This window comes from Pelophylax lessonae, assembly GCF_965119305.1.
Source record: "Pelophylax lessonae genome assembly, chromosome: 12".
Lineage (NCBI taxonomy): Eukaryota > Metazoa > Chordata > Amphibia > Anura > Ranidae > Pelophylax > Pelophylax lessonae.
Window position 1 is genome coordinate 153,903,847 of NC_138779.1, and position 144,179 is coordinate 154,048,025.

The 144,179-nt window shown below is 45.0% G+C and overlaps 1 protein-coding gene across 1 annotated transcript; it reads left to right on the forward strand.

Annotated features, from left to right (window-relative positions):
* Positions 1 to 24,806: 24,806 nt before the first annotated feature.
* Positions 24,807 to 105,718, forward strand: LOC309567799 (uroplakin-2-like; the record flags this gene model as incomplete). Its single annotated transcript, XM_082273249.1, has 5 exons — positions 24,807 to 24,891; positions 29,831 to 29,989; positions 59,529 to 59,694; positions 70,305 to 70,378; positions 105,579 to 105,718. 5 exons carry the CDS (start codon positions 24,807 to 24,809, stop codon positions 105,716 to 105,718), a joined length of 624 nt encoding a protein of 207 aa, XP_082129375.1.
* Positions 105,719 to 144,179: the final 38,461 nt, after the last annotated feature.

Sequence of the window (144,179 nt, forward strand, 5' to 3'; positions counted from 1 at the left end):
CCGCTTTCCGCCCTGAGCTCACGGACACCCGCAAGCTCAGGGCAATATCCCGGCTCTGTGTGTGAGTCACAGTGAGTCAGATCATGATGATGACTCATCAATGCAGACAGAGTGTGTCAGCTGTCAGCAGGCCTGTACAGAGAAATGCCAGAGCCGCTGTAGGTCCAGCTCACAGGCGCAGTGATATGATCACTTGCACTCCGCCTGTGGGAGGAGCGGCAGAGAGGAAGCAGCGGCTTTGCTCTCTACTACAGCCGCATCTTCAACTCCAGGAGGCATTTTGGCACGCGCGGGACCAATCACCAACTCTGTGACAGACAGTGAACTAACCTGAGAGCAGCACCAGAGAGCCAGCACCTGTGACCAGTACCAGCAAGTGACCAGCACCTGTGACCAGTACCAGCAAGTGACAAGCACCTGTGACCAGTACCAGCAAGTGACAAGCACCTGTGACCAGTACCAGCAAGTGACCAGCACCAGTGACCAGTACCAGCAAGTGACCAGCACCAGTGACCAGTACCAGCAAGTGACCAGCACCTGTGACCAGTACCAGCAAGTGACCAGAACCTGTGACTAGTACCAGCAAGTGACCAGCACCTGTGACCAGTACAAGCAAGTGACCAGCACCTGTGACCAGTACCAGCAAGTGACCAGCACCTGTGACCAGTACCAGCAAGTGACCAGCACCTGTGACCAGTACCAGCAAGTGACCAGCACCAGTGACCAGTACCAGCAAGTGACCAGCACCTGTGACCAGTACCAGCAAGTGACCAGCACCTGTGACCAGTACCAGCAAGTGACCAGCACCTGTTACCAGTACCTGCAAGTGACCAGTGACCAGGCCAGTACCAGCACCAGTGACCAGTACCAGCACCGGTGACCAAGCCAGCACCAGTGACCAGGTATACTAATTACATTTTATTTCATTATTCTCTTGTTGTGTTAAATTGGGAAGGGGGGGGGGGGGTGGCACGGTGGTGGCGTGCGTGGGGGGGGGGGGCGCGGCGTGCGTGGGTGGGGCACCTCCCTGAAATTAGTTTTTGCAGGTTGGAATGTCTGCGGTCGGCTCTTTGGAGATGGCTTTCAGAAGGAGGAAAACGTACCCCATCTTCAGCCAGGAGTTCGTCATCCACAACCATGCGTACATCGGCACCTCCTCCCCAGCCTGCACTCCTCCTCCGGGGGGGGGGGTTTGTTCCTGCACAGGACGTCCCCCTCCTGCACAATGCGGCGTGTATGTAGATTGCTGATGTGTCCATCCCGCTCCCCTCTGTATTCCAGGCTCCACAGCGCCCCCTGCTGGAGGGGGCAGCACTGGCTTGGCTGAAGTGTCAGCTCTTCTGCCTCTGATCACACTGCTGACCTGGCACCTCTGATCCTCAATTCTTTATGATATGATCGCATCTCCCTGTTCATCACCCCTGGGCTCTTCTATCAGAAACTCCTATTGCCCCCCCCCCCTATATAATTATATATATATCTTACTATATAAAGTACAAGTGTCTCTGCGTCCAGTCCCTGTGTCCATGGGATAGCGCTACTGCGCATGTGCCCCACAGACAGCCGTTGGGACTTGGAGCGCAGAGACTTCAGGCAGCAAGGCAAAACTCTTGAAGCGGCGGGTGCGCGCGGGCACGCGGCGGGTGCGCGCTCGCACTCTAGAGCCACTCGGTCAGCTCTGCGCGTGTCCCCGATGTTGCTAGGGCTACAGGGATGCTATGCGCAGAGCTGGCTATGTCATGCGGCTATCGCTTTGTTAGAAAAAATGTTTGACCACATATGTTCTAGTGCGCGTTAATTTAACGGGCTTAATGTCTAGTATTATATAATGTTCCACAACTGACCAATGAATACTGTGACTGATATCTGTAATGATCTATAATCAAACAGGTCTGTGAATATTATAGAATGTTCCACAACTGAACAATTAATACTGTGACTGAACTTCCGGTTCCGGCGCCGCATGGAGTAGGTGAGCGCTCTCCAGCTCCCGCGGCGTGTCCCCCGAAACCAGCTTAAAAAACCTGCCCACAGCCCAGGATCAGCTCCTACCCCCCCACCGGAGGTCCATCGATACCCAGGGACCCGGCGGTAGTGCCTCAAATCCGGCCAGATGGAGCGGTTCCTCGAGAAGGCCGCGTCCCGACCTCCGCCGGCCACTCCACAAATCGAGGCCCCGGTCTCGGCCTGCTCCGGCGCGGCCGCGGAGCTCACAGCCATGGACACTTCTCAGCAACAGCCGGGCACAACATAGCAGCCCCCTACACTGGCTCTCTCCCCTGCATTGCAAGGTACCTCCACCGAGCAAATCGCTCAAGCTGTTGCGGCTCTGCTAAACCCCACCATTTCGGCCTCAGTGGAGAAAGCGGTGGCTGCTGGAATGGCCAGCATAAAGAAGGAGCTGGAGTCACACTCTAAGAGGCTCAATGAGGCTGAATCCCGCCTATCTAATGTCGAGGATGAGCTATATCAGATGCAGGGATCTGAACAGACCCAGGACAAGCTTAATCGCATCATAATGGATAAGCTGGAGGATCTGGAAAACAGATCGCGTCGGAGTAATCTGCGATTTATTGGGATTCCAGAGAACGTTGCCCCCTCTGCTATACCTGAACTTTGCGCAAAAAAAATCCCCGCTGCTTTGGGGCTACATGGCACATGTGTGGTCGAACGGGCCCACAGGATGGGGCTGTATTCCGAAGATCGTAAAACCCCACGCCCGATAATCGCAAAATATTTGAATTATGCGGACAAGTCTGCTATCTTACAAAAGTTTCGGCAAACTTCCAATTTCCAAATTGAGGGCATGAAAATTCTGATATTTGCGGACTACTCTGTTGATGTCGCAAAAAGACGCAAAGCCTTTCAGACCGTATGTTCGAAACTGCATCAGGAACACCTGAAATTCACCTTGGCCTATCCGGCGACTTTGCGCCTTCGTGCACCTAACGGCGACCAAATGGCGTTTCAGGATCCAGAGGAAGCAGAAGCTTTTGTTCGCTCACTCCGCCTGCGGGATCAGGGCCCATCTTCATCCTCATCTGCTAAAGCCCTTCCCTTTTCCAGACCGTTAGATCAAAGGAGCCCCAGAAAGGAATCTCCCAAACGGCAAAGATATGCCGACGTGGTCAGCTCTGGTCGCCCGAATGTCCCTCGCTGACTTGACCCCTCACAGCTGTCTGTGATTTGCACTACTAGGTCAACGCCTGGGACTGTTCCCATTAGGCTGTGGGCCTAGAGGACTCGGGGCACCCCCGCCATTCTCTCAGGTTTGCTCTTTATGCTGTTTTGTTTTCATTGGCATATCACTTTTGTTTGTACCATTGCCTAGGTATATAGTTCACTGCACCATTTATTTTATCACTATGTGCTCACGCTCTATTTCTGCTCTGTACACCTCGGCTGCCCAGTATGCCAAGATTGGCTGGGAACCCGGGCTATAGTGACCGCTCGGGCGTCAGTGGGTCTCAACACCCTTGCTCGACTCAGGGGGCACGCTTGGTGGGCTGGGCTCCGTGTTGTACACATGCGGAAAAAAGAGAGGTTACTGTTTGTACTGTTGATCTGCTGTATTACATTGTGTGTTTATCCACGGTTCCATCCCATCTTCCCACCCATCCTGTCCTCACCCCCTTCCCCTATGAAGGTGTGCTTTTATCCTCAGTCTGCGAGCTCACGGTTACGAGAGCTTGCACAGGTCAGCCATATCATCCTGGTCTTCCCCACTACGCTGCCCCAGGGTAGGGCTAGGCCAAATTTGAATGCTTCCAGTATAAATCCCCTTTTTCCCGTCCCATGCCTATAGTGACTTGGAATGTTAAGGGCCTTCGATCCCCGGTTAAGTGGATGAAAGTCATGCGCCACCTCAAACGGCTTAGGGCAGACATCGCTCTTATCCAGGAATCGCATCTGCCTGAGGAAGATATGAAGCGCATGGGTGGGCAAGGTCGTAGGGTCTCCCTCCTCCGGCCGCAAATCCGGAGTGCTGATATTGTTCCACAAACGCCTCCCGGTTGAAATCCTTTCCACGGAAGCGGATAGCGAGGGGCGATATGTATCCGCACATATACGGCTTTTTAACTCTGAGCTAGTCATTTCCAACATATACGCCCAAAATGTCCTGGACCGCTCCTTCCACGCCGCAATTGCGGCTCGGCTTCTCTCCCTTCCCGATGTCCCCCGTATTGTGGGCGGTGACTTTAACGCGGCAATGGACCCTGTTCTGGACAAATCCTCACCCCGGCAGGGACCGCACGACACCCTGCGTGCTGACCCCACTCCACTGGCGTCTGTAATAGAGTCACTCTCCCTGACTGATGTTTGGCGTCACTCGCACCCCATCGATCGGGAATACTCCTTCTACTCCCACCCCCATAAACTATTTACTAGAATTGATTAACTGTTTTGTACTGACTCCCTCCTCCCCCTCCTGCGCAACGCCACCATACATGACATAGCGATCTCAGATCACTCCCCAGTTTCAGTATCCCTAACACTAGCGGAATCCCCCCCAACCCCTCTAATCTGGAGATTCCCTTCCTACCTTAAAAATAACTTGGATTTTACCTCATACCTACATCGCGAGTGGGAAGGATATTCGGCGACGAATATGCAACACAGCAGCTCCCCTCTCCTCTTTTGGGAGGCGGGGAAGGCCTTTCTGAGAGGCCGTATCATTTCTTATGCGGCGGCTTTTAAGCGGCACACGAATAGCGGATACAAAACGGCCAGTGAAAGGTTGACGACTGCTCAGCGGGCATTGATACAGGCTGATACCCCCACGGCGCGCACTGCATGGCTTGAGGCTAAGCAGGACTTTGACACTTGGGCTGACAGGGTAGAATCGATCCACAAAGCGCACCTCGTGGCGAAATTGCACCGCTTCGGTAACAAGGCCGGGAAACTGCTAGCCAGGTTGTGCAAGGGCCCGATGTCCACCACACACATTGGCTCGTTACGGAACAAATCGGGAGCGGTGGACTCTACCCCACAAGGGGTGCAGGGGATCATGCGTGATTTTTACACCTCGATATACGCCCCCGAGGACATGGACAGCTCCATGGCTGACTTTTTCCTATCTGGGACTGAAATCCCCAAAATATCCAAAGACCATTTAGACTCACTGAATGCTCCGATCCCGGCGGACGAGATTGCGTCGACGATAAAACATCTTGCAGCCAATAAGTCACCGGGCCCCGGTGGTCTTTCCGGGGAATTCTATAAGACAGCCTCTCCCAGTGTGGTTTCGACTCTAGTGGATGTATACTCTTCTATTTGGAACGGCGGACACTATCTTCAGACGGGTAACCACAAGAGGTGGTTTCTGCGGGTAGTATGGTGACTTTCAAAAGACTCTTAGACTTACATCTCAAGGATCAGGAGATTGAGGGCTATGTTAGATGATTACAGTCACACACACCTACACAGGTTGAACTGGATGGACTATTGTCTTTATTCAACCTCACCTACTATGTAACTATGTAACTATGTAACCAAGCCATCATCAAGCTTCTCTCAAAGAAAGGGAAAGATCCACTGGAGCCGGGATCATACCGGCCCATATCTCTGTTAAACCTTGATGTCAAGATCCTATCGAAAATTGTTGCCTCCCGTCTAGCCAACATTATGCCCCATCTGATACATCCTGTGCAATCAGGGTTCACCAAGGGTCGCTCGGCTACGGTTAACATAAGGAAGGTCCTGGTTGCTCTAGACCAAGCTCGGGTACATCCGGACCGAGACATGGCTATTGTAACTCTTGACTCCGAAAAGGCATTTGACAACGTCAACTTCCAGTGGCTGAGTCGTGTCTTGAACAGCATGGGCTTTAGTGAACCCTTCGTCAATCTTATTACCTCGATGTATCTCACACCCTCAGCCAGATTGTGTGTAGGGGGGGCCCTCACGGACGATTTTAGATTATACAAAGGCACCAGACAAGGCTGCCCCCTATCGCCGCTGTTGTTCAATCTCGCTCTCGAACCCCTCTCCCGTTATCTATTGACTAAAGCCTCTCTTCATGGCATACGAATAGGCTCCCAGGAGCTGCGCCTTTCCCTTTTCGCGGACGATGTTTTACTATTTACCTCAAACCCCTCGGCCGATGTCCCCGTGATAGTCTCCGCATTCGACAGATTTAAACAGTGCTCGGGTCTCAAGATCAATTATTCTAAAAGCGAAATACTCCCATTGGGAACAGGTCCCCCCCGTCCATGGGAAAGGGAATCCCCATTTATGATTGCATCCAAACACATTACCTATCTAGGTATTAAGATAGGGCGCACCCCGGCATCAATTTACACACTGAACTACCCCCCCCTATTCTCCAAAATAATGAAGGAACTGGACAATTGGATGGAACTGCCGCTGTCGCTTTTGGGGAGATGCCACCTCATAAAGATGGTTAGCTTTGCCCGCCTCCTCTATCTCCTACAAACTCTTCCCCTATTAATCAGACATAAAGATGCGCAAACCCTGCAGAAAGCCTTCTCCCGATTTTTGTGGCGGGGAAAGAGACCAAGAATTTCGTATAAAAAATTGCAACTCTCCAGAAGCGACGCGGGTATCAACCTGCCTAACCTGAGAATGTATAACCTGTCTTGTTTGCTCAGGGCGGCTTTGGACTGGGTATCTCAGACCTCACACTATTCTAACTATGAGCTTGAGTCTCAGATGGCCAGTCCACTCTCCCTAACTGCCCTCTTGCATGCTAAATGGGCGACACTTTGCCCGGAACTACGTCAAAACCTGCTCCTGAGGGACACTGCTATAGCATGGAGGGAGGTACGCAAACTCTTGAAACTGCCAATACACTTTTCTAAATTCCTTCCGATACGGGGTAATCCTACCTTCACTCCAGGCTTGACCCAATCCGTGTTTCACCAATGGGAGGAGAAGGGTTTGTTGACCTTTGGACAACTATGCGACACCAGCTCGGGTACTCCCCTTCCCTTTCGTATCATTAAGGACAAATTCGGTGTCCAGGACAAGGACATTTTCTACTGGACGCAATGTATCCACTATCTCTCTTCAACAACTGGGAAACCAGAGACCCGCTTTAAAATGTCCTTAATTGACTCTCTGCTGGATGATGACACCTTTACTATTTCCTCGATCTACAAGCCCCTCTTGAAACACTGCCCGCCGGCATTGTCCACCTCCACTGCCTCCAACTGGCTTAAGGACTTCCCAGGCGATGACACACTGCCCAATATGATCAAAGGCCTCAAAACTACCCTTGCTCTAACTCCTAACTCAATATGGAAAGAGACCCAACTAAAGATCTTCCATCGGGCGCATATTCCTTTTTTATCGGACAAAACTATTCCGGATGCTCACAAGTGCCCTCTATGTGCGGCAGAAAGGCCCTCACTACACCACAAGTTTTGGTCCTTTCATTCATAAAGGACGTGACCAAGATCAGCTTACCCAAGGACCCTATGTTACTTTGTTCGGCTATTGGGACAAACGCCTCCAAAAATGGTCTAGCACACCTACGAAGCCACCCCGAACGTGGATCCTTTCTTGTCTACTAATCGCCAGGAGGACTATCCTAAGCAACTGGATTTCCACATCTCCCTCATCTCTCACTCGGGTTAGATCAGAGCTCTCCACACTTCTCACCATAGACAACACCAATACAGACTTTTCAGCCCCCTCTTCAAGAGAATCGTTCTCCGAGAAATGGGACAGCTATATCACCTATACTTTCCCCCAGACTGACCCCACTATGGCTCATTACAGGTTCAACTTTGGAGTCTCGCCCAAGTCACCACCCCCGATCTCATGTTCACCTTCCAGCCTCGGGAACCACTGAGGCATGTCCCCCCCCCTTTCCCTCTACCCACCCCCCACCCTCCACCCTCCTCGCCAGCAGCAGCCATTATATGCAGACGATACCATTTGGCTTAGAGTATAAGTATATTTTTGTTACAAATGTTGTTATACTTCGTGTATTGTATGGAAAAAGTTTAAATAAAAAAAATAAAAAAACTACTGTGACTGATATCTGAAGTGATCTATAATCAAATAGGTCTGTGAATATTATAGAATGTTTCACAACTGAACAATTAATAATGTGACTGATATTTGAAGTGATCTATAATCAAATAGGTCTGTGAATATTATAGAATGTTCCACAACTGACCAATGAATAACGTGACTGATATCTGAAGTGATCTATAATCAAAATAGGTCTGTGAATATTATAGAATGTTCCACAACTGAAAAATTAATACTTTGACTGTTATCTGAAGTGATCTATATTCAAATAGGTCTGTGAATAATATAGAATGTTCCACAACTGACCAATGAATACTGTGACTGATATCTGAAGTGATCTATAATCAAATAGGTCTATGATTATTATAGAATGTCCCAGAAACTGACCGATGAAAAATACTCTGACTGGTATCCGATGTAAAGAAAGAAATCTCTCCCTACCTCACACAGGAACCTGGCCCTCCCTACACTGCTTGCAATGTCTCTGCACTGTCTGATATGATGTAAAGAAATAAATCTCTCCCTACCTCACACAGGAACCTAGCCCTCCCTACACTGCTAGCAATGTCTCTGCACTGTCTTAGTCCCGGTTCACATTTGTGCGATGCGGGAACGCTGTGAATATGCAGCGTGATCTCCCCCATCGCATACGCACCCCTGGAAGTTTACACTGCCATATGCAATACGCAGGGGGTGTCAATTAAAAGTTAACAACACCCCCAGTTGTGATCGCATATTGCAGTGCGATCTGCAAGTTCACACAGAATCGGATCGCACTAGTGTGAACCACTATGCGATTCAATTCTGCTGCAGATAAAAAAAAGGGTCATGTGTGTGTTTAGTGCGGATGCGGTGCGAATACAGTTTGTATGGCTGAAATTTGCACCGCACATGAGATTGCATGTAATTTAGGAGCACTGCGCTCCAAATTACATGCAATCTCTGCGATCGCACAAATGTGAACCAGGACTTACAAACGATCAAACGAGCGATGTTTGATACAAACTTACTTTTGACTCGAACTCGAAGCTCACCCCTATCCACTGGGTTACTGGGTCATGAGGATGGACCACTGGCCAGAATTTGCTCAATATGCAATGGAGCTAATGGCCTGTCCTGCTTCCAGTCTGCTTTCCGAATGGACGTTCAGTGCTGCTGGAGGTTTTGTGATGGACAAAAGAGTGCGTCCGTCCACAGATTCTGTTGACCAGCTGATTTTTATCAAAATGAACCAGTCCTGGATCAACAAGAGCTATCAAGCCCCTGATGCTGAGGTAACTGATTGAATTTGCTAGGGGTCTGCCATTCCTTGAAGACTGTATATGCTGCCTATCCTATTCCTCTACCTTGATTCTGCTAGCTTCCAACAATGTTTTTGATTTAGGTCACCACCAACCCCCAAGGCCTAATTTTTCAGCACTTGTATGACAGGTGCATACAATTTAAATGTCATATGTAGTTTTTAACAGCAGGCCCTGTCCCTGTGCCCTGCGCCCAGCAAGAGTAACTGTGAGGGGTTATGGTGTTAAGGCACCACCAGAATGAAAGGCCCAATTTTTGGCACCTGTATAGTATATGCAATTTCAAATTTGCATGTAATTCTTACAAGCAGGTCCCATTCCTGTGCCCAGCAAGAGTAACTGCGAGGGGTTGGTTATGGTGTTCAGGCACCACCAACACCAAAGGCCCAATTTTTGGCACCTGTACGACAAGTACATTCAATTTCAAATTTGTATGGAATTCTTACCAGCAGGAACGGTTCCTGCGCCCAGCAAGAGTAACTGTGAGGGGGTACGGTGTTCAGGCACCACCAACAGCAAAGACACAATTTTTGGCACCTGTATAGTGCACGCGATTTCAAATTTGTATGGTATTCTTACCAGCAGGTCCCATTTCTGCGCCCAGCAAGAGTAACTGAGGGGTTGCGGTGTTCAGGAACCACCAACAACCAAGGCCCAATTTTTCTGCATCTGTATAACAAGTACATGCGATTTCAAATTCGTATAGAATTCTTACCAGCATGGCCTGTTCCTGTGCCCACCAAGAGTAACTGTGAGCGGTTACGGTGTTTAGGCACCACTAAAAACTAAGGCCCAATTTTTCTGCACCTGTATGACAAGTACATGCGATTTCAAATTCGTATGGAATTTTTACCAGCAGGTCCCGTTCCTGAGCCCAGTAAGAGTAACTGCGAGGGGTAGTGGTGTTCAGGCACCACCAACAACCAAGGCCCAATTTTTCTGCCCCTGTTTCACAAGTATATGCAATTTCAAATTTGTATGGAATTCTTACCAGCAGGTCCCATTCCTGCACCCAGTAAGAGTAACTGCAAGGGGTTGTGGTGTTCAGGCACCACCAACAACCAAGGCCCAATTTTCCTGCACCTGTATGACAAGTGCATGCAATTTCAAATTCGTGTGGAATTTTTACCAGCATGGCCCGTTCCTGCGCCCAGCAAGAGTAACTGCGAGGGGTTGCGGTGTTCAGGCACCACCAACAACCAAGGCCCAATTTTTCTGCATCTGTATGACAAGCACATGCGATTTCAAATTCGTATGGAATTTTTACCAGCATGGCCTGTTCCTGTGCCCACCAAGAATAACTGCAAGGGGTTACGGTGTTTAGGTACCTGTATGACAAGTTCATGCGATTTAAATTTTGTATCGAATTTCTAACGGCAGGGCCTGTCCCTGTGCCCAGCAAGAGTAACTGTGAGGGGTTGTGGTGTTCAGGCACCACCAACACCAAAGGCGCAATTTCAGTTTCAGTTCCTGCCGATACTAACCTTCCAGGTCCCCATCACTCCAGCAGGTTTGCATAGCTGCCACCCAACCTTGGCCAGATCAGATGACAGCACAGCGCCCCCACTAGATCACTGATAAGGACAGATAATACACTTGATCTTTGGCAATTTCAAATTTGTATGGAACTTTTACCAGCAGGGCTCGTTCCCATGCCCAGCAAGAGTAACTGCGAAGGGTTGCAGTGTTCAGGCACCACAAACAACCAAGGGCCAATTTTTCTGCACCCATATGATAAGTACATGCGATTTGAAATTTGTATATGACATTTATTTCTTTAGAAATGTCAGTATTGCTGCAGCAGGCTACATTGTACAGATGTGCTACTTTACAGGCACATTAAGGGGACCCCCCAGGCACGATATTTGAAGGAATTTTTCATTTTTTTACTTTCACTTTAAGCATCATTAAAATCAGTTAATCACTGCTACTTTAAAAATGATTGTTTTAAAAAAAAATTTTTTTTGCATTGCTAAATAGTTACATAGTTAGTGAGTTTAAAAAAAGACATCAGTCCATCCAGTTCAACCTATGATGTGTGTGTGTGTTTGTGTTAACCGTACATTGTATACCCCTGTATGTTGTGGTCTTTAAGGTGCCCATCTAATAGTTTTTTGAAACTATCAATGCTCCCTGCTGATACGACTGTTTGCGGAAGGGAATTCCACATCCTTACTGCTCTTACAGTGAAGAACCCCCTGCGTATTTTAAGGTTAAACCGCCTTTCCTCTAGTTTTAGTGAGTGGCCACGTGTCTTATTGTATTCCCTTTCTCTGAATAGATTTTTCCACATGCTAGGGTTGCCAGTACAGTATTTGTACATTGATATCATATCCCCCCTCAATCGTCTCTTCTCCAGAGAGAATAGGTTCAGTGCTTGTAGTCTTTCCTCATAGCTGATGTCCTCCATTCCCCTAATTATTTTTGTTGCCCTTCTCTGGACTTTCTCCAGTTCCAGCACATCCTTCCTGAGTCCGGTGCCCAGAACTGGACAACATACTCCAGATGTGGCTGAACCAGAGTATTGTAGAGTGGGAGAATAATCTCTTTATTTCTGGAGTGAATCCCCTTTTTTATACATCCCAGTATTCTGTTGGCTTTGCTTGCAGCGGCTTGGTATTGCATGCCACTGCCAAGCCTGTTGTCTACCAGTACCCCCAGGTCCTTTTCCATCCTAGACTCACCCAGAGGTTCTCCCCCTAATGAGTAACTTGCTTTCTGGTTTCTGGCACCCAAGTGCATTACTTTACATTTTTCAACATTAAACCTCATCTGCCATGTAGTTGCCCACCCCATTATTTTGTTCAGGTCCACTTGTAAGGTTTCCACACCCTGCCCAGAAGATATTGGCATGCTTAGTTTAGTATCATCCGCAAATACTGAGATTTTACTCGATATTCCCTCCTCTAGATCATTTATGAATAAATTAAACAGGATTGGCCCCAGGACAGAACCCTGGGGGACCCCGATTTCCACACCCGCCCAATCTGAGTACTCCCCATTAATCATCACCCTTTGCAACCTCCCCTGGAGCCAGTTCTCTATCCAGGTACTCACCTTATGGTCCATACCTACCTTCCTTAGTTTGTACAGTAAGCGTTCGTGGGGAACGGTGTCAAAGGCCTTTGCAAAGTCCAGGTACACCACATCCACAGGCTTACCTTTATCTAGGTGGCAGCTCAATTCATCAGGTTAATAGCTACATGTTCCCCAGGTAGGTCAGTACTCGGACCCCCGTACACTTTAGTTGGGCAATAACTTGCATTTAAGCCTTTAAAAGGAGGACTTTTAATTTTTGACATTCAAGTTACATAGACTTCAATGGAGTTTTTTTGTTGGAACAAACTTTTCCCCTTTTCGCAGTGTTCTGGTGCGAACCGGACTGGGGGTTGTTCGGCTCATCACTATTTTGGAAACGCAGAACACAACTGCTGATAAGATCAGTTGACGCATTTCAGCCTATAAGGCCTTAGTCATAACTACATTTAGACACAAAATTTTGAAATATATAGTGACTGTACATATCACAGGCTCCACCCATTCATTGTCACAATTATTTGCAGACAATTAGCAAAAATTAGAGTCAGTTGTAGTATATACTAAGGAAACTCATGTATGTGCCACTTAATATCCACAAACTACACAATGATAGTATACATAGATAAAAATGAAAAAAAAAATGAAAATAATTAAGAAAAGTTATAAAGAGACCAAGAGGGAAGAGAGACACTGGAGAGAGACAGTTTAATGTAAGTGCAGATCTAGATCTCATTTTAGGATTAACCCCCAAGGTGATCTGGAATTAAGCCTAAAAAATCCAACATGCCTCTCTTCCTAGTAAGGATATGAGAGTCTTATCTTCTAAAACTGCTGGATACCTCTTTGTGAATAATCCTGTGGTGCTGATCTTCCATCATCTCCCCAAGATTCACACAGTAGGGTTCCCTTTGCAGGGACGACACATTGTGGCTGGAATTGGCTCCTTATCAGAACGCTTGGGAGAATGAGTAGAGTGGCACCTCCAGCCTTTGGCCCAAAGACTGCAGGTTACATTAGGGACACCAGTACAGTTATATCTCATATTACATCAGTCAAATAGTTGTCTACCTACGCATGGGCCACTTTGGATGTTAGGGCACTTTATTCTTCGATTCCCCACAGCGCTGGATTACAGGCTATTCGGTATCATCTGTGGCATTACAGCTCTTATTCTTTAGAGTTACAGGAGTTTATTTTATTGAGTGTTGAGTTTTTATTAACCCATAACTATTTTTTGTTTGATGGTGCATACTATGTTCAGCGTTGTGGGGCACCGATGGGCACAAGATTTTCACCATCAATGGCAAATCTTTATATGGGCTTGTGGGAGGAATGTTTTTTGTTCTTCTCCAGCAATTGCTTTTCCAGACAGATTGTTTGGTATGGTTGCTATATCAATGACCTCCTGATGGTGTGGGATGGCGACCCTGTAGAATTGCATGATTTATGTGAGTATTTTAATGAAAATCAGTTAAATCTATATTTTTCAATTGAATACAACATCTCTAGTATAAACTTTCTTGACATTACACTGCAGGGTGATTCCACTACAGGCAGTGTATCTACATGTACTTATAGAAAGTCATGTTCCGGCAATACTACTCTGTTTGCAGGTAGTTGTCATCCATCCCACATCATTAATGCAATCCCTTTAGGAGGAGTCTATCCGAGCTAGACGCAATTGCTCAACATATTCAGCCTTTGAACAGGAGTGTAGGGTCATTCATCTTTGCCTATTGGAGAGAGGGTATAGTGTTCCCAACATACATCAGGGATTAGAAAGATCTCTAATGAAGAATAGGAAGGAATTGCCAGCAGACATGCCCAGGAATAGAAAAGACAAAAGAAGTAAACCTTATACTTTCAGAAACAATGCAACAGGTCAACTACATTTTCTCAAGAATATCATCAAATAACCAAAATAATAAAAAGGAATTTGCCTATATTGTATACAGAAAAAGGTTTAAACGTAGTTTTAAAAGCAGGCTGTCTTTTTTCCAGTCAGGGAGCACCTACATTAGGAAATGCTTTATCACCCAGAATTTTTTCCTCTATGCAATGCTAACCCACCTGGCTGGCATATCCTGGGAACTATCCTTGTAACAATAAGACTTGTAGGTTCTGTCATTTGAGTGTTCCGGGCAAAACTTTTGTTACCACAACCATGGGTGAGGAGCTTACCATACAACAATATGTAACTGTAGCACAAATTTTGTAGTCTATCTGATTATTTGTACACTATGCAACCTACAATATGTAGGCTGCACCACACGTCCCTTGAGAACCAGAGTAGGGGAACACTATTGTGACACAAATAATTTAAATGTTAGAAATATTTCCAATGCAAACCATCACTTTAGGGAATGCCATCAGGGTGATCTTTCCTAATTTCGTTTTAGAGGAATAGAACAGCTGTCTCATTCACCTAGAGGAGGCAATAGGTAGAGAAGGTTACTAGGAAGAGAGGCATGGTGTATTTTTAGGCTTAATTCCAGATCATCTCGGGGGTTAAACCTAAGATGGGATCTAGATCTACACATAAATTAAACTGTCTCTCTCCATTGTCTCTCTTTCCTTTATTTTTCATTTTTATCTATGTATACTATTTTTGTGTAGTTTGTAGATATTAAGTGGCACATATATGGATTTCCTTAGTATATACTACAACTGATTCTAATTTTTGCTAATTGTCTGCAATTAATTGGTTCAATGAATGGGTTGATCCTGTGATATGTAGAGTCACTATATATTTCAAAGTTTTGTGTCTAAATGTAGTTATGACTAAGGCCTTATAGGCTGAAACGCGTCAACTGATCTTATCAGCAGTTGTGTTCTGTGGTTCCTGAATAAAGATGAAGATTTTTTAAGAGCAACTACCAGTGTGTGGATCATCTTTCTACATATCTACTGTACAGATTAAACGGCTGTGGATCGGGCACCCGGGAGCTCGTTTATTGGTGAGCTTTATGGGTAGTAGCACTTCTCCTTCTGTCTGCATAATACAAAAGATACACTGCCCGGCCAAAAAAAAAGTCTCCACCAAAACACCAAAAAAAAAAAAAACGCACACACTAATATTTTGTAGGCTTTGATTATGGCATGCATTCGCTGTGGCATGGTTTCGATAAGCTTCTGCAATGTCACAAGATTTATTTCAATACAGTCTTGCATTCATTTTTCACCAAGATCTTGTATTGATGATGGGAGATTCGAACCACTGTGCAAAGCCTTCTCGAGCACATCCCAAAGATTCTCAATTTGGTTAAGTTCTGGACTCTGTGGTGGCCAATTCATGCGTGAAAATTATGTCTCATGCTCCCTGAACCACTCTTTCACAATTTGAGCCCGATGAATCCTAGCATTGTCATCTTGGAATATGCCCGTGCCATCAGGGAACAAAAAATCCATTGATAGAATAACCTGGTCATTCAGTATATTCAGCTGACCTCATTCTTTGGACACATGCAGTAACTATCAAATAGGATAACAAAAAAATGCAGTGGTTTTTTTACGGTTTTTAAGGTGCTATCACAAAACATTATTTGCAAACAGTTTTAAAAAATTCTAAAAGTTTTTATTAATTTATTTTTATTATTCATCATATTAAAATTCATCATAAAATTATTCTTATGCATACGTCAATAAACCAAACTTTCGCAACATGTTTCGCTAGGAAGTCATAGCTTCTTCAGGAGTTTTGTCTGGATATTATCCGCATAAAATCTGTTGGATTTACCCACAGAGCACTGCATTCCACTCAGTCGACTGCACTTTCAGATTTGCAGGAAAAGCTCCCCTGAAGACCACAAAGACCAAAGAGAAGGACGACTAGGATTTTGAACCCATTAGATGCCTATTTACATGGATATTAGTGTACCATAAGAAGCACTGGGAGTCAGATTTTGAGCACCTTAAATTGCTACTGCCCACTCAAAAGGATTGAACAAACATCTCCCTGGGCCGCCTTAGAGCAACAGCAAAAACACCTGCTGACTTCTAATTATTAGAGAGGTATCTTTCCTTTTCTATATGGCAGAGCCAAAAGCCCTTCCAAGCACCTAGATTGTCCTTTCCTTTAACACAAGGAGTTCCCCAGATGGTTTCAGCGCACAGTTGACTGAGTGGAATGCAGTGTTCTGTGGGTAAATCCAACAGATCTTATGTGGATAATATCCAGACAAAATCTCCTGAAGAAGCTATGACTTCCTAGCGAAACATGTTGAGAGAAATTTGGTTTATTGACGTATGTATAAGAATTATTTTATAATGAATTTTAATATGATTATTAATAAAACATTTTTAATTTTTTAAAATTGTTTGCAAATAATTTTTTGTGATAGCACCTTAAAAACCCAAAAAAAAACAAACTTCATTTTTTGTTATCCAAAACTCAGGGTGTGGGGCCTGTATTTAAATGGGCCATTCAATAATTTACCATTACTTTATAATAATAGGATAGTTACTGGATGCTTAGTTTAGTTAGTTGCTTAGTTCATTCCAGGTGGCAACTTTTGTTTTTAGCCAGGAAGTGTATGAAATCAATCATTTGGAATGATGGGAGTATTGAGTATCTTCATGAACGCCTAGCAAGGCGAATTCTGGGGAAAAAGGTAAGGGTAACTGTAACCTGAGAATAATCTCTGAAAATACATTAGACCAATAAGATTATGGGGCAATCCCAGAACATATGAAAATATGTTCCCAGGTGCAACTGACACCTAGGGCAGCTAGGATCCCTATTGGGGTAGTTACAATGGAATCTCAGGGGAGTATAATAAATCCTATGCAAGATTTTAATTTGAATTAACTTATCCCTGGAGGAGATAACTCTTTTAGGACCTTGTTCTAGACAGTCCTCCCAGTCTTCCCTATCCAGGGATGGAATGTCTGTTTGCCATAATTCCCATAATCAATCCGCCTTTCAGGAGTTAGTCCCCAGTAGCGCCCCATATAAGGTTGAAAGAGGCTTTTCTAGATCTCCCAGGGACTAAAGTTCCTCAATGGGATCAACCTGGAGGAGAAGCTGTGACAGGAGTCACTTTGGGCATGTGGGTTGTGGACCCCAAATTCCTTTAAAGAGGTTGGGAGGCACTATGTCCAGCCTTGTAACACCCCACTTCAATATGTGGTATTGGTGGGCCATTGGTCTATCACACCAGTTCCAAAAATTGGCCAGCGAGTTTGGCACTGTGTGTACCAGACTAAACTCAGCAAAAGAGGCAATATTGTTGCAGGACACAAATATACTTGTAAAAGTTTACTCAGATAACACCCCACTTTAATATGTGGTATTGGGGGGCCACGGGTTTATTACGACAGTTCTACAAATATTTAGCCAGTAACTGTTGTCACTGTGTGTAGCACAGTTTACACAGAAAGAAGCCACATTTTTGCAGGACTAAAATACACTCTTAGAAAATTATACTGTTATATAACACCCCACTTAAATATGTGGTATTGGGGGGCCACTGGTCTATCACAGCAGTTCAAAAAAATTGTCCAGTGAGTTTGGCACTGTGTGTATCAGACTTAACTCAGCAAAAGAGGCAATATTGTTGCAGGACACAAATAAACATGTAAAAGAATACTCAGATAACACCCCACTTCAATATGTGGTATTGGGGGGCCATTGGTCTATCACACCAGTTATAATACATTATAAGTGCTTTTGTCACTGTGTGTAGTATTGCTGCAGCAACGCTCAGTCACCACACCTGTCACAATTCTGCACAGTGCACAATAATACTGCACAGTCCACTATAATATGCTTTCTACAAAGTATATTATACTGTGGATTAACCCCCCCCCCCCCTTTTAGTGCACTGCACAGCAATACCAAAAAATTTGCAGCCCTTTAAATGACTTTTGTGGACATTAACAGAGCGATTTGTGTCACTGCAGATGCCGATCTCTAACTGCCCCTGAAGCACAGACTGGATACCTGACCCTATACTGAAGAGACTGTAATAGACCTATATCGACATTGAAGCCCTTTAAATGACTTTTGTGGACATTAACAGAGCGATTTGTGTCACTGCAGATGCCGATTTCTAACTGCCCCTAAAGCACAGACTGGATACCTGTCCCTATACTGAAAAGAGACTTGACCTATACCGAAATACCAGCCCTGAAAAGGACTTTTGTGGACATTAACCACTTAAGCCCCGGACGATTTTACCCCCTTCCTGACCAGGCCCTATTTTGCGATTCGGCACTGCTTGAATATAACGGACAATTGCCTCGGTCGTGCAACACTGTACCCAAATGAAATTTATGTCCTTTTTTCCCCACAAACAGAGCTTTCTTTTGGTGGTATTTGATCACCTGTGCGATTTTTACTTTTTGCGCTATAAACAAAAAAAGAGCGACAATTTTGAAAAAATAACAATATTTTTCACATTTTTTTTATATGAAATTCCCCAAAAAAATGTAAAAATCAAAATGTTTTAACATTTTAGGCCAATTTGTTTTCTGCTACCTATGTTTGGTAAAAAAAAATCGCAATAAGCGTATTTTGATTGGTTTGCGCAAATGTTATTGCGTTTACTAACTAAGGGAAAGATTTCTGCCATTTTTGATGTTTTTTTTTTTTTAACGAGTAATGGCGGCGATCTGCAATTTTTGTGCGGGACTGCGACATTGCGGCGGACAGATCGGACCCTTGACTGACATTTTTGACACTTTTGGGGGTACCAGTGACATTACTACAGTAATCAGTGCTATACTTATGCACTGTTACTGTAAAAATGACACTGGCAGGGAAGGGGTTAACTTTATTGGTGATGCAGGGGTTAAGTGTGTCCCTAGGGGCGTGCTTCTTACTGTAAAGGGGTGTGGCTAGTGATGTAACCACAGAGACATACGATCCTACATAGCAGGATCGTATGATCTCTGCAGTTAGATCAGGGAGAATGACAGGCGGCTTTGTTTAAATCAGCCGCCTGCCTTTCTCCCTCTCCACAGGGAGATTGCGAGTGATCGGCGGACATTGGGTCACCCGGTCACAAGCGCGGACTTGTTAGGGAATGAGCGGGGGCAGGAGCGCGCACGCTCGCCCCCTAGAGGCTCTCAGGCTAGAGACGTAGTACTTTGCCTGTACAGGGCCGACCGCCACAGTAAATAGTCGTGCGGCGGTCGGCAAGTGGTTAACAGAGCGATTTGTGTGTGACTGCTGCCGATCTCTAACTGCCCCTAAGGCTACGTTTCCACTATTGCGGCTACAAAGTCGCTCTACTTCTAGCGCGACTTTGTAGTGTGACTTGTTTGCGGCTACTTCTGGGGACTTCAGTGTGACCTTCCTTCTATGAGGGACAAGTCGCACTGAAGTCGGCCCAAAAGTAGTGCAAAAACTATTTTTCAAGTCGCTGCGACTCAAGTCGCAGCAGTTAGAACGGGCCAAATTGAAATTAATGGCTTTTGACTTGCAATAGTGGAAACGGAGCCTAAGCACCGACTGGATACCTTCCCCTAACCTGAGAAGATACTAGTAGACCATACCGAAATACCAGCCCTGAAAAGGACTTTTGTGGATCTTCACAGAGCTATTTGTGTCTGGTAATCTCTCCCTCATGAGCACAGCAGACCTCTCCCTACACTGGCAAAAAGCGGAATGTGAAATGGCCGACAGCTCAGGTCTATTTATAGGGTAGGGGCATGTCCATGTGCTGAAATGTTTTAATTGGCTGTCCCGTTCCACCTGACAGCTGTGTCATGGGTCAAAGTTCTCCCCAATGTAAACTAATATGGCCGCCGCAAACAACACCATGTGTTCTCAAAGTTGGCGGGCAGGTAGCGAACAAGCAAAATTCGCCTTGAACCTCCCACCGGGCGAACTGCAAGGCCATCTCTAATGCCCTTGGCCCCCTGTAAACAAAGTTAAGCAAATCAGCCAAAGACCCCAGGAAGGCTGCTTCCAGACATGTGGTCGCATTAGGTCTGGATCCTACAAACCACCAATAAACCGATACTAGCATCACTGCCCAAAAGTATACTTGGAAATTGGGAAGGGCCAATCCCCCCAGATTAGCAAGAAGCTATGAAATGAAATGAATCAAATGAATGATCCTACACACTTATCTATGTCAGGAAAAAATTAGTTCAGGACCCAGGTTGGGCATGTCATGAATCTGCAGTAATGTTTCATGCCCTGACTGTCTGCTTACCTCTCTGGTCTGTATATCAGCTTTAGGGACCATGCTCTCACACCTGTGTGTTTAAGTAATCTTTTCTCAGCATGGCTCTACCCCAGCCTCTAGCAGGAAACTATCTTCCTCGGCGGGGAAGATGCAGCTGAGGCGGGAGGGAGACACACGGGTCCCCACGCTCTCTGGCCCGTGCAGTGTTGGGAGATGGGAGACGTGATGACGCAGCCTGGGGGCGGGACTACACACTTGGAGATCTCTCCTCAGAGGTCCCGCTAGACAAGCCACAGTATACCATAAGAGGCAAAGAGCCAAAGAGCCGCATTCAGTTCGGCCGGGAGCCGCATGCGGCTCGAGAGCCACGTGTTCGCCACCCCTGCACTATATTAACCCGCACACTGCAAGCCATCTTTGTCCAAGCAACAATTGTGTGAAGGCTTCCCTGTGTGTTTCTTGCCGTGTGCTCTACTTCTGATCTCTGTGTACCGACTTTGGCTTGTTCATCTGGCCATCCCTGTCAGCTTGTTGCCCTGACCTTCAGCTTGTCCTTCTGACTATCCCTGTCCGCTTGTTGCCCTGACTATTGGCTTGTTCTCTTGACTATCCCTTGTGAACCTGTACTGCTGCTTCCTCTCCATCCACCAGAGTCAACCGTGGAGACAGCTGCAGCCAAGTTTATCCTCACCATCAGAGGCTCTGTTGAAAACCTGCTGGCTCTTTGACTCTGCGCCCTGGGGAATCATATGCTCTAGCTCCCTGTCCAGGGCCATGGCTGCGACCCTGTGTAACTGCTTCTCTGAACCATCGACATTCAGCAGTCAGCCATTGGATTTACAACCTCTGTGGTGTGCTCTCCGTCACTTGCTCCCGCAGGTGACGCTGACAGGGCAGTTTCAGAAAAATATAATTAAATTTGGGTAAAATTATCAGTTTATTGAGATTATTTTTGTCCCAAGAGATCCAGAGGAAGTCTGGCCCAGGAGTAGCACTGCGCCTTCAGAACGGAGAGCAAGGGAAGAAGATTTATGTCAAAATATTTGGACAACTGTTTAGTCACCTGAACCCCTAGGTACCTGAACTGGTCCACCCAGTGCTGAGGAGAAAGACATGCCGACCTAACCACACCCTCATCAATAGGGAAAATAAGTGACTTGGACTAGTTTATCTTAATTACTGAAAAGGCACCAAAGGTGTCCAAAATCTGCAGGGCAGACACGAGCGATGGGCTAGCAACACTAGGATACAACAAGGCATCACCTGCATATAGGGACAACTTCTCCTCTAAATTCCCCACCTGCAGGCCCTTGACCTCTGGAGATTTCCTGATTAGAAAAGCCAGGGGTTCCAAAGCCAGGGCAAACAGACTGGGGATAATGGGCAACCCTGTCGCGTCCCCCTGATTTAGGAGAAAAGAGTCAGAGCCAGTTATTGGTGCAGACCCATGCTATAGGGACCCTGTAGAGCAATTGGAGCCCAAGAAGGAACTTGGGACCAAACCCAAACTGATGGAGGACCTCCCAGAGATACAGCCACTCAACTGAGTCAAACGCCTTTTTAGCGTCAAGCGAGGCAATAACTCTGGTACCTGAATTATAATGGGGGATGGAGAGATTCAAAAGAGGCGTCTTATGTTGATGTCAGTTCCCTTGCCTAGCATGAACCCAGTCTGATCAACATCTATGAGGACCTCAATTACTTTAGAAAGGTGACCAGCCAACACTTTAGCAAAAAATTTTGCATCCAATTTCAACAAGGATATGGGCCGAAAGGAAGCACAGTCCTGAGGATCCAGTATAGGAACAAGCACAACCGGGGCAATGAAATTGTAACACCCACAGTAAAATACAGGCACCCAATCCAGTCACCACTCCACACCAGTGAATACAATAAGGCGGGGGGTGGTAATCCCGGTCATAGCAGCATCTAGGAAAACAACTGTAAAACATTACACATCATCCATGTTCAGCAAAGTCGTGGCAACGCTTTAAGCAAGGTAGACGACTCGTCGGGGGAGGTAAAGAGCCGGACCTTTACCCTGTCTTGATCCCGCAGGCAGGCCAGGAAACAGAACACTGTAGCAAATGCTGCGGGTCCGCAGAGCCGATTTAACTTGGTCAAAAGACTTCCTAAGCTTTTGCGTCGGGGAAGATGAGCAACTTGTTGTTTAAATGAGTGAGGTCACCTTGCACCCTGGCAGCCCGGAGAACTTCATCTCTGTCCCTGAAATTCAGAAAAAACAGTACGAAAATGAAAGGTAGTTCACCCAGGGGTCCAGGCTTGGCGGTATGCAATGAGCTCTCTCCACAGTGTAGTAGGTAGAGAACTATGCTAAAGTGAGCAAAAAGAAAGGACCTGGCAATGACAGTCACAGCCGGCGATGACAGTCAGAACCAGAAAGTAGGAAAGCCTATCTATACACACTGCCACTCACTGTATAAACTGCTTCTCTGCTCTCCTCCTCTCCTTGCACACATTACCCCCCCCCCCCCCCCACTCCCCTAATCTGCTGCATACACATTTTTTTTATAAAATATTTTGTTCACATTTTGCTGTCAGCAAGAATCCCTACTGACAGCAGAGATGAGTCACTGGTTGTTAGGACCCAGTCCCTAACAGCCAATGCAAAAATAGATTCATAGATCATTTGTCCATTTACATCCATTTGGGTCTGCTTCCGTTTTTTAATTCAAATAGTTTTTTTTAAGATTTTAACAAGGTTATAACAAAGATTGCGGACGCAGCCGCTGGCAATCGCATGAAGGAGAAAGTAGAAACATATGCAACACATTAATGAGTATGAATTAAACACATGGAAATTGTACAAGAGCATGGAAATGCAAAGACATCAACAGAAATAAACCACCAATAAACCAACTCCACGCCAAAATATAAAAAAAAAAAAGGCATGTGGTCCCCCCCCTAAATCCATACCAGACCCTTATCCGAGCATGCAGACTGGCAGGCTAGGATGGGGGGGGGGGACAAGCGAGCGCCCCCCTCCTGAACCATACCAGGCTGCTTGCCCTCAACATGGGAAGGGTGCTCTGGGGTTCCCCTCCAAAACACCTTTTTGACAAGTCCTTTATTAAAAAGAAAAAAAAAGTGTTCCTCAAACATCATCATGTGACGTCAGAAGGCCCCGCCCCTTGCCTATAAAAGAGCTTGTCAAAGCTGAAGAGCTGCAAACGGCGTGTAGCCTCAGAAGAGGCAAAGCGGTTTTGACATGTTTTCTCTTTTTCAGGTCTTCTGTGGTTTTTCCATTTTTACACTTTTTTGGTGAATGGGTAAGGGTACGATGGACTCGATTCCCATTCACATGGGGGGGGGGTGATCTGGGGGCCCCCTTGTTAAAGAGGGCTTCCAGATTCCAATAAGCCCACCACCCACAGATGCCCACAACCACAGCCCAGGGTTGTTGGGAAGAAGCTCTTGTCCCCATCAACATGGGGACAAGGTGCTTTGGGGGCACCCCAAAGCACCCTCCACATGTTAAAGGCAAGTGGCCTAGTATGGTTCAGGAGAGGGGGGCCGCTTGCTCGTCCCCTCCTATCCTGGCCTGCCAGGCTGCATGCTGGGATAAGGGTCTGGTATGCATTTTGGGGGGACACCACGCTAGTTTTTTTTTTTAAATTTTGGCATGGGGTTTCCCTTTAAATCCATACCAGACCCAAAGGGCCTGGTATAGACTGGGGGGGACCCTACGCTGTTTTATCATGTTTTTTTTTTATCTATATTGCCAGGAGCCGACAATACATTACAGCTGCAAGCAAGTTTAAATGACATTTTTTCCTTTAGAAACATCAGTATTTCTGCAGCAGGCTCCATACATCGTACAGATGTTCTACTTTACAAGCATATTAAGGGGACCCCCCTAGGCACAATATTTAAAGGAATTTTTCATTTTTATTGTTTCACTTTAAGCATCATTAAAATCACTGCTCCTGTAAAAACTAGTGTTTAAAAAAAAAAATGTGCATTGATACATGTCCCCCAGGTCAATACCCAGGTCCCCATACACTTTTTATGGCTATAATTTGCATATAAGCCTTTAAAATTAGGACTTTTGATTTTTCATGTTAGTGTCCCATAGACCTAATAATGTTTGCATGTTTGCTAGAACTTTTCCCTGTTTGAGATGTTCTGGTGTGAACTGAACAGGGGGGTGTTCCGCCCATCACTATTAATGAACTTCACACTGTGTAACGAGCTTTGCATGTGGTCCACACCTACTTGCTTAGCAGTGTTTCTGCCTTACAACTAGTGTTCAATTAATAAATTGAAGCAAGCCCTGTGGAGCTGTACTTGTTTGAGCTTCCCTGAAGAAATGGCACAGCCGTTATATTGGATAGGTTTACTCTTCGTTTTATGTGTCAAATGTCAGCTTGTGCCACAGCCTCTTCTTTTGAATAGTGAGTAATCTTTTCATTGATCTGCCTTATAAATTTGATGTTAGGCATGGAAGAATTTTTAATGGTCCATTCATGTTTTTTTTTTTTTTTTGTATTGTATCCAATATGAAAATTAAGCTACGTGTTTTTGATCCGAGACCTGCATGTTATTGGTGCAAGGCCTCTGTCAAGGTTTGAGCTACGATCACCCGGCTGCCCGCCTGTGAGAATCTGTAAATTAATGCCAGCGGTTCTAAACACCACCTGCACACACTGTGTCACCAGCAACAGTTGTCAGATTTGTACTCTGCACAAATGGCTGCCACCACCCTGCTCGCATGTAACCGATAATTTCAACCATCCCTGGACAAAAACTGTGTGCTTCCAGGGATAACATTTCTGCTGAGTTTCTTGTTGCGCACACAATCTGGCTGCAGCTAATTTACCTGTTTGTATGGGTCCATAGCACAGAGTGTTGCTGCATTCAGAAGGGATGTTTAGCCACTTCAGAATGCAACAAACTTTCCGCCCCTGCAAATATAGACTTAAGCCCCGTACACACGCACAGATCGTCGTCATACAAATGTTCGTCTTTTCTCCCCGGGATGTCGGTGTCTGTTGAAAAGTGCAAAGACAGCACAAGGACAGCACAAGAATTTTGTCCGCAGACTTCAGCTGACTGCAGAAGTGATGTCATGTAATGGTTAACTTTCCCTGTGTTTTTTATTTTCTGAGCATGCCCAGTCTTGCAAATCTGCGGTCTGTCGGCTGATTTCTGTACTGACAGGCGAACAATCGTCCGTTCTGGTGTCCGCAGACAAAAATTTTCATGTTTGCAAGAAAGACTCTTGTCCGCGGATTGTGTGCAGACAGCTGTCGGAGGCACCATACTAACACGCGTACAATCGGCAGATCTTTCGTCCGCCGACGTTTGTATGACGACGATCTGTGCGATCGAAGAAAACAAAAATGCATTTTCAGGAGTTTGAAATGGGGAACCGATTTTTAAATGCTTTTTTGTTGGTTAGTGTTTTGGTCTCTTTAGGGATAGTGTGTTAGGCAAAGAGTTGTGTGTACAGCAAATGTTTTGTATTGCATTTGCAAACCTTTGAGCCTAAAGTCCTTTTTATAGGCTTAAAATTGCATAAGCGCAAGTGTGTTTTGCAAATGTTTTCAGACCACTTCTAAACCTTTCAGCTTTAAGTATCCTTTATTTTTTTGGAGCCTTTAATGCAACCTTTAGCTTACGGGTGCGAAAAAGAGTGCTGACTGTTCCTTTAAATATGCCTCTAGTGGGCTTTCATTAAGTTTCAAACCGAGTGAAGCTTACTAAAAGACTGCTAAAGTCTGTTATTTGCACTCCTGTGATGTTTTACCACCCCCCCCCCCCCCCCCACATTTTAAGGAGCTGATGGGTGCTTTTAAAGACTTTATGAAAGCTGTTTGTAGACTGGAGAGCTTTGTGAAAGCCTGCTGTATACACTGTTCCTATACAAATACAAGTGGGAGTCCATACAAGACTTCATACAAGGAAGTGCTTTTAGTGGGGTTCATCTGGTAATACCACTGGGGTTGCCACCTCATCCCTTTTTAAAATGCATATTAATTACACCGGTTCTGTGGCTGATTAGGGTGGTAATTAATCTCGGTGCCTCATCTGCATTATACTAGTCTTCGAACCCGTGTAATTTATAATGTATTCAGTTTTAAAGGGATAAGGTGTCAACGCTAAATATCGCCCACAAACGTAATCTATTAAAGTGAATGGGACTGCGCCATAATCTATAGCAAAACACAGAAGCAGAGCAGGTCAGCATTTTGAGGTTTAAAACCGGAGGTGGAGGTAACCTATATTCTCCTCGCTGCCTGTAAAACATAGTGGATTGCTTTTCAGAGGAGCAGAAATAATAGCCACACTTGTGAAAAAGCCCTTTGAGAAACTGTAGCTTTTTAACTTACTCTTAGCGGTAGGTGGAACTGCATCCAAAGAAATGTAACATAGCTTACAAGTGCCAGTACCATGTTTTTCATGCATTTACAATGCATTTTTATTTCTTCATACTTATTTTCAATATGTGTTTTCCACTGTGAAGGTACTTTCTGTATTTTTGCATGCAAGTTTATAGACCTGGAAAAAAGATCACACCTATGGTGTATCTCCCACGCCTAATGGAATGGATTAATGGGATGTGGATGAAGGTGTAAGCAGCAGCTCTAGGGATAGGGTTAATATGTCAAATATTTAGTCTTATAGGTCAAGACTAGCTACAGCGCTTGCTAATCGTATTGTGCTTAGTGCAATATTGAAAATAAATCAAATTTATGACTTGTGTTGGTAAATTATGTGCAAACAATTGGTGGTGGTATAAATAAATCCATATGTCAAGGGCAAGGTCGCAAAATTATATGCAATATACAGGTGGGTATTCCAATATTAAAACATAAAATTGTGCAATAATCAATAAATATGACAATAGTGCAACTAGCGTGAGATGTAAATTAATAAAGTGCAGTTTTGTTGAAAGTCCATCAAAAATGGTGACAATGGTTAATAGTCCAAATAATTCCTTAATGGGAAAATCTTTCAGTGTTTAAATTATCCAATATGACTCTGTGACTTTAGGTGGCATAGGTTCCTTTTTCCAGTGATATTGTAAAGATGGGTAACTTACCAGAGGTAATGGGTCTTATGTGCCATATAGCACTAAGACCAATCACGCTTGTAGGCCCTCGGAGCCAAGATGGATTCCCTTGTGCCGAACCTGCAAATGGGGTAAAAGATGGATTCCTCCTTACCTTTTCCTCTCATCAGTGTGGGGCCAGGGTATGCAAAGAAAGAATTGCTCCAATAGTGTAGTACAATTAAAATGGTTTATTCCCCATCCATGGGTATTAAAAGGCATCAATGTACAGGCTTTGTGACATACAACCACGGACTTGCATGAGTGGCAAGTGGAGTGTTCCGGCTTGCGTTCCAGCTGTGTGGTTGCGTCACGCCATGCGTTCCTTGACCTACATTGATTTATTTATACTCCCAAAAATTGTTTGCACATAATTTACCAACACAAGTCATAATTATTTGATTTATTTACACTAAGCACAATACGATTAGCAAGCGCTGTAGCTAGTCTTGACCTATAAGACCCCGTTCAAACTGGGGCGACTTGTCAGGCGACCTGGTCGCCTGACAAGTCGCCGTGGGTCGCCTGCCATAGATTAGCACAGGACCCGTTCTAATAGGAGCGACACAAGTCGCTCCGACTTAGAAAAAGGGTCCTGTACTACTTTGGGGCGACCTGCATTGACTTCAATGATATGAAGTCCGTGCATGCCACTCCGAGGTCGCGGTGCGAGCTGTGCACCGCGACTTCACAGGTCGCCCCGGCAAGTCGCGTCGCGCCTATGTGAACCGGCTCTTAGACTAATTTTTGACAAGTTTATAGACAGTTATAACTATCAAATGGTGCATTTTACATAAAATTTAACTTGTTAGTCTGTCAAACTCTTTCTGGAAACTGCAGCTAATCAGAAGCAAATGGATACTTTTTACTACCATGCTAAAACACTTTGTCAAAAATTGCTGTGGGTTGCCTGTGCATTCAAATCAATTCAAACACAAAGGTTTGATTGGGCTCTAACTATATTTACATTTTGTTTTTAAAAAGATGGGGGGTAAGGTTTTTTTCTTTAGAGGATTTATTTTTCATTCATCCTAAATGATGTCCTAGTGTTTGAAGGCAACCCTATGTTCTAGATGTAACACCTTCCTAGGTTCTGCTTATCAGGAGCACCAGATCTGCTAGTTTGACCTGTCCCATGTTTCCAGGTGTGATTTATTGGGTCTGGGGGAGTCTCCCCACTGTATCCAATAAGGGAGCTTGTTGGACAGTGGAGGCAACCTAACCAATAGGGGCACCAGGGTTTATGGCTGTCTCAGTGGGTGGGCATTGTTGCAATGCATCCTGGGGTTGGCTATAGACCTGGAGGGAGTATGTGGCAGGGTGTCTTTTGGTGGGAGCATAGTCCCAGGATGAGGTGGACGGCTGTCTATCCTCCTGCAGAGTGAGGAAGGTGGTCCAGGCAGTCGGCCTAGGGACCAGGAGTGGAGCTGGACTGCAGAGGATCCAGTGGAGCTGTTGGGCAGTGGACTTCAGGAAGAACAGTATCGTGAGTATTGAAGGATCTGCCTAGGGATCTGCCTAAGAGAGGGGACCACTCCAGAGAAGTCGGGGGATTGAGTGACTAGCTCAATTTCAGCATTACTCGGCGTTACCCATCGTTAACCAGCATTTATTCAAGTCGTCCCTGCCTATTGTGCATAGTTTCAGTTGGAGTATCCAACTCATCCCTTCTCCTATCCAAGTTCCAAATAAAACATAAAAACCAAAGAAACAGGACTGATTCTTGTCTGAGGTAAAACACTTGGGAAAATGTCAGACTGTTCTACTGTTGCTAATGGTAACCCAGGGGAACCTGTAACCAGCAGCTCCCTTGGGAGTAGTGCTACATACTGTTTTAACGATAAAGATACACATCCTATTTTTTTTTTTTTTTTTTTTTTTTTGGCATGCCTGTATGCATTGGCAGTATTTTTTTTTTTTTTTTTTTGGACTGGTTTAACACAACATGCAACAAAATCTACATGGGCACTGAGAGATGAACCCCCCCCCCCCTCCCTTGGGGAAATCTTACCAAAGGGACATAGAAGAAACAACCTGCAGGTACTTTCCCTATTCTACCTACAACTAAATGCATGCACTTTAAACAAAATATTAATTTCCTGCTGATTATGCAGGATTTTGTCATGTCTAGTCAGAGTTTTTTTTGGCATTCTGGAATTTCAACTGATCGTACAATGATACTTTTAAACTCATTCCATGTTGTTTGTTTTTTTTTTTTTTTTTTTTTTTTTTTTTTTTTTTTTTTTTTTGGTGTGTAACACGAGTATTTATTTCTTTAGAATTTGCAGTCTCCCTATACTCTGAGGACAAGATTTTATCCAGTGTCATCTGGCTGCAACCACCCTCCTGCTTGTATGAGCAATGGATGACTCAAACTCTAGATTCATCTGTGGCCACAAGGGAAACTTCCTCAATACAGGTTGAAGTCCAGATTCCAGGTAAATATTTTGTTATGCCTGTAGGTTTGCATGCAAACATGAAATGGTGTCTGTGTCTATATGAGTCTATGGGCATTACACTGTAGCTTCATAAAGGTAAAACCAAGCTTTACTTTGTGCGATGCAAATAGTCTTTCATTGGGACCAAAAGAGGTGTAGAGAAAATGGAAAATTGGATCAAATACATCCTTTTCTTTTCCCGACGCCAATCCATAGCAGCAGAAGGTAGGCATTTTAGAGACTTGATACATACAGTGTAGATTAGGTACTATCTGCTGGAGAACTGCCACTTTGTAAGATAAAAACAGAAGCCACCTTTTAGCGCAGAGGTGCTTGAGGGGCCTAGGCCCCCAACTTGTCTTGAAGGAATGTTGTAGGCAGGGGAGGACTGGTGCAGGGGGGAAATTGCCCCCCGGGCCCCTCTGATGCCCACTAAAAAGGCTGCACCACTTCTGCCACAGACATGCCTAAAAGAATCCTAGTGAAGAGAAGTAAAAAGTCTCCACCGCTGATCTACTGAGTGCAGGAAAAAGAGAAGGACAGAGCGCAGGCCTCCTCCCCCCCCCCCCCCCCCCCAGCATGGATGTTGTAAACTGTGTTTGAACAGAGGCCAGATCCATGCACCACTGGAGGACTATCCTCCCCAGCCAGTCCCGATCAAGGTGTCCCAGCTCCCCCTAACTGTCCCCTGCTTGCCAGGTCAGGAACCCAGATTCGGCCAGTGAGTAGAGAATGGGGGTCAGGAGGTAGGCCGGGGAAGAGGGACAGTGGGAGCGGGGCCAACTCTCTGCACCATGGGCTTCTGGTTTGTACTTGTCCCCTGGGCCAAAGGTTGCCAGTCAGCCCCTGGTTGTAGGACTCTAGCTCCAAGTGCTTGCAGATTGAATACTCTACCCCTTAAAGTTATCACCTGAAGTTTTTGAGAGAGACTGCCTCTCAAGTGATGTCCCAATGAGGACTTCTTTCTGATGATGCAAACTGTCCTCCCAAGAAAATCTAGGACCAGAATAAAAACCCAGTTTATTCCTCCTCAGGGCAAAGTCTTAGAGCTGACCACCTGAAACGTTCCCCTGGCAGCTCATACGTCCATTTTCCCTGGTGAAAGATGAAATGGCTGAAACTTGAGCCCTTGTGAAACTAGGTTGAGCCCCAAATCGAGATCCATATGAAGAAGTCATAGCAGCTGGGCAACCTCCGGGTTGTGAGGATCAAAATCCGCTCAGATGCGAAGACTGTGAACCTGTTCCAGACTTCGGAGTAAATGGCATTTGTTGATGGCCTTTCTGTAACCTCGCCAGGTTTGAACCACTACCGAGGATGGCCCAAGTTCTCCTTTCCTTCCCTCTCCTATTTCAGTCCATCCTGGTACATGTGTTGTGGAAACACTGGTAGCTGAAGTGCTTGGCCCTGACTAGATTTCATGGATAGGGTAAACCCAAGGTCTGTAGGCTATCACAGTGAGACCCTCCAACAACAGTCTCCTCCTGGGACTTCATGACCATAGGCAGTTATGGAAAGGCATCTGCTAGGTGACTATTCCTTGGGTGAGTGAGAGCATCAACTTTCTCCACCAATGGGTGAGGGTAGCAAGAGAGACCTTGTGAATGGATGGTGATGCAAACAGACTCAGCTGAGGGTGACGCCCCCCCCCCCCTCCACCATACATGAGTGGGCAAGATCTTTGTATTAAAAACCCATTCATTGGGAACCAAGTACTGGCATCAGTGGTGACTATGGTCCAGGATAATGAAACTACCAGGCGGGATCAAGTGAGGGTTCCCTGACCTACCCAAAACCAGAGGCTCCTGCGCTTCTGATGAGAAGCACTTTGAATCGGCTCAAGTGCTGCCTTCTGTTTTGCAAAGAGGAAGTTGTTTGGACCGTCTAGAGAATCTAGTGTGCCAAGAATGGCCTAGGAATGCAAGACCCCATAGTTTCCAGGGCACCCCTGCATTTGGAAGCTGACAACTGCTTGGCTTATTAAAGGAGAAAAGTACTCGCTTGATCATAGAACTGGGCTTTTGTAGTGATGACTAGTCAGGTCTGCTCCAACTGTCTTGACACTTCCTATCACAGCAAAAACATCTCCATGCTGGCCAGAAGAATCCCCTTTTTGAACTAGTAGGTCATCTGGACTCCGATCCAACAGTAGACTACCGTCCAAGTAATGGCTTTTAAGCACCCCAATTTCCTCCAGAGAGGCTACACAGATTAGAATCACCCTAAAAGTCATTGGTGGAGATCCACACAAACTGTCAATAGGACTCCTGTAGGGGGATTGAAAAGGACCATGGCTGTGCATCCTTCAGAAAGGTGCCCTTCTCCACCCCTCCATTTGCACTTGGAAGTTTTCCATTCTGGCAAAAGGTCCTAACCAGCAGAGAAAACTTGCTGTAGCCTTGAACTCTTAAGAGGAAGGTGGCCAGACTAATCCCCAATTGCTCTTGGAACAGTGCTTAGCGTTGGCTTAGCGTGTGAATTTTAATTGTGACCAATAAGCAATGTTTTATATGCCACTCTATAAAATGTTAACACTGTTATTCTGGAATCCAGAGCCGCATGCACTATCTGCACAGCAGATAAGGAAGGACATCCAGGGTTGTCCAGCGGTGAGTCTCTTGGAATAGTCACAGCTTCTGCTCAGAGGGAAAAACTTGTCATCAAACGCACTTGCAACCACCCTGCCTGAGAATGGGTTTTGTTGGCTGAGGACTAGGCTTTATAACCCTCTTCATTGTAACTAAATTCAGCACTGCCTTAGGGGAAAATTGATAACCAATGCTACTTCATCCACAAAATCCACTAAGCGCTCAAAGCATTTGTTACCCTAAAAAAAAAAAAAAAATAATAATAATCCTGTTCCTTTTTAAAGCGTGTTATACAGCACCGTGGTTTTGCTGTGTAATTTGGCCCCTTGTATCATCTGTAATACCTGGTTGGAAAACCTATTCCGAGAAAGGGAATACAATAAGACACGTGGCCACTCACTAAAACTAGAGGAAAGGCGGTTTAACCTTAAAATACGCAGGGGGTTCTTCACTGTAAGAGCAGTAAGGATGTGGAATTCTCTTCCGCAAACAGTCATATCAGCAGCGAGCATCGATGGTTTAAAAAAAACTATTATATGGGCACCTTAGAGACCACAACATACAGGGGTATACAATGTATGGTTAACAGCAAGCACATATCATAGGTTTAACTGGATGGACTGATGTCTTTTTTCAACCTCACTAACTATGTAACTGGTCCTGACCTCCTCCCCTGTAAGCTGACCACAGTTTATGACTGCTGAGCCCTGACGTTGTGGTAAGTTTACGTGCCTCTGACATCTGCTCTTTCCTCTATCATCTCTCCCTCCCTGCCTGTCGGCTCTGTATCCTCCTGCTACTTTTGCATTTTTATATACAAGCCTCTGTGTTTATTAGTGTTAGGTGCCCCAGTGTCTGTGCTTTATAAAAAGCCATTCTATACCTTATTTCCGAGTGCCTCTCGGAGCTCAGGTGACCTGCTGCCTCTCCCCTCATGTCCTGACAGCTGCAGTGGGAGGCTGACATCAGTCGGGGGGGAGGAGAGAAGAGGGGCGGCCAGATACGCGAGCACCGCTCTTAAATAAGGGATCGAATGGCATTTGAAAAAAAAAAATTCCATTCTGTACCTAAGAGTGGCGCTCACATAATCGGCAGCCCCTCTTACCCCCCCCCCCCCCAATTGATGTCCCCAGGGGACTCTGAGCCCCTCCCACTGTAGCTGTCAGAACAAGCGGGGGGGAGGCGGCAGGTCACCTGAGCACTGAGAGGCACTTGGAAATAAGGTATAGAATATATATATATATATATATATATATATAATATATTTTTGTAAAGCAGACACTGGTACACCTAACCTTTTATTGAACACTGAGGATTGTATGAAGACAAGACAGTGGCTAAACAACCACTTTAAGCTTGCAAAGAGCACTAATCTGCTCTTTCAACAATTGGTGGGTCATTGTTACCTTGAGGTTCTGGGTCCCAACTGTATTGCACTTGCCATGTAGGCCTGCGATCACTGCCTTACAAGCACCCCCTGCCTCTCAACATGAATCTCTCAGATATTGGTCTATTCCTCAATCAAGGACGGAGCCAACGGAAACTAAATCTTCCTGCTTAGTCTCTTCAAGGAGGACGACTGACCTTCTACCTCTGAAGCCAGGTGTAAAGCAGTGGTGAATTGCTTGGATAAAGATGGCTGTGATGGACTCGGGGCCTGCTTGGTTAGAGGGGCTAACTGTGATGGCCTGAACTCCTCTGCAGAGCTGCGTCCTTGAAGTTTGCGCCCAGAGTCCACTGGCACAAGTGGCAACTACTTGCCAATGAAGGGCCATGACCTGCTGGCTCACAGCATCCTTTGCCATTAGAGAAGTCTCGCCAGCAAAATCCACAAACCTGCTAGTCTGGTAATAGTTCCACACCGCAGGCCCAGCACTTCTTACCCTTTTTGCCACTGATGCTCAGGAGGAGGAATGCCGACGCTCACTGGTAACATTCTGCGTGTCCTGGGCAAGATCTGAGGTGAGGGATGAGCCTCTGTTCTCATATACATAGTTGCATAGTAGTTGAGGTTGAATAAAGACAATAGTCCATCCTGTGTAGGTGTGTGTGGCCCTAATCCTCTCGTACACCTTAATGCTCTGATCCTTGAGATGTATGTCCAAGAGTCTTTTGAAAGTAGCCATACTTCCCACAGAAACTACCTCTTGTGGTAGAGAATTCAACAATCTTGTAGCCCTAACGGTAAAGAACCCCCTGCTTTGCCCGAGGTTAAAACACTTCTCCTCTAATTGCATTGTATGTCCTCGCGTCCTCATGCAATCCTTGCAACTGAATAGTTTTTTTTTTTTTTCTATGCTGAGATCACCGTTGAGGTATTTGTAAATTGCTATCATGTTCACTCCCAGGCGTCTCTGGTCCAGGGAGAATAAATCAAGCAATTGTAAACTCTCTTCATAATTAAGGTCCTCCAATCCCCTAATTAGTTTAGTTGCCCTTCTCTGGACTCTCTCCAGCTCCAAAACATCCCTCCTGAGGACTGGCGACCAGAACTGACAGAATACTCCAGATGCGGTTGGACCAGAGTTTTATAAAGTGGTAGGATTATAGTTTATCTGGAATACATCCCTTTCTTTATGCATGCTAATATTCTGCCGGCTTTGGCAGCTGCAGCTTGAAATTGCATGCTATTGCCTAGTCTATCCTCTAAAGACTCCCAGATCTTTCTCCATTTTTGATTTTTTTTTTTTTTTTTTTTTTTTTTTCCCCCAAAGGTTCCCCCCTTAAAGTGTATTGTGCTTTTATGTTTAGTCCCCAAGTGCAAAACCTTACACTTCTCCACATTAAACCTCATTTGCCATGTAGTTGCCCACTCTGTTATTTTGTTCAGGTCATTCTGTAAGATATCTGCCTCATGTTGTGAAGTTATTGCCCTGCCCAATTTTGTGTCATCTGCAAAAACTGATATCGAGCTAATGATCCCGTCCTCAATGCTGTTTATGAGTAAATTGAACAAGGTTGGTCCCAGGACTGAGCCTTGGACCCCACTTACCACCCCAGACCAGTTTGAGTATGCGCTGTTTATTAGCACCCTTTGGGCACGCCCTTTTAACCAGTTCCGTATCCAAGAGCAAACCTTGTGGTCGATGCCTGTAGACCTTATTTTATAAATGAAGCGCTTGTGGGGAACTGTATCAAACGCCTTAACAAAATCCAGGTACACCACATCCACTGGTCTCCCCCTATCTAGCTCACAGCTCACCTCCTCGTAGAATGTTAACAGATTGGTTTGACAAGAATGCCCATTTGTTAACCCATGCTGATTACTGCTGATGATGTTGTCTATAGCAAACTCTACGATATAGTCCCTTATCATCCCAACCACAAGTTTACATACTATTGATGTCAGGCTGACCAACCTATAATTTCCTGGGACATGCCTCTGTCCTTTTTTGAGTATCGGTATCACGTTTAGCTTTCCTCCAATCGCCTGGTACATTTCCTGTCATAATACTGTAAGCAAAGATGAGGAACAGTGGTCTAGATATAGTTTTACTAAGTTATTTGAGTACTCTCGGATGTACGCCAATCCGGGCCTGGTGATTTATTTGTTAATTTTATCCAGCCTTTCCCTGATTTCACCCTCTGTTAGCGGCAAGTCCTGTGAAGTACTGCTAAACATACTGTCATGGTCAGTGTACCCCTCTTTTTCCTGTGTAAAGACTGGGGAGAAAAAAGCATTAATGCCTCTTCAGTGTCCTCTGTAATTATCCTTCCCTCATCGTTGTGTGCAACATGCTCTGCCATATTCTTTTTTTTGCTGTTGATATATTTAAAGAATTTCTTCGGGTTCTTTTTACTATCCTCCACTATTTATCTGTCGAAGTTGATTTTAGCCATTTTGATTTACATTTCTTATTTGCTTCCTTGTATTGCTGGAAAGCCGATGCTGTGCTTTCTGATTTATATTTCTTGAAGGCTTTTTTATTTCCCCCTAATACGTTTTTAACATTACGGTTTAGCCAGCCAGGTTTGGCTTTGTCTCTTCAAAATTTTTCCCCTAGGAATGCACTGCGAGATGCATTTGTTTAAAATGTTTTTAAAGCAGTCCCATTTTTTCCTCCGTGGTCAGTGTTCCTAGAGTTTGGTTCCAGTTTACCTTTTCCATCATTGAGCACAATTTGGGAAAGTTTGCCCTTCTGAAGGTTAGGGTTCTTATGTTTCCCTCTTGCCTTGTTATATTATTTGCGATAAATGTGATCATCCTGTGATTGCTAGAGCCCAGGTTGTCCTGGACTCCTACCTCCACTGATGACCCAGACATAATTTCGATCAATAGATCCAGCACTGCATTTTCTCTAGTAGGAGAATCCACCAACTGAGACCTGTAGTTGTCCTGTAAGGTTTCCGTGAAGAGACGGCTTTCTGTGAGTGTAGTCCCCTTTTCTCAGTCAATGTCGGGATAATTGAAGTCCTCTTAATATGATGACTGATCCTAGCTTTGCCACTTTACCTAACAGTGATATAAATTCCAGCTCTACCTCCTCCCTTTTGGTTGGGTGGCCTATAACAAACCCCCACAATTACTTTTCTCTTTACTACTTCCCTATGGAGTTCTACCCACACTAATTCTAACTCCGTATTCATCCCTTCCATAATGTCACTCCTCTCTACTAGAGATGGCCTTGCGGTCGGTTCTCGGCGAACTTTGCTTGTTCGCAGCCCGCTGATTTTGCCAACATATGGTGGTGTTTGCGGCGGCCATATTAGTTTACATTGGGGAGAACTTTGACCCATGACACAGCCATCAGGTGGAACAGGACAGCCAATTGAAACATTTCAGCACATGGACATACCCCCTACCTTTTATAAATAGACCTGGCGGCCATTTCACATTCTGCTTTTTATCAGTGTAGGGAGAGGTTGGCTGTGTGCAGCAGGGACAGACTGTCGGTGACACAAATCGCTCTGTTCAGCTCCAAAAGTCATTTTAAGGACTGGTATTTGGTATAGGTGTGCAGTGCACTATATAGGGGTGTAATCCACTTATACTTTCTAAAATAGCATATTATAGTGGATTTGTATTGTGCCCTGTGCAGCATTGTGACTGATGTGTTGAGCGTTTCTGCAGCAATACTACAAACGGTGACAAAAGCACTTTTAAAGTATTATAACTGTTGTGATAGACCAGTGGCCCCCCAATACCACATATTGAAGTGGGGTGTTATTTAACAGTATACTTTTTATAAGAGTGTATTTTAGTCCTGCAAAAATGTGGCCTCTTTTGCTGTGCTCACTGTGCAACAGTTACTGGCCAATTATTTGTAGAACTGGTGTGATAAACCAGTGACCCCCCCCAATACCACAGCTTGAAGCGGAGTGTTGTATACCTTATTCCACATATACTGTACTTCTCTAGAGACTTTTGCCACAGGGTAATTTAAAAAATGACAGACAGGGGTGGTAGGGCAGGAGCAGTAGGCCGGAGCCAAAAGTGTGAAGTTGTATCACTTTTACTGCCCACTGGGTGAGCCGTCAAGCATGTAAACCGTGGCATCCATGTAGATTTGGTTTTACCACCGCAGATTGCATGCAGGCCTGCCTCTTCTCCTCCTTCTTCCTCCTCTTCTTCCTCTTCCCGCTCAAGATCCCCAGAACCTATTCCACATGCCAGGTGAGACGTTGCCATGCTGTGCTGAGTCTGTTGTGCCTGGAAGCCAGGAGCCACACTGGTCCTGCACTCCTTTCAGCTTTGCATTCACAGGCAAATCAGTGGCTGACACCGCACAATTTGACAGTTGGTAAAGTGGTGTGTGACAATGGTGCCAATCTGCTGAGCGTGCTGAAACAGGGCAAAATAACACGCGTGCCATGCATGGCACACGTCCTGAACTTGGTCGTGTAGCTATTCGTTGACAAATACCCTGGGGTCCAGGACGTCTTGCGGCAGGCCAGGAAAATCTCGGGCCATTTCAGAAGATCTTACACAGCCATGGCTCGCCTTACTAACATTCAGCGGCGACACAACCTGCCCGTCAGGCGTCTTATTTGTGACTGCCCGACGCGATGGAACTCAACGTTGCATATGCTTGATAGGCTGCTCCAGCAGAAAGGTGCAGTTAACGACTACCTGTATGAACTGTGCGGAAGGACAGGTTCTGGGGAGCTTGGGTTTTTATTTTTTTACCTCGCCAGTGGCTGCTAATGCGCGACGCATGCAGACTTCTGTGGCCATTTGATGAGATCACCAAACTGGTCAGTTACGGCCAGGGTGCCATCAGTGACATCGTACCTTGCGCCTTCTTTCTGGAGCATGCATTGCATTGTGTCATTGATCAAGCCGTCGAGTAGCAGGAAGATGAGGAAGTCGCAATGTTGGATGAATTCCCAGGGGGTGCTACTCCATCTGAGGCAAGTCAACGGAAGTCTAAAGAGGAGTCGGAGGAGGATGGTGCCGGGGCGGATGAGGAGCAAGAAGAGCATGCCTTAAACCTGTCTGGGATCCCTGGTGTTGTCTGTGGATGGGGGGAGGAGAACGAGGATGAGATTATCCTGGATGATGAGCTGGAGCCAGGCCACTACACCGCATTCAGTTTAGTGCGAATGGGGGCCTTCATGCTCCAGTGTTCTAAAGGGGACCCCTGTATAAAAAGCATAAAGGGAAAGGACCAGTACTGGGTGGCAACGTACTTAGACCCCCGGTACAAACAAAAAATGGCAGAAATGTTACCACCATCACAGAGGGCGGTCAGAATGCAGCACTTCCCGGCCTTGCTGCGAGAAATGCTGCATTCTGCTTTTGAGTGCGCTGGCAGAGGAATTTCCAGTCAGACAGCTGCGGGTAGCAATCCCAACAGTGCCTGCAAAAAGGGCAGTTTGAAGATGTGTTGGTCACTTCAGATATGAGATCCTTCTTTCAGCTGACCCATCGACAGCTGTACTCCGGATCCCGGATCCAGCATCAGGGAATGCCTAGACCGACAGGTGTCCGACTACATTGGGTTAACGGCCAATGTGGACGCTCTGAGGGACGCTCTGAGGCGTGATGAACCCCTGGACTACTGGGTGGGCAGGCTTGACCTCTGGCCAGAGCTTGCATAATTTGCAATGGAACTGTTGGCTTGCCCCCTGTCCATTGTCCTGTCTGAAAGGATGTTCAGCGCAGCAGGGGGGATCGTGACCGATAAGCACACTCGCCTAGCTCATGACAGTGTTGACTACCTCACGTTTATAAAAATGAATGAGGTATGGATCTCTGAGGAATTCAACACATGTGACCATGTTTCATCGAAATTCCTCATGACAGGCCACAAATATCTGCCAGACTGCCATCCACCCACAAAAAATTCATGGTCCTTGTCTTCGGTAAATACAGTGGCAGAAAAGGCATTTCATGTCCATTGAATGCCTAATTTTTTGGGACACTTCTGTATCCTGTGAATGCCTAATGTACCTCCAGCCACAGAATACAACGCTCTTAGCTGTCAGGTAAACCCATGTAGGCTAATTTTTTGGGGCCTGTACTGGCCGACACTTCTTTATACTGTGCCTCATTTTTCAGACTGGAATTGAAAAGCAATGGGTCTGTAAACAATCCACCAAATTGTGGAATGGATGCGGACCCATTTTACAGACGTGTAAATGGACCCTATGTGTATTTACCAGCTGTCAGTTCTGGCTGATTTAGGAAAAAATACTTTTTTTTTTTTTTTTCTGTTATGACAGTGTCCATGTGGTGGGACTATTTGTGCACAGCTAGTAAGTATTTTGTGGCTGCAAATATGACCTAAAGGTTTTTAAAGTTCGCCTCCCATTAAAGTCAATGGGGCCCGCCGTGAACTTGCGGTTCTCAAACATTTGAGAAAGTTCGCGGCTAACGTTCGCGAACCGCCCCAGCCGATGTTCGTCTCTGTAGTGGTCATCTTGAAGGTGTGTTTGGGGTCATTGGCATGTTGCTATACTGCCCTGCGGCCCAGTCTCCGAAAGGAGGGGGATCATGCTCTGCTTCAGTATGTCACAGTACATGTTGGCATTCATGGTTCCCTCAATGAACTGTAGCTCCCCAGTGCCGGCAGCACTCATGCAGCCCCAGACCATGACACTCCCACCACCATGCTTGACTGTAGGCAAAACACACTTGTCTTTGTACTCACCTGGTTGCTGCCACACACGCTTGACACCATCTGAACCAAATACGTTTTTATCTTGGTTTCATCAGACCACAGGACATGGGTTCCAGTCATCGATGTCCTTAGTCTGCTTGTCTTCAGCAAACCGTTTGCAGGCTTTCTTGTGCATCATCTGGCTGACCCCCCCCCCCCCCTCTGCAGCAATGCTGGCAGCACTCATATGTCTGTAGCACCCTCCTAGGTAGGTGCTAGTGAGAGAGTATAGTTTTTTTTTTTTGCTCTGTCTGCCTATCAGAGGAGCAGCAGGCAAATGTATATTGCTTTCTGCCTACCAGAGAGCAGGATCTGTAAGTGAGGTCTGTTCAGTATGTGATTGTGTCTAGAGTGTTTAATGCTGGTCCAATAGGGAGACATGTTGGACAGTGGGAAGAAACCTGACCAATGGATACATAGGCTTTGATACAGACCTGGGGATTGGCAGAGACAGGCTGTCTCGGTGCATTGTGGGATACTGTATAAAAGCCAGGAGCACATGTGCTATGGGGTCTTTGGCTGGATAGCAGAGTCGCGGAGGGAGGGTGGCGGCTGCCGCCTCCTCTGTGGCTGGTGGCCTCAGGGGGGGTTGCCCTGAGGGTCAGAGGAACGGAGATGAACCCTGAAGTCCAGGAGAACTGACTTGAGGGAGAGACACTGGAAACCCTAGAAAAACATCATTGGTACAGGGGATTGTGTCAAGGGGCCTGACCTGAGGGGAACCACCCCAAGGGTAAGATAGTCAGCGGATGGGTGTCGGCATTCAAGAAAGAGGATGCTAGGAGTGTCCTGAAGATAGTTTAGTTCAAGTCATCTGGAAAGAGACTTAACCCTAAACCCACCTAAAGTGGCAAGGTGGATTAACAGACTGGCTGTAACGAGAGTTAGAAGTTCTCCATTTTGTGACTAGTTAATCTGGAATATCCCACTATTCCGTTCTCCCATCCCTAATTTATCAAATAAAATACAAAACTACATACCCCTGGACGGATTATTGACTGAGCCAAGAAGTAAAGTATAAACTGTGAATGTCGAAGTGCTATTGGTAACCCTGGTAACACCAGTAAGTGTGAAATCCAGCAGTCCTCGAGGGGGCAGTGCTACATTTGGGGCTTGTCTGGGATACACCCCTGGGTTACAGTAACAGTTACTAATGGAAAGTAGGGCCATGCTTTCAAAAGTATTTCACTGGATTGTCAGGGAAGAGGTTAATGTCTGCTCCGAAAGTGTGCTGACAAGTCAAGTTAGTAACGGTGGTTGCCAAGGGCAACGAATGGACATTTAGCCAGGAAACAGTATGTGTTCTCAAGTAAAATGCAGGGAAGTGATGGAGAAAAAATGCACGGTGTTGTACAGGACAACTGTCTACTTTACAGTAGTCGGTGCAAGTGTTTGAGGAGAGTGGTGACACAGGGTGTTGGGGGTCATGTCTGTACATGTACTGTGAAGAAAAATGTTGGCCGTGCAATTCATGAAAGCGGGACAGTTTTCCTAAACAGTATGAGGGGTCAGTTGGTTTGGGAAGAAAGGAGTGCAGCTGAGGCCCAGGTACAGACAGAAAGAGCAGGTGTGTGTGTGTCAGTGAACACAATGTGTCACCCAGTGACATTCGTGCTGGTTAAGCAGTTGTAGCAGCAGCAAAGAGGTTACTGCACTGCGCGGGAAAGGGCGCGCTGAAGAGATCTGCCTAACACGAGGAGCCACCGCCAGGAGAGTCAGCTAGTCTGGAGTTGGGGGTGAGGTTGTTGCTCAGACTGCCAATCTGAGTGGAGGAAGAGCGCTGAGACATCACTTCTGCCTTCGGGTGTAGCTAATGAGCATGATGGCGGGTGCCTGGGTGAGCCAGGGGTTATCCCACGTGTTGGTGGAGAACCTGGAAAGCTAGTGGAATCACCGGAGTCGGTCCTGTGGGATACAGGAGTTCGGTTGGTGACCATCGGAAGGCTGGTGCTGTGCAGCGGAAGGGACCAGGAGCATCTTGGGCTGGTATGTAGCCGATGCTTGAATGTGTCCATGCTGTTGCCTGGAGCCAGTACGGGCACTGCGGTGACTTGATTGTGCAGGTGGTGCAGAGTGAATGTCGGCCCAGGAAGCTGAGTGTGAGCTGGGCGACAGGATTCACCCAGAAATTGCAGGTGTCTATAAGGATCCCTGTGGGCAGAGGAAGGGGAGTGCTGAGAGCGCTGCTGGAGCCGGGTCCAGTGATGCAGACCTACACTGCTTTATGCCAGACCAGAGAGACTCGCGATTCAGAGGTGAAATGTACCTGGATGGTACAGGCTGAGTCGTGGCTAGGAGAGGATAGCCAGCAATATCTGCACATGCAGAACCCACAACTCTCATAAAGTCAGAGTGAAGTCAATCAGCTCCCAGGAGAGAGGCTTCCAGTGTGCCCAGTGAATGGAAGGCCGGAGCCATTGATATAGGGTCGCCCAGCTTCCAGCATCGATTTGGGTCCTTGGCAGAAGGATTGGAAGGCTGAAGAGGAGACTGAGTGGGACTTGGGAACAGAGGCGAAGACCAGCTCTGCAAGTCCCAGTTTGCCTGATGAGGGAATCGGAGAGGCTGTGGTGCACATGCAGTGTGCCAAAAACTTGGGGTTCTGGGAGGCCTATGCTACAAGGGTCCCAGATTTGTCCCCACCTCCTACCCACACCCGGGCTTGGGATCAGAACGAGGCATACGTAAAACTCATCCGGATAGAAGAGACCCTCTATTCCCCACCTGGGAGAGGAAATGGACAGACCCTTCCCAGGTTCTCAAGATGCCAGCGTCTTATTCAGAGAAAGGTGGCCCTGGAGTATGGGTATGACTCCAGGGATTATGCAGGAAATGGAGGCCAAGAGAGAAGAATGGTGCGACGAGGCGATTTGGAAGTTCCTAAACATCCCCAAACTGTATCTGAACAAGGAGGCCTGAGTTGTGGAACACCTTTTTTTTTTTTTTTTTTTTTTTTTTTCTCCTCTGTAAAAATGAACTGGAGTTTAGAGCGGGCCATCTACATAGACCGTGTGGGGGTTTGCTGCCCAAATGGAACAGGCCAGGCTTGGTCTGTTCATGTTCAGGACTTGGGGGAAGGCTGTTCGGACCCCTCATCCCGATCACTATTGCTGAGGATATAGGATCCCACCCCTGCAGAGAAATTGTTGCTATAAGGCTGGCTAGCCTAGCAGTTCTTTTAAAAAAACGTTTTCAAGTTGTTTTTGGGGTTAAAAGCCCCACCTTTCCCCCTTTTCCGTCTGCAGAGCCCCACCCCACAGAGTGTTACCACACCGATCGCTGCTCCAGAGGAAAAGGAAGTGAGGTCGTCAGAGGCTGAACAATATGCTGCAGGCTAAGGGAAAATGGCTGCCCATAGGAAGTAATGGGAGGCTTCGGCAAGATGGCCACCGACATGTGCACCGAACAATCGTTCGCCACACACAAGATGGCGCCAAAAACACTACATAGAAGCTGTGTAAAAAGCCCACAGTGAAGCCAGACATGCTGCCCACACCCAAAATGGCGGACCACGCAGTCTTCACCCCGCACCGGCTGCCGCACACACAGTCTGCACCTCCAAACACCTAAGTGACACAGGAGAGGGGCCCCCCCCAATCGCACACACACACACACACACACACAGCGCCAGCAGTGCAAATAAAAAGGATCCCGCAGGGATCACATCAGGGAGCCCCACAAACGCACAGACATGAGGGGACACCACAGCACACAGGACTGCCACCCTAGACAGAGGCCCCAAACAGTGCATATCTGTACCGGATGGCGTGGGGTGCCTCTCAGTATCGGAAAGCCACTGCCCTCAGATGGCAGGGAATGCCATCAGTCAAAAACGCAGGACACTGCAGCATGCAGATGTGTCCAGTGAGGTAGCTACCTCACAGGCTGCATCCCTGCTGCGAACAGGGATGGGTCGTTTGTAATGCCAGGGCGAACACATGGCTGAACGCTCAATGGCGGGCTGGGGATCCATCTGACCCTCTGCCCTGGAGGACCAGGGCGGCCAGTCCGATTTCCAGCTCCGCAAAATCCCATCTTCAACCGAAGATCCGACTAAACTAAAGCTGACAAACAGCTAGTAAAGCAAGGGAAAATAATGACATTCTTGCAAATAAAATCATAAGAAAAAAGATTAGAAGGCTGAGACTGTAGCCCCAGCACAGGGAAGTCTATCTACTCCTAACGCTAGGCAGAAGACAAACTGAGTTGGGATGGCTTACTGCAGGGGGGTATTGACCAGTGGGACAGCCCCCCATGGGTGTGTCTGTTAAATGCTTTTGTTTTTAACAAGTCTTATGCCTAGCTACTCCTGTGGAGAGGAAGTCAAGCTGGCTTCCCAATACAAAATTCACAAAAAATGTGTGGGGCCCCCCCCTCAATTAATACCAGGCTCTTCAAAATCCATACCAGACCTTTTATCTGAGCTTGCAGCTCAGCAGGCACCATACCAGGCCACATGCCCTCAACATTAGGGGGGTGTCTGCTTTGGGGCAGAGGGGCTCTCTCCAAAGCCCCTTGTCCCCATGATGGGGACAAGGGTCTCATCCCCAAAACCCTGGCTGATTCTTGTGGGGGTCTGTGGGCATGTGGCTTATCGAAATCTGGAAGCCCCCAGCTCCTGCCCCCCCCCCAATGTTAATAAGTATGGGGTACATGGTACCTCTACCCATTCATCAAAAATGTGTGAAAAGTGAATAAAGCCCACAAACTACTTTTTTGACAATTCCTATTGTATTAAATAAATGTCGTCTAATATAGATCGACCTCACGCCACACCTGGAAAAAAGAAAAACCTTGGGCCTCGTCTAAAGCTTCTCGCAAACTGCATGCTCCTCCATTCGACATTTCTTAAATGGCTAAGGGGGCAGAGTCACCCGCTAAACTCAGGTCCCTTGTGACATCACTGACTGGGGCATGCTGGATCGATAATGTCACAAGGGTGGGGTCACTAAGTGACTCCGCCCCCCTTAGCTATTTGTGAAAAATGTTAAGACAGGAGCAGGCAGTCCATGGGAAGCATTCAATGTTGGAGGTTTTATTTTGTTTTTTTTCTTTTTGGCTTGGGGTTTCCCTTTAGAAACCAGACCAGAAGTGGGGGGGGGGGGGGGCACGCTCTGTGTGTGGCAGAGAAGCCTGCTGTTGACTCCGTTTAAGGACGCCGTACCTGGCTTCCTGGCCCCACACCTTAACAACCTATTGACTGTGGGCTGGGCAGGTGAACATCCTGCTGAGCGCGCAAAAAATATTTGGGTGTTCGGCTAAAACCCAAACGTGCGATGTTTGGGCCGAACTTGTGCTTGGCTCAAACCCGTTCGCCCATCCCTTTTTAATCACAGCTAGCAACCCAATTGAATACAATAGTTTATGAAAGGAAGCCATCCATTGTGTACAACTGTCATTTGACCTGCTGTGATTGGTCATGACAGTCACATGTACTGGCGAGCGAGCCGGTGCTCTGATCAGTCATCGGCCGTGCCCACGGGATACCACCTGTGACAGATCGTGCTGCTGTGCGTTTGCCGCTTCCTGACAAGAAGTAAAATGATGTCCACTCAGAATAATAAAGCCACAGCCCGGTCGTCAATCTGCTATTGGCTGGGTGGGAAATGGTTAAAAGCTCTTTGCTTTCTTGCAAGAGGGTCTCTGAAGCTGATGCACTTCCTAAGCGGGTTTGGTTTATGTATGAGGCATTGGCCATTTTGGTTTCAGTTTTTCTTCTCCTCAGTCTTTTCAGGAACAGGAGTATATTCAGGTAGAATATCTGTCCTTTTTAGACACTGGAACTCTGCAGTCTGTATGTGGAATGAATGAGCTTGACAGATATTTTTGGTAAAAGACTTGCATCCTTTTTTAAATTGTCCTCAATGGCTTTTTGGCTGCTGAAGCATTGCTCAAGTCTGTCCTAAGCAGTGTTAAGACCTGTGGCAGGGTTGTCCACAATAACAGCTTTGAGTCTTGATATGTTCATCGGGCTGAGGTAATTAACTAGCTTCATAAAATGTTTGCTCTAGCATAATACGATGTTTGCTCTTATCTCATAGCTCCCAACTGCCACTGATTTTGAGGGACTGTCCCCTCATTTAAAGCCAAATACTTTTGATAATAGTTGTCCCTCCATTCCCATTAAAAAAAGTGGGGAGATATTCAATCTGTGTAGTGGTGTCTGCTGTGGTGCAAAGTAGTGATCGACTGATATCGTTTTTTTTTTTTTTTTTTTTTTTTTTTTTTTTTATTGCCGATACTGATATTTTGGTCCTTGCATATCAGTATCGGCTGATATTTTTGTACATTTTAAAAGAGCTTCTTCTTTTTTTTTTTTTTTTTTTTTTTTGTTTACAGATACTCTTGTGGAGGGATCTGAGGGTTTAAAAGACCTCCAAACCCATCCTCCTGCACTTAAAAGCATTCAAAACGCCAAGTTTGGCTGTTTTGAATGCTGTATTTTTTTTTGAGTACCCGGAAGCGATGTCATGACATCACTTCTGGATATTTATATGGAGATGAATGCGGCTTTGATCGGGTCTTCTCTTCGGCGGCCGTGCAGGCTGCTTGCCCGGGTCTCCTGGTGGGACGGGAGACCTGGGCGAGCCACGGAAGGCGGCGGGAGGGGGGGGGTGACACCCGACTGTCGGCTATGGACGCCGGTACCTAGTGATGCCTCTAGCTGCAGGCATCACTCCGGTACATGCACTTTCTCGAAATATCGGTAACCTCAGGGGCCGATTCTGATATATCGGGAAAGTGCATATCGGCCTTGCCAATAATTGGTCGATCCCTAGTGCAAAGGCCTGGTGTTCAGAGGGATAAGTAGGCAGATTGTATTGAGAGATGGTAGACACGGTGTACCAACCTTTGTTGCGGGATACAGCTTCTGTAACTGGGAGTTGAAGTTTTGGGAGAGTGTGAGGAATATGATGCAACAGAGTGTCTGTCTGCTGCTGTTGCCTCCTTCACTTTTGCTAGTAGCTTTGCTCTCAAAAGCTTATGGCTGTGGCATGCTAACATTGTTTCTCCAAAGCTTTTATCTCTGCTTTATGTGCAGCTTCTGCTTCCGCCTCTTCTTTCTTTTGGGCAAAGGCTGCCTGAATTTTAGAGACTTCACTATTATCACTGGCTTTAAAAAGGGGGACATTGAGGCCATATACTCTGCAAGCACTGGGTCAGGCTGAGTGACGTCCTTTGGTATGACACGTTTTACACTCCTGGATAAGTGAATCAGACACCCGTCCCATTTTCTGAGCACCAGAGGGAAGACTCTTGAGCCTTTGATTTGAGCGGCATTACAAGCTTTTAAATATCACGCATGCTTTTTTAAATTGTTGGCTAAAAGGGAAGGATCTTGATTGTAGAGACTGCAGGAATGTCTTTCAGAGGGAGTGATTTGAGATCGATCATGAGATTCTGATTCTCGCCCCTGCCTATTTTGTCTTTGAAGTACTAAAACATTTTCCGTCTTTCCCTCTCATCAAATCTTTTAGTTCTTCCTATGACTCCTCAGGGTTTGTACCTCTTGAAGAGGTTAGTATGCTTGAGGCACAGTCTTTAATAACTATCATATTTGGAAATTTTGAGAGCATCTTCTTCTTTTCAGTACCTCCATTAAGTTTTGAGACATGATTTGCAGTCAGTTTAGACCAAAACTGATATGACCTTAACCAGCAGTTCATCTTTATTAGCTTCGTAATTTTGTCTGAACTTTCCAAGTTGGTTTAGCAGCTTGTTTGCTTACTTTTGATCTGGAAACCAATTCTGTCTTTTTTTTTTTTTTTTTTTTTTTTTGTTTCAGCCTCCACAGAAAATGTAATGTCTTGCTGTGACATTATGTTGACAGAGTTAACTGCAATTCTCTGTGGAATTTATCAGTTGAGCTCTGTGTGCCTTTGTGGAGCACCGACTGTGTTTTCTGTCTCACTTGTATGAAAAAGTATTGTATTTTATTGAGGAAACCGAATGGCATGTGGCAATGCAGGCATCTTCTACTGAATACATTTTATAATGCACACATTTGACATTTTATAACCATTATATAGACGCTAGAATTTTGCTGTCTTGCAGGCTTCTGTGCTTAGCTTGTAGGACAATGGCTGCACCGTCCAAAGCTGCTGTATTATGTAGGGTGATGACACATTTCAGTGTGTGCCTGAGCTATAGATGATTTTATTGACTGATGCTAAACAGTTATTTTCTGCTTCTGCACTTTAAAACGTGATCTTTCTAATGGGTCAAGTTGTGGTGAGATAAGGTAATTTTATAGTGTAGTAGCTTGGCAGACAGTAACTTGATCCAAATAACATCCTGCAGATCGTAGAAAGCTGTATCCCAAAACTTGGATGAACATCATGTCAAAAAAATCATAGTGTCTAACTCCAGCAGAATATAGCGCATGTGATGAATACTTAAGCAATAAGAAACCTTCCCTTGGGGGCATGGTCTGGCCAGGAACTGTGATGGCACCTTGAGAAGACGGCTCCTGCGAGCCGAGGATTATAATTGGCAATCTCAGGGACCCAAATCATTTACTAACCATAGGGAAGCCTAATCACAGTGCCTCTGCCCCCCACGCAGCAGAGAAGACCGGCATGCAGCTCAGCCGAAACATCCGTGAACTGTTTCAAAGACGCACGAGGCATTACAGGCCTCAATGCCGGGCTCACCTGGAAGTGGCTCCGAATCACAAGTGGAGGGGGAGAGACACCCAGAACCTACCCCAACCAACCCCTGTGTTTGCCAGACTTGCAGAGAGTTGCGCAGGATATCAAGAACACCCTCTCGGTGGCAATTTCAGAGCCAAGAACGGATATCCAGGCAATAGGCCATCACAACTTAATGCTGATGCCATCAGGCAAGTACAGCGCACCTGACACCTATTCCAATTTCTTTAATTTACACCGCCACATGGAGGATTTAGACAACTGGGGGCGTAGGCATAATATCAGGGTCCAGGGAGTGCCAGAGGAGATTGTTTGCTGCAAAGCTGCAGAGTCTATTTGTACCATCTTTAATGGCCTGATTGACCACCCCGCAGACTCCCCTATTGAAATGGAGAGACTACATTGGGCTTTGAGACCCCCCCCCCCACCCCGAGACTCTGATCCCCCGAGGGATGTGATATGTTTTTTTGTCACCTTTCACCTGAAAGAGGAAATGCTTTGCAAGGGAAAGGGGCCGCATTTGTACAACGGTTCTGAGGTTAAACTGCTTCAGGGCCTATCCCAAATCACCTTGCAGAATAGACTTGTGTTGCCCCCCTGCTGGAAGCACTGAGCGCTCGCAATTTTCAGTATATCTGGAAATTAACATTCTCTTTATCGGACACTGTGAGAGGACGCACTGCCATACTTCGGACACCAGAAGACCTTCCATCCTTCTGTGAGCAACTTGACTTGCTTCTAAATAAACTGCCGGAATGGTATGTCTTTTACTTTTCCAGTGGAACCTTGGTGCCCAGTATCCTACAACCCATCTCCAAAAGCGCAAAGGCAATAATCCAGGAGACATAGGCTGGACCCTGCCTCACCGAGTTCATGGCAATCCTGTCAAGATTCGGCACAACAGAGCCCTGGCTCCCCAGCCACCCCACGGAGGGATCACACCACAGGTTGATTTGTTACTCTTACCCCTCATTTATATGACCGTCCATTTACAAGAAGTGACACTGCCTGATCTATGGACAGCTACACTCCGACTCACGACGAGGCAAATTTTGGCAGCTACCCCACATAATCTGGCGACAGCGCACTGGATTACTGCTCAGCCACAGCTGGTCTCGTAGCTAGACAGGATTCCATGCTGCAACTGTGACCCACAAATATAATTTTTTTTCTTTATACCTCTAGCTAGCCATGTAGGACTATAACTCTCAAGGTCTTGGTCAAATGCTTCAAGACTGCCTCTCCCAGGCATCCTGGTAAAAGATATGATTTTGTTCAATATTTTTTTTTCTTCTTTCCTATTAGCAATGCAAGTGAGTTTTCAATTTGTTTCCTTAAGGCCACGTCCTGCAGCTCGCTGCCATAACTGTTGAGAGCTCTCAACTCCCCATGGGAAGGTGAGAGTATTTATACTGCAATAAATACAGCTACTCAGAGCCACGCGCAACCATTGTATTTTATAGTTCATTATCAATATTGGCAAGTTCAAATTTACGGCCTAGACTATTAGCGAACTTGATGTGGTGAGCTGTGGGACTGCCTAACATTGTTGTGTCACACATGCCTAATTTGAGGTTACCGTGGATCCGCGAGGAGGATGTATACATGTATGTATAAATTAGAACAAATTACATTTAACTTTAGCTTATCGCTGTTGGGGAAACAGATACTACTTCCTGGTCACAAGAACACTCGGGGTGGTGTTGGGTTGCTGCGACTGGCCGATTTTGCCTAGTAGTTCAGACATGAATTAACCATTCTATCACGTACCTGATGTGGAGGTCAATGGAGAGATGGCTTCCCTTGCGGCTAAGTTCCAGACTCCCCTGAAAGTGAGAACAGGAGGAGTCAGGCTCAAAGTAGCACAGGTCGCCTGTGATGCTGATTGCAGAAGAACTCAGGTTTCTGATGTGCAAAGTAGTGGCTGCAGCCAGGTGGCGCCTGTGAGAGGTGGCAGGTCTGTGTTTGCACTAAGGCAATGGGAAGTCAGTTCAAGCCAGAGTTCAGAGCCGGGAGGATACCAGAGCAGGCAAGGTCAGATAGGGAAGCCGAGATCAGACACAGGTAACAGGAGAGAATATCCAAAGACAAGCCGAGTTCGGGTCAGGAGACAAGCAGAATAGTAAGGACAAGCCGGGTTGGTAACAGAACTTTCAGGAACAAGGATCACAGGAACACAATGCAAGCTGAAGATCAATCAGCAACTTCAATCACTTGCACACTTCCTTATAAAGGCCCATGTGATGGGCTGGCTGAGATGCTGGGTCCTAGAGCCCTTCTCCTGCCATTAGTGTCCTGACTGATGCTGGGTCCTAGAGACCCTCTTCTACCACTGGAGCCCTGACACATTCATTCCTTATGCCCAGTGGATCCATAGCTATCGCTGTTCTGTCCACCACCAGACTTGTATTCAGTATACTTGTGTTTTATGTTTAAAATAACATGTTGGATTTTCTAGGTTCACACAAGTTAGTTATATGCAGAGCGCAGGCACCATCTACTGTTCTTTTCTGGTATAGCTTCAACTGTTCTGCAATAACTACATATTGTAAACTCACAGAATGTGTTAGTTAGGGACCAGGGAATTCTGGGTAGAATTTCTACAGGAAGTGAATCTGCCACTATTTTGACAAAATGCAGCAAGGCAGGTTTCCTCAATCTCTCGTCATCACCCCTGAGAGTGCATAAAAAGTGAGTTCTTGTTATCCCATCCTGTATTTTAGAGCATTGTTTCTTTATTGTATGCAGTTTTGTACTGATTTTATGTTTTATCAATTTGTAGTTTCATCTGGCTTGTTCTAATTTGAGATCAAAGAAATATGGTATCTGAAGTTTATGGAGCAGGAAGATTTAGCTCTCTGTCCTAGAGACGGAACAATCACCTGCTCGCTGCTGTTAATCTATCTGTGGTCTCTGGTTGTGTGTGTGTTGTTGTTGTTGTTGTTGGTTTTTTTTTTTTTTTTAAGTCTTTAAGCTGTTATGACACTAGACTTGCTACTCAATATTGAGTCTATCCCTGAGTAGGATAACATTGAATGATATAAGGGCCTCGACTAAAACCCTCACACTGTTCTGCACTGGCAGAATGTCTGGAGACTATCTCCCTCTGGTTTTGTGTTGGTTGGGCATTTTGTTATTATGTTACTTTATATTTTGACATCTTTACTTTAATTGATAAAAAGTATACATACCTTGTTTCCCCTAGATCCTTCTCCCTTCTTGACATCCCAGACTTGCTAATTCTATAACCATCCTCGGGCTTGCAATAGCAAGTGTACCTAGTCCACACCACCGTCCCCAACCAGCAGCTCCTTGGAGTAACTGCTGACCCTCCAGCCTCTTTTCCTTAGGTGAAATAGCATCTCTATTGCCCCCTCTGGTACCTCCCCTTTTTCATGACTCCTAAGAGTCCATCTTTTTCTATTTTCTTACCCTGCCCCCCCCTTTCCTAATCTTCTCCCTCCTTTTTTTTTTTTTTTTTCTTCCCTTCCTGAACTTCTTGACCCTCACCGCCAAATTCCCCCCCCCCCCCCCTTTCACATACCCTTTTTCTCACCGATACCCTCTCATACTAAATGCGCCATATAAATTTATGGAGGCGAACTACAAAACCTATACTACATAGTACTTTGACCCTGTAGGAGCGGGGATAGGACAAGGAAGTTCTAAGACAGGCCTTTTGCTACAACATGAAGAGAGCTACTAAAAGTACAGAATCTCTCTCGAAGTGCGTCTGGCTTAATGTTAAAGGTCTGAGTGTGCCGGATTGCAGGTCCTACCCGCCTTCACCAGGCACGGTGCTCAATTCTTTTCTCCAAGAAATCCACTTTTGCTCTAATTCTATTCCTATACGTGGACCATCACTATCAAACAGTAATTTGCTCCAGCAATTCTTCTGCAAAAACGGAGTGTCCATATTCATATCCAAATATGCCCATTCCAAATGTCAGATTCCCTAATGGACCCAGATGGAAGGTATGTGTTCATTGAAGGTTTTTTACGCTTTTAAGCCTATCACACTAGTCAATATCTACAGTCCAAACAAACATCAGGTTTTCCTTTTTCAATAAAATAAGCGATCTACTACTTTCATTCCAGGAAGGCTTGGTACTTCTGGTAGGTAATTTCAATGTACCGCTGATACCTGATATTGACACTTCCACAGGCACCTCCACCATGACATTGCGTGCTATATCAGATCAAGTTGCAGTTAAATGCTCTATCCTTACACGATATGTGGCGCACATTATTTCCTTCAGTCAAGGGTTATTTGTTTTATTTGATCTCAACCCAAAAATACTCTCGTATAGATTTTTAGTTTTTTTTTTTTTTTTTCTCAAATAGACCTACGTTACTTCAAACAAACAACGATGGAACCAATGTTTCTCTCGGACCACCACCCCAATCCAGTAACCTTGAGCTTCCAAGAACATACTTCTAGGACAATGATCTGGGGACTGAATTTGTCATTACTAAAAGACCAGGCCACGATCTCCCAAGTAGAGACCTGCCTAAAACTTTACAGAAAACTCCACTCCAGACATCTCACCAATTACTTTATGAAAGTCCACAAGAGTGTGATCCGGGGAACTCGTAGCTTTAACTGCAAAAGCCAAAAAGGATCACCAGGAAAGAGTTAGAAAGCTTCTTGATAAGATTTGGAAGCATCACAAATGCTCTTCACCACAGTGGGTCTTAAAGGACCTTCACACCAGCTCACTCCTATTGGAGGAACTTGGGAAATGCACAAGAAGACGCTGTGCTTCGGCAGAGTGTTCTAAGAACATGGTAACAAAATTGAAAGGCTCTTAGCGCAGGCAGTGCAGGCTTCCAAATCTTCTCTCCATTCATCAGATACCAGCTGGTCAGGGCACATGCTTTTCGAGCAATGAAGACCTAGCAAAACGTTTTGAACGTTACTATACAGGACTCTACAACTTGAAATTGGGGACCTCGAGGCTGCCCCCTCTGGAGATCAGGTCAGAGGCTATCAAAGATTTCTTAGCTCGATATTGCCCAAAACCGATTCCCAGGCAACAAGTCAAGGAATTGGAAAGCCCAATATCTCTAGAGGAGCTGCACATGGCCATAAAACAAATGAACTCCTCACAGGTTGCCAAATTTAGACCCATATGCCAACTATAGACCCATATCCCTTCTAAACGTCGACATTAAACTATATGCTAAGATACTAGCCAATAGGTTACTACCATTCCTACCTAACCTTGTCTCGCTGGATTAGGTGGGTTTTACACCGGGGAGGGAGGCGAGGGATAATACAATTCGGGCACTGAACCTCGATCATTGGCTGACGACCTCAAAGACTGTAGGTTTTTTTTGTCTTTGGTTGCTGAGAAGGCATTTGACAGGATGGCCTGGGATTACATGCAAGCAGTATTGGAGGCCATTGGACTTGGCTCTCTCATGCTAGCTCATATTTTAGCACTGTATTCTACCCCATTCGAGTGCGAGAGTTAATGGCCACCTGTTGAATGCCTTCACTATCAGTAATGGGACCCGGTAGGGTTGCCCATTGTCCCCTCTGATTTTCGTGCGAACACTGGAACCCTTCCTTAATAGACTGCACACTAATCCTGATCTTAGAGGAATACAGGTGGGGGACAGGACTTTAAAGTAGCTGCCTTTTGCAGATGACATGCTTCTCACCTTGATGTCCCCTAATACTACTCATCCTAACTACTGAAAGACATAGACCACTTTAGGATCACTGTCAAATTTGAAGATTATACCAAATTACATGCTCTGAATGTTTCCCACAAGAGATTAGATAGCTGTCAAGAGATCCTTTCCATTTATATGGAAAAAGGAAGCCATAGCCTATTTGGGAATCCAGATCACAACCAAATTATCAGATTTATACAATTGCAATTTTCTAGCGGTTTTGAGGAAAATGCAGAAAGACCTGGAGGATTGGACAAATTTTGAAGTTTCTCGTGGTTTGGGTGCTCGGCATTGGTTAAAATGATCTTCCGTGCTTTTAATATGTAATGCAGACTGTCCCAATCCACTTACTAGTTCCCTTCATTGCCACCTACAAAAAGGCCTGTCTAGCTTTCATATGGAGAAATTCTCCACCCCGCATTAAATATACCAGAATCCCTATGTACACGAACTGCTTCGCAAAAGACCTTTTTAATCTCCTATATTTATCCCTTTACTTTTTGGTAGTCATTCTGACAAACCAGAACCCGCACAGCTGGCATGAGAAAGGGGAACTTCAGATCCCTATCGCAGCCGATGATTGGGTCAATATTCACGAATATACACATAAGGGATCCCTTAATGTAGCCATTCAGGGGAACTCTTACAAAATTGAGACCCAGTGTTGCAGGACTCCTTCCCGACTACACAAATGCTCTCCATCTATGCTAAATATCTGCTGGAAATGTGGGAAGACTGAGGGCACGATGCTCCACATTTGGTGGGGGTGTGAAGACCTCCAGCCTTCCTTTTTTTTTTTTTTTTTTTTAACAGATACATATTTTCTTTTAATTGAACAAATAGACAAGACAAACACTTACAAATAAGGCACATCACCCTACACAAGTTTATCGATACATACAAAAGGAATAATTACCATAAAGAGCATGAACATTCATTATCAAATCACTAAGGAGAGAAAAAGAGGGGAGGGGAGTAAACCAAAACAAGGAGATGGAAGAAAAAAAAAATTAATATCTAACTCGCATCATCAGAAACGGGAGACATTGGCACACCTACAGCATCAATCCAAGCAGACCAAACTTTTTCGAACTTCAGGATAATTCCTGCTATCGTAGGTAAAACGATAGAAAGGGAGCGTCCTAGCAACAGCAACTATCCAGGTTGTCCGGGTGGGAGGCTCAGACAGCTTCCACCGCAGAAGGATTTCTCTCCTAGCATAAAATAGAGCATAAGTGATACACAATTTGGCATATTTATCCCCAACCACTTCCCTAAGGTTATTCAATAGGATCACCACTGGGTCCAATGGGACAGTGGTATCAAAAATTTCACCTAGAGTGTCCGTCACCGCTTTCCAAAAGGAGGCCAGCTCAGGGCATGACCGAACAACATGAAAAAAGGTACCAATATCACGACCACATTGGGTACAGGAGGGGTCACTCATGGGGTATATTCTGGCAAGGCATTGTGGTGTATAATATACTCTATGTAGAAAATTAAGTTGTGTAAATCTATCTCTAGCCGATATCATAGAGGGAATATAGTTACTAACAGAGTCTTCCCAGTCCTCAACGGTCAAGTCCGGGATATCCCCTTTCCATTTATTATAAATTTTCTCAAGAGACTGACTATGATCCATCGATGGCAGCAGATATAGAGGAGAGGGGCTTACCTATGACCTTAAAGGTCAACATTCGTTCCAAAGGGTCCGATTCCAAAACAACCGGGCCCTGGAACTGGGCCAGCATAGCATGACAGAGCTGCCAATAGCGAAATTCCATCGTTCTAGGCAATGAATGTAATTGTTGGAAGACCTCAAACACTGGGAATCTTCCATCTTCGATAAAAAGTTTCATGGTCACAATCCCTTTAGCAGCCCATATCTGAGGATCAGGGATTTGTTGCAGATGTAATAAATTAGGATTACCCCACAGTGGGGTGTGGAGGATATATGCAAGGGCTTCTTATACACCACTCGGGCCCGAGCCCATTCCCGTAGTACCGTCTTCATTTGGCCAGTGGTCTGGGGGTGAGCCCATTCACCCCGAAAGACGAGGTTGCTCAGAGCCGCGTAAGATCCCAGTAAGGCTGCTTCCAGAGTCACTGCAGAGTTAAACTTGGGCTGGGAGAACCACCACTGGACCGTCACCAGCACAGCGGCCCAAAAATAGAGCTGGAAGTTGGGGAGCGCCAAACCCCCCCCCCCCCCCCCCTTGAAAGTGGGAGATACAGCATCCTTCTGGCAACCCGAGGAGTGCGCCCAGCCCACACAAAACATGTTACAGCACTATCCAATCTGGAAAAAGTTTTTTTTTTTTTTTTTATCATTGGGGGAGTTGCGAAAAAAATACAAAAACTTTGGGAGATAACTAATTTTCAGTAAGTTAATCCTACCAACCGGGAACAGGGGAAGCATAAGCCACGACGCGCACCTCCTAATCAACTGAAGAAGCAATGGTTCAATATTATTTCGCTGATAGACGTCCAACATTGAGCCCGCCTTGATACCCAGATACATCATATCCTGAACCCACTTCAGTGGTGTCTGGGTATCAATCAAGGGGACCGATGGATGTAAAGGGAAGAGGACAGACTTAGACCAATTAATACGTATACCAGAGAAACGACCAAAGATATTAAACATTTGTAAGGCCCTATGCAATGAGGTGGAAGCATCAGCCAGGTTAACCAAAGTGTCGTCCGCATATAAGGACAATTTCTCTTCAATAACTCCTACTCTAATGCCACAGACCCGTGGGTCTGCCCGCAATATAATCGCGAGCGGCGCCAGGGCAAACAGGGCCGGGGACAGCGGGCATCCCTGTCGGGTGCCCCTCGACAAGGGGAATTTCTCCAACAGGGATGAATTAGTGCGCACCCGGGCCGTAGGACTACCATAAAGCAGCCTAATCCATGAGACAAACCTGGGGCCAAACCCAAAGCAGGCAAGGATCTTCCAAAGAAAGGGCCATTCGACAGAGTCAAATGCTTTCTCGGCGTCGAGGGAGGCCACCAGGCCTGCCCGCTCCCCTGACGCCAAGGCCATATGTGTAAAACAACCTCCGAATGTTGATGTCCGTGCCTCGCTCTGGTATGAAACCCGGTTTGGTCCGGGTGGATCAGGCCTGCCAAAACAGAGTTAAGTCGAGTAGCTAAAATTTTAGAATCTTCCCATCTACATTTAAGAAGAGAAATGGGCCTATATGATGAACACAATGACGGATCCTTACCCGGTTTAGGAATCACCACAATGACTGCTTCACTCAGTCTGAGGAAGCGCACCATCATTCAAAGACCCAGCAACTCCAGCCTTTCTGGAAAGAAATTCACAAAGTGATTACTCATGTGACCACGCTGACTCTGGAGTATTCTCCAGCACAATATCTTCTGCACCAAATGTATTTACTTAAAAAAGAATATCGCAAATCATTAGCCATGCACATGGCGAATGCGGCTAGACTTTTTGTATCCCGGTACACTGGAGATCTGGGCAAGCACCAACGATTAGAGAGTGGCTTGCCAGGCTCTCCAAAATAGAAGGGATGGAAGAGTATCCACATATCACAGGAGCGCCTACCAAAATTCTTGAACACATGGGCATGCTGGATCCACTTTAAAACTGATCATTTTAAAATTTTTCCTTGTACTTTCTGGTAATGACTGAAGACCTAAACAATCTATGATGAGAATTTCTTTAACTGATTCAAAAGTAGAAATGATCCTCGACATGGCCATATTCCTTAAGTAGCTGACCTCCAGGCTTGTCCCTCTTTTCCCTTTTGTGACATCCATTAGCCCCTCTCCTCTTCCCTCCATCCATCCATCCATCCCTCTCCCAATCCCCCCCCCCCCCCGCCCCCTTCTTCTTCTTTTTTTTTTTTTTTTTTTTTTCATTTTTTTTTTTTTTTTTTCTTCCCCATGCTTTTAATAAAGGTGTTTATGAAAGGGGGGAAAGGGGGGGGGAGCATTCCCTAGCTACAGAATGAGGAAGGGACAAAATTATTTAAAGGCAACCAACAATGCATATGTAACATGTAGCCAATGATCGCTGTACCTGCAGCTTTGTCATAAATGCTTTGATAGTACCAAAAATCTAACAAGTCAATCAACCATATCTAAATGTGTGGCTAGCTTTTTGTCTGTAGAAAACATCTATATAAATGTTACAGAACAAAGGACTAAACTTTTAGTATGTGGTAAAGAGTTGCTACAATTCATGTTGTTTTGCTAAACTTTCAAGCTGGTCGATCTTGGTACTAGAAATCAAAACTCTGTGGGTATCTGGTGTCTGCTTTGACACCGTATGGACCTGTGTCAATTGGGCTTTTGCTTGCATTACAAATCCTTTTGTATTCCCATACAAGTCTATATTTATATTTAAAACCAGCTTGATGAAGGTCCATGAATTCTGAATGACCAGAAGTGTCTCACTTATACCATCGACACAAGTCCAGTCTACATGGGGTGTTATGTTTTTGTATACTAATATTTTTTTTTTTTTTTTCCCTTTTAGAACAAAATGAAACGTACGTTGTCCCAACCATGTTTAGCATACCGCAGTGTAGAACGGTGTTTGGTGAGCCACCCCCCAGAGAAATATATGTGTTTCAAGTTGGACCAAACCTCAGTGATAAAAATAACACTCAAGTTATACGGATTATGCCTGGAGTCGCCTATAAGTAAGAAAACCTAGTGGTGGTGGTGGAGATTTTTTTTTTTTTTTTCCCTTTTTTGGTTTTGGGGGGGGGGGGGATAATAAATTTAGCTTTAGTATGTTATATTTGGAAAATGTATTTTTTTTCTAAATTAGTGCAACTTTCACTAAACTTCCTGGTTATTATAGTTGTACTCCAGCATTGTCAGCCCCTGATGTTGGACTGAAGTGTCTGCGCTAACACACCTTGTGCAGCGTTGTCCACCGTTGTCATTATCCGGTCCTGAGGAATGACAAAGTGTGCATATAGACAGAGTGGCTGAAAGAAAAGAGGGGAGCAGCCCCTTGCAGGGGCCCCCGAGGATGATCATTATGCTGTCAAAGACTTGAAGACCAGGTCAGCAATGATGGGGCGAACTCTAGCTGTTGTCCAACCAGCCTGGAATGTAACTTCTTACCAGCAAACAAATACAAAGAGATTTCCAAGCTCAAACTTACTAAATTGACCTGTCTAACAATATGCATTAAGAACATGGGTTTGGCTGCACACATTTGCAAATGTGTAAGCTGCAGGCCCCACCAAGGCACCCTGTCTTCTGCAGTCCATAACTTGAGTCTCCGCAATGGAAGCACATGCATTTTTATTATGGGTAGAGGACAGGTGAGCCTGGAAGAAGCCCACCCCTCAAAGTTACAGGGGCACACTGAACATCCAGCACATAGCACTATTTCTGCAAGTGTGTCAGTGCATTGCCTGACCAATATATTCAAAATACAAAAAAAAGTGGCCACTGCCACTACCTAGAACTGGTCTTTGTAGCAAGGAGAACTGGAAGGGTGACGTATGTCAAACAAATATTAATTTCCAATATCAAACTTACCAACTTATTAAGTTTGAGCTTGCAAATCTCCAAATCTCTTTGTATTTGTTTGATATACATTGCCTTTCCAGTTCTCCTTACTACAAAGACTAGTTATTGGTGGGGGGGGCAGCGGCCACTTTTTTTTTTTTTTTTGTATTCTTACCAGCAGAAATTGTGGTGTGGCACTGGTACTTATGTACCAGCCTATCTACTTACTCCCTAGTAGCTTCTAATCTGCCATGCAACTGGATCTCTAACTACTAACATACAAAAAGGTGACCACTACACACGTACACTGTATCAGACTATCTGGTATAGTGAGTTTGCAATACCAAGGGGACAGATTTAATTCTGTCATCAGTCTTCAAATACATACAGGGAGTATATATGTATATATACTCAAAAGATATGGGCAAGAATGGTGAGCTTTTAACCACTTCTGGACCGGAAGGTTTTACCTCCCTTAATGACCAGGGCATTTTTTGCGATACGTCACTGTTACTTTACCTGACCATTGCGTGAGAATAACAGACTTCTGAAAGCATAATGCTTGCACAATTTTTTTTATTAGGAGCAGACGCTGTTCCTAGATAACAAAAGGGATGAGATCTCGATCAGTTCTGTGGCTTTGATAGGCGAGCTCCGATCTCATAGCCGTCCCCACCTCCTCTCACTCGCCTCAGTGCGAAGGTAGGAGGAGGGTGTTAACCCTGTTCAATCTCTGCTAATACTGTGCAATCCCTGTAAGGACAGCAAAGGATGTGAACTGTTTGCTTACAGATCTCATTCCATATAACCCGTCATACTTGGAGGGAATCCAATGGTTTCTATATTGAAAATTGCTGTATTTTTAATGAGGTGCACACCTGTGCTAGTTTGTGTTTTTTACTGAAATGGGTGTAACTGTTTTTGTAAAGTGGCATAATAGTGCAGAACACTTGGTTTATTTCCCCATCAAAGTTTAGAACAGAAGCACCAAAATCACAGCTCTCTACCCTTATTTTCTGTGGTGGCAGGGAATTGGCACTCTGCGAGCTTTCTAATGCAAACACACAGTAAGTTTGGCCCCTTTTACACTTGTTTGACATGGGACTGCAAAGTTGCATTACAAGTCATACCCTATCTGCGACTTCAGAGTAGTCCCTGCACTACTTCGGTCTGACTTGAGGTCCATAGACCTAAAGATTATACAGGCATTGTTTCAAGTTGAGTCACTCTCGTGACTTTTAGATCACACAAGTGTGAATGGGGCCTAAGGGCTTATGCACACTGCAGTTTTTTCACAAACCCTCCCCTCAGCCCCTGGCTGTTTGATCTTGTCTTATCTGTTCCTCCTCTTCCACTGTCCCCAAATCCATCTCCTGATAGAAAAAGTGACTAGGGGACAAGCTGCACATGGTAAGTTTGGTGTATATTGCTAGGTTTTTTTTTTTTTTTCCCCAATGCTCGGTGCAAGATGAAGCAGATTCGTTATTTTAATGGCTGATTGCCGGGACTTCCAAAAAAAGGTTTGAGACAGTTCCTTTTCCCATTTGAGCATATTGGTGCTCTTCAAGTCATTTGAAAATGAGGTCAGTAGGTTATAGAAAAAGGATTTACCTTTGGCACTATGCCTGTGTATGCAAAAGGAAGTTCCAGATTTCAGTGGTAATTTACTACTATTTTACTATCGGGGTTGAAATTTTTTTAATTTCCCAATTTACTGATTTTGTCTGTTTAGGTTGTTTTTAATTGATGGGTAATGTAAGGAAAATATTAAAACCCTGCTTTACAAAGGAATTAAAAGATGGGCTTAACGGTAATCCATAGTTCTTAAGGGGATAGGCAATTCGATAGTAGGAAGCTTTAGGAACTAATGTATAAGCAGCTAATAGTGCAAATAGGTCATAACTAGAGTTGAGCAGACACCTGGATGTCCGTGTTCGGCCGAACTTGGAAAAAAAAGTCCGGGTCCGTGTCCGAACTTAACCCGGACACCGTACCCCATTAAAGTCAATGGGGACCCGAACTTTCAGGCACTAAAATGCCTCTAAAACACCAAAGGAAAGGGCTAGAGTGCTGCAAATGGCAGCAAAACGTAGTTAAGAACATGGCAAGTGCTCTGCAAACAAATGTGGATAGGGAAATAAATTAAAACAACAAAAAAAAAAACAGAAAAATAAAACAATGTTCTTCATCTGTGAAGGACGAGGCCCATATGGAGTAGGAGGGAGGTTGAGGTGGTGGTGGATGTGACGGTGGAAGCGGCGGTGGAGGACGACGAGGTAGCCAACACTGCTTTTTTTCAGAAATTTTAAATGAGGGTACACCCCAAAAGACTGAGAGCAAAAATAGAACAATGGCTGGGTAAGGTCGGTATCCATCGCTATTCTGCACAAGGTACGGAAAAGTCCCGTGGGATCCATGCCTGGTTCATTTTAATGAATGTGAGCTTGTCCACATTGTCTCTGGACAGGCGGCTGCGCTTGTCTGTGATAACGCCCCCAGCCGTGCTAAATACCCGTTCAGATAATACACTGGCTGCAGGGCACGCCAGCACCTCCAAGGCGTAAAGGGCAAGCTCAGGCCATGTGCCCAATTTGGAGACCCAGAAGTTGAAGGGGGCAGACCCGTCATTCACTACATGTAGGCGTGTGCACACATACTGCTCCACCATGTTGGTGAAATGCTGCCTCCTGCTAAGACGTTCCATATGAGCTGCTGGTGCTGCTGTTTGTTGTGGCGTGCTGACAAAGCTTTTCCACATTTCGGCCATGCTAACCCTGCCTTCTGAGGTGCTGGTGGTGCCCTGGTTGCGTTGGCGACCTCTTCCTACTCTGCCTTGGCCTTGTACTTCCACTGTGGCCCTGCTGTCAGGTGGGAATGCCAGCAGCATTGCGTCTACCAGCGTGCGCTTGTACTCGCGCATCTTGCGATCGCGCTCCAGTGAGTGAATTAAGGACGGTACGTTGTCCTTGTAACGGGGATCCAGCAACGTGGCCACCCAGTAATCAGCACAAGTTAGAATGTGGGCAACTCGGCTGTCATTGTGGAGACACTGCAGCATGTAATCGCTCATGTGTGCCAGGCTGCCCAGAGGCAACGAAAGGCTGTCCTCTGTGGGAGGTGTATCGTCCGTGTCCTCTGTATCCCCCCAGCCACGCACCAGTGATGGCCATGAGCTGGCCTGGGTGCCACCCTGCTGTGAACATGGTTCCATCTCCTCCTCCTCATCCTCCAGAACTGTGCCCCTGCTGGACAATTGTGTCCCTGGCGTTTGTGTGTGCAGGAACCCACCCTCGGAGCCCCTTGCGAATGACTGCCCTGAAAGCAATGGAAATGTTACCTCTTCATCCTCCTCCTCCTCCTCATCCTGTGCCACATCCTCTTCCATCATCGCTCGAATAGTTTTTTGAAGGAGGCATAGAAGTGGGATAGTTAAGCTGACAACGGCGTCATCGGCACTGGCCATGTTGGAGTACTCAAAACAGCGCAACAAGGCACATGGGTCTCGCATGGAGGCCCAGTTATTGGTGGTGAAGTGGTGCTGTTCCGCAGAGCGACTCACGCGTGCGTGCTGCAGCTGAAACTCCACTATGGCCTTCTGCTGCTTGCACAGTCTTTCCAGCATGTGCAAGGTGGAGTTCCACCTTGTGGGCATGTCACATATGAGGCGGTGAGCGGGAAGGCCGAAGTTGCGCTGCAGCGCTGACAGGCGAGCAGCAGCAGCAGGGTGAGAACGCCGGAAGTGCGCACAGACGGCCCGCACTTTCTGCAGCAGCTCTGACATATCGGGATAATTTTTAAGGAACCTCTGCACCACCAAATTCAGCACATGCGCCAGGCAAGGGATGTGCATCAAACCGGCTAGGCCCAGAGCTGCTATGAGATTTCGCCCATTATCGCACACCACCAGGCCGGGCTTGAGGCTCGCTGGCAGCAACCACTCATTTGTCTGCTGTTCCATGCTCCTCCACAACTCCTGCGCGGTGTGTGTTTTTTTTTTCCCCCAAACAGGCAAGTTTTAAAACTGCCTGCTGTCGTTTACCCCTGGCTGTGCTGAAGTTGGTGGTGAAGGTGTTACGCTGACCGGATGAGGAAGTGAAGTAGGAGGAGTTAGGAACAGGAGGCAAACTGAAGCGCCCTGCAATCCTCGGTGGTGGAAGGACATGCGCCAAATTGCTATCCGCCTCAGGCCCATCCGCCACTGCATTTACCCAGTGTGCCGTTGGGAGATATAACGCCCCTGACCGTGTTTACTGGTCCACGTATAGGTAGTTAGGTGGACCTTGCCACAGATGGTGTTGCGCAGTGCACACCTGATTTTTTTTTCCCCCACTTGGTTGTGCAGGGAAGGGATGGCTTGCCTGGAAAAGTAGTGGCGGATGGGCACGACGTACTGTGGGACAGCCACCGACATAAGGTTTTTAAAACTGTGCGTCTCCACCAGACGGAATGACAGCATTTCAAAGGCCAAGAATTTTGAAATGCTGGCATTCAGGGCCAGAGATCGCGGGTGGGTAGGGGGGTACTTCCTCTTCCTCTCAAGTGTTTGGGAGATGGAAAGCTGAACGCTTCCACGGGACATTGTGGAGATGGTTGGTGACCCAGGTGGTGGTCTTGCTGACAGATCCTCTGTTTGCGGGGTGGCAGGTGCCGGTATCACTACAGATGTAGATGGAGAGGCCGAGACTGCAGCAGAAGAAGCAGGATGAGCTAGAGACGTTTCTTGGTTTTGAAGGTGTCTACTCCACTGCAGCTCGTGCTTTGCACTTGGATGCCTGATCATGCAGGTTGTGCTCAGGTTGAGAAGGTTTATGCCTCGCTTTGTAATGTTCCGGTACCTTTGGTACCCTAAATTACACTTTCCACAAGTGTATGCGCCCCACCATTTACTTTTTGGAAAGGTGCGCATACACCTTTAAGACTGGAGCTGTCATCACCCAGCGCCGGACTAGATGGCTATTTAAAGCGCCGGTTCTCACTCACATGTGTTCGTTCAAACACCCTTACCTGGATGCTAACCTTGCTTGAAGCTTCCATGCTTGCAAGCTTACTTCGCTGACGGAACCTCGCTGCGCTGATCCCTGTATCCCGCTACTGGATCATCCGCCTCTCCTGAACCACCCTTCGGCTGTATCGCTAATAGTGCTAAGTACCCCGCAGGGGAATTCTCTATAAACTTATACTAAGCTTTCACTATCTAGCTCTGCATAGTAAAGACTGTTTATCACATCTGCATAACTAGATTGCTAGCTCTTGAGACTACTGCTACTTTTCTGCACTGGGTTGATCTCTTTTGTATGTCCACCTGCTATTCTATCATCTGCTATCATACAACATTGCTAAACCTTCCTGCATCCATCTGCTACTGTCTCACCTTCAAGTGTCTATCACCTACCACCTCCACTCAACCTATCCCTCAACCTTCATCATTGTGTTACCACATACATAAAGTCACTCTAGGAACCAGTTTGCTAATTGTGTGTATTTACTGGCTGAAATAAGACCTTCCACACATGAGTCATTGAGGTTGGGAATGGTATCTCAGCATATCTCTTACATGACTACTGATGTGGAACTATTTCTGCAGCTGAAAATCCACACCATATAAGAAACGCAGGAGCGTTATACGCTTCAGGCTCTGATTGCACAGGGTGCAAACCACTCGTGTCCTGTCATCAGCACATTTTCTGAAGAACTTCCACACTAGAGAACTCCTTTGAGCTGGCTTTGCTGCGCTCGTTCCCTTGCTGCGTTGGGCAGTAGCAGGCGTAGTGTCTAGGGCACGGCCACTCCGCTTCTGCACCCTGCTCCCTCTTCTGCTGTGCTGGTGGCTCTGTGCGACCACCGCCTCTTCCTCCAAACTACTCAGGTCACCTGCATGACCTTCATTCCATGTGGGGTCGAGGACCTCATCGTCATCCACATCATCTTCCACCCAGTCTTCACCCCTGCCCTCCTTGTCGGTCTCCACAATTCTGAATGCCGCAGCAGTTGGCACCTGCGTTTCGTCATCATCGGAGACTTGCTGCGATGGACCTTCCATGTACTCCGCTTGAGAAATAAGTGGTTGGGCATCGCTGCACTCAATCTCTTCCACTTTTGGGGCAGGGCTAGGTGGATGGCCCTGGGAAACCCTGCTGACAGAGTCCCCAAAAAGAAGAAGAGACTGCTGGGGCTCAGACTGCTTGCCTGATTTGCAAGGGGGTGAGGTGAAAGACGGTTGGACATTGGCTGCAGGTGCCAACTCTGACCTTTCTGCAGTAGACTGGTCTGCTGCTGACAGTGCCTCCAGTTCCTTCACATTGTCTCCCACCCAATCTACTAGCGCCTCTACTTGTTCTGGCCTCATCACTTCTAGAGGCGTATGATGCCCTACCAAATACTGCTGCAGGTTCTGTCGCCTACTCACACTTGAAGGTGTTTCACTTGTGCGTGTAGCTGGCACAGATCGACCACGTCCTCTCCTTGCAACAGGAGCTCTACCAGCAGCACCACGACCCAGGCCATGGCCCCTATTTGACGGTCTCCTCATATTTCTGTAATTTATGATCTTGCCCTAGAAAGGTGTTTATTGAACAGCGGAACAAAACAACAGTATCACACGGGTGTATCTCAGTCAAATATGCAAAATATGCAGCAATTTAATGTTTTTTACCCCAAAAGGGTGTATATTGAATAGCGGAATAGGAAAAAGGATAAACGGTGTATCTCACATGTACAAACACAGACTAGGCCCCGATTAAAATTTTTGTACCCTAAAGGGAGGAAGAGGAGTAGGAGTTCAGAACAGGAGGCAAACTGAAGCGCCCTGCAATCCTTGGCGGTGGAAGGAGATGCGCCAAACAAATTTAAAAGGTGTATCTCACACGTACCGATACAGACTATGCCGTAATTTAATTTTTTACACTCCAAAAGGGTGTATATTGAATAGTGGAATAGGAAAAATTTTATAATACGGTGTATCTCACACGTACATACAGACTAGGCCCCGATTACAATTTTTTGTACCTTTTTTTTTTTTTTAAAGGCAGGATGAGGAAAGGCAGGATGAGGAAGAGGAGTAGGAGGAGTTGGGAACAGGAGGCAAACTGAAGCACCCTGCAATCCTTGGCGGAAGGAGATGCGCCAAACAAATTTTAAAAAGGTGCATCTCACATGTACCGATACAGACTATGCCGTAATTTAATTTTTCATACTCAACAGGGTGTATATTGAATAGTGGAATAGGAAAAATTTTACAAAACGGTGGTGTATCTCACACGTACAAACCCAGACTAGGCCCCGATTACTATTTTTTTTTGTACCCCTAAAGGCAGGATGAGGAGTAGGAGGAGTTTGGAACAGGCAGCACCCTCAAATCCTTGGCAGTATGAGATGTGCCCCAAAAATTGGAAAGGTGCATCTCACACGTACCGATACAGACTATCTTGCAATTTAATTGTTTTTACCCAAAGGTGTAGATTGAATAGCGGAATAGAAAATATGATATAAAATTGGTGATTTATCAATAGCACATGTGAACAGCAGTGTCTTATATCAGTCAGCTCTGCTGCAGGCTATGGAGGGAAAAAAAATTCCCCTTTTTAAAGTTTGTAATTTTTAACTAGATTAGTACAGACTATGCCACAATTTAATTTTTTTAACCCAAGGGTGTATATTGAATAGTGGAATAGAAAAAAGTGTATAACTTTTGAAATCACTCAATAATAGCACATGTGTGAACACAGCAGTGTATTATCACAGTCAGCACAGCAGCACTGAAGGAAAAACGCTGCACACAACTGACTGATAAAAAATACTTTTTTTCTCCCTCCTCCTCAGTGGGCAAAAAAGATTGTGTTCACACCATCCCACACACAGCAAAATCAATGTGGACCACTGACACCTGCCTATCTCCAGACTCTCCCTAAAAGGATCAATAAGATCGGTCACTGCCGGCACTGCAAACCCCCCCCCACACTGCAAAATCGATTGTAGAATACTGACCCTAAATATCTCCAGCCTCTCCCTAAAAGGATTGATAAGATCGATCACTGCCGGCACTGCAAACCCCCCCCCCCACACAGCAAAATCGATTGTAGAACACTGACCCTAAATATCTCCAGCCTCGCCCTAAAATGCCTATATCTCGCCCTGCCTGCAGCACTCCGACCTGTCCCTCAATTCTTTTCGGACACAATATGATTTTTTGCCTGTCTGTCCCTAATCAGCAGCCAGCACGTATGATGTGTGCTCTGTCCCTGTACTACAGCATAATGACGCAGCGGCGCTCGGTCTCGAACTTATAAAGACTTGGTCACATGCTTCAGATGGCCAATCGCAGCTACTAATACATTTGTAGGCATGGCTGGGATGGCTTAAGGCACACCAGTTAAACGCTTTTTGATTGGCTGTTGAAAGCCCGCCATTAAAAGCGCGCCAATACATACAAACCCGGAAATAAAACGACTGAACACGGATTTTTACCCGAACATACAGTAAAGTTTTCGGGTCCGTGTTCGGGTAACAAAAATCCAATTATTTGGTACGAACATGAATAATACAGTCCGTGTTCGCTCAACACTAGTCATAACCTTTGGTTGCTTCTTTTTCAGTAGACACCCATAATTTTGTCAGCATTATGGGTGAGCCAATATTTCATCTGATCTAGGAGTGTAGCCATATCATGTTGATGGCGATCCAGTAGATTCATGCCTACTTTATTTTTGGTAGTGGTTAAGATTCCTAGTGCAACTCCTGTTTTTTCTCCCTTGCCAGATTGGATTGTTGTTTGGAGAATATTTGTTTAAAGAATTTAGAATGGATTGGGATAGGTAAAGGGCTCGAAAATAGTAAAATATTTATGGTAAGGTTAGCATTTTAAATGCTGCCATTCTACCAATTCATAATAATTTGGTTTTTGTATTTGGAGTCTTCTTGAATTCTTGAATTTGGGTTAAGAGTTTGAGAACGTTGGCTTCAAATAATTTGTCATACCTGGGAGTACAGCTTGACTACCTGACTAACAAAGAAGGTCGATCCTAATTCTACTTATGAGATGTAAATTTTCAAGCGCTTTGGAAGGAATGTTCATTGGTTAATGCGAAAAGACTTTTGTACTATTAACTTTTTATAGTAGGAAACCCTTCCAAAATTATATAAAGCTGTTTGAACCTCCGGCAGACATTTTTCTGGATTTGATAGTGATAGAATATTACATCGTCGGTTTAGTGAATTTCAAGCTTTAGGTTGGGGGGTGATGTAAGTAAAGCCTTAAATCTGACACTGTCCAGGGCAAACCCAAGAAAGAAAAACTGGACACATAGCAAGCAGTAAACATGTAAAAGTTGCATCAGCATTTAAAGCCAAGAAACTTTAACAGGATAGCATTAATAAGGCTAACCTTTTACAATGAAGGTGTGTGTTGGGCTTGTGTTGTTTGTTTTTTTTTTTTTTTTTTTTCTGCTTCTAGGCCCCAATGTTCCTTTCACTATTTTTTTTTTTTTTTTTTTTTTTCAGTTTTGTAAATGAATACTGTTTAAATTGATTTTTGTCTCTAGATGTACTGTTGAAACGTAATGATAACCTAGCATGCCAATTGATTTGGTTTGTCTTGATACTTTAACCCTCACTCTCCGCTTATTATAGATTGCTCTTCCAATTAGTATGCTAGAGAGTGTCTCTCTCTAATCACAAAACTTACTCAAACCTGACCACTTTGTTTTTCCCTTTTTATTTTACTAAACTGTTTAACTCTGTTTCTAAAATGATGGTGACTGAGCTACCATTTTGATCTGGTTTATTGCAGAGTACGCTATATATTGTATAAGAGTGCAACAAAACTTGCTTACACCAACTGGTCACAGCCATTCAAGACACGTGGTGAGTATTGTAGAGATTTCTTGCATTCAGGCTCACTTCTTTGTGTCACAATAGCTCCTGATCCCTAAGGCTCCATTCACACCTGAGCGTATTGTTTTCACGCGTTTTTTTCAGGTATTGACATATAACAAAAAACTCTTGTAATCTGCCAAGAAAAAAAGCTCATGTACTTCTTTTGAGCTTTAGGCGTTTTTCTTCAAGCGACAAAACGCTCATATGTGAACAAGGCCTATTGGAATAAATAGGATCTTGCTTGTTTGGCGTTTTAAGACTTAAGAGATTATTTTTTATGAGCTGAAAAACACTCAGGTGTGAACGGGGCCTCAGGGATTAAGACTTCAATTTTTACAATGAATCTTCTAGAGGCCTTGCCATATGGCTTTTGAGGTGGCACAAGGGTTCTGTTCATTATCATTTGCTGCATTTGTACAGTAGGTTTGACTAATGCCCTTTTTATCTAACCACTTCAGTTCCACCCTCCTGGCTTCCACTAAGGCAGTGGTTCTCAACTCTGGACCTCGGGACCCACTAACAGGCCAGGTTTGCAAGATAACTGAAATAATGCACAGGTGATATTTTGCTGCTCAGTGATTGCAATATTCTAGTCTGCATCTCCCCCAAGGTTGATACCTAAAATCTGGCCTGTTAGTGGGTCCTGAGGACCGGAGTGAGAACTACTGCACTAAGGTATAACTAAAGGCATATATTTTTGGCTAGAATGGTGAGGGATTAGAATGTTTCTGTCAAAATGTTGTTGCTCTTGCGCACCCATTAGGGCGATTTAACCCTTTCTATTGGTCCTGTTTACTTTCATCACTGAAAGTGAGAGAAAATCCCACATTCGGGATTGTGCTGAGAACCAGTAATAGAGGGGAGAATCTTCCAAAGGGGACACTAGTTCTGGAGACAACTTGGGATTCTCTCCTTTTGTATAAAATTTCCTCTCCCTTCATATTTTGGCTATGGGACAGGAAGTGAAGAGAAATCTCCCCAATGGGACACAGATGGCCAAGTCAGCACTGTCAAGACAGAGGGTCAGGGTCTTGCAGCTTTTATAGAATAAAATGTGTGAAGTGTGTGTCGATGGCACAACATAAATTGTATGCTAAATTATTCATATATCAGCTGCAGCTATAAAACTCACTACGTGAAACGATGACAAATGCTATAAATAGTAATAGCCGTGCTGAATAATATCAAACACGTGAACTTATTAAAATTTGTGTGTTTCTATTAGTGTAACAATAACAAAGTGATTGTGAAAGTTCCTTCGTGACTCCAATCCAATGTGGTGCAGTGCTAACTGATCTGATTTAATCCTGAATACTTCCCAAATGTATTTACTAGTTTCATTGCTTCCGTTTTTCGTGTCTCCCATATACAGTATTAATCATCCTCATAGAGACCATTGACCTCCTTCCTTCCTATTTCCCATTACTATACCTTTATATTCCTCTGCTTTCCTAAACCTCAAAGCAAGTGTCTCTATTGCTATAGTAAATAGATTGGGGGGATAGAGGACATCCCTGTCTTGTCCCCCTCTCTAAACTTATTGTAGATTACGTTAATCCATTCATCAAAAGAGTTGAACGAGATTGACTATAGATTATGGTTATCCATTTTCTAAATCTTTCCCTGAAACCAAACTGTTCCAGTGATTTCTGTAAATACAGCCATTCTATAGTCAAATGCTCTGGCTGTATCCAAAGATGCCAGGGAAATCGACTCTGGTATGTATTCCTTCATTTGTACCATCGGTTGTGGTTTTCCTTTAATAATTGGTGTTCATTTTCCTGACCTAAGGCCAGTTTGATCGCTATGAATAATTATAAAATACTGGCGAAGATTTTAGTGGGAAGGCTTAATAACATATTTTAACAATCCCTGTAAAACAGTGAGATTGGTCTATACGAGGCACATTCACTTAGATCTTTATCTGGTTTTGGAATAGGCATCACCAGAGCCTCATCCATAGATTCTGGCAAAGATTCCTGCATGAAAGCTGCTGTATACATTCTAGTTGGATATCCTGTATCAACAATTTACCTCCAGTGTAATTCCATCAGGGCCAGCTGATTTCCCTGATGCTAAAAAAAACTCACAGCTTGCCACACTTCCTCTTCTGTAATCTCCTTATCCATCATACTAACTTGTTCTTCCATCAACTTAGGATATTCTATTTCCTTCATATGTTGCTCCATCTCCCTATCTGTGCAAGTTAGCCTTGTCCTATACATAGAAACGTAATATTCATGGAAGCATTTAATTATCTTGCCTATCACATACACCAGCTTCCCAGTTCTATTTCTAACTTTAGCTACTGCCAGTGTTGATTGTTGTTTAACCGTATGTGCGAATAATTTACTTGATTGATTCCCTTATTCGTAACTCAGCTGATTTCGGAAATGTTTTATTTATTTTAGCGTTAACTTCCATTTGTATTTTATACAGCTGTAAACATTTCTCCCACCTTTCTTTTACTCCTTTATGGATCCTATATACTGTATATTCTGTCTCCACTTGCACACATTTTTCAGCTAGTTTTTCCTCTTCCTGCCCATTGGTTTTCTTAGTATATGCTATTGTAGATCTCAAAGCTCCCCTTAGGTATGCCTTGAGTGCATCCCAACAATTACCATCCATTGGTAAATCTCTATGGGTTTCCAGGAACACTCTCAGCTGGTCCGTAATTCGGTCGTAGTCCCCATTTGCGATAGCCAATAAGGGTGTATCTTCCATCCTGGTCTTCTTCCCCCCTAAGCCTACAGCCAGTTCAAATGGCAGTGGGGAATGATCTGACACTCCCCTGGTAAGGTATGTAATTGACTGCACCAATGGTTGTGTCTTATTACCCAGTGCCAGATCTATTCAGGAAAGTGACATGGCTTCAAGTAGCTCTATGTATACAGCTCGGGTGGACAAACAAATGAAAATCGTTTACGGTCGGCGCTGCCTCCTCTAGTGCGACGGGACCAAATACATCTCAGCCCACATTGGTGAAAGGTGGTTGAGCAATTACTTTTGTCCTCCTGTAGCTCTGCCATCTTTTGACTTTGTAATCTTCCTCGCAGCTTGCGACAGATGACACATTTGTGTATAACAGCTGATACCAAGCGTTTGCCACCAAGAATCCAGAAACCTGCGGATCTAATTGCACCTTCTGTGATGTGTCGCCCTTGGTGAACTACTTGTTAATGATAGTACCTAGCAAGCAGTATCGCAATGTGGTGATCATAAGGTATGACAGGCTGATTCTCTTCCTCTGAAAGTTCAGCAAGAGAGAAACGTCCACCTACCCTCAAAAACCCATTCTTGTCTAAAAATGGGGCTAAGCCTCCTAAGATGGCTTTGTTTTGGGAATGTCTTTTTGTTTTTTGATGCAGTAAATTTCCTTCTGGAAAAGCTTGTTTTGAACAGAAAAAATAAGACTTTGCCTGAGCAAGTTCTACTAGATTGACCTGTTCATGGAAACCTGACCTGATCGCCATTAGTTTCTCTCCGGAAAGATTTAGCGACACTGTACAACCATGTGCAGTCACATCTGGCGCTCCCAGGATGCCGGCACCTGGCTCCGCAGTGTGGGTTGATGACAGCAGTGTTGCCATCTGCAGCCAGTGCAGTCAATGCATAAGTCGCGGTAAGCCCAACACTCACCTAGGGACGACCACCTTAAGAAGGCACCTGAACTCCCATCACCAAGCCCAGTGGGAGCAACACCATCAGAACCCACAAAGCCACACTCCAGGCTCCCACCATCCAGCCTCTCCTCTTTCTCCTCTCTCCTGACAATTGTCCTCCACTCCACCTTCCATGATGCCGTTGTCACATTTTTCTGGAAAAAGGCAGGCTTCTGTGGCCCAAATGTTGGAGCGGAAAAAAATGACACCGGATTACCCCCTCTTGCCCAACGTTTTGACTGCTGGCTTGTTGGAACTAATAACCCGTCAACTACTGCCATATCAACTGGTGGACTCGGAGGCCTTTCGTAAATTTGTGGCCATTGGAACACCACAATGGAAGGTCCCAGGGAGGAAATATTTCTCACAGAAGGGCATTCCAGAGCTGCATGGCCATGTTCAGCGGCAAGTGAATATATCTCTTGCACACAGTGTTGGTGCCAAGATGCATCTGACCAGACACATGGTCTAGAAAACACTGGCAGGGAAGGTATATCACTTACTGCCCACTGGGTTTACCTTCTGACGGCCGTCAAGCATGTAACCCGTGGCACCCGTGTAGATTTTCTTTTATCGCCATGGATTGCATGCAGACCTGCCTCCTTCTTCTCCTTCTCATCCATCCTCCCTCTCCTCCTCGGCTGACTCCTCCTTTTCCACTGCTACCGTCTCTTCCGCTGCTCCACCCTAGATTCCCAGAACCTATTCCACATGCCAGGTCAGATGTTGCTGTGCTGTGTCTGTTGTGCCTGGAAGCCAAGAGCCACACTGGTCCTGCAATCCTTTCAGCTTTGCGTTCACAGGCAGATCAGTGGCTGACACCGCTCAATTTGACAGCTGGTAAAGTGGTGTGCGACAATGGTGCCAATCTGCTGAGCGTGCTGAAACAGGGCAAAATAACACACGTTCCATGCATGGCACATGCCCTGAACTTGGTCGTGCAGCGATTCGTTGCCAAATACCCTGGGGTCCAGGACGTCTTGCGGCAGGCAGGGAAAATCTCGGGCCATTTCAGAAGATCTTACACAGCCATGGCTCGCCTTGCTGACATTCAGCGGCGACACAACCTGCCCGTCAGGCGTCTTATTTGTGACTGCCCGACGCAATGGAACTCTACGTTGCATATGCTTGATGGGCTGCTCCAGCAGAAATGTGCAGTTACCGACTACCTGTACGAACTCTGTTCTGGGGAGCTTGGGTTTTTTTTCACCTCGCCAGTGGCTGCTCATGCGGGACGCATGCAGACTTTTGTGGCCATTCGATGAGTTCACCAAACTGGTCAGTCACAGTCAGGGCGCCATTAGTGACATCGTACCTTACGCCTTCTTTCTGGAGCGTGCATTGCGTCGTGTCATTGATCAAGCTGTCGAGGAGCAGGAAGATGAGGAAGTCGCAATGTTGGCTGAATTCCCAGTGGGTGCTACTCCATCTGAGACAAGTCAACAACAGGAGTCTGAAGAGTCAGAGGAGGATGGTTCTGGGGCGGATAAGGAGGAGCAAGAAGAGCATGCTTTAAACCTTTCTGGTGTTATCCGTGGATGGGGGGAGGAGAAGGAGGACGACATTATCCTGGATAAGCTAGAGCCAGGCCACTACACCGCTTCCAGTTTAGTGTGAATGGGGACCTTCATGCTCCAGTGTTTTTTTTTTTTTAAGGGGGACCCCCATATAAAAAGCATAAAGGGCAAGGACCAATACTGGGTGGCAACATACTTGGACCCCCGGTACAAACAAAAAATGGCAGAAATGTTACCACCATCACAGAGGGCGGTCAGAATGCAGCACTTCCAGGTGCTGCAAGAAATGCAGCATTCTGCTTTTGCGAGCGCTGGCAGAGGAATTTCCAGTCACAGAGAGACAGTTACGGGTAGCAATCCAAAAGCGCCTGCAAGAAGAGGGCGGATTTGAAGATGTCTTTGTCACTTCAGATATGACATCCTTCTTTCAGCCGAACCATCGACAGCTGTACTCCAGATCCAGCATCAGGGAATGCCTAGACCAACAGGGTTAACGGCAGATGTGGACGCTCTGAGGAATGATGAACCGCTGGACTACTGGGTTTAGCGCAGCAGGGGGAATCATGACTGATAAGCGCACTCGCCTAGCTCATGACAGTGTAGACTTCCTCACATTTATATTTAAATGAATGAGGCATGGATCTCTAAGGAATTCAACACGTGACCAGTAGACCATGTTTCATTGAAATTCCTCATGACTGGCCACAAATATCCGCCAGACCGCCATCCACCCACAACAATTCCTGGTCCTTGTCTTCGCTAAATACAGCGGCATAAAAGGCATTTCATGTCCATTGAATGCCTAATTTTTGGGGCCTTTCATGGCTGACAACTATTTTTCTGTCAAACCTTAATGAACCTTCAGCCACAGAATACAATGTTCTTTGCTGTCGGGTAAACCCATATTGGCTAATTCTTGGGGCCTATACTGGCCGACACTTACTACTTTATCCTGTGAATGCCTAATGTACCTCCAGCCACAGAACACTACGTACTTGTCAGGTAAACCCATGTGGGCTAATTTTTGGGGCCTATACTGGCCGCCACTTCTTTATCCTGTGAATGCCTAATTTTTCAGACTGGAATTTAAAATCAATGGGTCTGTAAACGTTCCGCCAAATTGTGGAATGGATGTGGACCCATTTTACAGATGTGTGAATGCACCCTATATGTATTTGACATTTTATTTACCGACTGCTGTCAGTTCTGGCTGATTTTATGAAAAAAATAAACAAATTTATTTGCTGTTAAAAAAAAAAAAAATAATTTAGGGCAACTTTTCCAACTGCAATACTTCTGTTATGACATTGTCCATGTGGTGAGACTATTTGTGCACAGCTAGGAAGTATTTTGTGGCTGCAAATATGACCTAAAGGTTTTTAAAGTTCGCCTCCCATTTGAAGTCAATGGGGCACGCCGCTAACTTGCGGTTCATGAACATTTGAGAACCGCCCTGGCCGGTGTTCGTCCATCACTAGATAGAATGCCTCTAGGTGTTTTCTGAGGAAACTCTGAAAACAAAACTATCTTTCTAAATCCCAACTTGGGCCTAGACTTTTCTGCGTGGGAAGGGTGTCTGTATCTAAGCAAAGATCTTTAAGGTCCTTAGTTCTGTCTGCTACAGGGAAGGCTTGCATTACTTTTTAGATGTTGAGAAGTGATTTTATGAAGACGCAGGTTGGATTCTGCCTGCATTTGCTTTGCTTTACTGATGATAGAAATTGCATCTTCAGGTGTGCTAGCAGAAGCTAGTCCATCATCTACATAGAAATGTCTCAATACAAAGTGTTTGGCTTCTTGTCCATAGCACTCTGCATCTTTCTGGGCAGCTTTTTGCATGCAGTATATAGCGCCAGCAGGAGAGGGGCTATTGCCAAATACGTGCACTTTCATTCTGTACTCGACAATTTCTTTGTCTATATCATTGTCTTTGTACCAGAGACAACGTAGAAAGTCTCTGTGGTCTTCTCTGGCAAGAAAACAATAAAACATTTGTCACACATATGCTGTGAAAGCAATGGGCTCTTTTCTGAAGCGCATGAGGACACCTAGCAAAGTATTGTTGAGGTCCGGGCCACTAAACAGTAAGTAATTTAAAGAGACTCCTTTATACTCTGTGCTGGAATCAAAAACTATTCTGATTTGGTTAGGTTTGTGTGGATGGTAAATGTGAAGGAGAACCCTATGACTCTGGACTCATTTCATACACTTTATTTGGATTACACAAATGGGACAGTAATGTTTGTCAGGAATTTGTCTTGAAAAAGATGTGAAGACTGTCCCTGGCCTGTTTGATTCTGAATATGTTCATTGAAAGCTAGGGGCGTGGCCAGCGCAGGACAGTGATGGACGCCTGATCTCCCGCACCGCCGACAGACTCCATCCAGCGCCATCCACAAAGACACAGACAGGATCCGAGCCTGAATTTCACCCCAGCTGACCGAGGCATCTTGCAGCGATGTCCTGCAAGCGAAAGGAGGAGAAGGGACCGAAGAAACTCGCCTCCTTCTTCCCGCAGCCGGCCCGAGGTGGTCGACAAGATGCCGCTGGCGGTCCGGGCCTTGCCGCCTCGGGGAAGCAGCGGGTGCACTACACTGACCTGACGGAGGATTCTGCCTCTGCGGATACCCTGCTGATACCCAGCTGTCAGGTACCTACCGCATCTGCTCCCTCCAGCCCTTCCTGCACGAGCCCAGCTAAATCAAAGATGAGACTAGACGGCTCTGACAAGGCCCCAATGCCTGGGAGCTCTAGTAACTCTCTAGTGCCCATCTCCCTGGGGACATCTCCATTTGCAGCCATCCCCACTGTAGGCCAGCCTATCATGGATACAGCTCTTAAGGACATGATGTATGCCCTCCATACCTCTCTCCAAGCGGACATTGTGACACTTGCTAATAACTTTTCAGCAGAAGTTCATTCCCTGGGGGACAGGGTGCACACCGTAGAATCCTCCATTTCAGAGATTGTAACCACTGTGAATGATTTGGTAGGGGCACATGAAGAAAATATGGATGAGCGACACTGGATCAAAGCGAAAATCTCAGATCTAGAGGATCACTCCTGAAGAAATAACCTCAAAATCCTTGGCATTCCTGAAAATGTGCCTCCTGCTCAGCTACACAAATTCGCCACGGATCTCTTCTTAGCTTTATTACCTGGAGCGTCCCCCCTGGAGCTGACGGTTGACCGTATTCACAGGGTTCCAAAACCCCCATTTCTCCCTCAACATGTCCCACGCGACACATTGCTGCGTGTGCACTTTTACCAAACTAAGGAATCCATTTTTACCAAAGCTAGATCCCTGGGCACTCTCCCTGACCCCTATTCTGCAGTGCAAATTTTCGCAGACCTCTCTAAGCACACCCTGGATATGCGCAGGCAACTTTCCACTATCACTAAAGCACTGCGCAACACAATCTGCTGTACAAGTGGAAACACCCTTCCACGATATTAGTGGAGAGGAATGAAGAATCATACAGTCACAATGCTTGATAGGGGCATATCCCTGTTGCACTCTTGGGGCATCATCCCCGATCCGGTTCCCCCCCCCCCCCCCCCGGGAGCGAAAAAATCCCCAAGAAGAGTTCCCCCTCAATGGCTCTCCCTGCCTCAATGCACCGCAAGAGACGTCTGAAAGTCTGGGCTCATACATTCTTTTTTAACCCCTTCACCATGGGGTCCTGTTCTGATTCCAGCTTGTCGTCCTGTGGCATTTAGCCCGTTTGGCTACTGAACTGTTCTCACCCCCAATTGGAAACGGCAACTCCAGCCCATGGTTTCCACCCGCTCTTTTATGTTCCCTTGACGTCTTGTATTGTTCTGTTGTTCTCTTTTTCCCCCTTCTGCAGGTGTAACAGTCATTGATCTTTCAAGCAACACTATGTCTCCCTCCAGGACCTATTGCCCTGTCCCCAGGCCCTCCAGATCCACCAGCACATTCTACAGCCACACCAGCGCATACCTAGACGGTCAACAGCTTGTCACTCATTCATCTGGCTTCAAACAGTCCACCTACGGTTCCGTGAGTAACGACTTATCGCAAACACTGACACTCATGACAGTTAAAATCTTGTCTCTAAACGCCAATGGCCTCAATCCTCAGGCCAAGCGAGCTTCGCTGTGGCGTACTGCCATCAAGCACAAAGCAGACATAGTCTGTGCCCAAGAGACTCACTTTTTGGATACACATGCTCCCATAGAGACTACCCCACGGTATTCACAGCCTCCTGTTCTAAGAAGAGAAAAGGTGTCCTCATGGCCATCCACAAAGATCTGGACTTTGATCTAGTGACATCAGTAACACACACAAACGGCAGATACATGATCATTGTCTGCTCACTAGATGGCTTTACAATGACTTTGGTCTCTATTTACGCCCCCAACGTTCATCAAATTTGCTTCCTGAACCAAATTATGAAAAAATTTCGCTCAGTTCAAAAGGGTCCCCTAGTGCTATGTGGTGATTTTAACCTACCCCCGGATAGAACAGTGGACACTTCAACTACCACCACCAGATGCCAGCAATCCCTGCAAGGTTTCACGGAAACGACCTCTACGACATTTGTAGATGCCACCATCCCTCTGACCGGCAATTCTCCCACCACTCTGTAGTGCATAATACCTATTCGCGTATTGATGTTGTTTTATCTGATATGTCAATTCTCCAGAGAGCAGTGGACTCAGAGATAGCCCCAATTACGTGGTCCGACCACGCCCCAGTGAGCGTTCTACTCTCGCTAACTTCTAAATCATCCTCCCAAAAACCTTGGAGAGTGAATGCTGCAATTCTTAAAATCCCGGAAAATGTAGATTTGCTAAAAAAAAAAACTCAATTTCTGATTTTTTTTCAAGATAACAAGGGGTCGGTATCTGAGTCCGCAACTCTCTGGAATGCCCATAAGGCATTCAGTAGAGGGGTACTTATTCAACTGCAGCGTAGGACAAACAGAGCTCCCAAATTGTAGACAAGCTCACCCGAGACATCACCTCCCTGGAAGTCCAGAACCAAACTAACCCCTCCATAGATCTCAAAACCAAGCTTTTATCACTTAGGCGGGAACTTGGGTCACATCTCCTTGACACCTACTAACGCAATCTCCAGAAGATTAAGGCCACGTATTACACCACCAACAACAAGGCAGGCCACCAGAATTAAGGGTCAATGTATTAAACTTAAGTACATCATTCACCCCCACACAAGGGCAGCTATATGACCCTAGAGACATAGCCAACGCTTTTAGCAGCTACTATGAATCTCTGTATAACCTGAGACTCCCAGACTACATCGCCCGACCCTGACCACATCATAGAATTCCTAGACAGCATCTCCCTCCCTGCCCTTACCCCCGCACAGTCTGCACAACTTAATACCCCTTTCACGATAGAGGAGGTTTACGAAGCCATAGCATCCCTACCGACTGGGAAATCCCCTGGCCCAAATGGCTTGATCAACGACTATTATAAAGCACTAAAGGACATCCTAGCACCCCACCTCTGCACATTGTTTAATGATGCCGCCTCCTCCTCATTCCCAACGGAAATGCTTGAAGCTACCATCGTAACCCTCCACAAACCAGGCAAGGAACCAAACTCTCCGCAACATTTTCGACCCATTTCCTTATTTAATTCGGACATAAAAATCTATGCCAAGATAGTAGCTAACAGACTAATGCCGATTTTACCACAGCTCATTCACAAGGACCAATCCAGATTCACCCTAGGAAGACAGTCCGCAGACGCGACCAGACGTCTCATTGACGTCATACATAACGCAAACGCCAATAGAACGCCTTCTCTGCTCCTATCGTTGGATGCAGAGAAGGCGTTCGATAGAGTGCACTGGGGGTATCTCCAGGAGGTGCTCCACAAATTTGACATACACGGCAGAATGCACGCAGCTATACTAGCACTCTATTCTCATCCTTCAGTCCGAGTACTTGTCGACACCTCCCTTTCCACACCTTTCCACATTACAAATGGGACGTGGCAAGGGTGTCCCACGAATTAAGGATATCCTTACTGCATTCGGAGCGGTTTCACTATACAAGGTGAATGAGGCCAAATCCCATATACTCGATTTAGGCGTAGACGGGACAACCAGAAACCTTCTCACTCGGTGGATGTGTTTTTTTTGTGTAATGGGCAATGTCTATCAGGGTTTTCTATGGTGTGTACCTTGTGGGTGCTTTGGTAGTCTGTGACTTACTTCTGAAGGTACAGCTGTTGTGTGTGGATACAGAGGTCCTACCGTGAGGTCTCTCAGGTCTGTATGATGGATTGCTGCTGGTGGTGAAGGTGAAACCGGGATCACTTCGGATTTACGCTTGCTGTCGGACAAACTTAGAAAACGCAGAGAAAGGGGGAAAGGCAACTCCATAATCCTTCTTCTTTGAATTTACCTCCCACAGACATCCACTTGTCTTGAAGATTTGAGGGTAGTTTCTCTATGGGATTAGTGCCTCTAGCTGTATCTAGATATGAAAGTCCTGGCAAGTAGCCATCCTCTTTGGCATATTCTATCGCTAGTAGAAGATCACTTAGTTTTTGTAGTACACGTAGTCTCTGTAGCCCACCTTGGGAAAGATATTTTAAGTTTTTTTTTCAACAGTGTTCCTTCTATTGCCTCTGAGGATCCATAAGTTTCTTCTAGTCTTTTCCAGGTCATGTTCAGTCCTTCTGCAGGATTGAACAGGTTTGCTCTTCTCATCCTCTTAGCATGCTCTACTGACTCTGTACCAAGCCATTTTATCATTAAATTAAGCATTTCTGCTGGTGATAAGTTCAGACCTTCAGTGGCATTCAGAAAGTAAGATTTCCATGCTCAATAGTTTTCAGGACAGTCATCGAATTGGAGAAAGCCTGAACTAACCATTTATTTGCAGATGAGATATTTGGTGACATCAGTGCATATTGTTCGCACGTGTAATCTATAGGTTGAGGTGATGGCAACACTTGTTGTTTTCTTCTTGGGGGTTTCTGGTGCTTCGTTCTTGGTTTCCTCATGTGGTTGATTGGGCCTGCTCAGGGAATATGTTGATCTAGGCCTGAATTCCTTTGCTTCAGGTTTGAGACTGTTCCTTTTTGTATGCGAATCAGTAAGGTTCTGAATGTACTCAATTGTGCGATCTGCAGAGAATAGAGGTTTTCCGGGAACCTCTGAATGTTTATATGATTTTTCACTTCCTGACCGACTTGTTCCCATGTAGGCAGCAGCCTCTTCTTGAGCAACTGCAGTCTGTAATTGCAGGATGAGCAATTTTGATTCTAATTCCACTTCTTCTTGTGCTGACCGCTTTCTTTGCTGCTAACTCCTGCATCATCTTGGCTTCTTTTTCTGCATACTGTAGCTGGACACGGGCAGCTTCTGCCTTGGCACGAGCTCTAACCGCTGAGGACCTCTTGCTAGCCTGTGAAGATCTGGTTACATGCGATTGTGCATCGTCTTGCTGGGCACCGGAATTATTTTCCCTGCCTTGCTGTGTCGGCGGTAGTGTGCCATCAGCCTTGTACTTTGTTCCTGATCTTAGGCTCATGCTGTAGTAATGGCGTCTCAGTTTATTCCAGACTGCCACGTGGTTGTCTTTTTACTGTTCTGCTTCGTGTTATTGAACTGTTGTATAACACTAGTCAAACGGGAGACATCTGATCTGTATGCATTCTTTTTTTCTGAACAACTTTGTAAAACTACAACATAAGCATAAACAAAGCATTTGTGTCAGTACTAGGGATGATCGAACTTTTGAAAAGTTCGGTTCGACCAGAACACCCGAACTTCACGAAAGTTCGGTTCGGATTTCAGAACCCCATTGAAATCAATGGGACCCGAACTTCTGTAATCAATAAACACCATTTTTAAGCCCTAAAACCCAATAAATGCCCCTAAAAAGTGCCTAGGGTTCTGGGTCATGCCCCAGGGACTATTAATCACACAAAAAAAAGTTCTTAAAAATTGTCGTTTTTGATAGCCAATTATTGAAAAAATTAAAAAAAAAAAAAAAAAAGAGATTTCTTTGGATTTAGTGTCTGGGGGTTCTAAAAGGTGTACCTGTGAAGTTTCAGCTCTGTAGCATGTCCAGAACCAGAATTACAGCATACCAAACCTTCAAAAATAACTTTTTTGCTTAACCGCACCTTTCTTTTGCTCCTAATCAACGGCTCAGCCAATGTGTATGATGGGGACATAATGCAGTGCACTGGGAACAAGATTAGAGGTTTTTTTGGAAAAAGGTGCTGTCTCTTTAAATGTGCATATAATTAACGGGTGTATTTCCACAATGGGGCTTTTATTACCAAATGTTTCAAGAAGTCCAAAGATGTATGTAATTGCACTTTATTTCATGTAAAATGGTGTTTGGTGCACTTTAACTTGAAATCTCACAAGAAACAGACATATATGCACGGATACATTGAGGGTTAGGGGTAGGGGCCACAATGTAGTGCAGAGTGAACAAGATTAGAGATGTTTTGGATGAATACTGTTGTCTCTTGACTTTGAATAGAAGTAAAGGATGCTTAAAAATTGGGCATTTGGTGGTGCGGACGATGCCTTGACACCATATCCCTATGAAAGTGCTGGTAATGAAAGCAATAATTGCCTTTGTAAGGAAAAAAATTACAATGATATGCATCTGTGTGACAGGTGCGCAAAAATTGTTGTTTGGGTGTTGGCGGAGCCATACCACTGTAAGCCCAAAGAGCTGGTGTTGAAGAAGGCGTAAAAATTATGAAGGTGTGCACCTGTGGAACAGGTGCGCAAACATGGTAGTTTTGGTGTTGGCGGAGCCTCCCCACCATAACCCCAAAGAGCTGGCTTTGAAGGAGGCCCAAAAATTGTAAAGGTGTGCACCTGTGGAACAGGTGCGCAAACATTGTAGTTTTTGTTTTAGCATAGCCTCCCCACCTTAACCCCAAAGAGCTGGCGTTGAAGGAGGCCCAAAAATTGTAAAGGTGTGCACCTGTGGAACAGGTGCGCAAACATTGTCGTTTTTGTCATAACCAAAATGAGGTTCTGTGAACGTAAAGAGAATGAGAGGAGGGTTTGAGGGTGGCACCATGGTCCAGGCTTAAACTGAGGCTCAACTGCCACATCACAACGATAGCCTAGTCTACAAGGTCTGCATCAGGTGCATCAAAGCTTGATATCCACGACTGATTCATCTTAATGAATGTCAAACGGTCGACTGAGTCGGTGGAGAGTCTAGTTCGATGGTCTGTGACGAATCCTCCTGCTGCGCTGAATGCCCGTTCCGATAGGACACTGGAAGCAGGGCAGGCCAACAACTCCATGGCATACTGGGCCAGTTCTGGCCAGTGGTCTAATCTTAAGACCCAGTATGCCAGTGGATCGGATTCGTCACGTGAAAAGCCCTCTGTGTCACTTTGTGCCCTCACGTAATCGTCCACCATGTGATGCAGACGGTGTCGATGCCATGTGGCAGCTGAGAGGCCTGGGCGGTGAGGACTAAAAAAAGACCGAAAGGCATCCGTCAACCGCACGCCTTCTCCAACGCTCCTCTCGTGACCACCAGTAGAATCCATGGTAGGTTGTCCCCGCCCCTGCACCCTACGGGAGTCGGGGAACATGTTCACCAGATTCCTCTTGAGACTGTCCTCAAGGGATTTGATCCTGTGGACTCTCTGGGTGGATGGGAAAAGCTCCGAGACTTTACACTTGTACCGGGGGTCAAGTAGGGTGGCCAACCAATAGTGGTTAGTCTCTTTAATGGCCTTGATTCTGGGGTCCTTTCGCAGGCTCTGGAGCATGATGTTTCCCATGCGTCGCAAATTAGCGAAGGCCTGAGAAGCTGACTCCTCGGGGTCACTCATAACGACATTATCTTCAACGGGCTCCTCCTCCTCCCAGCCACGTACTACTCCAAAGTGTCCCGAGGGAGTCAAACTAGGCCTTGCAGATTGCCGCATGTCTTCCTCCTCCTCCTCCTCAAACCCTGCAAAAGTTCCCGCAGAATCGTCCTCCTCCTCCTCCTCTTCCACCCCTGGATCCTGCTCGGGCCTCTGGGAGCTAGGCATAATGGGGTCAGGATTCTCAGGATAAAGGGGGCCTTGAGAGGCAAGGAAGTCCTCCTCTTCCTCCTGCTGCTCTGCCTCCAGTGCCCTGTCCATAATGCCACGCAGAGTGTGCTCCAACAAAAACAGTACCGGTAGGGTGTCACTGATGCATGCGCTGTCCCGGCTGACCATCCTTGTGGCCTCCTCAAATGGCGAGAGGACAGCGCATGCATCCTTAATCAAAAGCCACTGCCGTGGTGAAAAGAAGCCCAGGCGCGCAGAGCCAGTGCTGGTGCCGTACTCGCATAGGTATTCATTGAGGGCCCTCTGCTGCGTGTACAGGCGCTGCAGCATAGCCAAGGTGGAGTTCCAGCGGGTGGGCATGTCACAGATGAGGCGGTGTACCGGCAGGTGAAACTCGCGCTGCACTTCGGCCAAACGTGCAGTGGCACTGTACGACCGCCTGAAGTGACTGCACACCCTTCTTGCCATCCTTAGCACATCCTGCATTCCCGGGTACGAGTTCAAAAACCGCTGTACCACGAGATTCAGGACATACGCCAGGCATGGCACATGGGTTAACTTTCCCTGACGAAGGGCGGCCAGGAGGTTTGACCCATTATCAGTAACCACCATCCCTGGCTGCAGCTGGCGTGGTGTCAACCACCTCTGGGCCTGTGCCTGCAGAGCCCCAAGAATCTGAGGGGCAGTGTGCTGCCTGTCCCCTAGACACACAAGCTGCAGCACTGCGTGACACCTTTTGGCCTGAGACATAGAATAGCCCTTTGAACGTTTACGTGGTACCTCATCATATTCAAAGGACCATTCTGCAGAGGAGGGCATGGAAGAGGTAGAGGAGGAGGAGCAGGAGGGGGTAGAAGTGATCGATCTACCCGGATCAGCGACACCACCAGCTGTTTGCAGACGTGGGGGCAACACTGGCTGCAGCACCGAGCCCTGGCTACAATCCCTTCCACTGGCAAGCAGTGTCACCCAGTGAGCAGTGACAGAAATGTACCGTCCCTGCCCATGTTTGCTTGACCAAGTGTCAGCCGTCAAGTGTATCTTACGGCTGACTGACTTGGCCAGGGACGACACTACATTGCCTTCCACATGTTGGTATAGGGATGGCAGGGCCTTACGGGAAAAGTAATGCCGACTTGGCACCTGCCACTGTGGAACTGCACATTTTGCGAAGTCACGGAAGGGAGCAGACTCTACCAGGTTAAATGGTAATAGTTGCAGAGCCAGTAGTTTAGCCAAACTACTGTTTAGACGCTGGGCATGTGGGTGGCGGGGAGTATACATTTTTTTTCGTTCCAGCATGTGTGGAATCGAAATTTGGCGTCTAGATGTTACAGCTGGTGGTGTGCTGGAGGTAGATGCGACACTGCCTGCTATATCATCATCCCTGCCAGTGGAGGCTGCCAACAGGTGACGAGTGACTATAGCAGGGCCAGGAACAGACTGATGTGCAGGTGGAGCAGGTGGAGCAGATGGAGCATGAGGAGGAGCGCGAGGAGAACTAGGAGGCCGACTGACCGATCTTTGGCCCTTTTGTGGGTTCTTTAAATGCTCCTGCCAACGGGCCGAGTGGTGGGTTGTCAAATGCCTGTTTAGGCAGCTTGTACCCAGGTGGTTGACATTTTTGCCACGTTTTATACCCTTCTTACAAATCTTGCAGATCGCAACTGTTTTATCTGCATGGGATGTCTCAAAAAAGGCCCAGCAAGATGAGGTGTGTATAGTGGCCCAGGAGACAACAGGTGCGGCCTTAGATGGAGTAGGCCGTCTGCTCTCCCCTCTTGCTTGCTCTGCCTCCTCCTCAACCTCAGACCCAACATCTGACTCCATCAAAGACTGAGCATCAGGCTGGAGTAGATGGCCGACACTGTGGTCAAACAGCTCAGCTGACTCCTCTGCCATGTCTGAAATTGGGTCTAAGGGAAGACATGAGGTGGACATGGACTCATCTGTATTTGTTCTGACAACTGCAGAAGACTGACCACTTTTCTCTGCCTGGGTCACTGTAGTTGCAGATGATGCCGATGATGAGGGTTTGTTCATATAGTCCACCACCTCCTGTACATACTGTGGACGTATAGCTTGGCCACTGCCGGAGAACAATCCAAATGGTGGCCTGGCTGAGGACTGACCACCACGTCCACCCCTGCCTCTAGACACCCTAGAAGCTGTGCCCCTTTCCGCAGCAGGGCCACGTATGCCTTTTCTTGGTCTACCAGGCATATTTCTCACTGATGCGTTGGCAACTGTGTGCGGTGAAAAACGCACACTGCTATGCGACCCACAGTTGTCGCTGGATACAGCACAGCAGTTGCGTGTCATGCACAGTTGCAAAGGCTTTTGTACAGTGCACCTAACGCTTTGAACAACAGGCGTTAAGTTGTCACTGATGCGTTGGCAACTGTGTGCGGTGAAAAACGCACACTGCTATGCGACCCACAGTTGTCACTGGATACAGCACAGCATATGTGTCACGCACAGTAGCAAAGCCTTTTGCACAGTGGACCTAACGCTTTGAACAACAGGCGTTAGGTTGTCACTGATGCGTTGGCAACTGTGTGCGGTGAAAAACGCACACTGCTATGCGACCCACAGTTGTCGCTGGATACAGCACAGCAGTTGCGTGTCACGCACAGTTGCAAAGGCTTTTTGTACAGTGCACCTAACGCTTTGAACAACAGGCGTTAAGTTGTCACTGTATTTTGCTGCCTAGCAAGCACGTATACCTGCTGTGATAGAGCAGCACTGTGCCACGTGCTCACTAAACAGAACCCTCACACTTTCCCTACAGAAACTAAATTTTCAAATCTAACTAATGTAGTACAAAGTTCCCTAACTACACTAGATATCCCTTTCCACTAAATAGAAAGCTCCATACAGCAGAAGACTGACACTGTCCCTTAAGTTTTTTTTTTTTTTTTTTTTTTTTTTTTTTTGTAACTCTAAGAACCAGCACAATCGCTGTATCTAACTACACTGGCTGTAAGCTAAATACAATTCTGCTATATGGAGCTTTAGAACCACTCGATATATAGGAAATGTAGTGTAGCAAGCAGGAGTCAGACAGAACTGCTTCAACTCTCTTCAACAGGCTCTGGATAACTGTGCTAGGGGTTAGGCGGGGCCATCTTGTATAGTGTGGGGCGTATTCACTCCTGATTGGCCTCTGGTCCCCGTAGTCACTCCAATCGCGTTCCTAGGAGACTCCTGCCCCCTCATTGGCTTTTGCAGATGTTTCTGGGCCAATCACGGGCTTTTAAAGCACAGTTCCTGTCCCAGTGCATTTTGGGCGGTTCTGGTGGCCGAATACCGAACTTTTGCCGCAAAAAATTCGGTATTCGGCCGAATATCGAACATCCAATGTTCGGGTCGAACCGATGGTCGACCCGAACCGTTCGATCATCCCTAGTCAGTACATTAAACATTATACAGCAGCCTCACTCCATCAGTGAAAGTACTCAGACAATTCCATCATTAGTCCCGGAATAGATCAAGAGTAGGGTTGAGCGAATATGGACTGTATTATTCGTGTTCGTACCGAATAATTGGATTTTTGTTACCCGAACACGGACCCGAAAACTTTACTGTATATTCGGGTAAAAATCCATGTTCGGTCATTTTATTTCCTGGTTTTGCATGCTTTGGCGCGCTTTTCATGGCGGCTTTCAAAAGCCAATCAACAAGAGTTTAACTGGTGTGCCTAAGCCATCCCAGCCATGCCTACAAATGTATCAGTAGCTGTGATTGGCCGTCTGAAGCATGTGACCAAGTCTTTATAAGTTCGAGGCAGCGCCGCTGCGGCGTCATTCTGCTGTTTAGTTCAGGGAGAGAGCACACCTCAACGTGCTGGCTGCTGATTAGGGACAGACAGGAAAAAAAAACATTTGTGTCCGGATAGAATTGAGGGACAGGTCGGAGTGTGTTAGGCAGGGCGAGTTGTAGGCACTTTAGGGAGAGAGTCTGCTGATTTTTAGGGTCAGTGCGTTCTACAAACTACAATAGATATTGCTGTGTGGGGTGGGATAGGAGATAGGCAGGTGTCAGTGGTCCACATCCATTTTGCTGTGTGTGGGCTGCAGTGAACACAATCTTTTTGGGCTACAGTAAACACAATCTTTTTGGGGTGCAGTGAACACAATCTTTTTGGGGTGCAGTGAACACAATCTTTTTTTGCCCACTGAGGAGGAGGGAGAAAAGTATTTTTCTATCAGGCACTGTGTGCAGCATTTTTCCTTCAGCTGTGCTGTGCTGAGTGACTGATCATACACTGCTGTGTTCAGTTCACATGTGCTAATATTGAGTGGTTTCAGAAATCATACACTTTTTTTTTTTTCTATTCCACTATTCAATATACAGCCTTGGGTTAAAAAAAATTAAATTGTGGCCTGCAGCAGAGCTGAATGATATTTGGGGTTCATCTCATACTTCTGAAGATTTGAGGGTGCTGCCTGTTCCATACTCCTCATTCAGCCTTTTAGGGGTACAAACAATAGTAATTGGGGCCTAGTGTGGTTTTGTACGTGTGAGATACATACACTTTTTTTGATCATATTTTCTATTCCGCTATTTAATCAAAATCTTTGAGTATAAACAATTAAATTGCGGGATAGTCTGTGTCGGTACGTGTGAGATAACCCTTTCCAATTTTTGGGGCACGTTTCATACTGCCGAGGATTTGAGGGTGCTTCAGTCTGCCTCCTGCCTGTTCCGAACTCCTCCTAATCCTCATCCTGCCTTTTAGGGTACAAAAAATTGTAATCGGGGCCTAGATTGTGTTTGTACGTGTGAGATGCACCGTTTTGTAAAATTTGTCCTATTCCGCTATTCAATATACACCCTGTTTGAGTGTAAAAAATTGCGGGATAGTCCTGTATCGGTACATGTGAGATACACCTTTTTAAATTTGTTTGGCGCATCTCCTTCTACCGCCGAGGATTGCAGGGCGCTTCAGTTTGCCTCCTGTTCCCAACTCCTCCTACTCCTCTTCCTCATCCTGCCTTTAGGGTACAAAAAATTTTAATTGGGGCCTAGTTGGTGTTTGTACGTGTGAGATACACCGTTTTTTTATCCTTTTTCCTATTCCGCTATTTAATATACACCCTTTTGGGTTAAAAAACATTAAATTGCGGCATAGTTTGCATATTTGACTGTCAGATACACCCGTGCGATACTGTTGTTGTTTTGTTCCGCTATTCAATAAACACCTTTCTAGGGCAAGATCATAAATTACAGAAATATGAGGAGACCGTCAAATAGGGGCCGTGGCCTGGGTCGTGGTGCTGCTGGTAGAGCTCCTGTTGCAAGGTGGTCGATCTGTGCCAGCTACACGCACAAGTGAAACACCTTCCAAAAGTGTGAGTAGGCGACAGACACTACGCCCGCTACTGCCCAACGCAGCAAGGAAACGAGCGCACCAAAGTCAGCTCAAAGGAGTTCTCTAGCGTGAACGTTCTTTAGAAAATGTGCTGATGACAGGACACGAGTGGTTTGCACCCTGTGCAATCAGAGCCTGAAGCGAGGCATAAACCTTCTCAACCTGAGCACAACCTGCATGATCAGGCATCTAAGTGCAAAGCACGAGCTGCAGTGGAGTAGACACCTTCAAAACCAAGAAACGTCTCTGGCTCATCCTGCTTCCTCTTCTGCTGCAGTCTCGGCCGCTCCAGCCACATCTGTAGTGATACCGGCACCTGCCACCACGCAAACAGAGGATCTGTCAGCAAGACCACCACCTGGGTCACCAACCATCTCCACAATGTCCCGTGGAAGCGTTCAGCTTTCCATCTCCCAAACACTTGAGAGGAAGAGGAAGTACCCCCCTACCCACCCGCGATCCCTGGCCCTGAATGCCAGCATTTCAAAATTGTTGGCCTTTGAAATGCTGTCATTCCGTCTGGTGGAGACGCACAGTTTTAAAAACCTTATGTCGGTGGCTGTCCCACAGTACGTCGTGCCCAGCCGCCACTACTTTACCAGGCAAGCCATCCCTTCCCTGCACAACCAATTGGGGGAAAAAATCAGGTGTGCACTGTGCAACGCCATCTCTGGCAAGGTCCACCTAACTACCGATACGTGGACCAGTAAGCACGGTCAGGGGCGTTATATCTCCCTAACGGCACACTGGGTAAATGCAGTGGCGGATAGGCCTGAGGCGGATAGCAATTTGGCGCATGTCCTTCCACCACCGAGGATTGCAGGGCGCTTCAGTTTGCCTCCTGTTCCTAACTCCTCCTACTCCGCTTCCTCATCCTCTACCGCCTCCTCATCCGGACAGCGTAACACCTTCACCACCAACTTCAGCACGGCCAGGGGTAAATGACAGCAGGCAGTTTTAAAACTTGCCTGTTTGGGGGACAAACCACACACCGCGCAGGAGTTGTGGAGGAGCATGGAACAGCAGACAAATGAGTGGTTGCTGCCAGCGAGCCTCAAGCCCGGCCTGGTGGTGTGCGATAACGGGCGAAATCTCATAGCAGCTCTGGGCCTAGCCGGTTTGACGCACATCCCTTGCCTGGCGCATGTGCTGAATTTGGTGGTGCAGAGGTTCCTTAAAAACTACCCCGATATGTCAGAGCTGCTGCAGAAAGTGCGGGCCGTCTGTGCGCACTTTCGGCGTTCTCACCCTGCTGCTGCTCGCCTGTCAGCGCTGCAGCGTAACTTCGGCCTTCCCGCTCACCGCCTCATATGTGACGTGCCCACAAGGTGGAACTCCACCTTGCACATGCTGCAAAGACTGTGCGAGCAGCAGCAGGCCATAGTGGAGTTTCAGCTGCAGCGCGCACGCGTGAGTCGCTCTGCGGAACAGCACCACTTCACCACCAATAACTGGGCCTCCATGCGAGACCTGTGTGCCTTGTTGCGCTGTTTTGAGTACTCCACCAACATGGCCAGTGCTGATGACGCCGTTGTCAGCTTAACTATCCCACTTCTATGCCTCCTTGAAAAAACAATTCGGGCGATGATGGAAGAGGATGTGGCACAGGATGAGGAGGAGGAGGATGAAGAGGTAACATTTCCAAAGCTTTCAGGGCAGTCATTCGCAAGGGGCTCAGAGGGTGCGTTCCTGGACACACAAACGCCAGGGACACAATTGTCCAGCAGGGGCACAGTTCTGGAGGATGAGGAGGAGGAGCTGGAGAAGGAGATGGAAGCATGTTCACAGCAGGGTGGCACCCAGGCCAGCTCATGGCCATCACTGGTGCGTGGCTGGGGGGATACAGAGGACACGGACGATACACCTCCCACAGAGGACAGCCTTTCGTTGCCTCTGGGCAGCCTGGCACACATGAGCGATTTACATGCTGCAGTGTCTCCAACGACCGCCGAGTTGCCCACATTCTAACTTGTGCTGATTACTGGGTGGCCACGCTGCTGGATCCCCGTTACAAGGACAACGTACCGTCCTTAATTCACTCACTGGAGCGCGATCGCAAGATGCGCGAGTACAAGCGCACGCTGGTAGACGCCATGCTGCTGGCATTCCCACCTGACAGCGGGGCCACAGTGGAAGCACAAGGCAGAGGAGGAGGAGGAGGAAGAGGTCGCCAACGCAACCAGGGCACCGCCAGCACCTCAGAAGGCAGGGTTAGCATGGCCGAAATGTGGAAAAGCTTTGTCAGCACGCCACAACAAACAGCTGCACCAGCAGCTCTTATAGAACGTCTTAGCAGGAGGCAGCATTTCACCAACATGGTGGAGCAGTATGTGTGCACACGCCTACATGTAGTGAATGACGGGTCTGCCCCCTTCAACTTCTGGGTCTCCAAATTGGGCACATGGCCTGAGCTTGCCCTTTACGCCTTGGAGGTACTGGCGTGCCCTGCAGCCAGTGTATTATCTGAACGGGTATTTAGCACGGCTGGGGGCATTATCACAGACAAGCGCAGCCGCCTGTCCAGAGACAATGTGGACAAGCTCACGTTCATTAAAATGAACCAGGCATGGATCCCACGGGACTTTTCCGTACCTTGTGCAGAATAGCGATGGATACCGACCTTACCCACCCATTGTTCCATTTTTGCTCTTTCTCACTCTTTTGGGGTGTACCCTCATTTAAAATTTGTGAAAAGAAGCAGTGTTGGCTACCTCGTCCTCCTCAGGGCCAGATTAACGTAGGGGCTATTGGAGCTGCAGCTCCAGGCCCCTACCTTTTTTATATAGGCCCCGAGTTGGCCATATTCACTGTTACCGCTCTTCTGTCACTTGTAAACACAGAAGTCTGGCTTCTATGCTCGCTTCCCCAGGCAGCTCCCTCAGAACCTCCCCACACAGCACGAAGGCCGGACAAGGAGGGACAGTTGCCGATGCATGGATGTGTTTATGGGCTTCAGAGACAGCATCCCATGTTGAATTAGGCATGCATGGCTGCACCCTTCCTCCTCTGGGTGCATGCCAAGGCACGGCCCTTAAGGCCCTTCAAAATCCTCAGCACCAAGCCCATGATGCTCTTAATCCGGCCCTGGTCCTCCTCCACCGCTGCTTCCACCTACACCGCCCATAGGTGTGCGCAGCCTATTGCATTAGGGTGTGCACCCCAAAGTTTAAATACACATGCATGTGTTTGCCTACATGTACATGGCCCCGATACATTACTCTCCCTGCTGGCAAAGTGAAATATAGCAGGTCAGAGGGAGATCTTTCCCATCTCCTCACTGGCAAACAGAGCGATAATGCTAATGTGCCCTAGGTGATTAGGGTGTGCCCAGGTACACCCGGCACACCCTGTGCGCACGCCTATGACACTGCCACATCCACCACCACCTCAACCTCCCTCCTACTCCATATGGGCCTCGTCCTTCAGAGATGAAGAACATTGTTTTATTTTTCTGTTTTTTTTTTTTGTTGTTTTAAGTTATTTCCCTATCCACATTTGTTTGCAGAGCACTTGCCATGTTCTTAAATACGTTTTGCTGCCATTTTCAGCACTCTAGCCCTTTCCTTTGGTGTTTTAGAGCCATTTTAGTGCCTGAAAGTTCGGGTCCCCATTGACTTCAATGGGGTTCGGTGTCCGGGAAAAGTTCGGCAAAAGTCCGGGACACGGACCCGGACTTTTTTTTAAAGTTTGGCCGAACCCGCCGAATACGGACATCCAGGTGTCTGCTCAACTCTAATCAAGAGCTCCTCTGCATGCAGTCTGCTAGTCTGCGAGTCTAACTACTCATTCGTTTTTTAATCATGTGTCTCCTGTAGACATATTATTTTTGCCTGCACCTTACAAATTGTTGATACTTGGACCCTCTTTAGCCTTGTTCCCATTCTCCTTACATTCCATGACAGAAAGGTACATTTCTCATCAGTATTCACCATTTCTTAACACCTATTACAAATCTATTTAAAAATGTATTTCCATCTACTTAAGTGTGTGTATGTATATATTCTTCCAACACAAGTCATAATGTCCTAAAACCAACTTCCTCCTTCACTGCATATCTTTTTCCATTCATACCCATACTTCAGCCTTGGAGCCATTCCATTCACTCAAATTACAATGGGGCATTGCCATCCTGTCCCTACTACTAGCAAGATGGCAATATGTTGTGATGCAGCCTTTACAATATTGCAGACCCATCACTTAATCAAAAAAAAAAAAAAAATACAAAGGAAAAATGAAAAAATATGTCGTAAAAACAAAGGTAGAGAGTGGTAGAGAAATCTAAATACATTCAGAATGGTAGAGAAATCTAAATACATTCAGAACGATTAAGTAAATCTTCTATATTGCTCTCCTCCCTCTACCACCATGTTTTCTCCCTTCTCTACCCCTCACAGACATAACTAATTGATTTATTCCCAACCACCTTAGGAGGGGCCAATAGAAAGGAAAGGGGAAAGGGAAAAAGTAAAGGGAGGAAAAAAAAGGGGAAAAAAAAAAAAAAACTCCATTCCAATTCTTTTCCATAGCGCTACAATCCTAATATCTGTGTGTTCATGTTCCAAGTATTATTTTTTTATTATATATATATATATATATATATATATATATATATATATATATATATATATAAATTTTTTTTTAACAATACCTATATACATACACACACTGTGAAAAGAAACAAAATGTGTGCTAACCCTTTATCTGTTGCTCATAGTATTCAATATTCATTATAGTGTAAAAAAAAAAAAAAGGGGGGGAGGAGAAACATGCTCCACCTTCTCTCTATTGTGCTACAACCCTTAGTATCTGTTTCTCATATTACAAATGGTATTTGTACTCAAAATACCTTGTTCTAACCAGTTGCGAAGGAAAGAGGGGGGGGGGGGGTTGGGACTTTAAATGAGGCTCACATAGAAATGTGCCTCCATCCCTAATATAACATAAAATAAGAACAGTGTGAGACTTTATATGAGGTGTGTGGCCCTTCATGACTAAAGTGGTTAGACACATCAAAAATGAAAAAGTCAAGTAAATACAGTATTGTCACATTTTTATTATGGGATCAAAACCGGTACAAGTGAGGGGATATTGGCAATGTACATGGAGGATAAAATGAAAGGCTATGGATTGTACATAAGTGATTTAGTAAAAACATTGACATAGATTAATCATATGTGTATACATGTCGGGTGACAGCACAAATGTACACAGTACATACAGATGGTAAAAACAATGCAATGAGTACATAGTGAAATGGAAATGGTACAGTAGAGTTGCTTCCTAGAGAGCTTGACGCGTTTCGTGTGAAAACACTTCATCTGGAGCAGGTGCAATTCATGTCTAGAAAGAATATAATATTTATACACATATATGTAAGATGATCTAGTATTTCACTGATAAGCAGCTCTATAAATCCAACCCTTCTAAGATTAAACTCACAGATGGATTCCAGTCAGTCAGAGTGTATGGAGTAGCGCGCCATCAGAGGGTATGCCTGACAAGGGAGCTGAGGGGGCCAGGCCTGCACACAAGCATAGAGTATATGAAAACTGCCTGGGTAGTGTGAATCATCAGTCAAGGATCATAAAAAGCTTAACTTCATGTTCAAAGTAAATATCTGGAAAGATAATGGCGTAATAAAGTAATGAGATGAAAGCCAATGTATACCTATAAATGATAGTATCATAGTGGTGAGTGATGATGGAAACCCCATGCCAGGGAGCCAAGCAGCTGAAAATGTTATCCAATGGGTGAGTGTGGGGGTGAAAATGAAGAGTAAAGAAGTGCTAAAAGAGTGCATGGACACTAGGAAGAGAAATAAGGTGAAGAGTGTGCAGATGGCAAAAAGAAAAGCAAGTAATAGTGTGGGGGTGGAGCCATACCACCAAAAAGTGTGGCTGGTGGATCAACAGTGTTGACTACCAAGAGGGTCATAATGTGATGAATGACCCAATGAAAAGGTGAAGTATAGAACAAGAGTGAGAGAGTATCTGAACACCAGTTTTTTTAACCACTTTACCACCGGAGGATTTTGCTGTCTTCCGTCCAGGCCACTTTTTGCGATTCAGCGCTGTGCGACTTCAACTGACAATTGCGCGGTCGTGCAACGCCATACCCAAACGAAATTTACGTCCTTTTTTTCCCACAAACAGAGCTTTCTTTTGGTGGTATTTGATCACCTGTGCGATTTTTACTTTTTGCGCTATAAACAAAAAAAGAGCATTTATTTTGAAAAATAACAATATTTTTAACATTTTTTTATATGAAATTCCCCCCAAAAAAGATGTAAAAACCAATTTTTTTTTAAATTTTTGGCCAATTTGTTTTCTGCTACCTATGTTTGGTAAAAAAAATCGCAATAAGCGTATTTTGATTGGTTTGCGCAAAAGTTATTGCGTTTACTAACAAAGGGAGATTTCTGTCATTTTTGGTGTTTTTTTTTTAACGCGTAATGGCGGCGATCTGCAATTTTTTTTTGCGACATTGCGGCGGACAGATCGGACCCTTGACTGACATTTTTGACACTTTTGGGGGTACCAGTGACATTACTACAGTAATCAGTGCTATATATATGCACTGTTACTGTAAAAATGACACTGGCAGGGAAGGGGTTAATTTTATTGGAGAGGGAGGGGTTAATGTATGCCTGGTGCTTACTGACGTGTAGGGGGGGAGGTGACTGTGTGAGTCATGGACAGATCGGATGTCCATCTATGCTGAACAGTCCGATCTGTCCCTCCCTGTCACTATGGAGATCCGCCCGCTTGTGTTTACACAGGCGGGCGGATCTCCACACTAGATCCCCCGCGATCGGGGCAGAGCAGCGGCGATCGCCGCTGCTCCTCCCCTGGCCCGACTCCCGCTGTGAATGAAAACAGCGGGAGCGAGCCTCTGGTGGCGCGCAAGCGCCGCCCAGAAGGGGGAGTGTCTGACGACGTAGTACTACGTCGTCAGACGATAACGAGCCACTCTGCCGCTGTAATATTGCTGTGGGCGGAGTGCCGCTGTAATATTGCTGTGGGCGGAGGTAAAGTGGTTAAACAGTGGTTAAAAAAAAAAAACACCCCACCCCATGTTGATATATTACCCTCCATCTTTAACATCAATCTATACTTCTATAAACCTCGGAATATAATTTTACCCATAATTCATCATAGATCAGAACAATCCAAAGTAATTTTAGTCCTCAAGATATCTCTTCTTCCTCCTTTCCAAACCCCCCTCCCAAATTAGCATTCCCAGTCCCTTTTTTATTTTGAGTTCTCTCTTTATCACTCCCTTAGCCATTTCTGGGCTTGCTCTGGATTATTAAAATGACTGTTCCTTTGTCCACCACTCTCAACCTCACTGGATAGGCCATGGAATATTCTATCTTCTTGTCTCTCATCCTTCTCTTAACATCATTAAAGGTTGCCCTCTGATTTTGCAGTTCCAAAGAAAAATATGGAAATTTTACTATTTTCATACTGTCGAATGCCCTTCTGCCTCACCTTTGTTAGCACCAAATCTCTGTCTCTACAATTAAGCAATCGTGCCAATAATGTCCTAGGAGGGACCCCAGGTAGTGAGGTTCTGGAAAAGTGTCTTTTAACCATTGTTCAACAAATGTATACCTTGGTTTTGACCACCTGCTTTTTCAGGTATTCCTACAATCCTTATTTCGACTGATTCGACTTTCTAGCTTGTCTGCTTTTTGCTACCACATTGCTACCTGCTTGTCCACTTTTGTGATTTTTGTCTATCGGAATTACAATATCTTGTAAGGATGATATCCTATCTTCCACTTTAGCCACTCTTTCCTGGATTTTTTGCAAATCGTGTCTAAGCAATCCAATATCTACTTTTATCTCTTCCATTTTATCAGACAGCATAACGTTACTGAGTGAATTGCATCCATTATCTGTGAATTGAGCTGTTCCAAAGTTTTTAGACTGCTTCTCTATTTTGTCTGACTGTGGGATACTTAGGGTGGCGGCCTTGTGAGTGTCCCCACTTGGCAGGCCACCACTCTGTGTCTGTGGAGGACTACGGCCACCATCTTGCTCTTCCACCCTTTCAAACTCCCCAAGTCGATCCCCTGCTTTACTCATTGTGACCAAGTTTTGGATATATCCTCTAACTGCTGAAAAATACAATGATCAATCAGTCACTTGCCTAATTCAATCGGTTCAAAGCAGCTTTTAAGAATAACCCTTTGAGCGGGACAGGTATTTTAAGATCACTTTTAATGCATATATATATATATATAGGCAAGTTAGTTACAACTGGGCTCAGTTGTGCACCTCTGCAAATGTTTAAACTCAATGGTGATACAGCCCAGCACAGCAGAGTTTGTCCCATTCCACCCTTGGCTAAGACAGTCCATTTACTACACACACAGTGCTGCTCACCTGCATTCCATTACTTTTTTTTTCTTCAGTGCACTGAGCCCAGCTGTTTGTGATAAGATGTGTCTCCTGTTCAGCCTCACAGCCTCCTTTCTTCCAGCAGCTCTCTTCACTCTGCTGTGTCCCCTCCCTCCCATCCACCAGCTCTGCATGGGTCCCTTCAGAAGAGTTCATCCAGCAGGGACAGCCATATCAGCCTGTTAGTGCCAGTTCACACTAGTATGACTTGTCAGGCGACTTGGTCAGCCTGACAAATCGTGCACCGTCGTGGTCCATTGTGTAATACAGAAACGGTTCTAATAGGAGCGACACAAGTCGCTCCGAGTTGGAAAAAGGGTCCTGTACTACTTCGGGGCGATCTGGAGCGACTTGCATAGACATTCATTTTATGAAGTCCCTGCAAGTCGCGCCGAAGTCAAGGTGCATGCGTCTTCAAAGTTCGCCTCCTAAGTCGGATCGCCATAGTGTGAACCAAGACTTAGCCATAACAAACAAACCCTCAAACAAAGCAAGCCCTTTTCAGCTTTGGGTCTGCCTGCCTCTCACACATGGTATTCAGGAGACTTCAGCTGCATCACATAGTTCACTAACTGCTTAGTCATGTCAGTGGAAACCACACCCCCTCCTTTCTTGTTGGTTTTGGACCAGGTTTGGGTGTACATTTCAGATCTTTATTTGTGAAAAAAATTAAATGTTTTTTATTGGGATTTTATGTGATGGACCTATGCAAAGTGGCTCGTAATTGTGAAGTAAAAGGAAAATGATAAATGGTTTTTAAATTTTTTTACAAATAAAGGCACTTTTTAGATCTTTTATTTGTAAAAAAAACTTTGAAAACCATTTATCATTTACGCAATAAACAATAAATAATGAAGTGCATAAATCCACATAAGTGATTATAAATAAGTCCAGATAAATATTTAGTGCATGAGAAAAAAGTCCTTAATGTGATCCAAATAAGGTGCCAAAGTGCCAGGTATTCAAAGTGCTTGCAAAGTGAAAGTGCCCCTCACGGTTCCCCACTCACCAGATTGCCGATATAAAAAGACCTTGGTAATTGTTGCACACTGGCCCGGGATCTTTTGAAACAAAACTTCTCCTATGCAGCCTTCAAGATTAAATGGGTCCGCTTCCGCTTCCACCATTAAATGAAAAGATGGCCATACATGGTGAAGTAAGTTTAAACCAATTTATTTCCATAAAAAAGGTCAAATGGATACTCGCAAGCGAATATAGTATATAAGCATGTACAGTGAACTCGTGTCGCGCCGCTCTCTGCTTGCGTTCCACACACAGGAAGTTCCTGACCAGAAGTGACGTTCCGTCTGGTCCGCAACCGGAAGTGCGTCAACGCGTTTCGCCGTCAATACAGCGTCTTCAAAGACATCACTTCCTGTTAGCGGAGGCTTTTTATATCCTAGCCTCTCAATCATCACATCCGGAATCTCTAAATTTTATACTTATTCAATCGATCACAAACTAATAGAATTGATTACTGGGAATGATATAGTGGCTTTACTCATCTATATCTAATGTTATTATATGAATATAATCTGTTATGATCGTGAACGTTTACTATGTCCGGGCATCACTTCCTGTATACAAAGCTTGTTTAACCCTTTTATATTTCCGCTATACTTTATTAATAAAAACATCAATATTTAGCATTCATAGATTCCAATACAACATTTTGTCAGTATTAAACTTCTAAAACCTAATTTTATTAATATAATTTAAAATTATTTAAAAATTACCTATTTATGGTTTGAACAAATGGTATATTAGAGTGTGTGTGTGTATGCATATATGTGTATGTATATGTGTATGTATATATGTATGTATATATATATATATATATATATATATATATATATATATATATATATATATATATATATATATATATATATATATATATATATATATATATATATATATATATATATATATATATATATATATATATACAATTATTTTAAAAAGATTTAAAATAAATATAAATTATTGAAAAATCCAGAAATTTGGGAATCATAATATCTTGGGAATTGGGACATTATTGGAGGAAATTATTATATAAATATTAATTCGATTCACCTTGGTGTAAAAAAATTTGTTATATAAATATTCTTATTTGGTTATTACACATAAATATGAAACTCTAATAAGGAGGAAAAGGAGGTTCTGTGAGGCTGGTTAAAAAAAGGATTTGGTTATATGCAGGAGGGAATGGGATATAAAATTAAAATATTAAAATGTACAGATGAGAATGTACCTACCTATGTCCCAGAATGTTTAAACATTTGCACCAAACCTAAAACTCTTAGATTACAACTAGCCCACAATGTGGTCAACCCACCTACCAAAATGGGTACATTCTGGGATCAGAATGGGTTTTTTAGCTGTGGCAAATGCATGATATGTCGTACCTCAAGGTTTAGAAAAAGAAAAAATATAGATTTTAAATCTTCTTTTAATGGAAAAATGTATAAAATTAAAAAATTCATCACTTGTGCATCCACACATGTGACATACCTCCTCATGTCCGTGTGGATTACAGTATGTGGGTAGGACCACCAGGGAATTGAGGGTAAGACTTAGAGAACATGTCTCAAATATAAAAAAAGGGTTTAAAAACCACAGTCTTTCCCACCATTTTAAATTGGTCCACCAGAGTGATCCTACCCTTCTATCCTTCTGTGCCATTGATAAAATAGAACCCCACTGGAGGGGAGGTAACCTAACAAAAGCAGTGTCACAAAATGAAACACAGTGGATCCATCGTTTGGAGACACTTAAACCCAAAGGACTGAATATAGATGTAGATGTAAACTGTTTCCTATCCAACTGGTAATACTCTTCATGCATATTATAATAATTTTACAATATTCCTAATTCCCTCTTGCATATTTTAATATTTTAAGATTCTAATTAATAATTTAATTCCCTCCTGCACATAATCAATTCCTCTTTTTATCAGCCTAAATATAGAACCTATGCATATGGCTATACTCCTCACATACATTTTAATTCTTTTTTAATTTATCTAATTCTCATCTGTACATTTTAATATTTTAATTTTATATCCCATTCCCTCCTGCATATAACCAAATCCTTTTTTTAACCAGCCTCACAGAACCTCCTTTTCCTCCTTATTAGAGTTTCATATTTATGTGTAATAACCAAATAAGAATAAATATTTATATAACAATTTTGTACACCAAGGTGAATCGAATTAATATTTATATAATTTCCTCCAATAATGTCCCAATTCCCAAGATATTATGATTCCCAAATTTCTGGATTTTTCAATAATTTATATTTATTTTAAATCTTTTTAAAATAATTTATATATATATATATATATATATATATATATATATATATATATATATATATATATATATATATATATATATATATATATATATATATATATATATTCTAATATACCATTTGTTCAAACCATAAATAGGTAATTTTTAAATGTTAAATAATATTAATAAAATTAGGTTTTAGAAGTTTAATACTGACAAAATGTTGTATTGGAATCTATGAATGCTAAATATTGATGTTTTTATTAATAAAGTATAGCGGAAATATAAAAGGGTTAAACAAGCTTTGTATACAGGAAGTGATGCCCGGACGTAGTAAACGTTAACGATCATAACAGATTATATTCATATAATAACATTAGATATAGATGAGTAAAGCCACTATATCAATCCCAGTAATCAATTCTATTAGTTTGTGATCGATTAAATAAGTTTAAATTTAGAGATTCCGGATGTGATTGAGAGGCTAGGATATAAAAAGCCTCCGCTAACAGGAAGTGATGTCTTTGAAGACGCTGTATTGACGGCGAAACGCGTTGATGCTCTTCCGTTGCGGACCAGACGGAACGTCGCTTCCGGTCAGGAACTTCCTGTGTGTGGAACGCACGCCAAGAGCGGCGCCACATGAGTTCACTGTACATGCTTATATACTATATTCGCTTGTGAGTATCCATTTGACCTTTTTTATGGAAATAAATTGGTTTAAACTTACTTCACCATGTATGGCCATCTTTTCATTTAATGGTGGAAGCGGACCCAATTAATCTTGAAGGCTGCATAGGAGAAGTTTTGTTTCAAAAGATCCCGGGCCAGTGTGCAACAATTACCAAGGTCTTTTTATATCGGCAATCTGGTGAGTGGGGAACCGTGAGGGGCACTTTCACTTTGCAAGCACTTTGAATACCTGGCACTTTGGCACCTTATTTGGATCACATTAAGGACTTTTTTCTCATGCACTAAATATTTATCTGGACTTATTTATAATCACTTATGTGGATTTATGCACTTCATTATTTGTTTATTGCATATATGATTATTTCAGCACTTAGCACTTTATATTTATGATAATTTGATATATAGCAAAATATTATTGGAGCTAGTGCTGCATAAATTTGTTTGCATCATATTCCCTAAGATTTTCTTAGCGTTTGCAGCAGCTGCACACATTTACACTTTTTTACACATTTTTTCACAGAATAACCACACGTTTTGTAGCGCGGGTATAATTTTGTTTTTTCATTTATCATTTACCTTTCACTTCACAATTCTGTGCCACTTTGCATAGGTCCATCACATAAAATCCCAATAAACTACATTTACGTTTTTGGTTGTAACCTGACTGAATGTGGGAAATTTTCAAGGGGTATGAATACATTTTCAAGGCACTGTATAAATCTGAACCTGTGTTTGTAATGTTCTTTTGATGTTTTTGGTCTTTTGCATAAAATATGTTATCCTGCACTCCTGACAATTGCATACTTTATTCCATTTTTCCTGTCTGACTTTTCACACATGTCCACAAGCACGATTGTCAAAATGTATTCTTCAAAACATGTTTCCTGGACTGTCCTAGCTTCCTACCCCCACTAGTCCCCACTGTACTTGCCTTCATGGGTGATGTCAGTGCCCTAGCAGCCGGTGTAGTGGTCTGGGGATTTGAAAGCTCCCTCTTTCTGCATGGCTTTCTCGATGGATCAGAGTGATTATGATTAGTCAGTGCAAGCACACTATGATCCACCCTGAAAGCTCTGCTCAAAGAAAGGGGAGAAGAGCAAGCACTCACGGAAGTACAGTGGAGGGTGGGGGTGCTGAAGGGTGTTAATTTTTTATGGCAACAAACTGATCAAAATTTGGCTGGTTCAGCAGGGATCAATCATATTTCGATCAGTGTGTGGCAGTTCCTGCTTGACAGAAGTAGATGATGTGGTCTTTAGAGGTATTGACCAAACTTGCTCATTGAGAAGCTTTGGTATTCAGGACTTGGTTGGTACTCTGCATGGAACTGAAATAAAATGATGCCCAAAGGTGTTTGTTTTGAGCTTTAAAGGAAAAGTTCACCTTCTGTAACATGTTGCACCCATATTCGGGATCTAACCTTTTACAAACTGACTGGCCCCCACACCTCCCAATCCCTGCTGTGACTGCTAGCGGTGTTATTCTCCCTCCCCATTATTTTTTGCCAACAAGTGAACTTCTCCTTTTTTAGGTTTTCCAGAAGCTCCACTCTAGATAGTTGCAGTATATATCTGCACAGCTGTGTTTAGATTTGATGTCAAATTTTGATTTAGCTTTAGTCATTGTCTTGACTTAAATGCCATTTTAGCATTTTAGTTGTCTTTTAGTCAACTGAATTGAAACTGAATTTAATTTTTGTTTTTAGTTTTCGTCACTGAAAACATGCAGCTGATAAACTATGATAATTTTTTCTTTGGGACAAAACGCTGCTACAGTTTTTTACTTGCCAATGGATTTTTATTTCTTAATATTTGCACACATGCAGATGACAACCAAGGTTTAGCAATGCAGTTTTCTGTTTCTGGCCTGTTATTTGGCTGATTTGACCTGTCTGTTCAGAGTTTAGAGTTGATCCAGGTAGAAGCGATGCTAAATTAGAAGGTCCTATTTAGAAGGTCATATTTTCACTCTGCTAAGTGGCACAGCTGTGTATCAAAAAAATGGCATTCCAAAACTATAGATACTTTTGGGAAAAGTATACACCCATAACTTGCAGCATTTTAACCATGGTTCTGTAAATTTCCACTTTAATACTTTGTGTGTGCCTGCAAGTTTGTTTCTGAAATGTATGGGTTTACTAGCTCTTTTTTTTTTTTTTTTTTCTCGCTTCAGTTGTTGTTTAATTATAAATTTTTATATTCAGATCTACCTCCAAGCCCACGAGAAATGTATGCCTCTCTGCAAGGACGCTCAGGAGGAATGGTAGTCATCACTGTGATCCTCAGTATCTCCATGTTCATGCTCCTGATTGGCCTTTCAGTCACATTTGCAACACATAAGTGAGGGTCCTTGTGTTGGAGCCAGGAACATCCATAATAATGGAGAGGAAAAAATCTAAAGCCTGTATCTGTATAGGAAAGAATGTTACAAATGTTGTATAAAGTTGTTTGTAGTTTTTTACTTTTTTGTATTTTTTTTTTTTGAGTAGATTAAAGTTTAAAGTCTGATTTGGAACAGTGTATTACATTTGTGGTTTACTGTATGTTACAAACATTTCAATACATTATATATCAAGTTTACTGAAATGCTGCTTCATGTGAGACTTTTTTTTCTATTTTATACATCCATGCAAAGCTAGTTTTAGTGGTTATCGTGGGCACAATGGGGAATCCAATACACTTGTGGTCTTTAAGAAAAGTTATTTCTTTATTGTACATCACGGGACGCAGAGCAGCCATATTCATTATATGGGTTATACACCACCTATAGGTGAATGGACACACTGACAACCAATTGGACAAATCCCTCCCATACATGAAGTACCTGCGTTTTTTTTTTTTTTTGCAGCAGTGTCCTAAAGGTGATGGTCATGGTGGAGAAGCTCTCCACTTTTTTTTTTTCAAAGAAGAGATGATTATGCTACAAACCCTGGTCAAAGATCTCTGAATCCAAGGGGTTTAGCAATCGGATCAAGCCATAAAAGGATGGTATCTGAACCCTGGGAAAGGATAAAAGGTTTTGTCTGTAATGTTGTCATTTTTTAGGCATTGGACCCTGGGATTTGAACCTTTGGTAAAACCAAATGCCAAAGGCATGATGGCTCTAAGCTGGAATGTGTTACAGACAGTTAACTTCTTAGAATAAAAAGGGAAGATGTATAAAGGGCAATGGCGCTATTCTATGGGGGTGGGGGTATCCTCACCCCACCAGGTAAATATCACAACCATAGTTGGAAATAAACTATGGCTATAAATTTCTCCTTGGATTTGTATAAACATCAATGTATGTGTAAACAATCATAAATGATAACCCATATATGAAACACAAATATTAGTGCAAAAATGCGTGATAAAGTGATCAGTGCTTGGTGACCAAATATCCACCTGTAGGGTTCCACAGTTATATTGGGTATGTGATATCAATAAATCAAACAATTATTTATAATGTTAAATTTTACAGTAGATATTGGTGCATATACCTAACCAAGAATAAAGTGGTCCCAGGACAAACAATGTTGTGCAACATTACATTTTGTGGCACTTTTATAATTTGCAGCATGATAAAGTGCCAAGTAAAAATAGTCCCCACTTAAAATTCAGTCCAATGATATACAGCTGCAAGAAAAAGTATGTGAACCCTTTGGAATGATATGGATTTCTGCACAAATTGGTCATAGATGATGATCAGATCACATTTTAAGTCACAACAATAGACCATCACAGTCTGCTTAAACTAATAACACACAAAGAATGAAATGTTGCCATGTTTTTATTGCACACCATGTAAACATTCACAGTGCAGGTGGAAAAAGTATGTGAACCCTTGAATTTAATAACTGGTTGAACCTCCTTTTGGCAGCAATAACTTCAACGAAACGTTTCCTGTAGTTGTAGATCAGACGTGCACAATGGTCAGGACGGAGTAATTCTTGACCATTCCTCTTTACAGAACTGTTTCAGTTCAGCAATATTCTTGATGTCTGTTGTGAATCACTTTCTTTAGGTCATGCCACAGCATCTTAATCGGGTTGAGATCAGGACTCTGACTGGGTCACTTCAGAAGGCGTATTTTCTTCTGTTTAAGCCATTCTGTTATTGATTTACTTCTATACTTTGGGTCATTGTCCTGTTGCAACACCAATCGTCTGAGCTTCAACTGGTAGACAGATGGCCTTAAGTTCTCCTGCAAAATGTTTTGATAAACTTGGGAATTCATTTTTCTTTCGAAGATAGCAACCTGTCCGGGCCCTGATGCAGCAAAGCAGCTCCAAACCATGATGCCCCCACCACCATACTTCACAGTTGGGATGACGTTTTGATGTTGGTGTGCTGTGCCTCTTTTTCGCCACACATAGTGTTGTGTGTTTCTTCCAAACAACTCAACTTGGGTTTCATCTGTCAACAGAATATCTTGCCAGTACTGCTGTGGAACATCCAGGTGCTCTTGTGCAAACTGTAAACATGCAGCAATGTTTTTTGTTTGGACAGCAGTGGCTTCCTCTATGGTATCCTCCCATGAAATCCATTCTTGTTTAGTGTTTTACGTATTGTAGATTCGTTAACAGGGATGTTAGCATTTGCCAGTGACTTTTGTAAGTCTTAGCTGACACTTTAGGATTCTTCTTCACCTCATTGAGCAGTCTGCGCTGTGCTCTTGCAGTCATCTTTACAGGACGGCCCTCCAAGGGAGAGTAGCAAAAACACAATTATATAAGCGCTAAGAAATCCATCCGCATCACATAATGTATTAAAATGAACAATAGAAGTCAAATGGGGAAGTCTTTTGTTTAAAAACGTCTAATAAAGCAATCATAAATGATGTAATAAAAACAGTCCTGCTGTACCTGGCAGCTTTTGATCAGAGATGGAGGAACTCTGGAGCAACATGAAAAACAACAACAAGAAAAGCGCTCTGGGTGCAGACTGCTGTAATAAAAGTGAAGGAAAGCAGCAACTCACAAACATAAGGTCATGAACAAGTGTGTACAGGATCCACCGGGTGGTGCCATTCCTCTGTTGAAAGCACGGTATGCCTGAACCTAGTAGAGCCGTGGAGCGGTGGCCAACCTTAATCCCAATATGTCCCGGTCATCTGGCATAGGTGTAACGCTGCAGAGGAGGAGAGACGGGTCACGTCCGTGACGCTCGCTGGTGTCCCGGGGCTCGGAAAGCATGACACGTTTCTGAGCATGCGCAAGGTCCGCAACGGACATGCGCGTTCTTTCTCCAGGTGCTCCAGGAGGTGACCCGTCCACCTGGTGGATCCTGCACACACTTGTCCATGACCTTATGTTTGTGAGTTGCTGCTTTCCTTCACTTTTATTACTTTTATTAAAGCAGTCTGCACCCAGAGCGCTTTTCTTGTTTTTGTTTTCCAAGGGAGAGTAGCAGTAGTGCTGAACTTTCTCCATTTATAGACAATTTGTCTTAGCCTTGCTGTTCATCAGTCCATGGTTTTGGAGATACTTTTATAACTCTGTTAGCTCAAATCTCGTCAGGATGAAATTAAAAGACGATATACGGCCCTTCAGTGGCTAACCCCCCCCCCCCCCCCTAGATAGTGAATTTCCCCTCATCCAGCCGGGAGTTGTGACGACACATAGCACTCAAACTTAGCGCAGACACAACTGATTTTATTGCAAGTTTCGCTCATATTTAACCACTTAAGCCCCGGAAGATTTTACCCCCATTCCGACCAGGAGGTATTTTGCGATTCGGCACTGCGTGACTTTAACGGACAATTGCGCGGTCGTGCGACGCTGTACCTAAACGAATTTGGCGTCCTTTTTTTCCCACAAACAGAGCTTTCTTTTGGTGGTATTTGATCACCTGTGCGATTTTTTTTTTTTTTTTTTTTTTTTTTTTTTTTTTTTGATCACGCGCTATGAACAAAAAAAGAGCATCAATTTTGCAAAAATAGCAATATTTTTCACATTTTTTTATATGAAATTCCCCAAAAAAAAAATTTAAAAATCAAAATTTTTTTTACTTTTTCGGCCAATTTGTTTTATGCTACCTATGTTTGGTAAAAAAAATCGCAAAAAGCGTATTTTGATTGGTTTGCACAAAAGTTATCGCGTTTACTAACAAAGGGAAAGATTTCTGTCATTTTTGTTGTTTTTTTTTAACGTGTAATGGCGGCGATCTGCGATTTTTTTTTTTTTTTTTGCGGTACTGCGACATTGGGGCGGACAGATCGGACCCTTGACTGACATTTTTGACACTTTTGGGGTTACCAGTGACATTTCTACAGTAATCAGTGCTATATATATGCACTGTTACTGTAAAAATACACTGGTAGTGAAGGGGTTAACTTTATTTGGGAGGGAGGGGCTGTGTGTATCCCTAGGGGCGTGCTTTCTACTGTGATTGGCTGGGGCTTGAGCTGTATGGACACTGATCAACGGATCTACATACTAGATCCGAGTGATCAGTATCCTAACAGCAAGGAGAATGACAGGTGGCTTGTTTACACAAGCTGCCTGACATTCTCCCTCTCCCCCGCCGATCGCCGAGTGACCGGCGGACATCGGGTCCGCCGGTCACACGCGCGGGGGGGTCCGTGACCACGCGGGAGCGCGCCTCCGGGGGTGCGCGCTCGCTCCCTAGACCCTCACAAGCTAGTGACGTAGCCCTACGTCACTTTGCCTGTGAGGGGCTGACTGCCGACGTAGATCGGCGTTAGGCAGTCGGCAAGGGGTTAAGGCACGTTTTGAGCGGGAAAGACTGCTCCAAACTGGTTACAATTCATCAGTCAAATTAACAATAGCGCATATCTCACAGAACAGTACATGAAAGGGCTTTTGTTTTCGCTATGCATCTGTGTCAATATGAGGTGTTCTTGTATCTGAATCTGTGTTTTGTGGGACTAGTCGCTCTGTCTGTATTCAGTTGTCATGTGTTATTGCAAGCAATTGTCAAATGTGTTTAGGTGGTGTCAGTAATTTCCATGTGCATACTTAAGTAATTTCCATGTGCATACTTAACCCTGTCAAGTGTCCAAATGAATGAATGAAAAGGTGTTTAACATGTCGTCTAAATGCAAAACACAGCTGTCTGATTTTCAGGGCCGTATGAATGAGTGTCAGTCTGGCTCGTTACCATGCAAATGCAAGGGCCCACACTCCATCACAGAATGGGCATAAACTGAAATATATATGAAATATAATAAGGCATGTTAATACAATCTTTCAAACCCTTTCCAGCTTTATGCAAGTCAATCGTAGGTCTTCTCAGAGCTCTTTTGTGTGAGGCATCATTCACATCAGGCAATGCTTCTTGTGAAAAGCAAACCAAGAACTGGTGTGTGTTTTTTTTATATGGCAGGGCAGCTGACGCCTCCAATCTCATTTCATTGATTGGACTCCAGTTGGCTTACATCTCACTCCAATTAGCTCTTGGAGATGTCATTAGTCTAGGCTCTAGGGGTTCACAAACTTTTTCCACCTGCACTGTGAATGTTTACATGGTGTGTTCAATAAAAACATGGCAACATTTCATTATTTGTGTGTTATTAGTTTAAGCAGACTGTGATTGTCTATTGTTGTGACTTAGATGATGATCAGATCACATTTTATGACCAATTTGTGCAGAAATCCATATCATTCCAAAGGGTTCACATACTTTTTCTTGCAGCTGTATATGCCAAACATCCACATCCAGTGCTGGTTTAGTTAAGGTGCTTTGTGCCTTATGTCAAATGGCAGTATACAGTGCTGATATGAATAAAGTGCTTTGTGCCTCCTGTGCTCTTCCCGTGTTCCACAGCGGTGCTATACTCTACCCCCTATGGTATTACGCTCTCTGCATCTCCTTACCCATGAAGGGGTTTAGGGCCTTTTTATTAGCAGGTAAAACTCCTGGATCCACATGGGCTTACCTCCTGGATCCTATATGGAATGGTACACAGCTCCTTACCCCTGTAGGGGTGTTGCTCCTTTATGATGGACCCTGGTGCCTGTGTCCCCGTAGGTTTCAACCGGGTAATCACATGCAAAGATACAATGGGCATCCCATAGTGTATTTCTGTATATACTATTTTATTTATGAATCAGCATCCACTCACATTACAGTATCGCCAGACAAGCAGACCGGCGTTCCGCCAGACTTCCAGGTCCTGGGTGCGTTCCATGGGCTCAAACCACGAAACAGAAGTGACGTAAGGACGCACAGTTCCCGCCCTAGGTGTTTTGTCAGTCCCTTTTTATCTTAATACTTCCCCCCCTGCAGGGGGAAGAAGACGGGGCCAGCTGCAACTCATATATTAGGATACAATTTCCAGTACGTGGGATATAATTCATTATATTATCAGTAGGGATGCGCTTCGAATTTGAGTGGAGGCTACATTCAACTCGAACATCGGTGGTTCAATCATTTGTTCGAATGACGAACAAATGTGCTTCTTCGCTGGAAATTTGAGTTTCCCATAATGCACTGCATGCGCAGCACATTATGTGATTGGCCAAAGCATGCACCCTGACCTCATGCTTTAGCCAATAAAAATGATCTCTGCCATGATTGGACTAAAAGGCAGGGTGCCTTTATCCAATCATGGCTCAGGGGCCAAGTACACGCCCCACACTACATAAAGGGCTGCTCGCGCAGCCGCACCGTGCAGTGTCATTGTGCGGCGATCAGACAGGGACAGGCACGCGATTAAGGCAGGGAAAGAGTAGTTGTTTTTTTTTTGGAGTCAGACAGTTCAGAGAGACATTTGTAGCAGTGTAGGGAGGGCCAAGGGTCCTGTGTGAGGTAGGGATAGATTGATTTTTTTTTTTTTACATCAGATCAGACAGTGTAGGGAGGGCCAATGTTACTGTGTGAGGTAGGGATAGATTGATTTCTTTACATCAGATACCAGTATTGTTCATCGGTCAGTTTCTACAACATTCTAAAATCTTTATGATATCACTGCAGATATCAGCCACAGTAACCTTTGCTCAGTTGTGTTTTTTTCTATAGGGGTCACATAGCTGTGGGAATAGAGATCACACTACAGATATCAGCCACAGTAACCTTTGCTCAGTTGTGTATGTTTTCTATAGGGGCCGCATAGCTGTGGGAATAGACATCACTGCAGATATCAGCCACAGTAACCTTTGCGCTCAGTTGTGTTTTTTTCTAAAGGGGTCACATAGCTGTGGGAATAAAGATCACTGCAAATATCAGCCATAGTAACCTTTTGCTCGTTTGTGGATTTATCTATAGGGGTCACATACCTGTGTGAATAAAGATCACTACAGATATCGGCCACAGTAACCTTTGCTCAGTTATGGATTTATCTATAGGGATCACAGATCATCCATCTATAGGATTATAGATTACATCAGATATCAGTGAGAGTATTGATAATCGGTCAGTTGCGTACATCTATAACCACCACAGCCCATCTATAGGGCTATTAATGACATCATATTTGGTCATTGAGTATCTATTGTTCAGTTGCGTACACCCTATATTGATCTGTATCAACATAATGTCTGAAAGGCCGACAAGGAGAGGCGGACACTCACAGGCCATGAAAAGAGGGCAAGCAACCTCTGTGTCAATTGTGAAAAGTGGTGGTCACAATCAACATAGAACATCCTCTGCAGGTGGGGCACACCTGTCCTTTATTTCCGGTGCTGCCCGTGCTATTCATCCACAAGATGTGGAAGAGTTGGTGGAGTGGATCAATAAGCCATCCTCATCCTACTCTTCCTTTGACACCCACACTCCCAGTAGTTTTTCCTTCCACCGCAGCTGCCAAAGCAGCCCGTTCCACAGGCTCCTTCTCCACAGCTACTCCTTCAGTCGCCCCACCATCATGCACGGAGAAGTCACCTGAACTATTCAATCATAGTGTCAGTGACATGCTCCTGGAGGATGCGCAGCAATTTGAAAGCTGTGATGTTGTTTCCCAGGTTGATGAAGGGAATAACATGAGCCTAGAGAGAGGGGGTGGCAACGACGGACAAGAGACCAACAGTCATGTTGCCACAGCTGAAGCATATTGCCAAGTTTGCTCCAGTGACAAGGAGGAAGGGGATGATGAGGTCACTGACTGTACTTGGGTGCCTGACAGGATAGAGGAGGGGGATGAGGAGGATGCACAACTGCAACGAGGCAGATGTGCTCCATGGGCCGGCCTAGCAGTAGCCAACCTATTGCGTCACAGTACACCGCCTGTGCAGTTGGCTGCAGCATTGCTGTTTGCAGCATCTGTCTAAAGCAGATAAAGAACACCAGCCGCTTGGGCACCACATGCTTGACAAGACATATGACTTCCTGCCATGCAGTCCATTGGCAACAGCACCTGAAAGAGGCAGCAGATCAAAACAAGCATACAGCACCTTGCTCCTCATCTGCAATTTCTAACCCTACTATACCTCATGCCTTCTCAAATACCAGCTTTGAGAGGAATGATGGTATAGTAATGAGTGGCACAGAGAGTTGCACCCAATCTGCTAGCAGTACATCACCACTTGATTTGAGCAGCAGGCAGATTTCACTACCCCAGTATTTGAACTATAGAAAGAAATACTGTCCCAGTCATCCACATGCTCAGCGTCTTAATGCTAGCTTGACCAAATTGCTAGCATTACAGTTGCTGCCTTTTCAGCTGGTAGACTCGGCTCCCTTTCGCAAACTTGTAGAATGTGCTGCACCACAGTGGCAGGTCCCAAAAAGGCATTACTTTTCGCGTAAGGCCATTCCGGCTCTCTACCATCATGTGGAAGGTAGTGTTTTGGCCTCGTTGGACAAAGCGGTCAGCAGGAAGGTGCACATTACTGCTGACTCTTGGTCCAGCAGGCATGGACAGGGACGTTACATTTCTTTCACGGCGCACTGTGTAACTCTGCTGGCAGCCGGGAAGGATGCAGGACAGGGTTCGGTCTTGCAGCATGTTTTGCCACCACGCCTCCAAAAAGCTGGTGCTGGTTCTGCCACATCTGACTAATCCACCACCACCTCCTCCTCCTCCTCTTCCTCCATGTCCTTTTCTGTGCAATTCTCCTCTGCAGCAGCAGTGCTCCCTAAGTGTTCAAGGGACTACGCAAGCAGTCAGGCTAAAAGATGCCATGCTGTGCTTCAGTTGGTCTGTCTAGGAGATGGGAGCCACACTGGTGCAGAGATTGTCAGCTCTGCAAGGGCAGGCTCAGAGACGGTGGCGGAGCTAGACTTTTAAAACAGGGGTGGCAAGGTATTAAAGGGGATCTATGGGGACCCTACTCTAAAGGGGTATCTATGGCATAGATCCCCTTTAGAGCAGGATCCCCATATATTCCCCTTTAGAGCAGGCCAGGGCAGGTCCCCCATAGATCCTCCTTTACAGCAGGCCAGGGTGAGATGAGGTCCCCCATATAGATCCCCCCCTTACAGGAGGCCAGGGTGAGGTGAGGTCCCCCATATAGATCCCCCCTTACAGCAGGCCAGGGTGAGGTCCCATATAGATCCCCCCCTTACAGCAGGCCAGGGTGAGATGAGGGCCCTCAAAATACTACCTGTACCTCGAACCATACCAGAGAGGCAGCGGGAGATTAGGGAAGTTAACAAATGGCTGAGGAGCTGGTGTAGTAAGGAGGGTTTCGGGTTCCTAGAGAGCTGGGCCAACTTCTTAGTCAGCCACCGGCTCTTTGGTAGGGACATATTGCACCTAAATGGGGAGGGTGCAGCCATACTGGGTGAGAGGATGGCCATACAGTTAGAGGGGATTTAAACTAGGTGATGGGGGGGGGGAGGGTACAGATGTAGAATTAGCCAGCGGGGAGCAAGTTTCAGAGGGCACAAAGGGGGACATTAGCAGTAGGGTGTTCAGAGCACATAAACCCAAGGTGGGTATGGGGAAAAAATCACAAGAGCAGCCTAAAAACATCAAACGAGGGTATAGTATGCAACCGGTCAAAATTATGAGGTTTGTTTACCAATGCCAGAAGCCTGGCCAACAAGATGGGAAAGCTGGAGCTACTGATGTTTGAGGAGGACTTTGTGGGGATAACAGAGACTTGGTTCGACAGCTCTCATGATTGGATGGCGACCATTCAGGGGTATTCCCTTTATTGCAGGGATAGAGAAGGTAAAAAAGGGGGAGGAGTATGTCTGTATATTAAGAACAGTGTACAGGTAAATATGAGGGGTGATATTAATAATGGAGCTATGGACTAGGCAGAATCCCTATGGGTATCACTTTAAAGGGAAGGCACTATAGGGAAGGTAATATTGGGCATATGCTATAGGCCCCCCAACCAGAGGGAGGAGGGGGAGGCTGACCTCCTTTTACAGATAGAATTGGCAGCAAGGATGGGAAATGTCATTATAATGGGGGACTTTAATTATCCAGACATAGACTGGGCAGAAGGAACCGCGCATTCAGCCAAGGCTCGGCAGTTCCTAAATGTTTTGCAGGACAATTTCATGGATCAGATGGTGAACGCACCGACAAGAAACCAATGCTGTACTTGACCTATTGATTACCAACAATACAGACCTGCTCACGGATATAGAAATACGGGGCAACTTAGGAAACAGTGACCATAGGTCAATTAGTTTCAGTATTTATCATAGTAATAGGAAACACAAGGGTAATATAAGGACACTGAATTTCAATGCCAATTTCCCAAAACTGCACTCTCTGCTAGAAAATATCAAATGGGATAGAACCCTGGGAACAAAGAACACCAAGGAAAAATGCGAGTGCTTCAAGAGCATACTGAACAAAGGGATTGCCCAGTGCATTCCAAAGGGAAATAAATTTAAAAGAGGAAAACTAAACCCTGGGTGGCTAAACTCCAACATAAAAATGCATATTAATGCTAAAGAAAGGGCCTTCAAAAAATACAAGACTGAGGGGTCATTGGCAGCATTCAAGCATAATAAGATATGTAAAGACAAAATCAAGGCGGCTAAAATAGAACACGAGAGACATATAGCGGAAGAGAGTAAAAAGAACCCCAAGAAATTCTTTAAGTAGATAAACCGTAAGAAAGCGAGGCCAGAACACACTGACCCCATACCCCATAAAAGACGACAAGGGAAATATGGCCACAGAGGACAGAGAAAAGGCCGAAGTGTTAAATAATTTCTTCTCCTCAGTCTTCACAAAAGAATCGGGGGGGCTACACTAACCCAGCTTGTAAGGCTAAACTAAATAATACACCTCAGGAAGTACCACCATGGCTAACAGAAGATAGACTTAGAACTAAACTTAACATAAATAAATCACCGGGACCGGATGGCTTGCACCCGAGGGTTCTTAAAGAGCTCAGCCAGGTGATTGCCAGACCATTATTCCTGATCTTTAAGGATAGTCTACAGACGGGTATGGTGCAAGCTAATTGGAAAAAAGCAAACGTGGTACCAATATTTAAAAAAGGGCCGGGATATATCCCGGGTAACTATAGGCCAGTCAGCCTAACATCAGTAGTCTGCAAGATTTTGGAGGGGATGTTAAGGGACCATATACAAGACTTTAGTAATGAAAACGGTATTATTAGTAGTAATCAGCATGGATTCATGAAATATCGTTCTTGCCAAACCAATCTATTAATCTTCTACGATGAAGTGAGCTGCCACCTAGATAAAGGTAAGCCTGTGGATGTGGTGTATCTGGACTTTGCAAAGGCCTTTGACACCGTTCCCCATAAACGCTTACTGTTCAAACTAAGGAATTTAGGTATGGACCATAGGGTGAGTACCTGGATAGAGAACTTGCACCAGGGGAGAGTCCAGAGGGTGGTGATAAATGGGGAGTACTCAGATTGGGCGGGTGTGGAAAGTGGGGTCCCCCAAGGTTCTGTCCTGGGACCAATCTTGTTTAATTTATTCATAAATGATCTAGAGGAGAGGATATCTAGCACAATCTCGGTATTTGCTGATGATACTAATCTAAGCATGCCAATATCTTTTATGCAGGATGTGGAAATCTTACAAGTGGACCTGAACAAAATAATGGGGTGGGCAACTACATGGCAGATGAGGTTGAAAAATGTAAAGTAATGCAGTTGGGTGTCAGAAACACGAAAGCAAGCTACTCACTAGGGGGGAAACCTCTGGGTGAATCTAAAATGGAAAAGGACCTGGGGGTCCTAGTAGACAAAAAGCTTGGCAGTGGCATGCAATGCCAAGCTGCTGCAAGCAAAGCCAACAGAATACTGGCATGTATAAAAAAGGGGATCCACTCCAGAAATAGAGATTATTCTCCCACTCTGCAAGACTCTGGTCAGGCCACATCTGGAGTATGCTGTCCAGTTCTGGGCACCGGTCCTCAGGAAGGATGTGCTGGAACTGGAGAGAGTCCAGAGAAGGGCAACAAAAAAAAAATTAGGGGAATGGAGGGCATCGGCTATGAGGAAAGACTACAAGCATTGAACTTATTCTCTCTTGAGAAGAGACGCTTGAGGGGGGATATGATATCAATGTACAAATACTGTGCTGGTGAGTACCCTAGCATAAGGAACAAACTTTTTAGAGAAAGGGAAAATAATAAGATAAGTGGCCACTCACTCAAACTAGAGGAAAAACGGTTTAACCTTAAAATACGTAAGGGGTTCTTCACTGTCAGAGCAGTAAGGATGTGGAATTCGCTTCCACAAGCAGTCGTATCAGCAGGGAGCATCGATAGTTTAAAAAAACTGTTAGATGGGCACCTTACAGACCACAACATACAGGGGTATACAATGTACGGTTAACAGCAAACACACACACATCATAGGTTGAACTGGATGGACGGATGTCTTTTTTCAACCTCACAAACTATGTAACTATAGGTGGTGGTTTCACCCTACAGTAGGCCTGTGGTTACTTTATTATCCTCTCATGTGTTGCTGTCCAGAAAAGTGAGAGGAGAAAACCGACCAGTAGACTTACCGGTAACGGGGTTTCTACGAACCTTCCAGGACGGCAGGCCTACTTCCCGCCCAGTTAAAAGGGTGAGTAAAGAATGTAAACAATAGTTGGTAAGTATTTTTACCAAACAATTGGGCAATATATAGTGTATTTGTGCATTCAATTTAAACAGTGTTTTTTTTCTGTAGGGCCTCTACTTTAAAAAAATATATAATGTTTGGGGGTTCAAAGTAATTTTTTAGTAAAAAAAAAAAATCTTTTTTTTCATGTAAACAAAAAGTGTCAGAAAAGGCTTGGTCTTCAAGTGGTTAGAAGAGTGGGTGATGTGTGGCATAAGCTTCTAATATTGAGTATAAAATGCCAAGGCCATTTAAACACCCCCCAAATGACCTGTTTTTGGAAAGTAGATACCCCAAGATATTTGCTGAGAGGTATGTTGTGTCCATGGAATATTTTATATTTTGCCACACGTTTTTGGGAAAATTAATTTTTTTTTTTTTTTTTACACAAAGTTTTCACTAAATGATGTATTGCTCACACATGCCACAGGTATATGGGGAAAGACACCCCAAAATATATTTTGCTGCTTTTCCTGAGTACAGGGATACCATGTGTGAGACTTTTTTGGGAGCCTAGCTGTGTACGGGACCCCAAAAATCAATCAATTTTCTAAGGGCGTAAATTGCCTATTTTACTTCCTCACTGCCTATCACAGTTTCGGAGGCCCTGAAATGTCAAGATCGCACAACCCCCCCCCCCCCAAATTACCCCATTTTGCAATGCTCCACACTCCATGCTATTTGCTAAGAGGCATGAGTTCATGGATTATTTTATATTTTGCCACAAGTTTCGGGAAAATTGCAAATTTCTTTTTTTTTTTTTTTTTCACTAAGTTGTCAAGTTTAAATGATATAGTGATCAAACATGTCATGGCTATATGTGAAATGACACCCCACAATACATTCTGCTGCTTCTCCTGAGTACGGGATATCACATGCGTGGGACTTCTTGGCAGTCTATCCGTGTACAGGACCCCAAAAACCAATCACCGCATTCAGGCTTTCTAAGGACCTAAATTGTTGATTTTACTCTTCACTGCCTATCACAGTTTTGGAGGCCATGAAATGCGAAGATTTTACTCCTAATCATGTGAACATATGGTGATGTTTGCAACCGCCATATTCTTTTACATTGTGAAGAACTTTGACCCATGACACATCCATCAGGTGGTACAGGACAGCCAATTGAGACATTTCAGCACATGGACATACCCCCCCTACCTTATACAGTAAATAGACCTGATCTGGCTGCCATTTTTACATTCTGCCTTTTGTCAGTGTATGGAGAGGTTTGCTGTGTGGAGTAGGGACAGACTGTATAGTGACACAAATCGCTAGCTAATAGGTCCACAAAAGTCCTTTTAAGGACTGGTTATAGGTTTACTTTTGTTTGGTGTGCAGTATATAGGGGTGTAATACACTTATAATATACTTTCTAATATAGAATATACAATTTGTATTATGCAGCATTGTGACTGGTGAGAGGATGCTGTGTTGTTTCTAATATAGAATATACAATTTGTATTGTGCAGCATTGTGACTGGTGAGAGGTTGCTATGTGGAGCAGGGACAGACTGTTAGTGACACAAATCGCTAGCTAATCAGTCCATAAAAGTCCTTTTAAGGACTGGTATAGGTGTACTATTGTTTGGTGTGCAGTATATAAGGGTGTAATACACTTATAATATACTTTCTAATATAGAAAGCATATTATAGTGTATTTGGGTACTGAAGAAATGTTGTCTGTTTCGCTGCGTTAACTCTGCTACACACAGTGACAAAAGTTACTAGGAAATTTTTTTTATAACTGGTGTGATAGACCAGTGGTCCCCCAAAATGATAGACTGAAGCGGGGTGTTATATAACAATATACTTTCATAATAGTGTATTTTGGTACTGCAGAAATGTTGCCTCTTTTGCTGCGTTACCTCTGCTACACACAGTGACAAAAGAGTCTGGGAAATTTTTTTATAACTGGTGTGATAGACCAGTGGCCCCCCAAAATGACAGATTGAAGCGGGTTGTTATATACCTTCTTGCACATATACTGCGCTTCTCTAGAGACTTTTGTCACAGGGTCATTTAAAAAATTACAGGCAGAGGAAGAAGCAGGCCCTTACGCAGGGGTGGTAGGGGTAGAGCAGGAGCACCAGGCCGGAGCCAAAGTGGGAAGTTGCAGAAGGTGCGTTCAATTGCGTCAAAGGACGCACCAGACATGCTTGAGTGGCTCACTCAGCCTTCCTGTTCTGCACCCTCCTCATCCTCTCTATCTGCATCATCTTCACTCTCTGCTGTGTGCACCCCCAAAGACACCACCATATACCCTCCGCTTGAGTCACAGGAATTATTTTCCGATCCATCACAAGACAATTACGATGCGCAGTCATTCTTGGCATCGGATCAGGAAGAGGAGGTAGCAACAGCCGCCACTCAGCAGTCTGACAGTACCCAGATCAGCCCAAGGAGGTTGGTCCCCACTGTTGCTGGCTACTCCGAGATCTCTAATGTTAGTGGTGGGGAAGGTGACGTCAATGAGGCAGAGGCAACATTTCTGCAGTACCCAAATACACTATTTTGAAGGTATATTGTTATGTCAGGTGTATTGGGGTGATTAAAAAAAAATAATGGAGAAAAAAAATGGATTTAGAAAGCCATGTATATTCCATCTTATGCATGTAGATTGTGAACAGCATAGCTTCCATCTTGTTTGAAGGTGAAGGAAAGTTCATATATGTTTTGTTGCAAAATGTCTGTTACAAGAGAGAGTAGAATTTCAACAGAGGTCTTTGTATTTCTTTTTAGATCGTAAATAGTGTTGAGCGAACACTGACTGTATTATTAGTGTTCGTACCGAATAATTGGATTTTTGTTACCCGAACGCGGACCCGAAAACTTTACTGTATGTTCGGGTTTAAAATCCGTGTTCGGTCATTTTATTTCCTGTTTTGTATGTAATGGCGCGCTTTTAATGGCGGGCTTTTAACAGCTAATGAACAAGCGTTTAACTGGTGTGCCTTAAGCCATCCCAGCCGTGCCTACTAATGTATTAGTAGCTGTGATTGGCCATCTGAAGCATGTGACCATGTCTTTATAAGTCGAGAGCCCCAGCGCGCTGCGTCATTCTGCTGTAGTTTAGGGAGAGAGCACACATCATACGTGCTGGCTGCTGATTAGGGACAGACAGTGAAAAATTGTATTGTGTCCGAAAAGAATGCAGGGACAGGTCAGAGTGTAGGCAGGGAAAGTTATTTGAGCATATTAGGGACAGGCTGGAGCGATTAGGCAGGGACAGTCTACATCGATTTTGCTGTGTGGGGGGTGGTGCAGTGAACGATCTTTTTGCCCTCACTTGAGCCCACTGAGGAGGAGGAGGGAGAGTCAGTTGTGTGCAGCGTTCATCAGCTATATTTTACTACAAGTTCAAGGGGAATTTTTTCCCCCCCCCTTCATAGCCTGCTTGCTGCTGACTCTCTCTGAGCTGACCGTGACATAAGACACTGCTGTGTTGTTCACATGTGCTATTGAGTGATTTTCAATTTTATACACTTTTTTTCTATTTCTTTCAAATTTTTGGGGCGCATCTTCCACCGCCGAGGATTGCAGGGTGCTTCAGTTTGCTTCCTGCCTGTTCCGAACTCCTCCTACTCCTCATCCTGCCTTTAGGGTACAAAAAATAGTAATCGGGGCCTAGTCTGGGTCTGTACGTGTGAGATAGATACACCTTTTTATATCATATTTTCTATTCCGCTATTCAATCTACACCCTTTGGGGTAAAAACAATTCAATTGCGGCATAGTCTGTATCGGTACGTGTGAGATACACCTTTCCAATTTTTGGGGCGCATCTTCCACCGCAGAGGATTACAGGGTGCTTCAGTTTGCCTCCTGCCTGTTCCGAACTCCTCCTACTCCTCATCCTGCCTTTAGGGTACAAAAAATAGTAATCTGGGCCTAGTCTGGGTTTGTACGTGTGAGATACACCTTTTTATATCATATTTTCTATTGCGCTATTCAATCTACACCCTTTGGGGTAAAAAGAATTAAATTGCGGCATAGTCTGTATCGGTACGTGTGAGATACACCTTTCCAATTTTTGGGGCGCATCTTCCACCCCCGAGGATTGCAGGGTGCTTCAGTTTGCCTCCTGTTCCGAACTCCTCCTATTCCTCATCCTCATCCTCATCCTGCCTTTAGGGTACAAAAAATTGTAATGGGGGCCTAGTCTGTGTTTGTACGTGTGAGATACACCGTTTAATTTTTCCTATTCCGCTATTCAATATACACCCTTTTGGAGTGTAAAAAATTAAATTAAGGCATAGTCTGTATCGGTACGTATGAGATACACCTTTTAAATTTGTTTGGCGCATCTCCTTCCACCACCGAGGATTGCAGGGTGCTTCAGTTTGCCTCCTGTTCCGAACTCCTCCTACTCCTCTTCCTCATCCTCATCCTCCCTTTAGGGTACAAAAAATTGTAATCGGGGCCTAGTCTGTATTTGTACATGTGAGATACACCGTTTTATATCCTTTTTTCTATTCCGCTATTCAATATACACCCTTTGGGGTGAGAAAAATTAAATTTGCGGCATACTTTGCATATTTGACTGTGAGATACACCCGTTGTATTTGTATACTGTTTTTCTATTCCGCTATTTAATAAACACCCTTTTGGGGTAAAAAAAATTAAATTACGGCATAGTTTGCATATTTGACTGTGAGATACACCCGTGCGATACTGTTGTTGTTTTGTTCCGCTATTCAATAAACACCTTTCTAGGGCAAGGTCATAAATTACAGAAATATGAGGAGACCGTCAAATAGGGGCCGTGGTGCTGCTGGTAGAGCTCCTGTTGCAAGGAGAGGACGTGGTCGATCTGTGCCAGCTACACGCACAAGTGAAACACCTTCCTCAAGTGTGAGTAGGCGACAGAACCTGCAGCAGTATTTGGTAGGGCATCATGCGCCTCTAGAAGTGATGAGGCCAGAACAAGTAGAGGTGATAGTAGATTGGTTTGCTGCTGACAGTGCCTCCAGTTCCTTTACATTGTCTCCAACCCAATCTACTGCAGAAAGGTCGGAGTTGGCACCTGCAGCTGATGTCCAACCATCTTTCACCTCACCCCCTTGCAAATCAGGCAAGCAGTCTGAGCCCCAAGTCATGCAGCAGTCTCTTCTTCTTTTTGATGACTCTGTCAGCAGGGTTTCCCAGGGCCATCCACCTAGCCCTGCCCCAGAAGTGGAAGAGATTGAGTGCAGCGATGCCCAACCACTTATTTCTCAAGATGAGTACATGGAAGGACCATCGCAGCACGTCTCCGATGATGACGAAACGCAGGTGCCAACTGCTGTGGCACTCAGAATTGTGGAGACCGACAAAGAGGGCAGGGGTGAAGACTGGGTGGAAGATGATGTGGAGGACGATGAGGTCCTCGACCCCACATGGAATGAAGGTCATGCAGGTGACCTGAGTAGCTTGGAGCAAGAGGCAGTGGTCGCACAGAGCCACCAGCACAGCAGAAGAGGGAGCAGGGTTCAGAAGCGGAGCGGCCGTGCCCTAGATACTACGCCTGCTACTGCCCAACGCAGCAAGGGACCGAGCGCACCAAAGCCAGCTCAAAGAAGTTCTTTAGCGTGGAAGTTCTTCAGAAAATGTGCTGATGACAGGACACGAGTGGTTTGCACCCTGTGCAATCAGAGCCTAAAGCGAGGCATAAACCTTCTCAACCTGAGCACAACCTGCATGATCAGGCATCTAAGTGCAAAGCACGAGCTGCAGTGGAGTAGACACCTTCAAAACCAAGAAAGGTCTCTGGCTCTTCCTGCTTCCTCTTCTGCTGCAGTCTCGGCCTCCTCATCCACCTCTGTAGTGATACCGGCACCTGCCACCCCGCAAACAGAGGATCTGTCAGCAACATTTCAAAATTCTTGGCCTTTGAAATGCTGTCATTCCGTCTGGTGGAGATGCACAGTTTTAAAAGCCTTATGTCGGTGGCTGTTCCACAGTACGTCGTGCCCAGCCGCCACTACTTTTCCAGGCAAGCCATCCCTTCCCTGCACAACCAAGTGGGGGAAAAAATCAGGTGTGCACTGCACAACGCCATCTGTGGCAAGGTCCACCTAACTACTGATACGTGGACCAGTAAGCACGGACAGGGGCGTTATATCTCCCTAACGGCACACTGGGTAAATGCAGTGGCGGATGGGCCTGAGGCGGATAGCAATTTGGCGCATGTCCTTCCACCACCGAGGATTGCAGGGCGCTTCAGTTTGCTTCCTGTTCCTAACTCCTCCTACTCCGCTTCAACATCCTCTACCGCCTTCTCATCCGGTCAGCGTAACACCTTCCCCACCAACTTCAGCACGGCCAGGGGTAAACGACAGCAGGCAGTTTTAAAACTTGCCTGTTTGGGGGAAAAACCACACACCGCGCAGGAGTTGTGGAGGAGCATGGAACAGCATACAAATGAGTGGTTGCTGCCAGCGAGCCTCAAGCCCGGCCTGGTGGTGTGCGATAACGGGCGAAATCTCATAGCAGCTCTGGGCCTAGCCGGTTTGACGCACATCCCTTAACTGGCGCATGTGCTAAATTTGGTGGTGCAGAGGTCCTTAAAAATTACCCCGATATGTCAGAGCTGCTGCAGAAAGTGCGGGCCGTCTGTGCGCACTTTCGGCGTTCTTACCCTGCTGCTGCTCGCCTGTCAGCGCTGCAGCTTAACTTCGGCCTTCCCGCTCACCGCCTCATATGTGACGTGCCGACAAGGTGGAACGCCTCCTTGCACATGCTGGAAAGACTGTGCGAGCAGCAGCAGGCCATAGTGGAGCTTCAGCTGCAGCACGCACGCGTGAGTCGCTCTGCGGAACAGCACCACTTCACCACCAATAACTGGGCCTCCATGCGAGACCTGTGTGCCTTGTTGCGCTGTTTTGAGTACTCCACCAACATGGCCAGTGCCGATGACGCCGTTGTCAGCTTAACTATCCCACTTCTATGCCTCCTTCAAAAAACGATTTGGGCGATGATGGAAGAGGATGTGGCACAGGATGAGGAGGAGGAGGATGAACAGGTAACATTTCCAAGGCTTTCAGGGCAGTCATTCGCAAGGGGCTCTGAGGGTGGGTTCCTGCACACACAAACGCCAGGGACACAATTGTCCAGCAGGGGCACAGTTCTGGAGGATAAGGAGGATGAGGAGATGGAGGAAGAGATGGAACCATGTTCACAGCAGGGTGGCACCCAAGCCAGCTCATGGCCATCACTGGTGCGTGGCTGGGGGTATACAGAGGACACAGACGATACACCTCCCACAGAGGACAGCCTTTCGTTGCCTCTGGGCAGCCTGGCACACATGAGCGATTACATGCTGCAGTGTCTCCACAACGACCGCCGAGTTGCCCACATTCTAACTTGTGCTGATTACTGGGTGGCCACGCTGCTGGATCCCCGTTACAAGGACAACGTACCGTCCTAAATTCACTCACTGGAGCGTGATCGCAAGATGCGCGAGTACAAGCGCACGCTGGTAGACACGATGCTGCTGGCATTCCCACCTGACAACGGGGCCACAGTGGAAGCACAAGGCCAAGGCAGAGGAGGAGGAGGAAGAGGTCGCCAATGCAACCAGGGCACCGCCAGCACCTCAGAAGGCAGGGTTAGCATGGCCGAAATGTGGATAAGCTTTGTCAGCACGCCACAACAAACAGCAGCACCAGCAGCTCATATGGAACGTCTTAGGAGGCAGCATTTCACCAACATGGTGGAGCAGCCAGTGTATTATCTGAACGTGTATTTAGCACGGCTGGGGGCGTTATCACAGACAAGCGCAGCCACTTGTCCAGAGACAATGTAGACAAGCTCAAGTTCATTAAAATGAACCAGGCATGGATCCCACAGGACTTTTCCTTACCTTGTGCAGAATAGAGATGGATACCGACCTTACCCAGCCATTGTTATATTTTTGATCTTTCTCACTCTTTTGGGGTGTACCCTCATTTAAAATGACTGAAAAAAAGCAGTGTTGGCTACCTCGTCCTCCTCCACCGCCGCTTCCACCTACACCGCCACATCCACCGCCACCTCAACCTCCCACCTACTCCATATGGGCCTCGTCCTTCACAGATGAAGAAAATTGTTTTATTTTTCTGTTTTTTTTGTTGTTTTAAGTTATTTCCCTATCCACATTTGTTTGCAGAGCACTTGCCATGCTCTTAACTACGTTTTGCTGCCATTTGCAGCACTCTAGCCCTTTCCATTGGTGTTTTAGAGCCATTTTAGTGCCTGAAAGTTCGGGTCCCCATTGACTTCAATGGGGTTCGGTGTCCGGGTAAAGTTCGGAAAAAGTCCGGGACACGGACACGGACCCGGACTTTTTTTCAAGTTCGGCCGAACCCGCCGAACACGGACATCCAGGTGTCCGCTCAACTCTAATCGTAAATAAGGTGTACATAGACATCTCTTCAGATAAGACATAATGGTAATGCCAGTCTGTCTGTAAGTATTTAACAATGGACAATACCCCAGTATACTCTATCAGACATTTAAAATAACTATAAGTTTTTAAAGATACATTATCATGTGTGAGAAGATGTTAGCCATAATTATGTCATTATATTATGTAAGGCATATGCATTTTTAGAAGTTATCTGTATATCACATTTTGGTTTATATTCTTACAGTAGAAATCTTACTTAGAATACTAGAATACTTAGAATACTAGAATACTTTTCTATTAAGTATAATTACATGTGTAAGTGTAACTAATTACCTCACTTTATGTAAGTTTGTGTTTAAGTGTTTAAGGTATCATAAATCCTACAAGCCAGACCGCTATAGATCTTCCAATCCTAGCCTAAATGTCTGACAGCATATGGCATGGTCAAATAATTAATGGATCTTCACTGGCCAGACAGGTCAAAGGTCATCAGATAAGAATATGTTCGAATTGTTTCTAAACACCAAATCTAATGAACGGTACAATAGTGCTCCCTTTGGACACACTAATAAATGCAGTCTTGGGATAATGAGATATTTCCAATATAAAAATATTATATTGTATTAAATATAATCTTTATAAATGGCATTAATTGCCAAGATGAATGATGGAGATTAGATGCACATTTATGTATGTACTGAGAGTATGGACAAGTTTTTATATTGCTTTTATAGTTAATCTTGAACATAGAGAAATCATTCTTTAATTTTATTATACAAAGTATTGGGTTAATTATTAGGAGAGGTGTATCTATGACCTCACCAGTTAAGGTATAGAATATCCCAACCAATGGGGATAATGTTTCTCTGGGTTTAACTTATGGTAATTTTAATAGTCCTTTGTTCATACCATATAAAAAGAAGAACCCAGATGTGAGAGATACATTACATTACACAACAGCCATTACACTTGCAACATTCACACTACTACGTCCATCGATATACTCATCTTTACATACTCCATATTGCTCCATCATTTATCTGAAACTTTGAGGGAAGTCAACGAAACTCCTCCCTCACTGACCACCATCTTGGGAAGGCAGCCATCTTAGGACTCTGGTAATGACCATTTGAAGCTAGCAGCCATCTTAAGTGTGGTAAATATGCCTTGCTGTGTTATTTGATAATTATTAACAATTGTTTATTTCCTTCCTTATATGTTTTATATTGCATATTTAAGGGTAATAAGATTACAATCCCAGCCTTATAAACCATAGTAGATTTTTCTCTAAAAAGCTGATTTTTGTTTTATACATTTTTATTAATATCAGATTTAGCGCATTATTGCGAATTTAGTCTTCCGTTTTGCATGTTCTCGCTCCATCTGCAGTGGAATGACTTTCCGCTATGCGATTTGCAGACAATTGTGGTCTGTTTATATAGAACACTTACCTATGGTTTATGATATACCTGGAGAAATGGTAATCTGGTTTCACTTTCACTTTCATTATTGAGCTAAACATCACATTGCATTGATTGTTTTAAGTTTGTATTTTATAATGAGTTATCTTTTTGTGTCACTTCCTGTTTGATCATTTATTGTGAATACATGTCTTGTGAATAAATATTTTTTATATATTCCATACTGTAGACTGTACTCACTAAGATTGGTATATGCTTTTAAAAAGAAATTAATCAATTAAAAATAATTTGCTACATATTGATTTGTGGAAATAAGTGGAGATTCTCCTTCCTCACAGATCTTTGCTTATTGACATAAATAGTCACTGTTCTATTCAGAGCAGTATAAATATCCTGACATAATGGAGGCACAGCGAGATATTATTAAATATTCTTACAGTTATATAACAAACCGCTTCAATCTCTCATTTGGGGGGGGGGGGGACACTGGTCTAGCACATCAGTTATAATTAGGGTTGAGTGAACACGGACTGTATTATTCGTGTTCGTACCGAATAATTGGATTTTTGTTACCCGAACACGGACCCGAAAACTTTACTGTATGTTCGGGTAAAAATCCGTGTTCGGTCATTTTATTTCCGGGTTTTGCATGCATTGGCGCGCTTTTCATGGCGGGCTTTCAACAGCCAATCAACAAGCGTTTAACTGGTGTGCCTAAGCCATCCCAGCCATGCCTACAAATGTATTAGTAGCTGTGATTGGCCGTCTGAAGCATGTGACCAAGTCTTTATAAGTTCGAGGCAGCGCCGCTGCGGCGTCATTCTGCTGTTTAGTTCAGGGAAAGAGCACACATCAACGTGCTGGCTGCTGATTAGGGACAGACAAGAAAAAAAAACATTTGTGTCCGGATAGAATTGAGGGACAGGTCGGAGTGTGTTAGGCAGGGCGAGTTGTAGGCATTTTAGGGAGAGAGTCTGCTGATTTTTAGGGTCAGTTTTCTACGATCGATTTTGCTGTGTGGGAGGGGTTTGCAGTGACCGATCTACGATCTTATCAATCCTTTTAGGGAGAGAGTCTGCTGATTTTTAGGGTCAGTGTGTTCTACAAACTACAATCGATATTGCTGTGTGGGGTGGGGTTTGCAATGACCGATCTACGATATTATCAATCCTTTTCGGGAGAGAGTCTGCTGATTTTTAGGGTCAGTGTGTTCTACAAACTACAATCGATATTGCTGTGTGGGGTGGGGTTTGCAGTCACCCAATCTACGATCTTATCAATCCTTTTAGGGAGAGAGTCTGCTGATTTTTAGGGTCAGTGTGTTCTACAAACTACAATCGATATTGCTGTGTGGGGTGGGGTTTGCAGTGACCGATCTACGATCTTATCAATCCTTTTAGGGAGAGAGTCTGCTGATTTTTAGGGTCAGTGTGTTCTACAAACTACAATCGATATTGCTGTGTGGGGTGGGGTTTGCAGTCACCCGATCTACGATCTTATCAATCCTTTTAGGGAGAGAGTCTGCTGATTTTTAGGGTCAGTGTGTTCTACAAACTACAATCGATATTGCTGTGTGGGGTGGGGTTTGCAGTCACCCTATCTACGATCTTATCAATCCTTTTAGGGAGAGAGTCTGCTGATTTTTAGGGTCAGTGTGTTCTACAAACTACAATCGATATTGCTGTGTGGGGTGGGGTTTGCAGTGACCGATCTACGATCTTATCAATCCTTTTAGGGAGAGAGTCTGCTGATTTTTAGGGTCAGTGTGTTCTACAAACTACAATCGATATTGCTGTGTGGGGTGGGGTTTGCAGTGACCGATCTACGATCTTATCAATCCTTTTAGGGAGAGAGTCTGCTGATTTTTAGGGTCAGTGTGTTCTACAAACTACAATCGATATTGCTGTGTGGGGTGGGATAGGAGATAGGCAGGTGTCAGTGGTCCACATCCATTTTGCTGTGTGTGGGGTGCAGTGAACACAATTTTTTTGGGGTGCAGTGAACACAATCTTTTTTGCCCACTGAGGAGGAGGGAGATAAGTATTTTTCTATCAGGCACTGTGTGCTGTGCTGTGCTGACTGATCATACACTGCTGTGTTCAGTTCACATGTGCTATTATTGAGTGGTTTCAAAAATCATACACTTTTTTTCTATTCCACTATTCAATATACAGCCTTGGGTTAAAAAAAAAAAAAAATTGTGGCCTGCAGCAGAGCTGAATGATATTTGGGGTTTTGGGGGTTCATCTCATACTTCTAAAGATTTGAGGGTGCTGCCTGTTCCAAACTCCTCCTACTCCTCATCCAGCCTTTTAGGGGTACAAACAATAGTAATTGGGGCCTAGTGTGCTTCTGTACGTGTGAGATACATACACTTTTTTTGATCATATTTTCTATTCCGCTGTTCAATAAAAACCTTTGGGGATCAGTTAAATTGCGGGATAGTCTGTGTTGGTACATGTGAGATCCACCTTTCCAAGTTTTTGGGGTTCATCTCATACTTCTGAAGATTTGAGGGTGCTGCCTGTTCCATACTCCTACTACTCCTCATCCAGCCTTTTAGGGGTACAAACAATAGTAATTGGGGCCTAGTGTGCTTCTGTACGTGTGAGATACATACACTTTTTTTGATTATATTTCCTATTCCGCTATTCAATAAAAACCTTTGGGGATCAATTAAATTGCGGGATAGTCTGTGTTGGTACGTGTGAGATCCACCTTTCCAAGTTTTTGGGGTTCATCTCATACTTCTGAAGATTTGAGGGTGCTGCCTGTTCCAAACTCCTCCTACTCCTCATCCAGCCTTTTAGGGGTACAGACAATAGTAATTGGGGCCTAGTGTGCTTCTGTACGTGTGAGATACATACACTTTTTTTGATCATATTTCCTATTCCGCTATTCAATAAAAACCTTTGGGGATCAATTAAATTGCGGGATAGTCTGTGTTGGTACGTGTGAGATCCACCTTTCCAAGTTTTTGGGGTTCATCTCATACTTCTGAAGATTTGAGGGTGCTGCCTGTTCCAAACTCCTCCTACTCCTCATCCTGCCTTTAGGGGTACAAACAATAGTAATTGGGGCCTAGTGTGCTTCTGTACGTGTGAGATACATACACTTTTTTTGATCATATTTCCTATTCCGCTATTCAATAAAAACCTTTGGGGATCAATTAAATTGCGGGATAGTCTGTGTTGGTACGTTTGAGATCCACCTTTCCAAGTTTTTGGGGTTCATCTCATACTTCTGAAGATTTGAGGGTGCTGCCTGTTCCAAACTCCTCCTACTCCTCATCCTGCCTTTAGGGGTACAAACAATAGTAATTGGGGCCTAGTGTGCTTCTGTACGTGTGAGATACATACACTTTTTTTGATCATATTTCCTATTCCGCTATTCAATAAAAACCTTTGGGGATCAATTAAATTGCGGGATAGTCTGTGTTGGTACGTTTGAGATCCACCTTTCCAAGTTTTTGGGGTTCATCTCATACTTCTGAAGATTTGAGGGTGCTGCCTGTTCCAAACTCCTCCTACTCCTCATCCTGCCTTTAGGGGTACAAACAATAGTAATTGGGGCCTAGTGTGCTTCTGTACGTGTGAGATACATACACTTTTTTGGATCATATTTCCTATTCCGCTATTCAATAAAAACCTTTGGGGATCAGTTAAATTGCGGGATAGTCTGCGTTGGTACGTGTGAGATCCACCTTTCCAAGTTTTTGGGGTTCATCTCATACTTCTGAAGATTTGAGGGTGCTGCCTGTTCCAAACTCCTCCTACTCCTCATCCTGCCTTTAGGGGTACAAACAATAGTAATTGGGGCCTAGTGTGCTTCTGTACGTGTGAGATACATACACTTTGTTTGATCATATTTCCTATTCCGCTATTCAATAAAAACCTTTGGGGATCAATTAAATTGCGGGATAGCCTGTGTTGGTACGTGTGAGATCCACCTTTCCAAGTTTTTGGGGTTCATCTCATACTTCTGAAGATTTGAGGGTGCTGCCTGTTCCAAACTCCTCCTACTCCTCATCCTGCCTTTAGGGGTACAAACAATACTAATTGGGGCCTAGTGTGCTTCTGTACGTGTGAGATACATACACTTTTTTTGATCATATTTCCTATTCCGCTATTCAATAATAACCTTTGGGGATCAATTAAATTGCGGGATAGTCTGTGTTGGTACGTGTGAGATCCACCTTTCCAAGTGTTTGGGGTTCATCTCATACTTCTGAAGATTTGAGGGTGCTGCCTGTTCCAAACTCCTCCTACTCCTCATCCTGCCTTTAGGGGTACAAACAATAGTAATTGGGGCCTAGTGTGCTTCTGTACGTGTGAGATACATACACTTTTTTTGATCATATTTCCTATTCCGCTATTCAATAAAAACCTTTGGGGATCAATTAAATTGCGGGATAGTCTGTGTTGGTACGTGTGAGATCCACCTTTCCAAGTTTTTGGGGTTCATCTCATACTTCTGAAGATTTGAGGGTGCTGCCTGTTCCAAACTCCTCCTACTCCTCATCCTGCCTTTAGGGGTACAAACAATACTAATTGGGGCCTAGTGTGCTTCTGTACGTGTGAGATACATACACTTTTTTTGATCATATTTCCTATTCCGCTATTCAATAATAACCTTTGGGGATCAATTAAATTGCGGGATAGTCTGTGTTGGTACGTGTGAGATCCACCTTTCCAAGTGTTTGGGGTTCATCTCATACTTCTGAAGATTTGAGGGTGCTGCCTGTTCCATACTCCTACTACTCCTCATCCAGCCTTTTAGGGGTACAAACAATAGTAATTGGGGCCTAGTGTGCTTCTGTACGTGTGAGATACATACACTTTTTTTGATTATATTTCCTATTCCGCTATTCAATAAAAACCTTTGGGGATCAATTAAATTGCGGGATAGTCTGTGTTGGTACGTGTGAGATCCACCTTTCCAAGTTTTTGGGGTTCATCTCATACTTCTGAAGATTTGAGGGTGCTGCCTGTTCCAAACTCCTCCTACTCCTCATCCAGCCTTTTAGGGGTACAGACAATAGTAATTGGGGCCTAGTGTGCTTCTGTACGTGTGAGATACATACACTTTTTTTGATCATATTTCCTATTCCGCTATTCAATAAAAACCTTTGGGGATCAATTAAATTGCGGGATAGTCTGTGTTGGTACGTGTGAGATCCACCTTTCCAAGTTTTTGGGGTTCATCTCATACTTCTGAAGATTTGAGGGTGCTGCCTGTTCCAAACTCCTCCTACTCCTCATCCTGCCTTTAGGGGTACAAACAATAGTAATTGGGGCCTAGTGTGCTTCTGTACGTGTGAGATACATACACTTTTTTTGATCATATTTCCTATTCCGCTATTCAATAAAAACCTTTGGGGATCAATTAAATTGCGGGATAGTCTGTGTTGGTACGTTTGAGATCCACCTTTCCAAGTTTTTGGGGTTCATCTCATACTTCTGAAGATTTGAGGGTGCTGCCTGTTCCAAACTCCTCCTACTCCTCATCCTGCCTTTAGGGGTACAAACAATAGTAATTGGGGCCTAGTGTGCTTCTGTACGTGTGAGATACATACACTTTTTTTGATCATATTTCCTATTCCGCTATTCAATAAAAACCTTTGGGGATCAATTAAATTGCGGGATAGTCTGTGTTGGTACGTTTGAGATCCACCTTTCCAAGTTTTTGGGGTTCATCTCATACTTCTGAAGATTTGAGGGTGCTGCCTGTTCCAAACTCCTCCTACTCCTCATCCTGCCTTTAGGGGTACAAACAATAGTAATTGGGGCCTAGTGTGCTTCTGTACGTGTGAGATACATACACTTTTTTGGATCATATTTCCTATTCCGCTATTCAATAAAAACCTTTGGGGATCAGTTAAATTGCGGGATAGTCTGCGTTGGTACGTGTGAGATCCACCTTTCCAAGTTTTTGGGGTTCATCTCATACTTCTGAAGATTTGAGGGTGCTGCCTGTTCCAAACTCCTCCTACTCCTCATCCTGCCTTTAGGGGTACAAACAATAGTAATTGGGGCCTAGTGTGCTTCTGTACGTGTGAGATACATACACTTTGTTTGATCATATTTCCTATTCCGCTATTCAATAAAAACCTTTGGGGATCAATTAAATTGCGGGATAGCCTGTGTTGGTACGTGTGAGATCCACCTTTCCAAGTTTTTGGGGTTCATCTCATACTTCTGAAGATTTGAGGGTGCTGCCTGTTCCAAACTCCTCCTACTCCTCATCCTGCCTTTAGGGGTACAAACAATACTAATTGGGGCCTAGTGTGCTTCTGTACGTGTGAGATACATACACTTTTTTTGATCATATTTCCTATTCCGCTATTCAATAATAACCTTTGGGGATCAATTAAATTGCGGGATAGTCTGTGTTGGTACGTGTGAGATCCACCTTTCCAAGTGTTTGGGGTTCATCTCATACTTCTGAAGATTTGAGGGTGCTGCCTGTTCCAAACTCCTCCTACTCCTCATCCTGCCTTTAGGGGTACAAACAATAGTAATTGGGGCCTAGTGTGCTTCTGTACGTGTGAGATACATACACTTTTTTTGATCATATTTCCTATTCCGCTATTCAATAAAAACCTTTGGGGATCAATTAAATTGCGGGATAGTCTGTGTTGGTACGTGTGAGATACACCTTTCCAATTTTTGGGGCGCATCTCATACTGCCGAGGATTTGAGGGTGCTTCAGTCTGCCTCCTGCCTGTTCCGAACTCCTCCTACTCCTTATCCTGCCTTTAGGGTACAAAAAATTGTAATCTGGGCCTAGATTGTTTTTGTACGTGTGAGATACACCGTTTTGTAAAATTTCTCCTATTCCGCTATTCAATATACACCCTGTTTGAGTGTAAAAAATTAAATTGCGGGATAGTCTGTACCGGTAAATGTGAGATACACCCTTTTAAATTTGTTTGGCGTATCTCCTTCTACCGCCGAGGATTGCAGGGCGCTTCAGTTTTTGCTCCTGTTCCCAACTCTTCCTACTCCTCTTCCTCATCCTGCCTTTAGGGTACAAAAAATTGTAATGGGGGCCTAGTCTGTGTTTTTACGTGTGAGATACACCGTATTATAACATTTTTCCTATTCCGCTATTCAATATACACCCTTTTGGAGTGTAAGAAAATTAAATTACGGCATAGTCTGTATCGGTACGTGTGAGATACACCTTTTAAATTTGTTTGGCGCATCTCCTTCTACCGCCAAGGATTGCAGGGTGCTTCAGTTTGCCTCCTGTTCCCAACTCCTCCTACTCCTCTTCCTCATCCTCCCTTTAGGGTACAAAAAATTTTAGTCGGGGCCTAGTCTGTGTTTGTACGTGTGAGATACACCGTTTTTTTATCCTTTTTCCTATTCCGCTATTCAATATACACCCTTTTGGGGTAAAAAACATTAAATTGCGGCATAGTTTGCATATTTGACTGTCAGATACACCCGTGCGATACTGTTGTTGTTTTGTTCCGCTATTCAATAAACACCTTTCTAGGGCAAGATCATAAATTACAGAAATATGAGGAGACCGCCAAATAGGGGCCATGGTCTGGGTCGTGGTGCTGCTGGTAGAGCTCCTGTTGCAAGGAGAGGACGTGGTCGATCTGTGCCAGCTACACGCACAAGTGAAACACCTTCCACAAGTGTGAGTAGGCGACAGAACCTGCAGCAGTATTTGGTAGGGCATAATGCGCCTCTAGACGTGATGAGGCCTGAAGAAGTACATGCGATAGTAGATTGGGTTGCTGACAATGCCTCCAGTTCCTTCACATTTTCTCCCACCCAGTCTACTGCAGAAAGGTCAGAGTTGGCACCTGCAGCCAATGTCCAACCGTCTTTCACCTCACCCCCTTGGAAATCAGGCAAGCAGTCTGAGCCCCAATCCATACAGCAGTCTCTTGTTCTTTTTGAGGACTCTGTCAGCAGGGTTTCCCAGGGCCATCCACCTAGCCCTGCCCCAGAAGTGGAAGAGATTGAGTGCAGCGATGCCCAACCACTTATTTCTCAAGATGAGTACATGCAAGGACCCTAGCAGCACGTCTCCGATGATGACAAAACGCAGGTGCCAACTGCTGCGGCGTTCAGCATTGTGGAGACCGACAAGGAGGGCAGGGGTGAAGACTGGGTGGAAGATTATGTGGAGGACGATGAGGTCCTCAACCCCACATGGAATGAACGTCATGCAGGTGACCTGAGTGGTTTGGAGGAAGAGGCGGTGGTCGCACAGAGCCACCAGCACAGCAGAAGATAAAAACAAAAAGCAGAGCGCCTCTAAGTGTTATCAGTTTAATTAAAAGGGTAATGCAGGTACAGGAAAACTGCTCACATTTAAAACAGTATAAAATAGCTCATCTGTTAGGTGGTCTGCAGGAACACAGGGGTCCACGGCTGGATGTTAGTAGCTCCAAGAGATGGTGCAGGGGATGCTGAAGGAGGGAGATGTCTGGAGAGCCAAGAGACCAGATAGGATGGTCAGCAGCTTCAGGAAGGTGTTCTGTTCCTCAGGGAGACACCTGGTGAGCCGAGAGACCGTTAGGTAGAATGGCTGTCGGCTTCAGAAGGGCGCCCTGCTCCTCAGTACATCCGGCGCCAACACATAGGGGAGCCCAGCGTGACAGATCCAGCAGCCAAACGCACAACGCGTTTCCGAGCGTGCGCAGTAGCCTCACAGGGCGTGCGCGCTCCTTTCTCAAGTGCAGTGGCATGACACAGAAGAGCTGAACAAGTTTATAGGAAGCCAGCACTCAAGCTGGGTGGATACAGATGGACTTAAAGTGGCCATTGTAAATGGGCTGGACAGTGGGACCACAATACTTAAAGCGGCAATAAGAAAATAAACACAAAAAAAAAAAAAAATCGCATACAAATGAAATCGCATTAAAAAAAAAAAAAAAAAAATGGTTATTTAACAAGGTAAAAAGACATACATCGGCTCTAATCATAATATGGTGTTAACATCTAGCTCTTCGTTTAAACCCTTGGGTGAAAGTGAATCCAGGGTATAGATCCAAAATGTCTCTCATTGGCATAATTTGGCAAATCGTTCGGCCTCAGATGGAAGTTTGGGGATAGACTCTATTACCCAAACCTCCAATCCTGATGTGAACTTGTTGTGGAACTCGAGGAAATGGCGTGGTACGCTATGTTGGTCACAACCCTCCTCCACAAACCTGCGATGGCGACCAAATCGTTGCCGTAGTGGGCGGATGGTGCGACCAACATAGAGTAGTCCACAGGGACAGGTCAGGCAGTAGATCACGTAATCAGTAGAACAGTTGTAGAATTCTTCCAAACGGTAAGTCTTATTCTCATGGGTGAACTGTTTTTTACCATGTCGCACAAAGGCACATGTTTTACATAAAGGCTTGTTACATCGATACATGCCCTTTAAGGGAATGAGGCATAGTGGATTATGGACTTTTTTAGTTTTGAGACGACTGGGTGAAATTTTGTTTTTTAGGGTGGGAGCCCTACGGTAAGTAACTCTAGGTTTGTGACCTAAACTGGGTAAAAGATGGGGGTCCTGTAATAAAATGTTCCAGTGTTTCTGTAGTATGGATTCCATTTTCCTGTAGCGGCAGTGGAATCTGGTGATGAACCTCGGAGTGGATTCATCATATTTAGCTGTATTTTTGGGGGGTTTACCAGGCAGGAAGGTGGTGTAAGCTTGATTGACCAATTGGTCAGGGTAACCCTTATCCCTAAACTTGGCTCTCAAAGCATCACTCTGTGTGATGTAATCTATATCCCTGGTACAGTTCTGTCTAAGGCGACAGAACTGCCCTTTAGGTATATTGTTTACCCACTGGGGATGATGACAACTACTATAGTGTAGGTACGAGTTGCCAGCGGTGGGCTTGGTGTAGTTCCGGGCAAAAATGGAAGTTCCTTCACTACCCAGCTCGAGGTCCAGGAAGGCTAGATGAACCGCATCACAAACAGAAGTAAAGGTGAGACCGAAATCATTGGTGTTGCAGTGGATGACAAAATCATCAATCGAGGATGGAGGACCGTCCCAGATGATGATGATATCGTCTATGTAACGGCCGTAAAAAAATAGATATTGAGCAAAGGGGTTGTTGTGCCAAATGAAGGATTCTTCCCAGAAACCCATGGTCAGGTTAGCGTAGGAGGGTGCAAAGTTAGCGCCCATTGCGGTACCATGGGTCTGAAGGTAGAAGTCGCCATTAAAACAGAAGTAGTTATGCCTAAGACAAAAATCGGTGGCATCAAGGATAAAGGTGGCTTGTTGGTTATTGAGCATAGGATCTTTTAATAAAAAGTGTTGTGTCGCCCGCAGACCTATGTCATGGGGGATGGACGTATAAAGGGAATTAACGTCCAGGGACAACCAAAGATAGCTATCCGCCCAAGAGTATGGGGCTAAGAGCTCCAATAGGTGGATAGAGTCTCTGATATAAGACTGCAGGGACTGGGCGAGTGGCTGCAAAAATACATCAATGTACTGTGACAATCCGCTGGTGATGCTATCCATGGCAGCAACGATAGGTCTACCAGGTGGGCAGAGGGGGTCTTTATGTACCTTGGGAAGGTGATAGAAATAAGGTGTATGGTAGTATTCCTTTTTAAGAAAAGCGGCTTCTTTGGTATCAAGGACTTTATCTCTAACTGCGTTACAGATCAAAGACTCCGCCTCTAATCTAAAGGTGGGGAGTGGATCCTTGGTTAGCTTGACGTAGGTGTTTGTGTCAGACAAGAGTCTGAGGGCTTCCCTGATGTAATCGGCCCTGTCCTGGATGACTATAGCTCCACCCTTGTCGGCCGGTTTAATGACCAAATCTGTATTGTCGGTAAATTTTTTAAGGGAAAGGGTTTCGTTGCGGGTAAGGTTGTGGTGAATTAATTTCTTAGTATTAGAGGGCTGATGACATAGCTGCTGGAGATCAGAAAACACCATTCTGTAAAAAGACTCAATATACGGGCCTTTGGACCTAGTAGGATAGAAAACTGACGGGGGATATAGATTGGTGTGCTTGACAGGGGGAGATGTCTGTAAGTGTTGTGTGTACAAGTATAGGTTGAGGTCAGGGTCATCGGGGTCAGGATCAACCTCATATAAGCTAAAAACATCATCCTCAATGGTAAGCAGTTCAGTATCAGGGGTGCTAGTGGGTATGTCCTTGTCCAGGAGGGGTGTATTGCTCAAGTCCTTCTTGGACTTAATGTTGAAGTGTCTATTGAGGGTCAATTTTCTGACAAATTGATTAAGATCTTTAAATAGGAGGAAAGAGTTGGGATATGTGGTGGGTGAAAAAGAAAGACCTCTGCTGAGTAGGGCTTCATCAGCAGGCGTGAGGGCCTGTGATGATAGATTAAATAATTTTATAGTTTGCGCACCTTGGCTCCTATTATTGTGTTTGTGCCTTCCTCCTCTACATCCTCTTCTATGAATTTTCTTTTTAACCTTTGCTTTAGGTGGGGGCTGATCCCTAAAAAAGACACAGAGGTGGAGTGAGGTGGTATATCACCAAGCTGGAAATCACCCACTAATATGGTTGGACCTTCAGTGGGATCCGAGCCAGTGTTCTCATTAAGTGAGTGGGGGTCTTGGCTTATATTGTCTGCAGACGGGAGAGGGACTAACTGGGTGGTGCATGGAGGGGGGCCAGTCGGAGGATTAGGTGGGATGCATTGCTGACTGGTGGGCATTGAGGATGTTTTGTTGAGGGGTGTATTCCCTCTATGGGTAGTGGCAGTAGGGGGAGAGGTGCTCACCTTGTGTGTGACCAACCCACCTGACATGCTTGCAATATTAGTGCCTACTTTTTTCTGTTTTGGAACAAATAGACTCTTTGGAAGTCCTGGTGTTAGTTGTTTTCGTAGGGGGGTCTTTCTGGTCTTATTGTTGGGGTATGGTGGCGGGTTTCTATGAGCAGTGGATAGAGGGGGAGGGCAAATGGGAGGGTGAAGAGGACCAGGGACTGGGTGGTGGGGAGGGGGAAAGAAGGAAGATCCATGAGGGGGGTTATTAAAGGATGTTGCTTCCAGGAAAAAACCTTATTATGTTGGTAATCACCCAGATCGCGTTTGAATTTGCCTAGCTTTGTGCGGATCATGTTGTCCTCTTTTTTCCGTGTATTCTTTTGGAGGGTGTCGGACCATGAGGAGGGAACAGATTGGTTGAAGGACAGAATATCCTCAACCAACATCTGAATGTGATGCACAGCGTCTTCATATTTGATGCAGCGTTGACTAATGATGACATTCATGAATTTGACATTCATGACCTCAACCTATACTTGTACACACAACACTTACAGACATCTCCCCCTGTCAAGCACACCAATCTATATCCCCCGTCAGTTTTCTATCCTACTAGGTTCAAAGGCCCGTATATTGAGTCTTTTTACAGAATGGTGTTTTCTGATCTCCAGCAGCTATGTCATCAGCCCTCTAATACTAAGAAATTAATTCACCACAACCTTACCCGCAACGAAACCCTTTCCCTTAAAAAATTTACCGACAATACAGATTTGGTCATTAAACCGGCCGACAAGGGTGGAGCTATAGTCATCCAGGACAGGGCCGATTACATCAGGGAAGCCCTCAGACTCTTGTCTGACACAAACACCTACGTCAAGCTAACCAAGGATCCACTCCCCACCTTTAGATTAGAGGCGGAGTCTTTGATCTGTAACGCAGTTAGAGATAAAGTCCTTGATACCAAAGAAGCCGTTTTTCTTAAAAAGGAATACTACCATACACCTTATTTCTATCACCTTCCCAAGGTACATAAAGACCCCCTCTGCCCACCTGGTAGACCTATCGTTGCTGCCATGGATAGCATCACCAGCGGATTGTCACAGTACATTGATGTATTTTTGCAGCCACTCGCCCAGTCCCTGCAGTCTTATATCAGAGACTCTATCCACCTGTTGGAGCTCTTAGCCCCATACTCTTGGGCGGATAGCTATCTTTGGTTGTCCCTGGACGTTAATTCCCTTTATACGTCCATCCCCCATGACATAGGTCTGCGGGCGACACAACACTTTTTATTAAAAGATCCTATGCTCAATAACCAACAAGCCACCTTTATCCTTGATGCCACCGATTTTTGTCTTAGGCATAACTACTTCTGTTTTAATGGCGACTTCTACCTTCAGACCCATGGTACCGCAATGGGCGCTAACTTTGCACCCTCCTACGCTAACCTGACCATGGGTTTCTGGGAAGAATCCTTCATTTGGCACAACAACCCCTTTGCTCAATATCTATTTTTTTACGGCCGATACATAGACGATATCATCATCATCTGGGACGGTCCTCCATCCTCGATTGATGATTTTGTCATCCACTGCAACACCAATGATTTCGGTCTCACCTTTACTTCTGTTTGTGATGCGGTTCATCTAGCCTTCCTGGACCTCGAGCTGGGTAGTGAAGGAACTTCCATTTTTGCCCGGAACTACACCAAGCCCACCGCTGGCAACTCGTACCTACACTATAGTAGTTGTCATCATCCCCAGTGGGTAAACAATATACCTAAAGGGCAGTTCTGTCGCCTTAGACAGAACTGTACCAGGGATATAGATTACATCACACAGAGTGATGCTTTGAGAGCCAAGTTTAGGGATAAGGGTTACCCTGACCAATTGGTCAATCAAGCTTACACCACCTTCCTGCCTGGTAAACCCCCCAAAAATACAGCTAAATATGATGAATCCACTCCGAGGTTCATCACCAGATTCCACTGCCGCTACAGGAAAATGGAATCCATACTACAGAAACACTGGAACATTTTATTACAGGACCCCCATCTTTTACCCAGTTTAGGTCACAAACCTAGAGTTACTTACCGTAGGGCTCCCACCCTAAAAAACAAAATTGCACCCAGTCGTCTCAAAACTAAAAAAGTCCATAATCCACTATGCCTCATTCCCTTAAAGGGCATGTATCGATGTAACAAGCCTTTATGTAAAACATGTGCCTTTGTGCGACATGGTAAAAAACAGTTCACCCATGAGAATAAGACTTACCGTTTGGAAGAATTCTACAACTGTTCTACTGATTACGTGATCTACTGCCTGACCTGTCCCTGTGGACTACTCTATGTTGGTCGCACCATCCGCCCACTACGGCAACGATTTGGTCGCCATCGCAGGTTTGTGGAGGAGGGTTGTGACCAACATAGCGTACCACGCCATTTCCTCGAGTTCCACAACAAGTCCACATCAGGATTGGAGGTTTGGGTAATAGAGTCTATCCCCAAACTTCCATCTGAGGCCGAACGATTTGCCAAATTATGCCAACGAGAGACATTTTGGATCTATACCCTGGATTCACTTTCACCCAAGGGTTTAAACGAAGAGCTAGATGTTAACACCATATTATGATTAGAGCCGATGTATGTCTTTTTACCTTGTTAAATAACCATTTTTTTTTTTTTTTTTTAATGCGATTTCATTTGTATGCGATTTTTTTTTTTTGTGTTTATTTTCTTATTGCCGCTTTAAGTATTGTGGTCCCACTGTCCAGCCCATTTACAATGGCCACTTTAAGTCCATCTGTATCCACCCAGCTTGAGTGCTGGCTTCCTATAAACTTGTTCAGCTCTTCTGTGTCATGCCACTGCACTTGAGAAAGGAGCGCGCACGCCCTGTGAGGCTACTGCGCACGCTCGGAAACGCGTTGTGCGTTTGGCTGCTGGATCTGTCACGCTGGGCTCCCCTATGTGTTGGCGCCGGATGTACTGAGGAGCAGGGCGCCCTTCTGAAGCCGACAGCCATTCTACCTAACGGTCTCTCGGCTCACCAGGTGTCTCCCTGAGGAACAGAACACCTTCCTGAAGCTGCTGACCATCCTACTATCTGGTCTCTTGGCTCTCCAGACATCTCCCTCCTTCAGCATCCCCTGCACCATCTCTTGGAGCTACTAACATCCAGCCGTGGACCCCTGTGTTCCTGCAGACCACCTAACAGATGAGCTATTTTATACTGTTTTAAATGTGAGCAGTTTTCCTGTACCTGCATTACCCTTTTAATTAAACTGATAACACTTAGAGGCGCTCTGCTTTTTGTTTTTATTTTCATTTTCAGAGCTGACTTCTCTCTGCAGCTGAGCTGGCCCTGAGTGTAATCTATTTCAGCCATCAACTACACCAGATTAATGACTATACATGAACTGCATACCCCTTGATGCTATATAGGTATGTGTGATGCGCCAACTCTTATCCTGCTTGTTCAAGCACAGCAGAAGAGGGAGCAGGGTGCAGAAGCGGAGCGGCCGTGCCCTAGACACTATGCCCGCTACTGCCCAATGCAGCAAGGGAACGAGCGCACCAAAGTCAGCTCAAAGGAGTTCTCTAGCGTGGAAGTTCTTTAGAAAATGTGCTGATGACAGGACACAAGTGGTTTGCACCCTGTGCAATCAGAGCCTGAAGCGAGGCATAAACCTTCTCAACCTGAGCACAACCTGCATGATCAGGCATCTAAGTGCAAAGCACGAGCTGCAGTGGAATAGACACCTTCAAAACCAAGAAACGTCTCTGGCTCATCCTGCTTCCTCTTCTGCTGCAGTCTCGGCCGCTCCAGCCACATCTGTAGTGATACCGGCACCTGCCACCCCGCAAACAGAGGATCTGTCAGCAACACCACCACCTGGGTCACCAACCGTCTCCACAATGTCCCGTGGAAGCGTTCAGCTTTCCATCTCCCAAACACTTGAGAGGAAGAGGAAGTACCCCCCTACCCACCCGCGATCCCTGGCCCTGAATGCCAGAATTTCAAAATTCTTGGCCTTTGAAATGCTGTCATTCCGTCTGGTGGAGACGCTCAGTTTTAAAAACCTTATGTCGGTGGCTGTCCCACAGTACGTCGTGCCCAGCCGCCACTACTTTTCCAGGCAAGCCATCCCTTCCCTGCACAACCAAGTGGGGGAAAAAATCCGGTGTGCACTGCGCAACGCCATCTGTGGCAAGGTCCACCTAACTACCGATACGTGGACCAGTAAGCACGGTCAGGGGCGTTATATCTCCCTAACGGCACACTGGGTAAATGCAGTGGCGGATGGGCCTGAGGCGGATAGCAATTTGGCGCATGTCCTTCCAC